Source organism: Gymnoscopelus braueri (assembly GCF_963280865.1).
Source record: "Gymnoscopelus braueri genome assembly, chromosome: 9".
Taxonomy (NCBI): Eukaryota; Metazoa; Chordata; class Actinopteri; order Myctophiformes; family Myctophidae; genus Gymnoscopelus; species Gymnoscopelus braueri.
The window spans coordinates 41268752-41412930 of NC_137610.1; the positions used below are offsets into that span (position 1 = coordinate 41268752).

Sequence of the window (144179 nt, forward strand, 5' to 3'; positions counted from 1 at the left end):
TTTAGTGTTAGTATTTACAGCTTTGATTCACTAAACTCATTGGCGTTTTGTTTTAGTTTTGTGTTTGTTTTGTAATGCTCCTCAATTTCTTATTTTTTTATATCTTATTTTTTGTCTGTATTTTCACTCTGTGTAAGTCTCTTGTGTTCAGGCCTTGAGTTAGGATTCTTACAGCCCCGCCGGAGGACCAACAGTGGTTCTGTGTTAAAATGTGCCGGCAAGAAGAAAGACAAAAAAAGAAAACACAAAGTGCTTTGAGACTATGCAAATTAAGCACATTTCAGACATTTCTTGTTTTGGGGGGGGGAAACTAGAAAAAGTGCTCCTCGGAGCACAGGTCTCCGCCAGGTCAGGTACGTTATTGTGGCCTCCTGGTGGCGCTATAATAGGCCAATGTGAAAAGGGTGCCATTTGTTCAAGGGCTTTTCACTGCAATCGAACACTGCATTCATGATTTGAGGCATTTTGTTCCAAAAATGTGTTTTGCAAAATTAGACCTGCTGGTGGCGCTATAACAGGCCAATGTGAAAAGGGTGGCATTTCTTCCTCGGCCTAATAGAAATGTGCGTGTGAAATTTCACGGAAATTGCAAGCTGCGTTCATGATTTGAGGCATTTTGTTCAAAACGGACCAATCCTGCAAACTTTGGAAGCCAATCTTAGGCAATCAGGATGGAATATGGGAAATCGGATAAATCTGTGTTGATCACATGACTATAGAGATACTGTGTACCGATTTGTGTGATGTTTGGACAAAATCTGTAGGAGTAGTATCAATAAATGTGTTTTGTATTATTATTATGTATTATTATGTATTACATATATCCGAGTGACGTGATGTTCAACAAACTGAATTGTGGGTGGGAAAGGGATATGATGTCAATGCATGAAACATTTTAACACCAGGTGTAAATGTAATCCAGCTAATCATGATGAGATGGATGTGTATGGCAGATATATGGTGGATAAGAAAAAAAGATGGTAGCTGCAGAATTGATCAACTTGCAAGATACACCACAACATTGGGATACCCACGTACCTGTCAAAATACTTCAAAAACGTAAATGAAGTCCACAATCATAACACCAGAGGCAGCTCCACTGATTATGTTCAACCCAGATTTGGCACAAACAAGGGAATTAACTCTTTCTCATGCTATGCAACAAAAATGTGGAATGCCCTATCAAAAGGAGTAAAGGAGTGTAAAACCCTACTCACTTTCAAAACTGCCCTAAAAAAACACCTTCAGGAGGCTGCAATTCCAAACTGGCCCCTGTCAAAGTCTTAACCTACCCCCCGTCCCCCCCGTCCCCCCGTCCCGTCCCCCCGTCCTCCTCGAACTGTCTATTGTACATATTTCTTGTTTTTCATACCAGTAACCTGTAAGCTGATTGTATGACGTTCTGCATAGTAGTGTATATTTGTCTGTTTTCTTAAATGTCGTCATGATTTGAGTTTAGAGGACCTTGTATTGTAAATTGTACTTCCATGTACTGTTTCCATGTCTTTTCTAAATAAAGTATTCAATCAATCAATCAATCAATCAATCAAAAAGATCAATTTCAAATGGACTAAGAAAACCCATGTTGTATTGAGTTTAGTGTTAGTATTTACAGCTTTGATTCACTAAACTCATTGGCGTTTTGTTTTAGTTTTGTGTTTGTTTTGTAATGCTCCTCAATTTCTTATTTTTTTATATCTTATTTTTTGTCTGTATTTTCACTCTGTGTAAGTCTCTTGTGTTCAGGCCTTGAGTTAGGATTCTTACAGCCCCGCCGGAGGACCAACAGTGGTTCTGTGTTAAAATGTGCCGGCAAGAAGAAAGACAAAAAAAGAAAACACAAAGTGCTTTGAGACTATGCAAATTAAGCACATTTCAGACATTTCTTGTTTTGGGGGGGGGGGGGCTTACTTACAAGAGATCTTGGGAACACTGCTGGTACTGTTGAGAAAAAAGAAAAAAAAGAAAAAGTTGAACTTTTGACTGATAGTCACCTTTGATGATTTTACTGAATTCATAAACAAAACAAAAAGACACTGCAACCAGCACACATCCACTCTTAAGTTCTCCCCATCTTTCAATGGTCTCCCAGAGGCTTTTGTTATTTCTGGAACGTTAAGATAATTCTCCTTGGAGGCGAATCCTTCTCCACCTTGGTTCTGAAAAATCACATTTCAGTATTGTTTATCACATGATGAAGATAAAGGACACCTTACAAACATTACATATACTCACTTTATTACTGTTCAGTTTGTGTTGCCAGAAAAGGAAAGGACACCTGTTTAAACCTCTTCCACTTTTTTGGCATTATCATTATGTGGGTGTCAATATATAAAAATGGCTGCATGTGTCATCTTTAAATCATGCCTTGATTTTCTACTTGTCTCTTTTTTCTGTAGATGCTTGTTGTGCTGCATTGCATTTACTTCATAAAACAATGTTGATAATTTAACAAAGTTTGGGATTTTGAATTTGTGTCTTGTTTCAGGGTTGTGAACAGAGAAATGGCAGCATCTCTGTTGTAGGCTACAGTATTATTGCATTTATTTATTTATTTTATGTTTCAGTCTGTCACTAGTCGAAGTTATAGATCCACTGTTGCAGTTGGCTATGCCATTAGTCCAGAAAGTAGATGCTACTAGAAGTGGTCTTGCTAATTAACACTTAACACATACAGTATAAGCCTGGTTTGTACAACTGTGCACAGAAGTACAAGCTCACATATCTACAAGTTGATCAAGTTGAAGATGAGTATGAAGTGCTTTCTGCACTCTATTTGTGCATTTCTCTGAATGCCCACATGGTGTCATTACTGTATTTGTGCATGGAGAGGCGCATTGACAGGCTTCTCTGGGGTTCAGATTCTCTTGCATGTGATGAGGGAGCATTCATGTTCCGCTCATTCAAAATCTTTATAGATAGATAGATAGATAGATAGATAGATAGATAGATAGATAGATACCTTTGTTTATCCCAAGGGGGAAAATCAGTCACCCAGAGGCGGCTTTATGTTCCCCTAGAACAGGAATTATGTGGAGACCTTACCTTGCCTGCATGCCTAGACCTGTCAAGTAAAGATCAGTCCTGTAGTTAATGAGGCACGTTATAGGGTCCTTAAGGTGAATGATTGCTATTGCTATTGCAATAATGACATCTGTTGAATCTCTATTTTAGAGTGAACTCTGTATAGGCTCCACTGCAACAGGATAATTAAATATACTGGTTCTTCAACTTGTGATTTAACTTGATATTTTGTATGGTGCACTTTGCTTGACGGATTTTTACATTGAGAGCATGTATCAACTAGAAAGGGGTGCTCCGCAGCATGCATCTCTCCACCAGACGGGGTTGCCTAGCCAGGGCTGTGTCAGTCGTGGGTTGCAGCTGTCAGGACATAAGGAAGCTGCAGGGGAAATAGCATTTCTATGACATATGGTGCAACTTTTCACATTTGTGGTGCCCCCTATGGACAGAAGTGAAAGTGCTTTTGGATGTGCAGAGGCCCCTCAACACTCAATTCCAATTCAGCAAGGGGAAGTGGAAATAAATATAATTGTATTGCTCCTAGTATTGATGATTTTTAGTATAGTAGTGTATGTCTTTATATGTCTTGATGGATTGAATACATAGGACCACAATGGAAACAAGCCCCCAAGGCTTTTTGTGTTATCCTTGTACCATTATTGTATAACTGTACCACTGTACCTTTTGCAAACTGTTAATAGATTCATGATTTTGTCTTGCATTCATTCAGATATGGATGCTTGTTAGCCATGGAAATCTTCATATTAAGTGTTGCTTCAAGACAGCAGAGCTGATCTATTCAGCTGGTACAGCCTGAGCTTGTGCTCAGATACTGGGCTGGGAGTAGTGTAGGTGGGACTTATAAATAGCATAGTGGTAAAAGAGAGAGAGGATCTCTTGTTGAAATTGTCATGTGACCAAGTGTAAATTAGCCTTGATGTTCTTTCTTCTTTGTGTGTGTGTGTGTGTCACATAAGCAGAACGGAAATGTATCTCTTGAACATACAAAATCAAATGAGTGAGAAATTATAAGGAAGTGAGAAATGATAAGCAACCTTAAAAAGGGAAGTGGAATGACTTCTCCTGCTCATGCAAAACAAATTATAAAACCATGTGGCAGCAATACATAGAATGGTGTGTGCTTTGCTCTTCTGCTTGTTTGTGCAAGGTTTTACATAGAGCATTTGTTGATTGATAGATGAAGTATATGTTGAGATGACAAAAGTGATCCGGTGCTCATGCTGTCTCCTGTTATGGTTGTGGGTTTGTTACACTTTCCGTCCCCCACTCCCTCTCATTTGAGTCTCACGTGCTGGTGTCACATCTCACACAGTCACAGCTTGTTGCCAACATATGTTACAGATCATACATAAAGTGTGTTCCTGTGAGGAATGAGGATATATTACCTAATACTCTCATAGGCTTTGGAAAGAGAGACAAATAATTTCCCCTTCTTTTTCATATTAGTGGGAAACAAATTTAGCTTTTTAAGGCCCCACTTCATTTGCCTTCCAAATTTTATTTTTTTTGTATGCTGGAAATTCTTTATTTTTCAATGTGTCTCACAGTACACAATTCACTCCTTAGTTCTGCAATATCTGTTGAGCCATGTTGTTTCAGTTTTAACCTACTTCATAGTCACAGACACTATCTGTCAGTGTAGTGTCCCATGAGGGCACAGGAGCCATAAAAAGAGAGTTTGTTGCTTGTTTTTGGTCATCGTAAACAACAGGCCACCTGCAGTGATGTGCAGGTGGCCCATGTCAGGCATGGGTGCGCTTTTTCAGATGAGACACACACACTGAAGCTGGTTCTGGTCTCAGTCATGATAACTTTCACCCTGGCAACAGATGTGCACAGTAGGATATGGCAGTTCTCTATTGACTTTTCAGGTAGCTTTCATACAGCGTTGTGGTCACTTTCATGCTGTGTAAAGCGAAGGTGTTTTTCTATATTTTGGGTGAAGGTGTCATACAAGTGTGCAGAAGCTTTTTTGTTTTTGGTATTCACATACAATTTGTTATGCATGATTTTGCCTCCAGTAAGTTGTCCTTTGCTCTACAAAGTGCCAGTGGCACTGGCAGTCATACTAAGCAACAGCATATCATGAGTGGGAATACAGCATCAGCATTTAAAATATTCATGTTATCACAAAGAGTCTAGTAGCAGGGCTGAAATGAAGGGGATTTGTGCTCAGATCAGAGTCAGTGGAGCCCCTTCAAGTTAGCCTCATCCCCTGTGATATCCAATGGCCATTATGTGCTAACATGACCCGGTTCCAGATGACTTTCCCACTAAACGTCATGTTGCTCTAGGGAGACAAGACACCTTTGGGGACACTGAGGCCTAGAATTAATTTCCCCCGGGTTTTCAGCAGAGGATGTTTCAGTAAAACATTCAAACTGTTAGCTGATGTTGTTATGGAAAAACATAAGCAATGTTGCATGAAGTAGTTATGTGCCCTGCCCCATAAAGCCGAGCATTTAGAAGACATACTCTGTCTACTCATATCATGTTGTTCGTTCTGCAGATTTGCCTACAGAAATCGCTTGTCCTCTGATAAAACACAGGATGTTTTCTGTCCAATATGCTTTGAATCCGCCTATCAATTGATGGTTTATTTGTGATCTCTGTCAAGCCTACATAAATGTTCCTGGATGATTTGGTCTCTGTCAAGCCTACATACTGTACAATAGGCTACATGTTTCTGGATGCTTCTCTATAATGTAGAAAAATCATCCAGGAAAATGTTTAACATAAACATTATATGAGTATACGTAATGCTGTTTAAGCTTGAATGCTGTATGTAAAGGAGATTACTTTTGCATTAGTCCAATACCTTCAGTCAAATAACTTGTAGGTGTTTAATCTCAGGATTGAGTGCAGTCTGTATTGACAAACAAAAGGCCACACAGTTGAGACAGCACTGAAATTCCCCTTTATTTAAATGTAAGCCTACTCATGCTGACGTGAATGTTTGCATGTGGCTTGAAAGGCACACTATCTTACTTTGTCTGCTTCAGTGTCATAATGATATGTAGGACAGTTCTCTCTCTCTCCCTCTCTCTCTCTCTCTCTCTCTCTCTCTCTCTCTCTCTATCTCTCATGAACTGGTTTATCATCTAGCAACTCGTGAAATGGAGGGTTTTACAGGAAGTGGTGGTATGAAAGCAGAGAGTGGTTTGTGCAAGAGCGAGGAAAATGTAGTAAGCAACTCAATAAACAGCAAGGTAAACAGTCAAATAAGTAGGGTGCAGAGAAAACAATAGTGCCTCAAAGTGGATAGGATACCAGGTAAAACAATGAACTTGTCATTCTGTCTAAACAACATGCTACCTAAATAACTATTTTTATATTTGTGGTCAAGAGAGAAATCTAATCTAGTAACAAAAACATGAGAACAAGTGACCAAGATACCCTTATATCTGTATATTAAACTAGTAAATAAGTCATCGAAAAACAACCTGAAGCCATAGAGAGGACTAAATGTGTATTTAAGGTGTATGCAAAAAAATAGTCAATATGCTTCATATTGTTTATGTGGAATATCATTATGTTTCCATATATATTTCACCACACTTGAAAGAGTAGACCCTCTCACAAGGGAGCACTTGGCTTTAGCTTTCATTTGGTGAAGTTAAATGAGTCAAATATATGCACAGGTGGACAGCAGTGTGCCATGGACCTGTGGAAGAGATATAGTGACAGCACAGCAGTGACGATGTTTCTCCTAATTTGGCCCAATCTGACAGTAATGTTAGGAATAATTCAACCATGTCCTATTCCCTGACGTTTTCCAAAAATGAGTGTCAATTAGACCAAGAGTGCTACTGTGGCCACAGCCTTACAGCCTGTTAACTGGGCTGCCGCAGGCAGCACAATGCATTAGTGCACGATGTGCTGTCAGAGAGGATTATTTCAGCCACGCCAGTCAGTGAAGGGGGTGGGCGCCGCTCTGCTGCACTAAACCGTGGATAAAGAGGGGACGGGAGGGAGACAGAGAAAGCAAGAGAAATACACAGAGGATAGAGCAAAGGAGAAGAAAGTGGCCATTACACAAGGTGGATTTTTTTCCATATAGCACCGATGTTGGAACACTCCTCTGAGCTAGCCCTGGTGCAGAGCTTGTATGTCAACAGCATGCGCTGCCCCCCCTCTGCAGCCGGGGTCTCTGTCAGGAATGAGGACCTGCCTATGAGGTACGTTGGGGTTGGCCCCTCATTCATATCTAGAGCTGGTGCTTTGTGGACCAACCCGTATTTGTAATGCCTCTTTGTCTGGGGAGGATATTGTTATAGAATGTATTGTCTCCACTTGAGGCACTCAACCGTGCTGTTGAGTATGGGTAGGGTAGAGGTGTCTGTGCTTTCATCTGAGGTGAATAGTGGCTATATCTTACAATTCAAATAAATGTACCTGTCCGAAATCTCTTGATATAAAACTGATTTTTATCAGGAGTTTTTTCATAGAGTTTAGACGCAAAACCAACCAATCAATATGTTTTTGATCAAGTTTAGTTACAAGTTAGTCATTTAACTAAATACTGTCTGTATACCTCTTTACTTCCCTCAAAGTTCCACAGGGACATACTATGCACTTCCAAATATGAATAAGGAGAGAGCTAAACCTCTTGGATGCAGACTTTTCTCTCTGAATGACATGTCATAGGCCAATGGAAAGAGATGAGAAGCCAACCCAAGCCAAACTGTTTTCCCTTACAAAGACATTTACATCAATTGTGAAATTTGCATGAACCAACTGTAGCATGATAAGCTTGATACTGTGGACTTCCTCTAGAATACAGGATGAGCTGAAGTTCCCCCTCTCCATTTTGAAAGTACTTCAGTTGGTCGGCCATTCTGCAAATGCAGAATCATGAAAGCCAGTGCTAAAACATAAGTGACATAATAACCTCTTTGGGCTGTAGTTGGCCCATTTTTTTTTTACACAACCTGTTCCACAGTTGTTGCAAATCAAATGCTGAATACATTGATTTGCCGAACTATGATGTAAACAACAAAAGCATGGTACATGTGGAGGATTATGACAGGATTGCAATAGCAATAGTCTGAGATTATTAATGCATTGCTGGTGTTGCCGGGCGACGGTCGCCAACAACTCTGCCTAGAACTACACAGTGCACTAGATTTAAACAGCCAACACATTCTACAAACAAAATGATAACTGTATTCCCACCTATTGAAAATACTAAATAAGAGACTAGTACAAGAAGTAGGCTCCTTTCATAACAAATGAATTCAATAACATCGCCTGAGATATAATTGAATCAAAGGTAAGCTATGGGTGCATGTGATGAGATGACATTATTGTAGTTTTTTTTCTTCCAATATCATGATAATTAATTCTCCAGAGATATTAGACTCTTTTTATACCAGCCCCTCAAGAGTAATGGTCATGAATGTTATATGCAGCACTTGTCTGAATGTATGGTAAAATAGGTCACATATCACATTATGCATACAAACCCCTTTGACACTCGGTTTAGTATACCACACACTGGTGTCAGCCTGCTTTGAAATTGTTATGGATACAAGGATTAAGGGGGATTTCATAAAAGGGATATTTTTGAACACTTGTGACTTATGACTAATATTTTTGGATTGTGCAGCTGCTGGCAAAGTAATGAATGGTTTGATAATTAGGTTGGCCCCGGGCCTCTCTGCTATGGCAAACAGTACTTGATAACTGGGTTTCAGAATGCTTGGTAGAGGGCCTCGCCCTCCAAGTCCAACTCAACAAAAGAAGATAGGCTCCCCCTCCCCCCAGGGACTCAACAGCCAAAACACAAAAGGGAACGTGACCTGTGACCCTGGCAAGATTCAAGATGGCAGAGAAACTGCATTTTAATCATCTTGTGCATTTTGTTAATTCAACGGTTGTAAAACAGCCGTTGCATTAACCATAACCTATAAGATACTTACAGAGCTTGAATTTTGTTGGATTCATCCAAAAAAACTGCTGGGACCATTAAAGATGTTGAAATAAAGCAAAGTGTATTTGCATGAAAGATAATGGACATTGTCATTATTATCATACATTTTTTGCTGTCCAACCTTAATCATTATAGGATAGGGTACAATAGGTCAGGATAGGATAGGATGGGACAGACATTTTACAATATAGCTATGTCAAACACCACCTGGAAAAATCATTGGAGGGTATTACTACATAGTTCCATCAATGAATGAATGATGGGTCAATGAAAGCCAAAGTGTACAGTCTATAAGTTATATAAAAATAACGTACACTTTTTCTGTAATATAAAACTATGCAAACGATATGAAAATAGTAGTTGGCAGTCAATAGCAATACAAAACTCATCAATAATGCATAAGCAATTGCCACATACAATAATACCCTTGCATCATACGCAGACGGCCTCGCCTAGCATAGTATATATACTGTAGGCTATAGGGTGCCTTAAATATGAAATAATATAACTAGGATAATAATGCATGTGAGCAGGCTTTGTCTGAGGAGGCACTGTGAGGGGGGGTAAAAAGGCATGGGTTATATGCTCCATCGTGCGAGGGTGTCGTTTGCCAAAGAAAGAGCAGGTCTACAAGCTATCGCCGCGTCGCGAGGCAACGCGGCGATAGCTTGTAGATCTGCTCTTTCTTTGGCGAGCGACACCGTAGTCCAACGGAGTATAAATTGAGGCCACGCCTCTACTTTCTCTGTGTGCTGCAGCTGAGCCCCAGTCAGTGTGTGCGTGTGTAAGTGCAGACCAGACTAGACTGTTGTTCACCAGAGAACATTATCTCTACTTCTTCGATTATTTTGGAGATAAAAGGAGGTATTATAGATAGAGGGGTAGTAGAATAGAGGCTTAAAACCCCCCCCACCGGCTCCCCTCTAAAGTCTCCTCCATGCCGTTTTTTTGAAGAAGAACCACCTCCACCCTTTCCCTCCCAGGCTGCAGCACCTGTTCGGTTCCGTCTTCTCCTTCTTCTCTACTGGGTCTTTTTGCTCGAAGGAGGAGTTGAAGAAGAAGAAGCCTCTCCACTCCTTCATTGTGTGGCGTATTTTTTTTTTACACGGTATCTTTGAACGAACGAGGAACGAGCGTTCGTTCTGTTATAACTGTGAACAAACAACATGACTTCGGCGTACAACAATCTGGATTTTCTGCCTCCCTTGACCGAAAGTCGGTTAATGAGCTCCAGCGATGCGATGTAAGTCACTTTGTGGAAATTGTGTTTAATTTTGTTTTTATTTCCCACCCCTAGCGAAGGTAGACGAACATTACTATTGAGTATTATCATTATTGTTCGAAATGGCAGCAGCAGACACTGTTGGTGGCTAAAACCAGATGCTAACGTTAGCCTAAGTAGCTAGTAGTCGACCAACCACGGATATCAACCGGCGCTACGCCCACGTCAAGTTGAACCCTATGGAACATATCGATGTGAAACAGCCATGTAGAAAACAGCCACGACATTCGAACGACATCTATATTTTATTAGGCGGAAACGCCTTTTCTCAAAGCAACGTACTGGTTATTAGGATGTTTACTTAGTCGCGCGAGCGAACCATGATGTCGCTCGACACGAAGAAATGACGGGCGTTTCAACTGAAAGTGACGTATTTTCAGCCAGAATTGTGTTTTTTTTAAACAAAACTACGCTTTGGTAATACCGGGAAGACCCTAATCGAGCCGCATTTTCAGCTGAAAATACGTCATTATATTGTCGAGGGAGCGACAGTCGCGCCGCGACGAAGTATAAGTGATTTTTATAATGCGCGAGCCAAGTGACACGTGCTTCCGGACATCACAAGTTTTCAGTTGAAACTGCGAAACAAAAATGGCAATTAGTATCGATTAGTTGTTTTGTTTTGGAGTAGTGTAATGACCAGAACATGGCACATTCATAACGCAACGTTGGGCGTTGAATGGCTTCAAATTGGCAATCGCCATGTTTAACGTCAATTCGCTTCGTCTTATTAGCTCATGTAGGCCTTGCTTATGTATGTCAGTGGTTTATTAGCACCTTTATATTTGTGTAACCTTATGAGCTCAACGAGACCCTCTTTGTAAAGCCTAATTTATAGTTTGTAGAACAACCTAAAAGGCTTGCTAAAAAGAACCTATGCTATACGCGTTGTTAGCCTGGAGAGATCTGTTCTTTTCGGCAAGCGACACCTTCGTACGGTGGAGTGTAGCGCGGACCCTCCCTCCTCTTGGCTGTTAGCTGTGAGGTTAGCTTAGCATCCAGCACGTCGTTGTTGCTAACAGCTTATAGATTTCCTCTAGTGGTCTACACCCATGATCTAGTAAGCTGTGCGGAGAGGGGGCTTACTTGGCGTCAGAAAACACGTGGTTGCTTGCTGCTACATTATGGGGAGAGTTAATGGAAATCTTGTGACAGGAGTTGTAAACAACGAAACTCTGCAAAACAGGAACGGTGCCAAAGCGCAACTTGTTGTTCAAAATATTAGTACATGTATTGCATTCCCGGCAGAAACATTTCCCCTGTAATCTCAATATGGCTTTTAATATATTTTTAGAATTATTTTTGATAGTTTACTGCATTTACACGAAATACATTGCTTATGAGCAAGTTGCACATTTTTTTAACTTGTTCCACATAAACTAAAATATTTATGAAATGTCATAAATTAGATTTGAAGGCACTTGGAACAGTCTGTCTTTTGAGGTCTGAAGGAGCTAGAATGTGGCTGCTTAGGCGTTAGGCCTATATAAGGAAAACCTTGACTTGTGACTATGGAGACAGCATGGTGGTGATTAGATGAAGCTTTAGTAAGCTTCTTTTGATTGATTGATCCTCCCGATTGTGGACAGTAAGAGTGGCTGTCTGGACTTAAGTGTGATCCCTTGGCAGCAAACACTGACACAGCGCTATGCAAGCTTAACATCATAGTGATCCCTTTGTTGTGGACACGGAGCTGTTGATCTGTCCAAAGTGTGGTCTCTTGGCACCAGATCTGGGGTCTACACAGGCCAGCTGTGCTGTTCCCTCTCCTTGCAGTGACACTGGTTGTGGGAGATTGCCACACAGACAGATGTTGAAGGCAGGAGGGAGCAGGAGGTCTCTGCTCTGTCATGTCACCTCTTTCACTGCCCCTGCTGAGAGTATGGCACACCCCAGCACTGTTTTTAATTTGAAAACAGCCTAGCGCAGATCATCATACACAGCTATAGACACTGTCTGTACCTGTCATATCACTGGGGTGGTATGGTCAAAGATTGAGCAAAATCTTTTCCACTTTCCCACAACATTTTGCCATTTGTCAGTGTCTGTGATTGTGTGACAGTGTTTAGTCAAACCAGATCTATGGAATTATTCAGAATTTGTGGCAGTTTTACCCATAGGCCTATGCTACACGCCATGGTGTGTAGTACAGCGCTGTCTCATACACAGTACTGTATGGCTGGTTTAACCCGTATATTGCCTCATGGGGCGGCAGTGCCTCAGGAGGTCGAGCTGCCTCTTGGGAATCGGAAGGTTCCTGGTTCGATCCCTGTCTCCTCCTGGCTGTGTAGGAGTGTACTGATGAGGAGGTTGCTACTTTGCATGTATGCTGGCAGGTGTGTGTGGCTGGGTGACTGTAACACACATTGTAAAGCACTTTGGAGAAAGGCTCTATATGCACCATTTACCATTTAATGTGTGAAATGGCATGACAAAACTTGGGGTGATCAATTAGGTGGTTGCTCTTATTATTTTTGTATAATCATATATTGCAAATGTCATGTTTCTGTAACCATAGTAGTATATTATTAGGAATATTTGAGTGCCCACTATTAGTTGTAGATGAGTCAACTTGTTGATTTGAGATGCAAATCGTTAAGAACAATATAATCAGGATAAATGTGTTGCCATAATTGTAAAAATTTGAAAAATATCACTCAGCTTTGCAAGATAAAATAAAAAAACAGTTTAAGCCGGCATGCACATGAGTTGATAATGTCCGTTGTCGACATGAAATTGAACGCCTGTGTTTGATGTGAGCAGAACTCAGGTGTCCAGTCTGAATTGCTGCACAGGATAAGGTGGAGCGTGTCATCTGGCTAAAGATTTCTTTCGGCCTGAGGTCAAAGTGGAACAGAAAACCTTCGGTCCATAATTCACATTTATGAGACTTGCTGGATAGATGCTGTTTGTAAATGTAGGCCGAGAACAAAAATAGCTGATCTTGTGTTGAGTGAGCGATGTACTATTTTAATTGAAGAATCTATGTAACATATTTAGGTCTGTTCATGTAATGGATGGGATGGGATGATGGCACAATGAGCCCACTCTCTCTCGCTCTATGTAAGCAACTCTATTTCGTCTCTTTAGTATGCTGCTTGTATCTCCTTTGGAGGTGCCCAGCTATGGCTGCTGCTGCCAGTGAGTTCCGCCTGAGGATTTGCATTCATGATCCATCTTGGAGAAGTATGACCAGAGTTGATTTGTTTGCGTTCTGATTCTAGAGATTTGACTATTCGTCCACACACTCTTTACATGGGAAACCTCATCCATATCCACTAGGGATGCTTGCTGTAATTACGGAGCTAATGGGGCGGGCCTTGTCATCAAATGCTGGCTGCCTGTTAACATGAAGCCTTTTCAGAGGCTGATTGCACATGTCTGTCTTCATCAGGGGAAATGTAACAATGAAATCAGGCCACATTGAGCCCAATTGAGGTTAATACAAAGAGTAAATGTCTTAATGAGGCATCATCAAGATCCTGATGTCCTGATTACAGCCCAACATTTTGTATGACAATCGAGGGCAGTCTAGATATCACCCGATTGGTTTGGTTCTCGTCTCTTACCTGTACCTCTCCTGTGTCTTATTCTCTCTGACGTTGCTGCTAGGACACCTGGATTTTACTCCAGGGATCAAAGGTTTATTTTAAGAATTAATTCAATCACATGTGGGCTTTCCTGGTTGAAGAAGCAACCATTATGGGTAATTTTGTCTTTTAATACCTGAGTTTACAGGGCACATATCAGAGGCGCTCTTAAGTGGTCTGGTTACTGTTGTGGATCCCCTCAAAAGGGCAACACCAGGGGGTGGGTGTGACTTGAGGCCAGATAGTGGTCTACTTTCTTCAGGCCAGTCAGACTGGCCATCCAACCAAATATTCTGTCCTTGCTTTGCGCTTCATACTAGTTGGAGTAGACTAGGTTGAGAGCAAGTGAGAGAGCCAGTACGTGTTACTTGACAGATATTATCAAAGCATTAGAGACATGCTAATTTCTGGTGTCTGACGCAGCTTATAAGGCTGTCAGAAAAAAGGGTCACCATTTTATTCAGGGTATTACTACAAAACAGCTGTTCCGCTTGACCTTTTAACCCCCCCCCCCCAGTGCTTTTTTATCCCTAATGAAGCATGAGCAGTGTGCCTCTGGCTTTAAAAGCAACCCAGAGGCGAGGGTGTCTGCTGTAGTCTATTTCTATAACAGGAAGTGTCTGAGCAATATGTATGGCATTAACCTCATGCAACTTGCCAGAACTTGCTCATGATCAATATTTTAATTACAGAAACATTGTTATAGCATATTTTAGAGACTGTAATAGTAGCCTAACTATTAAGGCACGACAAAACGATGGCCAGCGTCATAATGAAAGTAACCACAACTAAGAACCGAGCAGTGAGAGATTATTTTACATCAGCTGCATGCTGCAACTTGGTCAGCATGGCGGAACGTTGTGTTCCTTTTTAACTTGCTCTGGCTTTGTGTATAAGTGCAATCAACACATAATTCTCACTGGACCTTTGAAATGTTGCCTGACTTTAATCTACTGCTAGGCAGGCACCACTGGCAACTTTCTAAAACAAGAGCAGCAAAGGTGTAGCTGGCATACTTATGCGGTCAGCCTGCTCTGGCAAGACACATGGTCCAGATAAATCACACTTTTTATGGGAAGTCAAACAGCAGGTATGCAACTGTCGCTGTGCAGAGTGACTCGTCAGCTGCTCTGAGGCGTCTTGGAGTGGGATCATCTGCCACATCACAAGGCTGCTTCTGGAGACTCAGCAAAAGACTTGATTACTGATGTCTACGAACATTCCAATAGGTACTTGTTGGGTGCGGCCAACTTGCCAGTAGGAATAGGCAATATCAAATATCAAGATATTTTTGACCAAATATTTTGAAATTGTGGGTATGACTATTGGTTCGTTCACAACATATTTACACAATTAGATTTTTTTGTAAATCATCAGCTTTGCATAGACAATAATTAAGTTGGTAAAGGCATTTCATCGAACAGCTACAAAAGTTCAGAAAATTGCATCTCTTAAAGTTCTCAACAGGGAAAAAACAAGTCTCTGGTATTGCCAGAAAAGGTTGTGTAATTCACATAGCACCAGGGTGAGTGGGCAATCGGGCCGACCAATTGGCATAAATTGTATATCCGAACCCCTGTCAGGCTCAAACTGAAACGAAGAACTCTAATCACTTTACTGTAATGGGTTGCCTACCCAGGGTTGTGTTGCGACCTGTTATAGCTTCATAACCGGTTTGAAACATTAGGGGTGGCATATCTTCCATGACTTACTGGGAGTGTGCGTGCAAAGTTTCACGCCAGACACTGCATTGATTTGTGCAAAACACCTCCTGCAAACTTTAGAAGCCAATCTTAGCCAATCAGAATGATATCTGAAATATTGGACAGATAAGTCTTGATCACATGTCTACAGAGATAAGGTGTGCCAAATAATTTGGGTGAGTTTTGGACAAAATCGGTAGGAGTAGTAAAAAAAGTCTCACTCATGGTGTCACAAATGTGTTTTGCAAAAGGCTTACTCAGTGGCACTATAAGAGACCGATTGTTTTGTTGTGTTTTTTTTTACCCCTTTTCTCCCAATTTAGTCGTTTCTCGCCAATTGATTCCTCGCCACACACTTTTGTGTTGTCACTGCTGTTGAATCCTACTGCCCCACCGGGAAGATGTAGAGGTTGTCCTACTCCACCCACCAAACACTCCCTGACAGGTGACTCCCTGACAGGTGCTGCCCCAGACCCTAGGAGTACCTGCAGTGACAAATATCACCCACTCCGCCTGGCTTCCCTCCCCCGAACACGGGCCAAATGTAGACGCTCGACAAAGCCGGATGCACCACGGTTGATTAAAACCCACAACCTCCGTGGTGGTGGGCAGGCACTTTACCACTATGCCACCCGAGTGCCTGATTAACTAACTGGCCGATTTGACAAATTAGGGTTGGAGGTTCTTCCTTGCCCTCCCAGGAGTGTGTGTGTGCAAAGTTGTCACGCGATCGGCCCATAGGTGGCTGAGAGAAGGACAGACTCACAGAAGCAAAAACATCTCTCTTTGGCCGTTCCAACCTGGTGGAGTTAACTGTGGGGGGGGTGGTATAGTATGCGAACAGCCTTATTCCATGCAGTTGGGCGGGCGCGCGGGCGGGGACTTCTTTCCTCTACATTAGAAGAGTTAGGACGTCACATTCTAATACAGCCAGAATACCCAATCTTAGCACCGGCCTCAGTGGCGCACCTTGATAATCATTGGACTACCGATCCACTACCTCTGGGAGTCAAGACAATACTTTTTCAAACAACCGCAGACTACTTGTTTTCGCCGATTAAAGTTTAGTTTTGGACCATGACGGAGGCGCGCCGACTCAGCAGACCTTGAGGCCGAGGAGGCGCGCCCGAGTGCCTGCGCCGACCGGCCGATGGTCTGCTAGTCGACTAAGCGCCGTCCGAGTTATGTACCGATAGGCACAGAATCGTAAATGTTGTTGTGGGGACTGCGTTTGCCCCAACTGCTACTCACTGCACTAACATAGCCCGCCAGCCCCGCCCCCTCACCCCCTTGTGCTTCAAACTGCATGGAATAAGGCCGTTCGCGTATAGTATACTGTACCCACTAAGTCAAGCTATGTCTTGAATTGTATATAGGGTTGTTGCATTAAAATATCTCCATCTGCATTTTCAGACATATTGTGATACAGTGAGTGCACATTCTATGAGTTGCAGTTCTGTACCTTAATTTATACTCTGTAGTACGATGGTGTCGTTCCCCAAAAAGAGGGTCACAAAACATTTGCGTGAGGGTTGGACAACATCAGTAGGAGTAATGGCAAAAATTGTGTTTTGCAAGGGAGAAATCCGATTCCTCGAGCGATCCAAAATACGTATATAAAATAACGGGTGTTAGTAATTAATTTGCGACTCGTGATTTCCATCCATCGATTGACGCGTTTGTCTCTGTCCACTGCTTGGTTATTGAGGATTCTCTCGTCTTAGCCCTGCTTAACCTTGATGGAACTCCAACGAGAATGGGGATGGAAAAAAAGTCCCCCATGGGTCCTCCAGCGCTGGAAAAGCACCTTAATGGCAAGATTTCACCCCACCCCCGCAGCCCCCAAATAGATAAATAAAACTATGGTTCATTCAAAATCCTCACCGAATGTCCAAACCCAACCCTGCAAGGTAGTTAAGGGTTTTAACGTGATACAGTCGATGCATTTCTTCAATCGAGTGTTGACACTCCTAGTGTGAGGTTGCATCAAAAGGCCCTCAGCAAATGGCGTCATAGCGCCACAGGGAAAAACTGGATAAATGGTGTCACACACCACAGCACCGTGGCCTTAGTGGACGAAGGCTTCAATGTATTCCAAAGCGTCTCTCTGACTCGGCCCATTGTGCTGCAGAGTTAACGGTGAATAGTGCTCTCCAGCTTGGGCGAACAATATGTGATTGTTCCCCCTGCTGTGGTGGAGAAGCTGTAGGTTACTGCCTGTACCATCGCCAGAACGCCTGAGGAGGAGATGCACCACAAAACCTTGTCTGCTAACCTGAGATTTTTGGATGTTTAGAGCTCTGTGGTGCTTGTTTTGTCTCATTGGCAGTGATTGTGGTGGGGGCAGTTGTCCCCCTATTTCTTTTGGGGAAAAAATAGCTTTGCTGGTCTTAATTCGCTGCTCTATCGCTGTCATTGTTTGGATGAAATGATGGCCTGTATTGGCAGGGGTTGGGGTAAATAGCGCTGGCAAACAACTATTTGTAAACAGGTGGGCAGTGTTGGATTTTTGAAGGATAGAGGTCGAACTGGAACGTTGTTATGTCGTTTAAGTCCTTCAGGGAGTTTGGCATGTCTGCTGGCTCAATTTGTAAGAGATGGATGGCTCGGGTCCAGAGGTTTGTATGCAAAATTCCCACTGGTTTATTTAATTTCTCATCAATGTCTTATTGTGTCTTTCTTTCTGCCTTCAATTGCTGTATACTGGAAGTAATCGGTGATTGTGTGTATTGTGCCAGAATGTTCTCCCAGCTTGAGTCCCATGAGTCACCATCTTCTGTATGCCCTTCCTGTAATCGTTGGCCTGGGTTAATACCAGTAGTGCCATCATATATTTATGGTTAGGTTATTGTAAAAAAGGGAAAAAAATGTATTTGAGACCTTATTTTGACATAATAATAAAATGTTCTAAATGATAGGCTTGTTTAATGTTGGTTTCCTGAGGGAAATGGCTTTGTCGGGCACCAATTGTGCCAAGAGGCTAGCTTTTCACTCTATGCCGCTATAAAACAATTTCATAATATAGTTTTGTGTTGGATTTGTTCAGTGTCAACATGAATTGTGTATCAGATCAGCACTCGGCAGCATTATTATGAAAACCACCAGTCATTATCATTAATGATCTAGAATTTGCTTACTCCCTACATTTAGTATATGATTGGGACGACTTCCTTCCCAGTTATAGCCACAAAAATATACGTATTTGGTTATATTGAATACATAGAGATGTGATCAAGATATGGATCTATACTTGAGTATGCTGCACTCTTACTGTAACTGCGATTCATGTATATGTCAAGAAGCTCCCCTGGATATAAATCCCTCAAAATAAAAACCCTGACACTTTCAAGTTCTTACATGACACACAGATTACATTTTTGGAATACAGTAAAATCTGCCAAAGATGGTGGTTTCTTTCTGTGTAGCTGGCTGTTATTTCCCAGTCTGGTGTGTTTGAGGCTTCCCTTTATTTATTTAATACAGTTAGCCCTCAGATAAGGGTAAAACTGCACATCTTTTGGCAGATTTGACTGTTGGGTACTATTTTTATCTAGCTGTTATAAACTTTTAATCGTAAATGTTCTTAACACTTAAAGGTGTATATTGTATTTCATGTACTAAAACACATCTGGCAGCCAAGTATAGGCCCATTTGTCATGACTTATCATTCCAGTCCAAGAATCAATCCTAGTATGATTGATTGATGTTTCATTCTTTTGCCATTAAATTGATGTGGTGACAAACAAAATCTAACTTGAGGAATGAATTGTTTGAAAATCGCTGAAATTAGAATACTAATGACAGAGAATACTAATGACAAATTCCTTTTCTCTCTCTTGATCCCAGCAATGGTAACGGCAATGGCAACACCATGAATGGGTCGATGGAGCACTTGGACCAGCCAGACCCAGACACCATCAAGATGTTTGTGGGCCAGGTCCCACGCTCCTGGTCAGAAACAGAGTTGAAGGAGTTGTTTGAGCCCTTTGGAGCCGTGCACCAGATCAACATTCTCCGTGATCGCACCCAGAATCCCCCTCAGAGCAAAGGTAATGCGCATGAAAGTACCATGCTTTTAATCTATACTCCACAGTGCTTGGTATAATCCACAGTATAGAGCACCGAAGTCTGACGTAATTTACACATCCTACCTGGTTCGCGGTTTTCCACCCCCGTTCTGAATCTCCATAGACGTCTTTAATATCGTGTCAAATAAGAACTGTGTTCCAAAAATAAACAAATGATCCCGGCGGTTTGACTCTTATGGATATGAAGCATCAACGATAATGTTACTTCCGCCGAATTAGTTACATTTTCGCCAGAAACGGACTGTATCAAATATAAGTGACTGACTATCATAAACGATACACAGAACCTCCTCCCTGACAATATCGCCGAGACAGTTTGTTTATTTTTGGACCACAATTCTTATATGAGACGATTCTAAGATGACCCAATGTTATTCTCCATAGAGAAATTACTTTACGAACCAGGGGATGAACGAGTGACGTCAGGATTTCAGTACTCTATAGCAGACACTTGCTGACTGGATTTCTTTTTTTTTCTCCTTTTTTTTTTCTCCATTACTTACAAAAGCATGGTTGCTTACTGTTCTAAATAGCTGGTAGTGTAATGCCCAAGCTACACAGCAATATTTTAACCAGTATTTGGCACCTGGTGTTATTTCCCTCCCATGGTACCGGTGTAAGAGCTATCAAGCGCGAGACGCGTGTGTATATACCCCTTCATCACCCATGGTCATACTTCAGAATAACACCCAGGAAAGGCATTGGGCTTCTTGTGTATGGCTGTCTTTGGGCTTACTACCACTGAGATTATTGAATTATCTGTTGCATTTCAGGGTTACAAAATAATGTTTTCTTTACCCATTATGGAAATGTTTTTATTTTCTTCTCCATGCTGGTTTTAAAAGCAGTGCTGTAGAAAGGAGAGCTGTGGTGATGAGTGTTACTCGTCTGCAATTTTCCATTAAGTCATCCATCAATGCACTCACCTTGGTATGAGTGCTCAAGTCGAGCAGTTTGGTTCAGGTTGCAATTAGAGGAGATGGTGAACTGGAAGCCCTACATTCTGCAAATGGTATCGCTGGAAGTGTCCAGCCTCATGGAACCAACTACTGGTGAATAAAATGCAAAACTCTACTGGTGTGGTACAGACACATTTTTAGATGTCTCCCAAATTTCAATTCCCTCGATGGTTGGATGCCTCACTACGGCATTTCAAGCAATAATCCACTCTGTTTTTTTTTTTATGTGAAACCCTCTTTGAAGTTAAGGACTTAAGCCTCTTTTCCATCACAGCTTAAGCACGACACTGTCCAGTACAGTCCAGAACCGCACCGCACCGCTTCAAAATGTCTTGCGTTTCCATTGCACAAAAGTCCCCACTCGCAAAATCCCCACCCTCCCCTCCCCTCCCGAAGGAAATCAACGCCCCTTTCTTTAACCCATTAAGACCTGAGGCCGCTTCTAAACATTTTCAAAATCCTAAAAAAGAAATCGGAAAAAATATTTAAAAAATATTTTTCACGATTTTTTAAAAATAGCAGATCTACAAGCTCGTAGCGCGGCACTCGGTGCCGCGCTATGAGCTTGTAGATCTGCTATTTTTGAATAGCCTAAAGAAATCTAAAAGTGACACAGATGCGTTCCAGGTATTAATGGGTTAACACACCAACTTAGCCTCAGGCTACAGGGTTAGCCTAAATGCTAGCGTGCTTCCTCAGAGCTAGTTTGGCTCTTAAGTTATTATTTGGCCATGTTCACCCTGACTTTAATCTTCGCTATTGTTGGGAAGACCTGTGTGGTGTCTAAACACGTTGCCATCACTTATATAAAAAACATTATTAGCGTGTATCGTCGCACATTCATTGTTGCCAGGTTTAGCAGAAAAAAATAAGCAATCAGGTCTATGAAAACAATCCCAAAAGAAGCGACTATCTACGGCCAATTGAAAATAGCAGATCTACAAACTCACAACACGTAGCGATGCTACGCGTTGTGAGTGTGTGCATCTGCTATTTAAAAAATATATATACATATATAATGTTGACAAATACATATTAATTTGGGGGTCCTTGACATGAAAATGTTTAAGAACCACTGGTTTCAACAACATATGGAAACAAGCCCCAAATAATCAACTACATTTTAGAAACAAGCAGTGGTGGAAAAAGTACTCAAATGTTTTACTTAAGTAAAAGTATCAATACTGCAATGTAGCACTCTACAAGTGAAAGTCTGGAATTACTTGAGTAAAAGTACAAAAACTATTGGTATCAAAATGTACTTAAGGTACCAAAAGTAAGTACTAAAATGTTTGAAAATAGCAGATCTACAATGATGCGATGCGTTGTGAGCTTGTAGATCGGCTATTTTCAAATAGCCTAGGTATAAAATAGGGCTTAAGTGGTTAATGTATGTTTTATAATGTAATCATTTATAGCTGAAAAGTAACTAGTAACTAGTAACTAATACGTTTTCAGATAATTGTAGTGGAGTAAAAGTACTACCAATATTTACAAGCAACTTTACAGAAAAATAAGCCCAATGTCGCTTATAATAAGTGGACATGGCAACACTGCAACCGTAGTGTTTACATTTTACAGAGACCTGAGTGGTCAGACACAGCTGTGAGCCGACCAATCAGCTTTATCACAGCTTTAGCCCTGCTTAGCCCAGCTCAGACCTACCCAAGACTGGGTACTTTTTAGGCACCAGTTTAGTACCACTTACACACCACTCTACCCACTTCATTGTAGTGGAAACCGTCGCTGTGGTGGGCGGTGTGGGGTGGGGCTAGGTAAGTCCATGTATATGGAAAGCCGCCTTTAGTGTCTATCTGCAGTGCACAGGGCTGGAAGAAGGGGGGTAAAAAAAACAGAGAGCCAAGCCTAATCTTTGAGGTGCAGGCATGAGATTTGTCACTGGGATTTGGTCAGGTATGCAATGAGTGTCATACCTCTGTACTCAAATAACATAACCTAGTCCTGTTTTAAGCAACAGCCCGCCACAAGACTGGCATTCTGTGCTTCCTACATGTGAAGGCTCTTACATAAACTTGTGCAAATTTAACATCACCAGGGGGAAAGGCTGCATGTGTGCTTTGAAAGGTAGACCATCTGAATTATCTGGGATGCTGATTAGGTGGCATATACTGCCGGCATTGTGCAGTTCATTGGGAGGCTGAATGGTTCAAAGTCCGCTCTTCTTAGCAGAGAGCCCTCCCCTGTTCCTAGGCGGAGTGTCAGCTGTGATGGTCCATTGACATGTTAATGCAATGTTAATGTATTCTAATAGATAATCTGGCCTGATCACAGCAGCCTTTTTGGCTCACCCTGGCCTCTGTGAGGTGAATTTGTTTGAGCAGGACTTGCTTTTCCCTTTATCCACTGCTTTCCTTCTCCCCGCCATGCCATGGCCCTGGGCCATTGACCAGTAGCCATGCCCCCACCGGGACTGTTGAGGAGTCAGGACAGCGCCCCTGGCTGACACGTTGTTTGTACACCCGATAATACCCCCTCCACGCCCTCCTCTTATGTCATCCATCTTGCTTTTGTTTGACTCATCCGTTGGATTCACTATAATCCCCGTTCCATTTCGGTGGGTTTGTTTTGCCGCAAATCTATTGCGGAGCCATCAGGTTTGCGTGTTGTTTTTACGTTTTAGGTCACATCTACTGCGGGCTATGAAAAAATCATCTAGTAACCATTGTGCCTCTCTGGAATGGTTTATTTAGCTCTGGCAAAAAGCAGAGGCAGGACTAAGTCGCAGGGAAAGAGCGCAGAGCTCAGCTGGCTCGGAGAGAAGAGCGATGCATATTAGAGTGCCCCCCCCCCCCCCCCCCCCCACGGCCTGCAAGCTCCAGTACAACAGCATAATACACACTATGTAGGTCAGAGACGCTGCAGTGCTCTACTTCCCCCTCAGCCCAGTGAAAACTGACAGGCTGGAACGCCACTGGCGGTCTGCTGGGACGGAAGGATGAGAGGCTGCTTTTTTTTCCTTCTCCCCGTGCGCCCCAACCTCCCTCCCTCCTCCTTCCCCCGTCGCCCCCACCCGCTTGTCTCCTCTGTCTCATTGTACTACTTCCATGTTCTGTGTGCGCGCGTGCGTGCTTGAGAGAGCGAGCGAGAGAGATTGGAGTATGGGGTGAATGAAAGGAAGAGAGACAGACATTTTATTATGTAATGGTAGCACCTCTCACTCTGGGGGTCGTGGGTCCTGTGCCCTGACTTGCCCGCACCATGCTGACCTGTCCAGCACGCCTCAGTAGTCCCATCGACAGCCATCTGAGCTTTTGGTCGCCACAGCCCCTCGCCCATCTCGCTATCTTCCCCTACGCTCGCTGCAGGCTTCCTGCATGTGCTACACACAACCATCCAACAGTTAGTGCTAAGAATATCGTGTCACATGCTCCTATCATGTGACACCAGCAACAGCAGCAACATGCTTTTAGCCATTTACATTCTCTCCTTTTCTTGAGCAGTGTAACTATTCATTTCTCCTTACAGTGAAGATGAGCAATTTTATTTCAATGTTTTTCCTTCTCCCCTGTTTGTCTCTGTTTCTTTGTCTGCAGGATGCTGTTTTGTAACGTTTTATACAAGAAAAGCTGCACTGGACGCCCAGAGTGGCCTGCACAACATAAAGACCTTAACTGGGGTGAGTAAGCACTGTATGAGCTGCTTGAGCCCCCCTCACATCCACTGCAGGCTCTCTGAGCTGTTTGCTGGCCAAAAATGAACTCTAGTTTCAGTGAGCTTTTTTTTTTGGAGATTAAAGCCCAGTCGACTGGAACAAGTGCAATTGCTTGTTAAACCTCTACAAATCTGTCCTGCCTGTTGCTGATTGAAAATTACTCTACTCCCAATCAATTCAATGAATACCATACAACCCCAGCTCTCAATTAAATCAATAGCCAAGTCTATTGGAAAAGGAGCCACTGTCAATGAGGTTAGGTACCAGCATGTAGTAACATGTTCAACCAGGTTGATAAATGAGTGTAGCAGGCTGCACATACAGAACTACTTCTCACTGGAGCAGCATCAATCAGCCAGGCATTTCAAATAAAGTCTAGCTTGATGCCCCCCCCCCCAGTCCCTAGTCATGCTGTTACTGGCATTGACTGCAGTTGAGTGGGTTCGGCCCGCACGTCAGTGGAAAAGCTCGTCTCTGTCGCTCCCTCTCACTCCTCGTTGGTGCTTCTCTCTCTTTCCCTCCCTCTCTCTCCTTGGCCAGTGATGCTCACCAGTACCCATACCGAGCAAGCCATCTGTCTTTTTCTCTTAGTCTTTGTCAAAAACATGGGGAAAAAAGGAAGGTGAAACAAAAGACCCAGCAACCCACATTTCATAACTGCTGTCTCCCAAGCCTCTTCACTTCATAGCACTTGGATACATTTCTCCTTTTGCTTTGTGTCACGTTTTGTCGCGGCAGGTGAGCACAGCTGATGTAAAAGCTGGTGTTGTAGATTCACTTCCACCTATGTAATCAGAGGATCTGGAGAAAGTGCCAGGGAGAATAAATCTTAAGGCTGGGAGACGTCGTGATTGTTCTGGCCATAGCTCAATTTGCCCCACCTCCTTCTGTCTGGTTGTGGGGTGGGTTTACATGGGGTGAAATAAAATTGTTATCCTTGTCTCCCTTATTATAAGATATAAACATTTATTGATCCCCGGGGGGGAATTCAGGTGTCATAGCAGTAAGAGTGAAACACAGGAATGGATAAGACCCAGGAGCCAATAATAAATAAAATGGCTACTCTTACGGTTCTGACACAAGAAATCTGCACTGGGTCATTGAATGAATGGATTAACATATGTAAAGTCCCTCAATAAATCTTAGGGTGTATATGACGAATACATGATGCCTAAATCAGTGAGTAATTTAGTATAACATCTATTTACATAGTTGATGCCTCATTGATGCCTCTATTCGCGGGGCAAAATCTACCTTGCTCCGAATAAACATTGTGTCGCTTTATCCTGCATAATATTCACGTTCTGTGTGCATGCACTCATGACACAAACAACAGTTCGAAAATATATTTTTTAGCATGAATTAATGATGCCCCCGGTGTGTATGTACACTGCCAACAGACTTCAACAGTGAGTATCTGGGTAATACTTTTAGAAGCAGGACGAAGGCAGCTTGTGGGTGAACGATTTCTGTTAAAGGGATCGCATGAAGATGAGGGATGTTGACAGGATTAGGTCTAATCGATAAATGCAGTCACAAGCCTACACTACAGAAAGAAGTGAAATTGGATACTAGAGGATTTAATTCACCAGCATCCACTAGTATACGGCCTCTGTCGAAGGTGGCTTAAATGAGCAGTGATAGTATGAGGAGAGAATAAACGAGAGGTTGAGGGGTGAGATGCTTGATTTGGAGGTGTGTGTCTAGGGGCGGTCGGAGGACGCGACAGAATACTTTAAGATAAAGGAGCTCTGCATCTGTGTTGGTATACTGTAAAATCCTGAATGTTAATTTATTAACACTCAGGATTTTACTGTGTAGTGTCTGGACTAGCCAGCGCTGACAGACGTGGTATTAACCCAGTGGTTCCCAACCAGTGTGCCGTGAGACAATTCCAGGTGTGCCTTGGGATTATGTGAAAACCACACATTCTTGCAATATCTACTATACAAAAAGTTATAAATAATGTTTTTATTTGCAGTATCAGTACTTTGTGCACACCCATTTCCCAATGCAGAGGGAAGTGAATTCTCTGACCTAAAAGAAGAAAGCATATGCATTCAATTTAAAATTTAATTTCACATATTTTCTGTGACGTGAATTTGTAGATTGGCTATTTTAGCTTATTTTTAAAAGGCTTAAAGGAGGAGTTCACCCAAAAAATTACTTATTTTCTATCAATTACACACCCCATGAAGCCTTGATTTCATGGATTTATTTATGTTTTTGTGGCATTCCTAAGACAATAATTTGATTACCGTGTGTATTTCCGGTAGGAGACACAGATAATCTACTTTGTGTCTCCTACCGGATACATTAGCCAGTAGGAGATGGGAATCAAATTATTAGCTTAGGAATGCCACAAAAACAAAAAATAATCCATGGATTCAAGGCTTCATAGGGTGTGCAATTGATAGAAAATAAGTAATTTGTTGGGTGAACTACTCCTTTAAGTGGTTAACCTTTGAGTTTGGCATTAGTAAATAAACATTTACAGAGTGATAAGGTTATAACACATGTTTCAGATTTTGCGCTGGTGTGCCTTGGGCACCGTTCGAAAACCACTGAATTAACCGTTCCTTTGCCTTGTCCACCAGATGCATCATCCCATCCAGATGAAACCTGCCGACAGCGAGAAAACAACTGGTGAGTGACATCATTGCAGATGGGGTGTAACAGCCAGTCAATGTGTGTGTCAGGGTGGAGGTAGGGGGGGGGGGGTATTGGGCTAATGTCCAACGTGAACTTCCTCAGCGAGATTAAACATTTCGCAGAAACGAAAGGGCGTCTTTTTCAAAGGGAGATAATCCTGTTGTGATGTCCCACTACTCGAAACGAGATATGTCGGCCCGAGCAACACTTAGGTCAGGGAATGTGCGGCAGTAAACAATTTCTGTATGGTGTAGAAGGATTAAGGGCTTTGCAAAGGCTGTTGGGGGAACAGAGGAGAGCAGGTACAGAGGATCTAACGGAGAGAGTAAGTGGATGATAAAGCAGTCATTTGTCATAGAGGGCTAGAGACTAAGGGGAAGGAAGTAGATGAAGACGAAAGGTGAGGAGGTAAATTGTAGGAGATGCCGAGGAGTATTTTTCAGTAACATTTCTCAAGTATGAGTGAAAGTATTTTATAATAGTGATGTGGTTTTTAGTTTTTCCATTTTAGCTTAAAGGTATACTGAGCAGGATTTCCCCCTTTTTTTTTAAATAGCATAAACCACAAGACAAACTCATCTTAAAATATGGATCTTGGGGGGGAAATATCAACTCAATTATGTGACATGGTTAAAAAAGGGATTAGAAAGAGACCACTTATAGGTGCTTTACATCATATTATAAGATCCTTAGCAATGCTGAGGATAATGAAGAATTGCTTCAAAACATTTATAATAAATGGAATAATGATCTTGGTACAGTACAGTAGATGCTAAACTCAAATGGAATGGATGTTTACAACGTACATATAAAATTACCACTAATGAAAATCTAAGACTAATCCAGGATAAACTCCTGACAAGAATGTACACTGGAGATAAGATGAATACATTTGATTCCATGTCCTCTGACAGATGTTTAAAATGTTGCACACAAAAGGACTCCCTCATACATGCCTTCTGGTATTGCTAGAAAGACTTTGGAGTATATTGAGTTTTCTTTTTACATATAAACTGTAAATGCACATTTGTTTACACCTATGATTTGTCTTTTTCAAAATATAGACGAAATGAGACATCCATCAGGTAGGCAAATTCTTTTTTTCATCTTGAGTATATAAAAAAAACTGTTATTGCAAAACTGGAAAAAATAAAGCACCTTCCCTTCAAAATTGGAAATCACTAATGAAATATTTGAGTATTGAGAGAACAATGGCGGAGGACAGTAATAAAGAAAAACAATTTAATGAACTGTGGAGATCAATTTATGAGGCACTGTAGGTGGAGTGGAGCTGCCGATTCACCCTGCACTTGAAACCCTAAGGAACCTAGTGTGTGTGTGTGTGTGTGTGTGTTTGTGTGTTTGTCTTTTCCCTCGTGTGTGTGTGTGTGTGTGTGTGTGTGTGTGTGTGTGTGTGGGTGGGCAGGAACACATGAGTGTGGAGGGGGGTGCACTTGTTATATGTTTGTGGTATAGGTAACCTGTGTGTGTGTGTAGGCAGGCATATGAGTGAGGGAGAGAGTCTAAGCACGAATGCGTATGCATGTATGAGGATGGTGTGAAGGAAAAAACGTAAGGTGGGTGGAGTCACAATGTCGCCGCTAAAATCTAAATGTGTAATGTTTTGAGAAACCAATCCCTTGTCCCTCCTTGATTTTAGTTTGATGACTGTCTATGGTTTTGAATTGTCAAGAAGCATGTTGTACCTTGTACTAATTCACTCAATATTTTTTTTTACACGCATTCCCTGCCATTGACGCAGATCTACGTCAATTTAACAATGATGTTTTTAGTGATTACGCTGGAGGGCGCTCTTCGCCAACCTATGAATGATGCCTTGACTGCGAGAGAACGATGAAATCGGAAATGACGTCATCCCCTTAACTCTTTAACTGCCAGAGTGTATACATAAAAAAAACTCACCCACTGCCAGAGATTTTTCCATTTTCTTACCTTTTCAAGTAGTCACAGAATATTTATCTCCAGTATGATCGATCCCCTGATGGTTGCTAATCACAGAGGGTTTCACTATGCTTCCGCTCCCCCCAAAAAAAATTCATCACGACCTCCCAGTCGCTTTTATACGCCTTTTGAAAATAACATGTCTCGGCCAAAAATACATGGTAAAAAATACAGCATTTTTAAGTAATAGTTAACCAGGAAGTGAATGGAGCAGTACATCTTCGGATTGCGTTATCTCTGGTTCTGTGTGGGGAAAAAAAATTCATAACTCGTTTGAGACCTTGCGTGGCCTATTGCTTTTCTAAAACGGTTACGAATAGGGCAACATGAAATCATAGATTAGATACGTCCCAATTAAATCAGACTAAACAACTTTTACAAGAAAGTAGTTCCCGGCTACCAGGAAAAGCAACTTCCTCCTGACAGAGACGTGTGCCTGTTTACTCAGCCAGTCAAGCCAGGCTGTGCGTTAGACTTCAACTTTTCCCAAACAATCACATAGAGAAACAAAACTTAACTGTTAGCTCAATATCATTGTATCCAAGATATTTGATAGAAATAAAAACGTTTTAGCCAGATTTTGCCACTACGCTTGTGAACTTCCTGTGCAAACTGCTAGCCTAGCTACTTAGCCTTCCAGCACAGATGGTTTGCGAGGGATGGGAAGCAAGTGTTTTCCTTACAAGCCCCGCCACGAAGCCCCTTAGTCGCTTGCTGTCCCACACGGGCGGTGCTTAGAAGCCCCGCATGGCTGGGGCTTGTAAGGAAAACATGTGCTCCCCTTCCATCTTTCAGCTAAAGATATGCTGGATCACTGTATTTAACAAATAACGCACCTGTGATTGATATAAGCTGATCTAAGGAGTGAATGGAAATCAGCCAATCGAAATCATGGAATGGGACTAGCCGTTTTAAAATGGTTGTTTGATAACCATCTAGCCAGTTTCAACGCCACTGTACCAAAGGGGAATGGGATCTAAACAGACAACATGACTGTCCCTTCCGGTAATGGGATCTAAACTGCCAAGAGGAAGGAAAGATGTAGCTTAAACGTAACTCATGGCGAGTTGTGTTTAAACTCGACTAATTGCAGATTGCTACTCAGTATATCTTTCATACTCACAAATAGCCATCATGTTGGACTCGATGAACTGGCTGAATGCACTCTTTCAAGAGGCTGCGTTTCATCCATGCCGATTGCGTATTCGTGGCCAGTTATCCACCCAATACCGGCATCAGTATAGAGCAACGAAGTCTGACACATCCTACCTAGTTCGCGGTTTTCCACCCCCGTTATGAATTCCCATAGACGTCTTTAATATCGCGTCAAATAAGAACTGTTCCAAAAATAAACAAATGACCCCGGCGGTTTGACTCTTATGGATATGAAGCATCAACTGACGGTGAGAAAACGATAACTTCCGCAGAATTAGTTACATTTTCGCCAGAAACAGACTGTATCAAATATAAGTGACTGACTATCATAAACGATACAGAACCTCCTCCCTGACAATATCGCAGAGACAGTTTGTTTATTTTTGGACCACAATTCTTATGAGACGATTCTAAGATGACCCAATGTTATTCTCCATAGAGAAATTACTTTACGAACCAGGGGCTGAACGAGTGACGTCAGGACTTCTGTACTCTATTAGTGCACTATGAGATTTGTACAACAAGCTGGCACTTCCTCAGCAGAACATGTGACATTGTGACGAGGGGTGACAATGTTTAGCCTCCTATAGTTGGCATGTTCATGCCAACTATAGGAGGCTGTGCACTATAATCCTGTCACTCATGCCTATTTTCCAGCGGTGGAAGACAGAAAACTCTTCATCGGAATGGTGTCGAAGAAATACGGCGAGAACGAGGTCCGAATGATGTTCGGATCTTTCGGACAGATCGAGGAGTGCCGAATCCTCCGGGGACCAGACGGACTGAGCAGAGGTACGTGCTCCCTTAAACGTTGCCGCTGTCCTCCGAACACCTGACCACCACCACCGCCATCTGCGTAGCGCACCAGTCGCACATATCAAGTATTATTAATAATACAGGGCCTGCCGTCATTCCCTTTTTATTTCTCACCCTGCTTCCTCCCCACCTATCCCCCATTTTCTATTCGAGTGCTATTCGCCTCGTCTGGAACCCACTTTACCATTCCACTCCCATAGTACACTGTGCTTTACCTCCAGCGGTACTCGGGCGAGGGCCGCGGCACTTGATGCCCGGAACAATGAGCCGTCACCTTGGCAACCCCTGGTTGCTGGTGTTCCGTGGGCTCAGCTGGCAGCTCCTCATTTTCTGCCCCCTCCATCACACTCCACAAAACCTGGAATTAGCCTGCTGCAGCATCCCATGAGCTAGCTAACTGTGCCGCATAAGACGCCATGATAGTGAGTGCTGCGAGCTCGTTTTGGATGTGCACAAAAAATGAAAAATAATAATCCTCCTCTGGAGACTGACTGTTACAGCATGCCTCAGGCCCGCCTCTATAATGAGCCCCTGTTCTGGTTAACGACCATGTGATAAAGCTGTAATTTGAAGTCGATCAGACACCCTATGACATTAATATGTTAAGTATCTATATACTTAATACCTAATCTATATATATATACGGTCATCTGAAGCCTTTCGTGTGAATTTATGTGTTTGTGTTACATGTGTACATAATCACATTCATTGTCTCATCGTGTCACCATATGTACAAAGCTCTCTCTTTCTGGGTGGTGTTTTTATCCGTCGATCACCGTTACTGTGCTCATGTGACTGTTGTTACTGTTATTCTTTGTCGTGTTCTTTCTTCATGTGCTAACCAGTGAGGGCGGTTTGTGTGCTTGGGAGTTGCCATTCTTTGTACAATGTGTTGTTTTTTGGGGTTCATAACGAGTTGTCCAAACCTTTTTGTCTTGTTTTTGTTTCTTCTTGTCCCTCCCTCCCTTCCCCTCTCCTATTGTTCCCCCCTCCCCTACAGGCTGTGCGTTTGTCACTTTTGCTACCAGGGCAATGGCACAGAATGCAATCAAAACCATGCATCACTCTCAGACTATGGAGGTACTGTACCCCTTAGCACCTACTTCTCACCCCCCCCCCCTCCCCCCTCCTCTTCCTCCTGAACATGCTGCTGCCCCCCTGTGTTGGAAAGACTCAACGCAGAAGACATTCATTCTCATAGAGCATGACTCATTTCCAAAGCCACTTGTTAATTATAAAAACAAAACTTGAAAAATTGCCCATCATAGCAGTGAATTCAGTGCTAACAAGACGGGGCAAGAATTGCCTTGATTTTCCTTATTTTGAGCTGTGTATTGATTTGGCGAACACACCTCTGGGCCTAGCCACCTCAGCCTCTCATATTAAATCCATGTTTAGGACCACGGGGAAAAGAGACCGCTCCCATTGAATATAGGTTAACAAAGACATTAGCCGAGACAGCAGCGACTGTCCTATTTGATTCCTCCTGAAACTAGGTCCGCGTCCTCGAGTTATTCGGTGGAGTCTTTCAGGAAGTGGAGCATGAGTAACTTGACTGCTAGCAGGTCAGAGGCTCCCCAGTGAAGCATTGGACCACGTCTAATTAGGAGCCCAACCAAACATAACATGAAGCTTCCCAGATTAAAAGGGGGCCCCAGCGGTGCTGGCACCTTTCCCGTCCCTATACCATTACTTCCCTGATGCCATGGGAGGTGCTAGTGTTGCAAAAGCCATTTTCCCTGTCAAGCCTGTCCCCTGTCTAGCACTCAACTCACAAGAGACTTTACACCGCATGTTCGTCCGTGAGTCCGTCTGATCAATATGTGGCTATCTGTTTGTGAGTTATGGTGCAATATGTTTTGTTGTTTTATTCCTTACAAATGTCTTTCTTTGTCTGCTGATTTGACATGTCTTTGTTTAATTGTCTATGTTTTAAGTCATGTCTCCATCTCCTGTCTGCTTGTGTGTGTGGACTGGATTCAGATCCTCCCAATGCGTAAAGTTCTGTAGCAATGTCTGCAGCATTGTCTCATGCTCCTTTTTTGGAATGTGATGTGGCTTGGCGATGCATGGCAGTTGTCCTGTATATGTTAGCTTGAATATGAATGCAATACAAACATTAAAACATGACCTAATCATAAGGCTTAGATGATCCCTCTATTTTTTTACAAAGAAACCCCCCTAAAATGAATGCATTCTTGTATTGCTAATAATGAGGGTAAAGCGGAATGCATTTCTATTTCTATTGAGCGGGCCTAACCTAAACTACTCTCCCATCCCTCCTTCCCTCATCCCTGCCACAGGGCTGCACCTCCCCCATGGTGGCGAAATTTGCAGACACACAGAGGGATAAGGAACAGAGGCGACTGCAGCAGCAGCTAGCACAGCAGATGCAGCAGCTCAACAGCGCCTCCACCTGGGGAAACCTGGCAGGCTTGGGGTCTCTCACTCCACAGTACCTGGCAGTAAGTGGAAGATGCTCACTCCCTCAAGTGCCTTTTTCTCTCCGATTCCTGAACATGATGTTAACTGTCTTTCTTGCCTTTTTACAGTTGCTCCAACAGGCTACATCCTCTAGCAGCCAGGCTGGTTTCGGTGGCATGCAGCAGAGGCTAGGAGGTGGGTCATTTTTATTTGGGTTCTTAAGATGTATTTTCATCTAACACACTTTTCCAAGGTAACAACCATGTGACTGGGTGTTCCACATACCCATAGTTCTACTGTTGCCAAATCACATCACTCTTTAATGAGATCATCAGTACTTCAATCAGTGTTGCTATTCTAGGGCTTTGTGGTCTCCTTAGGACAAATCACTCAATGCATCAACAAGACTTTATCACATTACTGACTTAGTGGAGCAGAAAGTGACGAGATCTGCTGTGACTTCAAAGGAAGAAATGTCAAGCTTATCGCAGCAGCCAAATCGTTGCTGTTTTAGTTTCTTTTTTTTTTATTCAAACTATTGTGAGCAGAGGATCTTTGGATTTAGCTAGCCTTGGATGAAGACTATCATAGATGTATTTTATTGAGTCTGACTTTTACTTTCGTATCTATGATAGTCTTGAGCTTTACCCCCCAATTGTCACTGGACATCCGTGTGGAAAGCCTGTACTTCTCCGTACATGTACCCAAAAAACATATAAAGTGCTGTAGCCCCGGATGTTAACTCGACATGAGGAACACGTGTGCACTGCATTAGCCCGTATTCTTCAATAGATGTGTGTTTTAATATTGTCTGTGTCGGATTCTGTCGGAAGTTCTCTATTCCTCAATGGGCGGTAGTGACGGGGCGCATCCGGTGAAAGCCGGTATTATACTGTACTTAATGTAAACCGGAAGTAAATGAGGGGGGGGGAAGGCACGTTCAGGCACAGACGGGACTAAAACTTATACAGTATCTATTGAAAAATATATAATTAAAATATATAATTAATACATACTAATACAGTGCACAAAGATTCCATAATTGCTTTTATCAAGGCAAAATGGATTTTTTGACTGTACACAGACAATGATAACAAGAAAAGTAAGAGTTTAGAGTAATAATTAAATAATGCTCATATTGTGGTTTAAATCAGAGTGCTGTGGGGATAACAGGGTTTCAGCAGTATATTTCTTCAATATTGCTTGTGTAACATTGATGTTAGGCAAATCGGTTTATGTTTATGCTGTGCAACTATTTGACGTGGGTACATAGTTTAGCAACTATAGTTTAGCAACGGGCACTGTTGAGCATGGTGAATTGAGGCAATTTACCCAAGCTTATACATAATGGAGTTTGAAATAAGTGCAGTCACACCAATTTAACTTGCTAATGGTTTTGTTCAACATTTTATCACTGCTTTAACCACTTACAGCCTTTTTTATACTTTTATATATTATACTATACTATGATCGTGTCCTGTGAAAATAGGCAATCTACAAGCTCAGTGTTGCATCACAATGTGTCGTGAGCTTTTATTGGATTTCCTCTGTTTTTGAAAGATCTTGAAAGTGGTTAACCAGTGTGAAACTACTGTTGACATGTGCTGGAATAAAGTTTGATCATAGATACTGTGGGCTGACCTCTCGTTCCTTCCCCCTCAGGTGTGAACACAATGCAGCTGCAGAACCTGGCCACGATAGCTGCTACCATGGCTGCAGCCCAGACCTCTGGTAACTCTATGTCTGCCCAAACCATGTCTGCTCTGACTAGTTCAGGTAATTTAAGTGTTTATTTGCAACATATGTAATTTGGCAGACGCTTTTACCCAAAGCACCTTGTAGATCTATGAGCGAGTACATTATTTTAAATCATTGGTGACCCACAGTGGAAAGCAGACCGTTTTAATCATTCATGCCTTTACTTTTATTGTCAACTGTGCCGGTGCTCATTCATTTCCAGTTGTTCCCTCACTTCTTCTGTGGTAACATTCTCCCTGTTATTTGGTTTGTGCTACCCACTTCATTTTTCACTTTCTTTTCTCTGCTTTGTGTCATAATAAGCATGTGCAAATAAACCAAATGAAGACCTAAATACTGCTCCCTCTGAACTGTTCAAAGCTGCATTTACCTCTCCCATTTTCATTACACTCAGCCCCGAACACACTCCAACCCTCCCTCTATCAGCCGCCTGCTGCCTAACGGCCCTTGGCCATCCCTCATTTATTTTATGGGAGTTAATCACCCTCATAAAGATTTTTTGACGAGAGATCCAATTCCCGTTTAGTCTGTGTAAATACACATTGGCTCCCTCTGTCTGAGTTCAGCATATTGGCTGCTGCGGTAATGACCCCTCTTCATTAAGAGACAGATTTCTCTCTGCCCCTGCCTGACTGCTGCTGTGTCATCCAGTCATCATAACCTTAAAGCCACATGAATACGTCGTAATACAACACGATGGTGTCGCTTGCTGAAAAGAACTGATCTTCAAGCTTGTTCATGGTAGAGCGCCAAATTTTGGAATACTACAGAGAGTTGGGAACATAGCCTGTGGTAACCTGTGCTGTGCTGTCCCCATCAGCTGGTACGATGTCCACCAGTTCTGCCATGAATACCCTTGCATCTCTGGGCAGCCTGCAGGGTCTCACTGGGACGTCTATGGGCCTCAACAACCTCAACAGTCTCACTGGCAGCGTCAGTGGTAAAGGATCTCCTCAGTAGCTGCTAGTGTAAAAAAGTAGCTTCTACCAAACATTGCTGTTAACAATACTAACTACTACAATGAAACATAACCCCCCTCTTGTTTAACAAAAGTATGCTTTGCATGGCATTTGACTATTGCTTAAATAGACGTTTTAAAATGTCTTGCTTGGTTACTATTGAAAATACTTGTGCTCTGGGTGTGTAATGGATCCATTTTCTTTTTTTATTTGGCAGGTTTTGGGGCCTCGAATGGGGGCCTAGGTTCGATGGCCAACGGTTCAGGAGCCAGCTCCATGGACGCCCTGACCCAGGCCTACTCAGGGATGCAGCAGTACACAGCCTCCGCCCTGCCCAACCTCTACAGTCAGACTCTGCTGCAGCAGGCTGCTGCTGGCAGCCAGAAGGAAGGTCAGCTGCTTTGTGTCTGCACATGCATACACACAAATCTTAAAACTTTAAATTTGTAGTGTTTATTTGTATTGTCTATCTCAAACACTTGTATGATTAACCTTTTGAAATTATATACATTTATTTGTGTACATAATGTGGTATTCATTTAACTAAATGATGTCTGAACTCATGTATCCATCTTTCCTGCTTATTATTGCAGGGCCAGAGGGGGCAAATCTGTTCATCTACCACCTCCCCCAGGAATTTGGGGACCAGGACGTCCTGCAGATGTTCATGCCTTTTGGAAATGTGGTCTCTGCCAAAGTCTTCATCGATAAACAGACCAATTTGAGCAAGTGCTTTGGTATGTAGATATTGACTTGGTGTATGGCTGAAATGAATCTGAACTGGTACTGTTGGTCTCTGCATTGCTCACAATAATAGTTTCCTCCTGCGTGTTATAGGCCTTGCAACCTGCCGGGCCGAATTTGTCTACCTGTAGGGCTTGCATGTGGGAAAAAATAAACATGCTAGATAGATAATGTTGGATAAGAGCATAAGAGCTTCTGTTAAGCTGATAATGTAGGCTACTTCAAAGTATTGCACATGAATTCATTGCAGTGTGTGCCAAACATAAGTACAAATGTGACACTGCTTAACCACTATCCCTATTCTGGGGCGAGTATTCAGTGAAACTAGCACATTTGCAAGCTCACAACACGCTGTGAGCTTGTATATTTGGTGACTTGGTGTAGAGGGAAATACTAGAGAATAGTATAGAGCCCTAGGGGACTTCCGTCAACTAAGTATAAACGGTTTAAGTGGTTAATTGGCACTCCCATTTTCCAATGGTATTTTCCAAATACCCTTTACTCCATAATAGAATTTCAAGATCAATATGTGCTTTTATTTGTACCAGCGCTTTAACTAGGTTTAAAAGGGCTCCCAGCAGCAGAGGAGCTTAGCAAGCCAATCGCAGTGTGTGTCATCATAATTTATGTACATGGTACAATCTGGCCAGGGACACATCTTTACCCCTCTTCTATCCCCCTCTGTCCCACAGGGTTTGTCAGCTATGACAATCCAGTGTCAGCGCAAGCTGCCATCCAAGCCATGAACGGCTTCCAGATCGGCATGAAGAGGCTCAAGGTGCAACTCAAACGCTCCAAGAATGACAGCAAGCCCTACTGATCCTGGCCTCAGGGCCTCTCCCCCTCCCCAGCTCTCATGTTAGCCCTGCTAGGGTAAGTTCACCCTCAAGCCAAGGTTAGAGACTCCCTGGGGTGGGACAAGGGGCTTGTCTGAACCCACACCCACCACTGGAGGGAGACTCTTGATCTGTTCTTTAAGAAAAAGAGGACAAAATAAAGATGTTCCTTCCACTTTTGTTTTTACAAACTGTAATCCCATTTCTTCAGTTTCAACATGTAATTTGGTTCATGTTAAATGTTTTAATTTATAATTATTTATGACTATCACTGGAGCCAGTGTTTGATGGGAGGTTTTGTGTAATGTGTTGAAAGGGGAGCATCAGGTTTATTTTTCCATACCATTTCATTGCCTTCCAGTCATGCTAGACAGGTTGACTAAGGATCTGTTTTTCTATATTTCATTTTTTTTTTTTACTTGATGGAAGCCAGTCCAATTGGTGTCCAAACCCAGAGCTGCAGTCCTTGTTTTGGCCTTAGTCTGTCTTGTTCATTTGTTTGTCATCCGTAATATGTGAAAATCCTTTGCACTCTACCCTCAATCTTAACTACCAACTTTATCTTCTTACCCCCCCCCTCTCTAAGCCATGTTAAGCTAGGCTACCTCTTTCTCTGCTTCTCGATTAACGTCTTCTTCCAATCATTCCATCCATCCACCAAGTCTCACAAGGGACTGGTCCCAGATGGATCTTTTTTTGGGTGCCAAGTATAATATTCGTGCATGCTGGAGCGTCTCTACCATACATCTGGTGGTGTCGCTTCCTTAAATCTTTGTATTGTTTTTGTGTGTATGTGGGTGAAGCGTCACCACTGTCCTTATGTGGTGATTGGCATTGTTTTTTGTTGGTTGTGCCTCATGTTTGAAAGGTTCTTGTGCTGTGGCCCTAACTTTCTCTCCCTCTCTCTCCTCTTTCTATTTTCTCTCTCTCCCTTTCTTCCTTCTGTGTTTTTCTTCCTTTTAGAACAAATCTCCATGCCTGTTTGCTCATCATTAGCCTAGCATGTCTTCATGGTGTTGAAAGCCAAGCCAAACTCCTGGCCTCATCATCCCACCATTGTCTGTGATGTCTCTCTAAGCTCGCCTGACCAATATCTGGCCATCCACTGACCCTTGACCTTAGCTCAACCTGATTTCTGCATGTATATTCCTTTGTCTTGGTTTCCTGTATAAAAAAATGTGACAGGCGGGAGGGAGGTCAAGCCAATCAATGTGAAAACTTACCTACGCTCAATTAATTTGAGACTTTTTTCTTTCTTTTTTAAGCAAAAATATTTTTAAAGCCTGTGGGATTTCTTTTTTATTTTTAAGTTTGCTAGTTTTTTTATGTTGCTTGCTTTTTACCTCTCTCAGTAAAAAGTTCACTTGAAAGTTGAATACAGGGATTGGCACACAGCTGTGCTATTTGGTGCCATTAGCAATATGTTGGCTTCTAAAATAAATGATACAGACCACTTTCCAACACTTTTAAAAGTCTGACCAGAAAACCCCTCAGTGATCTGTAATGGTTTCTACATTTTGCGGGCAGTGTAAAGTTTTTCACCAAGGCTGTTATAAAAAAAGAAAAAAAAAATTAAAAAGAAAAAGTGTATTCTGTTTTGTTTTTTGTTTTCTTTGTTTTGTTTTTCATTATGAAAATATTAAGTGTATTTACCTATTTTTTCCTTTTTGAAAATATTGACGGCACAATAAAAGGTACATTTGCTCTGTCTAGAGAAATGACTACCTACATGAGTCAACTTTTGTAGAACTGATTCACAAATAGACAATCTGTGGTTTAAAATGCACACTTAGATTACCTATATTTTATACCATTGAATCTATAGAGGTTTAACTAACAGAAACCCAGGCAAACTTTGGGTTTTTTGTAGATTATGTTGTAATGTCATCTATGTTGAGGGGGGAGGGGGGGGTCTTAAGCCTATCACATTTTTAAAGAGGACTAAAATAAGTTTGCTTGATCAACACAGCCTTTAAGTGTAATTTCTAGTCAAATAAATGCATTCTTGCTCTCTGCGTTAGTTGTGATTTTAACTTCTGGAAAGAAAAAAAAATTCCTTTTGTTTTGAAGCATCATTTATGGTCACATCTTGAGTATATAGGCTATTTTCTTTCCTACTTTAAGAAAAAAATCAATTTGGTGTTAATTCTTATGGTACGTCTTGTTAAATTTTGGTGAATTTCTTGTTAACTTGATTAATGGATGTTTCACTTTGGTTTAGTATGGATGCCACATATTGGAAGATAATTATTTACAATGTTAATTACATAGATGCCAGACAATGTTTTTCTGTTGTAAGTGCCCATGTGTCAAACTCGGTTACGTTCAAAACAATTATTTTTCTTGTGATAGTACCCAATTTTCCTCGCACAGAGACTAACCTTTTTATTTTGTTTTTTGTGACACCAAATGTGGGAGCCCCTGAAGAAGAGATCACTTGGGACACAAGACACAATCTGTGGGTCTCTGTACATTTCATATGTGTACTGTATAAATACACTTACACCAAGTACATAGACATGCACACATACTCTGACTTTTTCTTTGCTGGATAAGTTTTATAGTTTGGCTTGTAATGGTATGTTTTGGGCATACACCTGGCACAGTACATGTTAAGCCTGTACTAGCAAATCCACCAAAACAGTGTTGGTTTACAAATGCATTCCATTTTTCAACACAAGGTTTACACTGTCTTTATGGGGGTGGAACTCGCTGTTCAGTAAGGTGATATAACCCTGATAACTAACTATATTACATTACCCCCACCCCACCCCCCCCCCCCCTCAACCCCCCCCAAAAAGAAGGGTTCCCAAAAACTGCGTACCTGATGGCGCTAAAAAGTTGTCTACTCAGGGTATTTTTGTGTGATCTGTCACACAAGGGATTAAGACACAAGATGCACAGTTCTCATCTGATACTTTTCTTGGTCTGGATTTTTCTTTTTTCTCCACTTAATAAAATTCCAAAATGGTACCAAATTTCAAATGGCACTCAAGGGTGTTGTATAGTTTTCCTTGGTTAGAGCAATGCCAGAGTTAAGCACAATTATGGGGAATGGTCACTTTCGTGTCCTGTTGTATAGGTGATTGTATATCCCAAATTACCATGGTACCACTAATTCACTTTTAATATGGGCATGTGCTTTTTTCAGTGTGTTTTTATATCCAAATGCAATACAATATTCAAAGTGCCATATACGTCTAGAAACTGCCTACACATATTATTAGGCCTTGGTTAGAGATTGCTGCAGTTGGCCTTTTTGTATATTTATGCCAGTGTCATTAATCCGCTGTCACCGTTAGTTTTTTCCCTGCCACTCGTGTGTTCAGTTATTGCTAAATATGTGTTGTGATGTACTGGATTTGAACAAAGTTTATATAGAGCTACATTAAACTCCCCAAAACCGTTTTAATGGTTAATCCTCTTGTTAGTGAGTGGGAAATATTGGATGTACCATAACCCTTTACGATACAAAACAAGCAATTGATGATTTGTCCAATGTTACATTTATTAGATAAATATTATAGGAATATCCCTTTCAAGAACAAACTAAAACTTTGGTTAAAGGAACAAAATTAAATTGACCATTCATAAAACATTCATAAAACACTCAATTGACTACAGCTGTATTGTAGCTGTGTCCGGTGTATAGTAAAGTGTTATGGTAAATTTAAAAGCACAATGTAAAGTACACACTGGTCAGCGCAGGCGGTTGAGACTCCCTTCAGGGGCTTCCATCACAAACACTTCAATCTTAGACACTTTCTGATCACTTTCTTGTGTTCTTTCCTACTTCTTAAAGTGCTATTTTGACTGTGGTAGCTTTGCATCTATAGATATTGTCTTGGTCGAAAAGAAAAAAAAAAGAATCTTGCCCTGTATGATTTTCTTGTCTGATAATAGCTATGAATTAATTCATGTTCCACAATTAATTTGATTGATGTTTGTGTTGTCTTGAGAAAAGCCAAAGTGGGTACATCTTGATGTGATCTGTATACATACGCTAGTTTTCTGTTCAACTTTTTGAACTGGGTGGGATTTTAAAAAATACATGACGAAAACACAGGCTTTCCAATTTCTACAACTGGTTGTTCATATGTATTTTGTACCAGTGGAGCTTTTTATATTGGAAATTAAAGAAAGAAATCTATATTGGAAAAAAATTGTCTGGCCTCTCAATGTGGCCTGGCCTTGACTGGGTCTCGAGTTTGGCCTCTTGGTGGTGCAAGCAATTTTGGTCATAAGTTTTTGTCTAAAATATGCTTGATTTGATTTAATTTACTTGGGTCTCTTAAGTGTTTCTCGATCACTCACTCAGTTTCCTTTTTGGGGGTGGGGATTGGGATCCTCTAAATCGTGGTAAGTTTCATGTTAGTATTGTGCTGTCCACATGGTTCTGTGGTCATCAGGATTTAGGCAACTTGTGTGGATAATTGTCTTAGTTTGATAGAAGTTAACTTTTTTTCTTTGGGCTTTGCTTTTACCTGTGTAGAGTTTTCTGTTTTCCCATAGCGGAGTGTGTAGAAGAAAGACTCAATGTTTATTTGGTCAATGTTTGTTCATGTGTGGTGTGTTTCTTTGCCTCTGTCTCCAAATTAAACCATTTCCCCTAATATTGAATGTGTCCTTGTGTGTTGTGTGGTCCTGGTGCCTGTCCAGTGTTGTAAAGACATTTACAAACCCCACCCCACCCTAGTGTGTCATGTCTCCCTAACTTGTTTCTTTCCATTGTGCTTCTCTTTGCTTATTATTTTCAAACAATTGCAGACATGGGGAGCTGTAGGTATATTATTCTAATATACAGTATACTACATGCACCCAGGTGTTAAGGGGATTTGATGTGGGGTTCAGTTGTGAAGGGTGTATGTGTGCCTGAATGATCCAAACCATTTGTCAGGTACAACTAGTTGTACTGTCTGTTTCATGGTTTGAGTCCTGAACATCAACTAAATGTACACTAAAACAAAATTGTTATTCATATCAACTTGGACAGCACAATCTGTAGTTGCACAGAATCAGAATCTCTTTCCAATCTGATTGGCAAAATAGCAATTCAGATTCAGATTTCTTGGACATGATTGGATCATGTCCAAGAGATTGCTTTATCTTGCCCTTACGTCTAGCGTATTAAAATTAATAAAGCTAGTAAACTTTATAATGCTTCAAAATAGCGAGTGTGTAGAAAAACAGGGTATTATGGTGTGTGCATAGAACAGCTTGCAAAACAGCCGTTTCGTTGTTAATTTAGCAACTGAGAAAGTTGTTATTCACATCACAGAATAGTGTTGGTTATCTTTTAATCAGTTCTGGGAGATATTTCTTAACAAGACAAAGAGTCTAAAAGCTTGTGGTCCAGTAAGTTGGTGGCTCTGAGCCATGTCCATTGACACCCCTCAAAGCCCATTCGCAGACATTTCAAAAAGACAGAAGGGGCGGGCATGTGCCTAGCGGTGGACCAGTCAGTCAGTCGGCAATACCTTATCATTTCTGCCCACTCCGCACTCCGTCCTCCAGCGAGACCTGGAAATGTTTTGCATCCCAAATGTTAATTTGCTTTTGGAGGAGCTGAGAGTGAGTCGAGAGAAGGCTCTCCAAGCTGTATGGAGCGAGGATCAGTGAATGTACATGAAGTGTAGGCGAGTTTTGTGGAAGTGTTGAGTGGCTATCTATTTTGTTATTAGACGTGCAGCGAGTGGACCATCCTCTCCTCTGGCTATGGGGTGGAAACTATGCTGTGCCTTGTCGCAGACTTCAAAGGGATGATTTAGAGCAGACAAAACGTTTTATCTGCTCATATCCTAATAATGTAAACATAGCGCAATGAGTGCGTGTCTGAGTGAAAGTGTCCGACTTGATTAAACTGTAAGAGATACGGAAGTGCATTTATGTATATCTGAATAACACGGTGATCAAAGTTACTGAAGCAACAAATGGTTTGATCTTTATTTACACAATCATGTTTGTTGTGCATGGGTGTGGGAGACTGCATGTCAAACAACTCAATTCCCATATTAGAGAGAAATACAGCATCTAATAGAACATGGCATGTGGAGGAAGGAGGAGGCAAGTAGGCAGAAATGTGAGTACTGGAATTTGGCTATTCAGTCCAACCTGTTCAATTCCTCCAGACTCACATCTAATCCTTGCTTCCTCGCTCGGAGCGAGTGAAGGACGCGAGTGGAGGACACAAGGGTGGAAGTTAGAGTATTTAAATTTGGCTGATGACACCCCAAAAGGTCTCTTTGAAGACGAAAAAGCAGGAGTTGGTAAGGCCCCCAGGGTTAAAAGTTTAAAGAAATTCTGCCAGGCCGACCACTTGGGAGGCGGAGATTATGTTTTTTGGCTAACCGGTGGCCGGCGCTCATTGGATAATCACTTTTTCGACCGGGATAAATTACAGGTTCAAAATACAATGCCAGACCAGAGAAGCAGTCCACTCAGAGGAGTGGTCTGACTATGATCTGGATCCAGGCTAAGAAACATGATTTATTTATTTCTACCAAATGAGGTATAAATGATCTCAAGTCACAATAAGCATTATACAGGGATTTGATATACCATGCTGTTTGCCTTTAATTGGCTTCCAAAATATGTGTGCAGGGCCTATTTTTTTTTATTATTATTTTTACAACAAACACTGTATATCATCAACACAGCATGAGAGTGCACCTCCAAAAGCACTTTCACTTCTGCCTACGGATGCTACAGATGCAGAAAGTTTATGTCGTAGAAATGCTTTCCCCTCTAGCTTTCGCACTCCCTATAGTCTGCAACCCATGACTTATATAGCCCTAAACCATAGAGAAAACCTACAGGGATGCCCCCTAGTCAGCTGGTTCAGGGACTCTGTGCAAAAACACCAGCACAGCTACCAGACGGAAAACCCATTGGATTTAACCAGATTATAATAAAACAAAAAGAAAGCTACCTGACATACTGGAAAGAGACAACCCAAAACCAAAGCAAAATGGAATGCTATCTAGCCCTACAGAGAGAATATACATTGTCAGAATACCTGAGCACGGTGAATGACCCAAAACTAAGGAAAGCCTTGACTAGGTACAGGACTCGGTGAACACAGCCTTGCAGTTGAGTAAGGCCGCCACAGACAGAACCCGTTCCCAAGGGAAGACAGACTATGCACCAACTGCACACAAAATGTGGTGGAAACAGAGCTTCACTTTCTAACCACCTGACCACTATACCAAGACATCAGAGACACATACTTCCCACAGATTACATACACCCAAAGTGAGTTTGAAAACATGACCAATGACAAAAAAAACTCCCATATCTACTGGGAGAAATCTAACAATGTGTGAACACATTTGTATATGTAACATTTTCTTCTTAAATTGTTTTTTAAAATATATTTTGACACTTGCTTTGGCAATAAGACGTGTGTTTTCTCATGCCAATGAAGCTCCATTGAATTGAATTGACTTACACAGCCCCACCTATAGGCAACTCAGCCTGGTGAAGACATGCTCTGGAGTTCTGCAGTTCTGAAGTGTTGTGGTGTTACTGTTTTGTGCATCTCTTCAGTCAAGGGTAGTTATTTTTATTGACACAGGCATGTTCACTGACTGATATATGTATGTTTGTGAAGGGGATCAGGGGTTCTCTAATGACATCATGACCGGCCGGGATCCTCATTGGTAGGAGTTGCGTCGAGAGGAGGGATTACATACGACACGTGTTGCTTGACACTTGTTGCGTGTGATCGTCTAGGAATAAGTCATTAAGTATGTAGTTAGTTAATATTCTACATTTGGAATGGAGTGATGCGCTATACTGAATCATACCCGTCAGTAGTACTACGAAGACATAATGTATTGAAGTAATGTAAAACAATAATTTCAACCACAATCAACAGTACACCAAGTTGAAGATTTTTATAGCTGTGTTTAAGACTAGCCCTGATACATGACTGACAGTCATGGATGAACTTCAACATAGTGTTTGCACTTTCTCCCTTTTTGGCCCGTACATCTACATAGCCTATACATAAACGTTCAAATTTCAAATATAAAGTGCTTACCTCATGGCCAAGGATGTCACAATTATGTACGGGCCCTCGGAAGTACCCGTGTGTTGCGTATTGTTCAATAAAAAGTATTTTAATCCGATCAGTGGCCATTTTCTACGTATTTTCTCCATATGCTTTCAACTACGTGACCCTATTGGTTGGAAGGTGAATTGCACTTAGATACACTATAACTCTATATAAGAAAATGGCCACCGATCGGATTAAAATACTTTTTATTGAACAATACAGAAGATGCAGGTACTTCTAAGGGCCCGTACATAATTGTAACACCCGTGGTCATGGCGTTAGCACTTTATATTTGAAATCTGAACGTCTATGTAGACGAACGGGTCAAAAAGAGAAAGTGTAAACAGTATGTTGAAGTTCATCCATGACGGTCATGACAGATGACCGACTTGGATCCATGGGAACTGCCAGCCAATCGCGTTGCAGTCTGGTGTTGCTGTCAACCAATAGCGTTACAGTCTACTGTTGCCTCCCATCTCTCACAAGCAGTATGGCTGCCGTCCTGTACAGCGTGCTGTAACTTATGAATTAATATTTACTGTTTGTTTTCTGTAATCATGTCAGCGTTACTTTTCATCAAGAACCTGCAGTCCGTCGGCAGACTGCCGTTGAGTGTCACCCGGCCGGCCGTCAGTTGCTTTTATCACACAGAAAAGGGTGTTTACGGTTACAGACCCAAACAAACCGAACAGTTGCAGAGCGACAACATCTCTTTCTCTTTACTCAATCAAGGTCAGTAGGTTTTCTGATCATTCTTTGGGTTATTGATTACATTTACCCAGTTGTGTAAAGTAACTACGTACATGTACTCAAGTACTGTACAATTTTGAGGTATGTTTTACTTTCTTCAGTATTATTTACAATTTTTACCCCACTACATCTCAGAGGAAAATATTGTACTTTTACTCGACTACAATCATATGAAAACTTACTAGTCACTTTGTAGATTTGGATTATTATTACAAATCACACTAACCACTTCAGTCCTATATATATTTCGGCCATAGCAGATCTACAAGCTCACATTGTGAGCTTATGCTATTTTCAAAAGATCTTTTATACATTTTAAACTTGTGAAATGAGACATTCTGCACAATGAGTACTTTAAAGGTAGGGTAAGTGATTTTCTTTGGTTAACATAAGTGTTAAATAGCTCTATATTCTGATAGTACTCATTGCTATAGAGTGTTTGTTCAGTAAAAGGAGTCTCCTTGTCTCTCCAGCTCTTCATAAAACAGAAAATGCATTTTCGTTTCAGTTTCATTTGTTTCCAATTTTATCCAATCAGGATAGAGAACTCAATCAGGATATAGATTAAACAAGTGACATTGGAAGTGATGACACTAAGAAATGAGCAGGCAAAATTGGAACTGGAACACTATAAAAATGAAGCTTAAAAATGGGTACTTTCTCCTGATTGGCTGAGATTTTGACACCTACCGGAAAATGTATTTTCTGTTTATTAAAGAGCTGGAGAGACAGGGAGACATCTGTTACTGAACAAACACTCTATAGCAATGATTACTATCAGAATATAGTGCTTTAACCTTTTAACAAAGTACTTTTTGTTTTAACACAAAAATATCACTTACCCTACCTTTAAGTATATTTTGATGCCGATACTTTTGTACTTTTACTCGAGTACATTTATTTTTGAATGCGGGACTTCTACTTGTAACAGAGTAAATACACATTGCATTGCAGTATTGATACTTTTACTTAAGTAAAACATGTGAGTACTTCTTCCATCACTGTTACATAGACACATGCTTGTAAACTTCTGTATCCAGCTACAATGTGACATTAATTATTTTTTCATAGATTATTATTAGGCTATTATTAGTATTATTTTGCACAAATAGCAACAAAGCAACACAATCAGCAACAACATAATAAAAACTGATTGTGCAGGTGAGATTGAAACCCCCTATGTGTTTATAAAGTTAATCTCACCTTAATTAATAACAAAAATACAAATACAAAAGTTATTATCAACACAATTACAACATAGAGACACAGTATAAATGAGAAAAGAAAGAAGTATTAATAGAAATAAAATGTGTGTGTGTGTGTGTGTGTGTGTGTGTGTGTGTGTGTGTGTGTGTGTGTGTGTGTGTGTGTGTGTGTGTGTGTGTGTGTGTGTGTGTGTGTGTGTGTGTGTGTGTGTGTGTGTAATGATTTAATGACTGTGATGAGATCTCAGTATAGCTGTTCCATAGCTGAGCCCCCCAGTACCTGATAGAAAATGTACACAAACGATTTGCCTGTCTTGTACTGAAGTTGTGCACATCACAGTTGAGCTAGATGAAGGCTTTACTGGGCATCCAAGAAAGCTAAACAGGCTTAAACCAAACTTTGTTAATAAATCACTTAATCCGTGAAATCTATGTGATTTTTAACAATACTCCAGCCTCCATTTGTTTTGATTTACCCTGTTGAATAAGAAATATCCTGTACCACCACCGTAATCAGTGACACTTCTAACAGTGGTTTATTTGGATAAAAAGGAAGAATAAAGAATGCAGAATTGAAGAAGTTGTGGAATCTTATTTTGGAACTAGAAAACTTATGCTTGTACTTTAAATGGAATAATTCGAGGAGGAATGTTTATTAGGTATGAGACACTCATGCTTAAAATCAGTATTATGTTGTGGTGTGTTGTGTGTGTTATATTGTTATTGAATACTTTTAGCAAATAATGTAGGCCTATGTCTGTGTCCTACTGCCTGAAATAGTTTTAAAAAAAGTTTTTAAAAGTTAAAAAAAAAAACGTAGCATTGTCAACTCCAAGTTCTGCTCATGGTGACATTGAGGAGAATGTATTTTTGGGACACAGCTGATGGGCTTCTTGTTTACTTATTACTCAGATCATGGACTTGCCCGTCTGGTGGATGCATACCGGGCACATGGACACAAGGCTGCCAAAATTAACCCTTTACTGCCTGACAAGCCGGTGGTTGACGTGATACCAGAGATAGACCTATTGATTGGCTCCGTACATGGACAACTCAACACTTCAGGTAAATGGCTGGCTGTTCTACAGGCATGGATAGAAGTGAGAGTCAGTATGACTACTGTTGCACTACAGGATGTAAATTAGATGACATCTCCATAAATTAATAATATGGCACAGCTTCTGAAACCAATTTTAACCGACATCCTCCTTCTAAAATACAAAAAGGACAAAGTTACAATATGCAAGTCTTATGTCTCACGATGAACAGAGGTAATGACACCCAAAGTACAATAAAGATAGACTCACAAATCAGTCTCACATAAATGTACGCTGCCACCTCTCTGTTGTTTCTCCAGGACTACGGCATTTTGGCAAGGCTGAGGCTTCGGTGGAGGAGGTGCGGGCCTACCTTGAGAATGCCTACTGCGGTCACCTCTCAGTGGAGACCAGCCAGCTCTGCAGCCTGGAGGAGAGGGAGTGGATCGCTGACCGCTTTGAGGAGCTCAAGAAGGAGACCTTCTCCGCGGAGGAGAGAAGGAATTTGGCCAAACTCATGCTTGAGTCACAGGTTAGTACAATGTGGTGGAGTGGACAAGTGGTGTGAAGGAAAGATTGATAGATTGATTGTTAGCCAATCAGGCTAACAATCAATCTATCAAATTTGTTTAGCAAAAATCGCCCTCCTGGTGGCCCTATAACAGGCCGATGTGAAAAATTGCCTCCAGGGAGTGTACGTGCACAGTTTCACACCGATCGGTCCAATGGTGCCGGAGATTAGTTGTACGAAAACATGTCTTGACACTTTCACCTAAGCTCGCTCGGCGGTGCCTCTCGTGGCTCAAGTCACCTTCAAACGGCGCGTCTCTGTCGGTGAAAACGAGTGCACCTTTTTCAATATGACTAGTTTTCCAATCATACTGTGACATATATATATACATATGTAGTTTGTTTTTAATTATTTAATAGTTGTGATTTGTGTATTTGTACTTTTGACACTACGAGTTTGTCTTTTCACTTATTTCGCCAAGGTCAATCATTAATGTTAATTTCCTGTCCTAAGGAATTTGACCACTTTCTAGCCACCAAGTTTGCTACTGTGAAGCGTTATGGAGGTGAGGGGGCAGAGAGCATGATGGGATGTTTCTACCAGCTGTTCCACCAAGCAGCCCACAGCGGGGTGACCGACATTGTCATCGGCATGCCCCACAGAGGTCGACTCAACCTCCTGACTGGGCTCCTGAAGTTCCCACCAGAGGTCAGAGTACAAGACTGTCTTACATGAGAGTGGCAAGTCCACTACTTTTTTTTTTTTTTTGGTGGGGATTTAGTATGTTGCTCAAGGACATTTCAGCGCTCGGGATAAAGGGGAATAAATGTGGAACCTTCTTGTTTCCAGGATGGTGTCTTGATAGGAAGGCTTGATAGGAGGGAACTAAAGATTAAATACAGGAAAGGCATAAGAAAGAAGGTTCTGGAGGGACCTGGTCCTAGACCTCACAGGAGAGCATGTAATTTCACAGGTAGTGCATACAGGTGTGCCCTTAACACCACCTGATAAGATCCTACTCTCAGCCTACGTACAGCCTACATTGTTCATGTACAGATAAGATAATGATGCAGATGTAGAGGTAATGGGACTTTTCAAATGATGCAGATGTAGGGGCAATAGGACTTCTCAAATTAAGGTAACACCTTGTTTTTAAAATCGTTTTAATGTGACATTAATGATCATCAATCGTCTTCCATACTCTAGCTGATGTTCCGTAAGATGCGAGGCCTCAGTGAGTTCCCCGAGAACTCTCCCGCCATCGGGGATGTCCTCTCCCACCTCACATCCTCTGTGAAGCTGGATTTTGGAGCTGAACAACCTCTTCATGTGACCATGCTGCCCAACCCATCTCACCTGGAGGCTATTAACCCTGTCACCCAGGGCAAGGCCCGGGCCAGAGAGCAGCTCAGACAAGAAGGAGACTACTCCCGTGATGACAGTGCCCAGCCAGGCGACAAAGTCATCTGCCTACAGGTACCAGCTCAGAATCACCACCTGAGCAGTGGAGTGGGGTGTTGCTGAAAAAGAGCATGCATCCTCAGCAAATTGGGGAAATACTGCTTTATTAAATACTGCTGCTTCATGTTTTATGATTAGCAGTTTATTGGACATTCATCACATAATTTGAAAGTGTACAGAAGTGTAGAAAATGCTAAAAATATGATGAATAGAACAGAAAATAACAAATATCACAGAAATAATTACATACAAATAACTATCTAAAATATTGCTGCTATAAAAAGGAAGGCTAGTCATAATTGGAACATTTTAATATTTTCACAGATTCATGGCGATGGCTCATTCCCTGGCCAGGGGATTGTTGCAGAGACATTTACCATCGCAAACCTCCCCCATTACAGAGTTGGTGGTAGTATTCACGTTATAGTGAACAACCAAGTGGGTTACACTACTCCATCCGAGAGAGCGAGATCCTCCTTGTACTGTAGTGATGTTGGTGAGTCACATGCAATTTCTTTTCTTCCTTATAGACCTCTTCAGGTACATGAACTAATCTAATCAAAGGAGATGTATCTGGCAAACTGTAAAAAGTAGCCGGCTGGACATGTTCTAATGTACAGCTATCTGGCTGGCAACACCCTCGACTGTATTTTACAAGTTGTCCCATTTGAAACCGTTATATCAAATAATGCTTTTTGCTACACACATACAGAGTACACAAACATAACATACACACGCTAGTGCTGTTAAGATAAATAATCGAACATGTATGTTGACTTTGGGGGAAACAATTTATTGTAAAAGTATATATCCGATTAGTAGGCTGCCGTTCAGTGTTTTGTAATGTCCAGTGTGCACTGACGGTCTTTGACACCCCACTGTGTAACCTACGTTTAGTGTGTCAGCCTATTGTCCGTCTACACAAGCCAAGACATATTACATGTTCATAACATGACCAAGACGCGTTCCCCGCATTTCAAGCAAAGTCATTATTTGTATCTGTCCAGTCCCGCATGAGGGACTTTGGTGGACAATAGACTATTGCAGTGATTAACCGTCTTTGGACAGATGGACAACCATGAACTAGTGACCCATTATTTTACCTTGGTTACACCTTTTGATAGTTCTGCTTGAATGTTGTCAGATATGAAATAGATAATCATGTTACCTTTTGTAAGCTTGCTCTTGACAATCAGTTAGCACCCTCTTGTGGCTATGACAATATTGACCACTAATGTGACATTACATGCATTCGTATGTATGTGCATCATTTTCTATGCAAAATATAATAATAATCGAGTATAATCGAATATTATACAAAACAAGGCCCTGAGTTGATCTTTGAGTCTACAAACTTCTATTTACCGTAGTCCTGACGTCTCGTCTTACCGAGTGGGAAGTCTTCCTCGGTCGTCCCGGTCAGGAGAGCTGCCAGCCTGGGAGGAGGGAAACGCACTCCTTGTGCGTCTTTGACAGCTTGACTGTAAACTATTTGTATATTTTTGTCATGAAATAGAACATGTAGTTGTTGTTATTTCCACACCTGCAACTGCTAGATTAAAATGTATTGGGATTTGGTACTGTTTCCATATTATGTTACAGTGATTGATAGCATGCATCCATGCACGAATGGGCAAATAGGTGAACATGCGAATGAACACTTTGTCCCAGTGACCAAAATCACACAAATGAAGGGACTAGAAAAATAATTTTGCCTCTAGAGGGACTCGATTGCAGAAATAATGTGATGGTGATGTTGGCTATATAACTCAAACTTACCCTCCTTGAAATATTTACATGAAATCTTTACCCTGGCCAGAATTCATGCAATAGTCAGGATAATGTGTATATTTGTATGCCAGGCAAGATGGTGGGCTGTGCTGTGATCCACGTGAACGGGGACAATGCAGAAGAAGTGCTGAGGGCCACACGACTGGCAGTAGAGTACCAGAGACGTTTCAGGAAAGATGTTATCCTTGACCTGCTGTGCTACCGCCAGTGGGGTCACAATGAGTTGGATGAGCCTTTCTTCACAAACCCTGCCATGTACAAGGTTATCCGGTTAGTATGCGTTTGCATTCCTTTTGCGGAACACCTCTACCATTACTAACATGGTGAATGCATCATAAGTGAGCATATTTTACCCTAGGTTTTAGTGATGTGCGGGTCGGTTTTTTCATGACCCGCCCCAACCCGCGACGGAACGCGACCCGCCTCAACCCGCCCCGCAAACCCATATATAAATCTATGGCTCAACCCACCCCGCGACCCGCGGTGGGAATATATATATATATTATATAGCGCTCTTTTAAGTACCCAAAGTCCCTTTAAATGTCTACAGTAGCACAACATTGTCATGGGCTGAATAAACAAGCATGTTGGTCAAAATAGGGTTTTTTTTTTTTTTTTTCGTGGAGAGCGGCTGACCCGCTCACCCTCAGCCCGCATAATTTTCTCTGAAATCCTGACTCGACCTACCCGCACCGCGGGTTGACCCGCGGGTCCCGCGGGTTACGGGTCGACCCGCTCATCACTACTAGGTTTGGAAATACCACCTACGCATACCTTTACTCTTTGTGTCCAGGTATCACAATTGGCACATTTTGGCATAATTCTGAATCCAGTTCTCGGGCCATATGTGTAAATTATGCTGCACAAAAATCTGCGCAAATATCGGTTTGAATGAAAAAGAAAGTTAACACGAGTAGGAGCTTACCTCTCCACATAGTCTGCAGGTGGTGAATGCAGATTTTCATGCAGTGTGTTTTGGGGACAGATGCGAGATTATGCAGGAACAATTTTAATAGTCTGTCATGAGTCCAGTAAAATTTCATTAACCTTTGTCCATTTAAAATTGGTGTATTCTGTTCAAGATCAGATACGAGTTTTCTTATTTATTGCCCCATATATCTTTGCATAAAATATACATGTATCTTTGGTGCAATGCATTTTTCCCCTGCTGGTGCAAATCATTATGAACTAGAAAATGTGCTCCTCGGAGCACAAGTCTCCACCAGCAGACCCGTGCTATTTTAATAGCACGGGTCGTCTTGGTAGAACGGGTCGTCTTGGTAGAATGCGCGTGGTTTTTGGTGTTCTGCAGGGGCGACTGAATATGTAGTGTCTGCATCTAAAAAAAAATCTTCTTGAAGCAATGTGTCATATGGGAGTCGTCGTAATTGACTGGTTTGTTCAAATGCTTGTCTGTCTTCTTCATCTTCATTGTCTTGAACAGTTTCAGCAGTTGATTGGTGTGTTTGATCTATGTCAGTTTTCTCTAGTGCTACATAATGCATATGATCAAGGTGGCCAATTGTTACAGTATTAAGACTTCGGCCTTGTTGTGGGATCAATTCAACTCTATAGTCCTCTTCTGTGTTACTGTTGTAGATGAGTATGCTTTCTTAGCTTTGGCCTTCTGCGCCTTTGCTTGACCAATGTTAGGTGTTCTCAGAGGGACACACACACGCACGGACGGGTGATTTGTACTGGAAGGTACTGTTCCAATCAAGACTGATTGATCCTGTCTTACCTCACTTCAAAAAACATAAATGGCTTTTTGAAGTGACACACCTATTTATAGGATTTTATTTCGTCATGCGTCCCTCTAGCCAATCAAAGGCATTGGTGTCAACATATTGACACGTGTCACGTGGAGCTTGACCAATGTTAGCTTGGCTAGGAGGGAGGTGAACACACAGCGGGACAAAGCGAAAACATACTCTCCGCCTCCGGCGGAGACAATGAATGGGTTGATACATTTCTCAAAAAAACATTTGGTCAATTTGGCATCACTGTCTCCCTGGATGTTGGTTACGATGCCACTGCCAACTGTTTGGCACAGGAACCCTGCTATACACTGGTCCAATGGAGAGAACACTAAAGTCTCGTTCCTTCCTCAAGTGGCTGGAGGGTTGATCCGCTTTTTGGCCTCCCCTTTGAAGTCCCACTACTTTCGTATTCCTCCTAGTACCTTTTTGTTTTTATTTCATTTGCCACTACTACGCCATCAAATAATGTTTATCATTTGCAACCTCCTCAACTAATGTCTACTAGTGTTTTTGACTTTTTACTTGCAGTATATTAATATGAACATAGATGTATAGGGTATTAATACTTTATTATATCTTTTTTTATTTGGGGGTAAAAATGGGAGTGGATACGTGTGCGTTCACGTGCACACAACTGCACACTAATTTCTTCGCCACGCCGTGATTTGTATGATCAAAAACAGGTGTACTGTACATGCTTTTTTATACATCTGATGAAAAATGACAGTATGGAGAAATGCAGACTGATGTGCACGACAGATCCACCGACGACGCTATTGCCATGGCTCTCCACACCGTCCTCTCGCACATGGACAACAAGCTGCTGAAGGACAAATATGTACGTATGCTGTTCGTGGACTACAGCTCAGCATTCAACACCATTGTCCCATCAATACTTGACAAAAAGCTCAGAGACCTAGGGCTACACCCAAGCATGTGCGACTGGATACAGGACTTCTTGTCCAACCGACATCAGGTGGTGAGAATGGGCAGCATCACATCCGACCCCCTGACCCTCAACACCGGAGCACCCCAGGGATGCGTGCTGAGCCCTCTCCTCTACTCCCTGTACACGTATGACTGCATAGCCACACATGTCTCCAACACCATCATAAAGTACGCGGACGACACGACAGTGATAGGCCGAATCGTCAACAACGTCGAGTCTGACTATAGAGAGGAGATCAACTCACTGGCACTCTGGTGCCGGGAGAACAACCTCTCTCTTAACGTCGACAAGACCAAAGAACTGATCGTGGACTTCAGGAGGCCGCGGAGAGACCATGCGCCCATCCTCATCGACGGTGCTGCAGTGGAAAGGGTCAGCGAGTTCAAGTTCCTCGGAGTACACATCGAGGAGGACCTCAAATGGGAGACGCACACCACACACGTGAGGAAAAAGGCTCAGCAGCGACTGTACTGGCTCCGCCGCCTGAAGAAGCTCGGAGTAGGACATCGCATCCTCAGGCTGTATTACAACAGTTCTGTTGAAGGCATCCTAACAGGCTGTGTCACGGCCTGGTACGGGAACTGCACTGCCCGAGAAAAGATCAGCCTACAGCGAGTAGTGCGATCGGCAGAGCGGATAATGGGAATCGAGCTCCCAGCGCTCCAGGAACTGTACAAAAAGCGGTGCGTGGTCAAAGCCAAGCGCATCATCAAGGACAAGCACCACCCAAGTCACAGACTGTTCAAACCCCTACAACGACCGCGACCGGGCAAGGGGCTCTACCGCAGTATCAAGAGTTCCACCACCAGGTACTGGTGCAGTTTTAATCTGGCTGCTGTCAGAATGCTGAATGGGGCATAAACCTGAATGAGGCATAGGCCTTGTTCAGCAGCCTGACAACAGGCGGTGCAGACTTTTCTGGCTCTTCCTGAACACACCTGTGGATTATACCAGGGACAATGACTTGGACTTAGCTCCCCCTCGGACACACCTGTGGACTACACCAGGTACAAATGACTTTTGTTGCACTCCCTCATGGAGCTACCTGCGGATTATACTAGGGTCAGTCCACCCTAGGTGGACACGCACTGACCTTTTGCACCTTAATCCCATGTATAACGCACTGACTTTTTTTTGTCTTTTTATTGTGCTCTTTTCCTCTAAGCACCTTATCGTCCATATGTATATCATGCACAGTATAAGTATAACATGCACAGTATACATACATTGCTGCTATGCTCAGGCGCCTTAGTTTTTTATTTTTTTTTATTATCTCAGGTACTTTGTAAATATGTAGATAACTTGTCTGGCCTTCTGTTGCTCTCTTGTTTTGATCTCCTTCCCACTTGCCCCCCACCCCCTCTTCTTCTCCCCCCCCCCTCTTCTTTCTATGGAAACTAACGTTGCGATGGGAACGATGTACAAAAACGAATTTCACCCACCTTTTTACCTTGTAAACCTGTGATGTGACAATAAATCTGATTCTGATTCTGATCCATTTAGTGTGTATGGTGCATAACCTGGTCCCAGGAATTTTGTCGTCTATCTTCTGTCTCCTAGCTTTACTGTAATTCCCTAAACGGTACTATTAACATTCACATTTTTTTTTTTTTTTTTTTTTTTTTTTAGTTTTTTTTTCAAATTTGACCCAAAGACCAAGGAGATATGATTGTTTAAAGATCTACACTCCCATCCACTTCCTTGTTAACTTAAAACTTAAAAATTCTGTATCTCGGCTCCTGAGTACTTTTTTTTTTCAATGAAAAATCTCTGGCAGTGGGCAAACGCGGCCAGCAATAATTGTGGCAGTGAATGAGTTAACAAACATTATGAAAAAACTCCAATGTTGCACAGTATTGACACAGCCACCATCACAGTTCCAGGAAGAGCGTACCTGACTCCTACTCCGACCAGCTGATCTCAGAAGGCCTAATGACGGACACGGAATCCGGCGACATTAAGACCAAGCACTACGCCATGCTGAACGACAAGCTGGCCAACATGACCCAGTACATCCCAGCTCCTACCAACCTGCAGGGTCGCTGGGGTGACCTATCTGAGCCCCAGGCCACGGTTTCCACCTGGGACACGGGAGTCCCCATCCCTCTGTTGCAGTTTGTGGGGGCAAAGTCTGTGGACATCCCAGAGGAGGTCCAACTCCACAGCCACCTTGGGAAGACCCACGTACAGGTAGAGCAGTTTATGTATGATAAACTCTTTGTTTCCTTTTTCTTTACAATTTCGCCCCGATGTAGTCATTGCAAATTTGGCCCATGTATGTAGTCCATGACACTTCCAACTCCTACAAGGTCTTTGGAATGGTTTAGAAAACCACATGTCTCAGGAGACTTCAGCCACGTCACCTGACAGTGAGGCGTTTCATTGGGACGGCGTACGCATGTGGAGGAATACGCTATCCCTCCCAGTTCCTGAACAGGTGTCCCGACTATTGTGTAGGAGTCCCCAGGGCAGCAACAGAGATCACCCTCCCCTGCCAGCTACCCACCCGCGAATACAGGCAATTGTGTTCGTTCGTTGGAGCGCCCGGCCATGCTGGAGGCACTGTGGAGGAATCGAACCCCAGTCTCCAGTGGAGGACACCCGAACGCCCCTAGAGCAGTTCATGTTACATGTGTCTGTATGTAGAAGTGTCCAGCGGACGTGATGGACATTTTGTGTGATTCACAGGCTCGGCTTCAGAAGTTGGAGGAGGGCACCAAACTGGACTGGTCCACAGCAGAAGCCATGGCATTTGGCTCTCTTCTCTGCCAGGGTTTGTGTGCAGTTATGGTCAATATACAGTATATCATATTATTAATAGGAGTATCTTGCCAATGAACAAAAGAGAAAATACTTCAACATGAATGTTAATGCGTGATACTAAATCAACTTTTTATATGATTCAGTCAGTGTCTTTTATTATTGTCTGGAATTGCCCTCCAGGTTTCAACATTCGAATCAGTGGACAGGATGTTGGCAGAGGCACTTTCAGTCAGCGACATGCCATGGTGGTATGTCAGGAGACTAACGACATGTCCATCCCTCTCAACCACATTGACCCTCAACAGAAAGGTTTCCTGGAGGTAAAAATTTTAGCCTGACCAATGCCAGTTTTCTGGGTCCGATTTCGAGTCCTACGATAACCTAGGTTTTGACCAATATTTTGTAAAAAGAGAAGGACTTTTTTTTTTTCTTATCAATTTGAAAATGTTTAGCCTATATTGACCTGTGTGATTCACCTGACCTGTGTTGCATGTCACCCCCTGCTATCTCTCCAAACTCCTATGTCTTAACCACTTTAGCTTTATTTTACACTTTGTTACACAAATTGTTGCCCAGCAAAAATAGGCAATCTAGAAGCTCACAGTGCATCAATGCATTGTGATCTAATTAAAATGATATATTTTAAATATGTATATTTAAAATGTCTGTCTATAATGACATGACCAAAATATATATAATCATCAAAAAAGCTAATGAATCCAGCTACTGTACATATATTTATGTGGTGCACAAAAAACTAAATATTATTATTATTTGATAGAGGAAATTCCACCACTATCAATATCCATCCTTCCAAGTGGAATATGCTCAATGGAGGTTTTATCTTAAGCCTTACAGTATCTATGCTTTATACTAGTATTAACCAGTGGTTCAAATTATGTCTTCCCGGGACCCAAAATAGTTAAAATAGCCAATCTACCAGCTCACAACGCGTGGCTATTTTCACTTCTTCTTAAGTTTCTTTTTATGAATTTTTCTTTTTGGGCGGTGAAACCGCCCCTATATGTGAGGTTTGGACATTGCACCCCCCCAACCCTGCGCTGTGATTGGCCACCAGTGTACCCCCCTAACCCTGCACCGTGATTGGCCAATCACAGTCTATTCAGGACTGTGATTGGCTAGTGAAACATGACACATGTGCATAGCCCTATAAATAGGACTATGCACTTAAAAAAACACTTTTTAAGTTAGGGGTGTACAATGGTTGGTCCACAATATTACTTTTCTTTAAGTGAACTTCCATCACTGTGATGACCACTGTGACCACACCGCCCACTTCACACTGGGTGTGATTTTTTTCTTTTATTGATATTTTTTCTTTTATCTAATAATCTATCTAATTATCTAATAAATAAATTAAAACGTAGGAAATGTAAAAAGGGGAAATTTACTCCCACACAAATGGGTCTGCGACCCACAAGTGGGTCCTGACCCAATGTTTGGGAAACACTGGTATAAGCTAACAACATGTCGCAGCTTTAAAACCAGTTATTTGCAGCAAGCGACACCGTCATGTGATGTAATGAATTCTTCACCATTTGTGGACATGATGCATCTGTGTGCATTCCAACAGGTGTGTAACAGTCCGCTGTCTGAAGAGGCGGTGCTGGGGTTTGAATATGGCATGAGCATCGCTCAGCCTAAGCTCCTGCCCATCTGGGAAGCTCAGTTTGGGGATTTCTTCAATGGAGCACAGATCATCTTTGACACCTTCATATCTGGAGGTAATTAATTGGTCATTCTCCCTGTTCTAATGTAAAAACACAGGGAATGTTTATAAATGGTGCATTTTCACACAAATGCCTGTATTCCCAGGTGAAGCCAAGTGGCTGCTGCAGAGTGGATTAGTGATCCTGTTGCCCCATGGCTACGACGGCGCAGGGCCTGAACACTCCTCCTGCCATATGGAGCGCTTTCTCCAGGTGTGCTAGACATTTCTTTTATTTGCCAGCAACACATTCTCACTCCAAGGATGTTATATATTGACACTTGGTCAACATACCTTTAATGTCTGATGCGGACATGGTCTGAGTCCATGTGAAGAGGGAGGGGGTAGTGGTAGTCTTAAGGAGCTGTTCACACACACTTATCGTTTTTTTTTTGGGGTCTTTTTTTGTCTTTAATATTTGGAACTCACCCAGGCCAGGTAAATAAAATAAAGTTTTAGTTTTCTGATTTAACTGACTGAACTATATTAAAGGGATTCTAGGCTACTTCAGAGATCAAAAAAAGAAAAAAACTGTTGTCAAACACCGCCCCTCCACCCCACCCTCCCCCCTCCTCATCAGAAGTTTGTTTCCCCGACCACCAGACAAGTGACGCAGGGGGACTTCTGAAACGGCCATGCCGAAAATAGGTTGCTTTATTCGGATACAATGCGTGTCACTGCCCGCCCCTGACGGTTCTCTGAATTTTTATTTTTAAATAGGCTCATGATTAATTGACCACATATATGAAGTTAAACAACTAAATTATATCTGAACGATATCTTATAAGTAAATTCCGTGCCTCAAAATAGAAGTTTGAGAGCTTTTTTAACTTTTAAAACAGCGGAGAAAATAGCGCACAGAAAAGATGGCTGCCGCTCGTTTTTTGGTCGGGTGCACTCAGGCTGGACTCGGTTCCATTCGGTTTCACTCGAACTCGCCACTTGATTGGCCAACTTTCGCTGTCAATCACAGAACATTGAGCGAGGACGCTGATAGGACAGTTCACACGGACACGGACGCGCACATGCGTGCGTTTCATTTACATCCCGGACAGAGCCGGATACCCGGATGTCAAAACATAAATTAGTAGGGAAAATACGGATTTCAGAAAGAGGACTGTGTTTCAATGCAGGAAAACACCCCAGCATCATTATATAGTGGCTGATAGAGGGGAAAAAATGCGAAATATATATATGTAAATATTTTAAAATTTAGGCTTAAAGTTCCCTAGAATCCCTTTAACGTGGTATAAATTGTTCAGAACCAATGTGAGGTGACAAAAAAGGAAGAAAAATCCTTCGTACTACCCCCATTTGAGAAACGGAAGTAGACCATCTTCAAATTCATTCAGAACTGCTTAATGATGCACACACACACACACACACACACACACACACACACACACACACACACACACACACACACACACACACACACACTTAACTGTTTGTCTGTGATGCGTTCAGATGTGTGACAGTAAAGAAGAGGGGGTGGACGGTGATAATGTCAACATGGGTATGGTCAACCCCACGACAGCAGCTCAGTACTTCCACCTTCTGAGGCGACAGATGATCCGCAACTTCCGCAAGCCCCTCATTGTTGCTGGACCCAAGATGCTGCTGAGATTCTCTGTACGTACGGGTAGAGAAACACCCGTGGCTAGACTTTTGCTTAATCTGAGACGCTATCATGCTGTTGATGTGCATTTCAGTTCATAGATGGTTATTATAGCATTATATATATTATAACTTGGACATTTTGGTGCTTTCACTGAGATGTTTTACATTTTCATTTGTATCAACTTTTCTTTACCCAGGGGGCTGCATCCAGTCTAGCTGAATTGGCACCAGGAACGTCTTTCAGACCGGTATTAGGTGATACTACAGTATCAGCTGAAAGGTACGGAATGCAGATTCTACTCATAGTGTTCATGATTGGGCCAGGGGGGGTTAAATTGGGTCTGAGCCAGTCGGAGCTGAGCTCCGCTTTAAATCCAAATCACACCCTGCTCCAGCTCCTTCATTGTCACACTTGAATCATTTTTTATTCTCCTAAAAATATTTTTTTAATAGGAAGTGCATATATAAACATTTATTAGTTATTACTTGGAGAAGCAAATGTATATAAACCAATAAGCACAATAAGCAATTGAAACTGAAATGCGTGTAGAAAGTTTTTGGATATTGCTAGAAAATCCCAGGAAGAGTAAGATTGAACTGTTTTTCATCAAATTCAAAATGGAGGAAGATCTAAGGGTCAGAGGTCATAGGTCACAGTGGCAAGTTTGTTCCTCATGAGGAGACGCATACGTGTAATTAAGTTTCATGGCTGTAGGTCAAACAGGTCATGAGCTATGCCTGTTCAAATTTGCATTTTCAATTGACTGCTATCCCAGTTAATGAGTGCCACCCTTTAGCCAATGTTTGTGAGTTTCATTTCTTGGTTGTTTTGTATGACCCTCTACCGTTATACCTAGTTTCGTAAAAAGTGACTGCACGCCAGGAGCAGCAGCAGCAGAAGAAGAAAAAAACTAGCAAATACAATTGGGTGCCTATGCACTGTGTGCTTGGCCCCTAAAAACAAAAAATGCATCATGTGGTCATGCAAGAGAGAAACGCCAGGACAACTAATAAGGGAGAAGAGTTAAAAATTGTCTTACACTCACATGTGTTGCAATTCCTAACAGCGTACAGAAGGTGGTGCTATGCTCTGGTAAGCACTACTATGCCCTGCTGAAGCAGAGGGAGACAGTAGGAGCCAACCAGAATACTGCACTCATCCGCTTGGAGGAACTGTGCCCCTTCCCCCTGGAGGCTCTACAGCAAGAGATGCAGAAATACACCAATGCCAAAGGTACTGTGACCCAACGTGACCTGACCTGGCTGCTCTTTTGGGCTGCAACTATCGATACATTTCTTAGCGATTATTCTATTGATTACTTTTCCCATTAATTTAATAACTGAGAGGCACGTATTTTAAATATTACAAAATATATGTATGTAATATAACAAATCGATTAACCACTTAAAGGGATACTTCACTTTCACATAAAATAAACATTAAAAATATATATTAAAAAAAAATGAAAGAAGTTATGGCAAAATAAAGGCCCCCTCACACATTAGTAGGACACTCTAATGCGTGAGGGGGCCATGAATTTTCCATAACTTTTTTCATTTATTTTTAATATATTTTTTAAATGTTTCCCCGGCCCTAAAGTGAAGTATCCCTTTAACTCATTTTGGGCGGAAACCCCTATTTGTAACTATACCTTTCAGGACAGGAACCCCTTTTGGGGTTCTTGTTGCTATGTACAGTATATAGCAAAGTAATTTTTGAATAAATATTTGAAGTTTTTCAGAAAACTTAGGTTTTAGGATTTAGAAGGCCTCAGGTCTAAATGGGTTAAAATGTTGATTGGTTGATTTTTGATGGAATACTTTATTAACAAATTGTAGAGAGGTACCGTTTACAATGATTGTTAAAAGGATAACACAAAAAGCCCTGTGGACTTGTTTCCATTGTGGTCCTGTGTATGCAAGACATTTAAAGACATACAATAATATACAATAATAAACAAGACATAATCAACACTAGTAACAATTAACGTATATGTACAGTAAACATTGGGGGGGGGGGTCATTTCTGGTGCTAAGCTTAGAGGGCTTTTCTATGACCATTTACAAATTGCAGACAGATTATGCTCTTTTATGGCAGTTTTGAAGGAGGGTAAGGAGTAAATTTTATACATTATGCAATGTTGCAAAAATTGTTAAAATAGCAGATCTGACGTGTTGTGGTGTGAGCTTGTAGAACCGCTACTTTAACAAACAAAAAAATGTTCCTTCACTTTTCGCCTATAATGGCATGCTCAAAATAGGGATTGATTACTAACATAATATTTCCTTACATTATCGATTACATTGATTAGTTCAATTAACATGTTGCAGCCCTACTGCTCTTTTAATTCACAGAGCACCTTCCAGTACTGTAGGCACAGAATATTATAGCCCTGAAGAGTGTGAGCGAGTTCAATGTTTGATTGTGATGAACTAAAACTTGTTTTTCTGCAGAGTTCATCTGGAGTCAGGAAGAACCACAGAACATGGGTCCCTGGTCCTTTGTAGCGCCCAGGTTTGAGAAGCAGCTGGCCTGCAAGGTGAGCCATCATGGAGTTGTTGATATAAACTTTACATCTATGCAGTTGTCTATCACTTTCTTGGGCCCTTCCACTGTTTCCCTCTCAGCTCAGTTTAGTCTAAAATATAAGTAGTCAAGTACAAGTAGCCACTTTATAGGTACACCTGCACATCAACCCTTAACAGCCTGCTCCTTCAAACAGCTCATAATGTGGCTGCAGCTCTGTATACAAAGCAAGCAAAGAGGGTGAAGAGTTTCCTGTTTAGAGAAACATTAGAATTGATACGATGAATGATTTGAGTGACTCTTGAGTGTAGTATGATTGTCGGTGCCGGACATGGTAGTTCCAGTGTCTCAGAAACAACAGCCTCCATGCAAACTACTAGGGCTGTCCCGAATACCTTTTTTCGATGTTGGGATATTCTGCAAATTTTCCAGACGATTAACCAAATACTTGTTTTAAATGAATTGGGCAATAAATCAAATGTTGGCTCTTTGCAGTGAGATTGTTACAGGCTCCGCAGAGGGTATGTATTAGGCCCGTAACGATACAGTAACTGCATCGATGCATCGTTTTGAATTTTCAACGATCTACTATATCGATATGCAAACAGCTAAATATCGTATCGTTTGACTTTGAATCGTATCGAATCGTTTTGCAATGCAAATAATCGTATCGAATCGTTCTGCAATGCAAATAATCAATTATATCAATACTAAGTACTTTTAAGAAGAAGAAAAGAGAAAGAGGGGTTTATATCCAGTATCCAGATATTTATTTTTCACACAGAATTTTTGGGTAAATAAATAGTTACTATATCGATTTTAAATCATTGAATCGAATCGTATCGTTCTAAATTAACCTGTCCTGTATCGTTCATGTATCGTATCGACTAAATCGCTGAATCGAAACGTATCGTATCGTTCTAAATTAACCTGTATCGTTCATGTATCGTATCGACAACCAAGTATCGTGATACGTATCGAATCGTTGTTAAAACGTATCGTTACACCCCTAGTATGTATATAAGGTATGTTGAGTCTCGAGAACCACTCACGTTAATAATACACAAAGCTGCACTGGCATATTTTCTGTGTAAATGGTCTGTTTCTATAGCGCCTTTATCCAAAGCACTTAACAGTGGGATTTTACATTCACCCATTGACACTGAAAGCAAGGTACCAACCTGGTACTAACCTGCTAAACCTTACAATTCCCAAACGGCAGCTAATGCCGCCCCAGGCCTGCCTCCTTTGTAAAACCAGGAAATGCCAACTCATGAAATAGTTGTTGGTAATCTATACTGCAAATCGCAACATTGTCCATCTGTTTAGAGACCAGCCTAATGTAAACTGGCCACTGCCTTGCGTTACCTAATGAATCTATGAAAAAGGCTTCAGACAAACAATGTTGGTGTGATAGATTCACCAATTTTGTTTTTACAAACATATTTTATATTATCAACTATACACTGCAATGAGGTCTTGTCTTTACAAGGAAATTACAATGAAAGTCATTGAGAACGTGTCACTTAGGCTATTGTTGATGATCTATACATGTAAACAATATTATATTGAGAAAATCTCTTAGTTACCCCAACATTGTTCTTATAAAACAGTTCAGAGGTGAAACATTTATAAAGATCGCCATAGACATTTATCCGAACGGGACAACATACCCAAACAGTCACTCCCACACAACACTAACCAAAATGCCCACAGGCTGCCAATGGCTGTGCAATGATTATTTGGGGCCAGCCCTACAAATTTCTGTTGTCTAGTTTACAAACAGATTGGCGTGATTAGCCAAAACAGCAGTGTTTGTGGACAAACACCCCTTTGTTAATGAGAGGTCAGAGTTGAATGGTCATACTACTCATTCACGCTAACAGGAAGGTCACAAGTACCCAAACAGTGATACATGTAGAAGAGGATCTCTGAATGTACAATTTGTAAAACCTTGAAGCAGTTTGGACTCGGAGCAGGTACTTTATTATGTACACCTAATGTACCTTTTATAAAGTGACTACTACTGACTCGGGGTATGGCTTTCAGTCAGTGAGGTAATGTTATTTTATGTTACGTTAATGTTACATTACGTTATTTTCACAATGCACCCCAACACCTTCTTCACTTTCTTCCTCCTCAGTTGCGTTTAGTCAGTCGACCTGCTCTACCTGCCCCTGCTGTGGGTATTGGAACCATACATCACCAGCAACAAGAGGCCATCCTCTCTGCTACCTTCTCCTAGGAGCACCATCTGGTGTTGGTTGCCCAGTAAGGTCCATACGGATCAATACAACATGGCATATCAGTAGTGGTCTTCTACTACTATATCAGTGCTGAAATGGAGAGCTGCTTTATGACGGATCTATCTGGTGTTTGGTTTATTTGCATTACGTTATACTGAATCTGTCATTTCACTGTGTAAGATATACTGTGAAAGTGAATGGTGTTTATAGTTATGTTTACTCTAATGCAGTCAAACTTTTGCTTTGATTGTTTTTGTTATTGTGGTAGCTGAGTGCCAAAGCATGGTCAAGACTCCAGTTGGCTCATTGACAATGATTTATTTTCTGAAAAGGTTTTCTCATGCAGCATGGTTATATTCGGTAACTGGTACTGGGAGGTAGGTACTGAACAGCAGGGTTCTGGCACTTTTCCACTGCATAGTACCAGCTCAACTCGGCTCGTTATTATAATTAAAGTTAACTAAAACTAGGTGTGTTTTTTTTTCACACCTACTTTCTCTGGGCAGGTGTGTAGGAGAGGAACCGTTACTGAAAGATAGTAGTCATGTTGCCTGAGGAAGGTTAGATGACCGAAACGTTTGCATTAATAAAAGTATTTAAGTGAAGATGAAGAAGTGGGGCTAGTTAACTGTAATTCAAATCAGAAAAAAACTAAAAACAACTGAAACAATTGGTGTACAAACTAAAATAAAAATACACAGAAAATGAGTTTAGTTAGTCTTTGTTCATTTGGACAAATTTCAAATCAACAGAAGCACTTAGTGGACTTAGTATTGCATATATACTGAGACTGGGATGTCTACCTGACTGAGTCACATAGTGATGTGTTTGTATTGTAATACCTTCTGAACTTCTTAAATCTTGCCCCTGACAAATCATTTTAAGAATATTTAATTTAAAATATTTAAAATATAATAATTTATTATAATTATGTATATAAAAAACTAAAACTAATAAAGGTTTACTTAAAATCAACAACATTTTAATAACTGGATTCAACTTCACTTGAGTCGAGTTGAGCCAGTATCATGCATGGGAAAGGCACCAATACAGTTCTGGTTTTAATCAAGACCTGTGAAGTCAAGTTTACAATAAGACTGAACAAAAGCACTTTGAGTTGATCAGCACATTTTGATTGCAACAAGTAATACTGTCTACAACTTGCTTATGGTGTGTATCATAGGCTCCATTTCTCAGGTTGTTGTTCCAGAAGGACATGGCCGTCTCAAGCTTTGTTGCTTGAATTGTTTTACTGTTGTATAAGCATCAATCACCAGTTTGTTATATTTGTAACCCCTTAAGTTTTAGCTTTAAATATTTGTGTCGTGAGAGACTGGCAGCGCCAATATCATGGATTGAGAAAAATGAACAATGTTTCTGAACAGCGTTTTCAAATGAATCTACACCACAGCTATTAAACATTTCAACTCATACCTGCCTATTAATTGGGATAGATGCAGTTGTGATGTGGCTAAGTTATGTATACATACATACATGTTAATCAAATTCACCGAGCAGTATTTGATCTTTCATGTTAATGGAACATGATTTAATCAGGATGCTTTAGGTCCAAATAGTGACATTAAAGGGCTACTAGCACATGTCAAAGATGGATTATCACATGGAAATATTTTTTGAATAAATCTACAATTTTAACCCTTTTGTGTGATGTTTGCTTTCATTGTTACACATACTTTTCCTAAGTCTTGCAAATCACTGGTCAGATCTGACACCAGCTAGTGGCAATTTGCATAATATAATGCATCACTAGTCTAATGGTTGTATTGGATCATTCTGCATAATGACTACTTTTATGCTCTCAGTCCTGTATTTTGATGCCAATACTGTTGTACTTTGGACTTTTACTCAGTGCATTTCTACTTTTTATACTAGAATTGGATGAATTCTTATTGTTGACCTGCATTATAAGTCAAGACTCCTCCATAATATTAACCTAGCCAGTTTAGGAGAGCAGTGTTTCTCAAGGAGTGGGGTCATTTGGGGTCACAAAGAACATCTTTGTCAGAAGCAGGGGTCATCGCCATGCTGGCTTGTGGTGGACATTTTTGTCAAAATTCTATTTTTGCCACGAACATACAAAATGAGTGGACAATATATTATTACCAGAAACACATTCCTCTAGCCCTGAATGACCATAACAGGTCTGTAACTCTGAGTCTGTTCAAAGTTATGGAGGTCCTTGTAAATAAAACATGAGAACCATATGCCATGGTGTCATAGTAAATCAGTGTCATACATATTCTGAAGAAAACCTGGAGACTTTGCATTCAGTAATTGGGTCTTATGATCAAAATAAGAACAATGTTTTTTAAAAATGTAACAAGAATTGCCACGGACAAGACCAAGTCTTTGCCACGGACACATTTGTCTGAGTACGGACATATTGATGTCCCCTGGTCAGAAGACTGTTGTTTATAAATAAAGATCATGCACAATGTGTGTTCCCATTCAAACTCGGCAGAGAACCTCCACCCTGCCAGTCCATGTTTTCCATCTGTAGGTCTAAAGATACAGAGCACCCTAAAAACTAACAACACATTAGGGGCTGTGTCCACACACAACTTTTTTTTAATCAATGCTCAGAGTGACACCAATGCTTTCTGTGGACAGAGCCCAAAACATATTTTCTCTGCTTGAGATTAATGTATAATTTGTACATGATCCCTAATACAAAAACGAATAAATGAAATGACCGTACAATAAAATATTTGCCTCTGAGGTGTAGCCTGGGGTGGAATAAGTAGCCTATCAGCAACATTGAAATAGCCTCTTCAAGTAAAAGTCTGTCAAAATTGTACAGTAGGCCGAGGCTACTTGAGTAAATGTACTTAGTTACTTTCCAGTTTCCAATTCTGAAATATAGACCTATGTATAAATGTGAATGTGCATATCTGTAAAGTTTTATTCTCAATTGAGAACACAAGGCAGCATTGTAACCAGTGGTGGAAAAGGTACTCACATTTTTTACCTTTTCTTACTAAGTAAAAGTATCAATACTGCAATATAGAAATACTCTGTTACAAGTGAAAATCCGGGATTAAAAATTTACTTGAGTAAAAGTACAAAAGTATTGGTATCAAAATGTACTTAAAGTACAACAAGTACAAAGTACTCATTATGCAGGACGTCCCATTTCACAAGTTTTCAAATGTATAAAAATCTTATGGCCTAAATGTATATAGGGCTGAAGTGGTTAATGTATGTTTTGTAATAATACAAAATCTACAAAGTAACTAGTAACTAAAGTTTTCAAATAATTGTAGTGGAGTATTTGCCTCTGAGGTGTAGTGCCTCTGAGATTAGAGTAGAAGTAAAAGTACAGAAAATTGGAAATACTCCATGTAAAGTAAAAAATACCTCAATTTTACTTAAGTGCAGTACTTGAGTAAATGTACTTAGTTACTTTACACCACTGATTATTTGTAACAACTCCACAAGAAGAGTTTCCAGTGGGTCGGTGGTTTGGTGCAATGCGAACACTCATCTCCTCCAAACCGTTGTGGAGGAGCGACCTCCCACTGCTTCTATTGCTATAACAACCAAAGGGCGGTCGGTCTGTGTGACTCAATGATGGCACATCAGTTCGGATGCGACTGACTTAGGAGTGTCATCATCATCATCCTCATCCTTCTCAACGTACGGCAGTCTGACCTCACCGTGCACCATTCTGTGACGAAATAAATTGCGCTCCATTGTCAAAGGAGATAATAACAGTGAGGAGGAAGCCCCGAATGTGCTACGTCAGACAGATTAAAGTAAAACCTCTCGTCGGGAAGGCAAGGCGCACCTTGACTGGACTGTGACTGAACGGATGGACCCGAGAAGAAAGCAAATTATTACCTAAATTAATGACATAGGAACTATCTGCTGAAGTGGACTATTACTTTTGTCTCCCACACGCACGCCCCCCCCTGTGCGACGACATGGCGAGAGAGAACGGAGAGACCAACGACGGCTCTTCTTGGAAGAAACATGTCGATGATATCAAGAAGATCTTTGAGTTCAAAGAAGTCCTCGGGACGTGAGTACCGTAGCTCCTTGAATGGAACGGTTACAATGTAACCTCACTATGTAGCACCTTGAATGGAACGGTTACATTGTAACCTCCTCGGGACGTGAGTACTGTCTATGTAGCACCTTGAATGTAAATGGTTACATTGTAATCACCTCGCAGCTCTGGGTGGAAACTTTGTATCCAGTTGCTGCTGAGGCAGTGGCAGCGTCTTGCCTAGCCATGGATACACGACGGTCGTCTGTAACGACCGTCATGGATGAACTTCAACCTGATGTTTGCACTTTCTCCATTACGGATCGTATATCTACATAAATGTTCTGATTTCAAATATAAAGTGCTTACCCCATGGCCATGGATGTCCCAATACTATTCGGGCCATCAGAAGTACCCGTATCTTCCGTATTGTTCAATAAAAAGCATTTTAATCCGATCGGTGGCCGTTTTCTCATACGGTTATAATGTTACAGTGCAATACACCTCCCAACCGATAGGGTCATGTAGTTGAAAGCATATGGCGAAAATACGACGAAATGGCCACCGATCGGATTAAAATGATTTGTATTGAATAATAGGGAAGATACGGGTACTTCCGAGGGCCCGAACATAATTGCAACATCCGTGGCCATGGGGTGAACACATATTATTTGAAATCTGAACGTTTATGTAGATGTACGGGCCGTAAATGGAGAAAGTGCAAATACCAGGTTGAAGTTCATCCATGACTGTCATGATTTGACAGTCATGTTTCAGGGCTACGTCTTGCCTAATTAATGTAATATCCTCTACACACTCCGTCCTACGACAACGGTGCCGCTTGCCGACAAGAACAGAATATCTGCTTATTTTCTTGTCGGCAATCGACTCCTGTCGTGCGATGAAGCATTATGTACACTGAGCGTGCAGACGACAATACCACATTGTATGGATAACACGGAAATCACACTGTATATAATTTTTTGACATCTGTTGAATACAACCACACAAATCAACTCAACGATCTGTTGACAGCGACGACAATAATATGAACGCAAAGACGTGTTCTACTTGGCAAAGGATACATTTGGCCTAATTAGCTGTGAGCTGTAATTAAGCCTCCTATTTGTTACACAATTAGCGAACGAAGCAACTGATCGTGACGGAATTGAAGAACGTCCGCATTATGATGAGAAAACGTGCGTGCATCGTGCTTGACATCATCATTATCACATCCAGAAACGAGTGCGATTGTATATTATTACTAATTGAATTCCAGAAATTACTGTTATCTGTAGATTGGTGTATGTTAGGCTAGACAAGACAGTTTTTTATTTAAAATGTAAATTAAGGCATAGTAAGGGTCCATCAACACATACACATTATAAGATGCACCTCTGGCCTATGAAACTAACCTGCAAACTGTGTGAATCAATCCATGACGTGTCCCCACGTCATGATGCAACCCAAGAGATCCCCTAAACAACAGTCAGACACATGCTGACCCTACATAAGCTGCACAATAGGCTACTAGTACACAGTAGGCTACACACAGTATCAAAATGATATCATTATAAACAGCCACTCATCAAACATGTGATCTTATTTTCAGCTGACCAACCATTTATTTGTAGGCTATTCATATAGTACAGTGGCTTTCAACCCTTTTCATATCAAGGCCAATTATTTATTCGGCATTTGAGCCACGGACCACCATTTGATGAGATTTGGCCTCAGACCCAAAACTGAATATTTCCTCTACATTCTCTAATTGTGTAGACTTCTTGTCAATTAAGTAATGCAGATTTAACAATAATTTAACTCTTGAGAGCGTAAAATTAAACACTCATCTTACGGCTCTCAAGAGTTAAAGATCTATAAGGGTCCATTTGGTTGCCAACTCTCCATCATTTAGCTGGGGATCCCCTGGAACCCCCTCAAGGACCACTGGTGGTCCTCGGACCAGTTCACGTTCATGTGAACACACAGTAAACGTAGCCTAAACACTGTCTGGGGCTTGGTTAAACTCTGCTTGTCCATATACCAGAGGGGAATAGTTCAGCTCTTTGGTTTAACTACTTACTCTCTGGTGTTTGGACCACAGAGCAGGCAAATTCCACAGTTTATTTTAGTCCATGGTTAGTGCTGCTTGACTTAATGTATTTTTTTGCTGGATGAGTTACGTTGTAGAGACGGAATGTAAAGTGATGCACTTTGAAGGGCAAATTCCCCCAAATGGAAGACTAAGCACTAGAGGGGTTTAGTCAAGGGCTCTTAATGTTTGGAATGATGGTATACAACTTGGGGCGAATTTAACCAGTGATAAATTAGATTTCCGTTTATATGGAGAAAATGTGTCAAAACATTGGAAAGAATATATTGCTCATTTTTCTGACTGTTTTCCCAGAAACAAGACCTATAACCCAGCTCCCCTGTCTCCCCAACTGACTGGAATTTGATGTGCCGATGTGGGGAGGGGTCTGTGTTGTGGACTGAGTCTCCCAGGGGAAATATGTTAGTTTTTTTCTGGCCTGGGAAAATGGTGTCAAGCTTGGGGGGAAATGATTTGGCCAGGGGCCATGGTGTTCTTTAACTGTGATGCTGGTCAGTGCCCATTCATAAATGTAAACACAGGTTAGATGAGATGGCTGGCTGGCTGTAGTTCTTAGATGTGTGTGCTTTGCCTTTCAATGACGCACTCCCTCTTTACACATTGTTATTATGAGCAGACTATTAATGAGACATTGAAGGAGCGTGTTAGTGTGCCTCATGGAAAATTGCCTCCGCTGAAGAGCACTTTGTCATCAAATGCACGGTAATAGTCAAAACATTGGCATGGTATATTATTTACAGTCCTAAACATAAGGTGAAATTGACATATTCTTTTAAAGTCCTGTATAATCTGTTGATGGCATGTGTAGATTTAAATCTAGCTACATCAATTTTGTGCGTCATTACCTCCTTGATTCTGCCCCCAGGGCACAATGTGTGTTCCCTGGGAGTCTGTCCTGACAGATCTCCTTGTTCCTGTGAAGCTCTTAAGCAGGACAAGGCTTATATGTGACCGTGAGCACAGGAGCAACCACACATCATAATGGTTTAATGGCTTTGTAGTGCATAACAGACACACTCTTGGCATGTTTGCTGTTGCACTCAGCAATCAGACAATTCTAACTGTATAGGCAGCAATGATTTCCCCTGGGTTTTCATTGTCCTGTGCAGAGCCTCTGAATACCGTCAGTGAATGATCACGACTTGCTGTCTATACAGTGTCCAGGTAGGAGGAGGAGATGATCTCATCCACTACCAAGAGTGCTCACAGACCAGTTATCTAACCGCCCACCTCCATCTTTTATGACTTACTGTGTGTACACTGCTCCTTTATTAAGTTGAAGTACTGTAACATGAACTATTTTAAACGGCAGAGTCCATGGCTGAGGCTCCTATGGCCGTTTTAAGTGAAGGGAGTGCCTTGTTGCGTGGGCAGTGCTGCTCAGATGGGGAGGGGAAGGGGGTCACTCAGGCCAAAAGGCTACCAGCACTGTTGGCCTGTCTTGCTCAGCCCACACAGCTTTGCCTAGGGATTAAGAATAGACTTGAGTCTTGGCCAAGGATTATCCCTCCCTCTAACCAGTAGCCCCCCCCCCCCCCCCGCACACGCTTAGGTTTCCTCCTGACAGTGTTCAGATGGATTCATCCAATCATCACTTCTGCTCAGTAATCAAAACAATATATAATACATTCAGCCATTCCTTCACCTGCTCACCATCATTTCAAATTTTATATTTTTTGATTTTATTTGAAAAGTAAGAATCATACAAACGGGCAATTCTCCATTGTATGTCCATGAGACTGGCAGTACTTTTGACTGTGATGCACTTATTGTGGGAGGCTTTTGCAACCAATGGCCCTGTTGCCATATTGATGGTTGGAGGCCAATATTTTCCTTCTACTATGAGGAAATCTGCCTTCCATCACTTTGCACATATACCGGAGGTTCTGTCCTATGCCAAACTTCCTGAACTGGCATTGTGAGATAGTAGACCTGATGGTACCATCTAAACTTTAGATGGTTGCTGTAGCACCACTATCAGGTGGTGCTACCTAATGGTTAAAAACTTTGAAAATGTACAATATAATTTACAATTCAGTCATATAGGCTACTACCACTTTGCAACCTTCACCAAAATGTTGTCTCAAGTGTGTAGAAGTGTTCAGATGCTTTGAACAAATTGACATCAAAATGTGTACACTGCATCTTCAGACTGTCCTCCACAAACAATCCGGACTGATTTTAGAAGCATCAAAAAAGTTAGCAAAATGTCAACATGTTGACAGCTGTAAACAGTACTATAAACAGATACTGCAAACACTAAACTAGAAAAGTGTGCTGGCAGTTTTCCACCAGGCCGGGTTGCTCGCAAAATTTGGAAAGCAGTCATAGCCAGTTGGAATGTAATTTAAAAAATTTGACTGATAATTCTTGATCACAAGACTCCAGATTTGTTCGAGTGTTCGACACAATTTGCTTTTTTTGTTATGAAGAAAACACAATATGGTGATAAATCTAGTCTGGCACAAATGGCCAGCCTGGGGCCTATTGGGAGTTATGTTTTTCTCACCCTTCCCTCATTGGCCTCAGGGCAAACCATGCCAGTTGACAGGCTGGCTCTTGCATTGTTAGCCTTGAACCATGTATAGAATGCATTCAAATCATTCTCCAGTGCAGCATCAGCCCTCTAAATCGATGGGAACTTGCCTTTATTGTCCTTTATTTTCTTTATTTCAATAAGATCATGACTTGCCTTGGTAGCTATAAGGTTGTGTTATGAGTTTGAGCCCTGGCTAATGCAGAATACACATGCTAATGACTACTAGTACTCCAGCATCGTGCTGTTTAGATTAGAGACTGACTGTGAGAGATGTATTTTCCTTGTCTCCTCCTCTTCATCCTATTCTTCCTCTTCCTCCTCTTCTTTATCATCCTCCTCTGCTTCTTCCTCTTGCTGCTCAAAATGTCCTTTCTGCACACTTCTCCATAGGTTCATTAAGCTATTAGCCTATTAGAGTTCCCACTGCAGCTACGTCCAAATATGGAGTATTTTTTTAAAAGTGTGGTAGTTTCGCTCACCCTCTAGTAGTTGGTAAATGATTAGTGCACTGCAATTTTAAGCTAGATCAGGCCAGCCTGTTCATAATTGCCAGCAGCCACCTCTGATTTCCCATTTTAACTAGGTAGTTCAACATGCTCACGGTATCATGGCATTGGTGGAAAAAGTCCAAGTTAAAGTTCAAGACCTGGGTGATGCTGCAGAATGAAAACCTTATACTCTGACTTCAAGTTGTAATGATAATCTGGGTCTAAATCTGAACAATTCTGCTGAAGGACCCTCCTGAATTTCTCATTTTCCTCTTCTTATTTCCCCCCTCCTTTTCCCTCCTCAAAATGCCCAGCACCGACTCATTGCTATAATTGTATTTGGATTCCTCACTAAGTCAGTCTATTTTACACATACAACTAAAAGCACGTCGCAAGGACAAATTTGATTGTGTCTTCCACAGGTGATCGATCTTTGTGAAAATATTATGCTTGATTGGGTTTCACCAGTCAATAAGATTGTGTGCGACGGAAAGCCTGCAGCTGTGTCTGGAATGGTCTCTTATTTTCCTCCTATTACCGTGTGGTTGCCACTAATGCGATCTAGCCAATGTTACATGACTGTCACTTGACGGCACAAGTCTAATTTCAGAACCTTAAGCCACCGGTATTCTGAGGGAGCAAATGAAGTAACCGCTCAGGGGAAATCCCTTTTACAGCCCTAGTAGGGAAGTGACCTAAAGGAGAGGCTGAAGAAACATTGCTGATGGTGATGATACTGTATGCTAGTCTGAGATTATTTCAGCACAAAATACCCCACTAAATCTACGCTACCTGGATAGCACTCGTATTGTACATTTAATTTGTGCATGTGTGTGGCTGTTTTGTAGGATGTGTTAAAAAAAATGAAGAAACACAACCAGCCATAAACAAATGGGTTCTTTGATCCAGAATTGTATTAGGAGTGCTGTTGCTGTTTCTTCTCAGGGATACATTTGTCTGAAATGGCTGGAACTAGTAGGTACTCGTCTACGGCCATATCGTTTGAAGGGACAATGATGACCCGTACATCTTTTGGTTAGCCTATTCTTCAGACCGGTATTAGCCAGACCTATCTCTGAACTGTGTGACAGCGTATTGGCTAAGTTGATGGCATTAGCTCTTATCACGTAGCAAGTCAGCCCTCTAGGAAAGATCCCAGTGCTTATGTCCTCTTCTTAATCAGGTCTATATGAACACATGGCTCACATACCAGGAACATTGCCTCACGTTGTTGTATAGACCAGGTTCTTTGTATCCAGAGATATATCTTTAGATCCAGTCAGAACAAAGACAAATTGTTGTTTACACATTGCATTAGAATGCCTGTCAAATAAATGCATGTACAGTGACCAGTTTTGATCAAATCTCATGCCCGCTGCTCTTGGCTTCCACCAGACCAACTCACTCGCTCAAGCTGTTTCATGTACCCTTTACATGGATGAATTTCAAGTATGTGCTAATACTGGACAAATACCTCAACAATGAAACAAATGGAGTAACTGCTGAATAGCCTCGTACAATCAGATGCTGGTTGGTTGCCGGTTTATTAGACTAAGAATATATAGCAGACTTGGTGCATAGACTGTCGGAGACAACTGATTGCATCCCCTCACTGAAAATATTGTTTTACAGTGATAAGAAAAGTTGTGCATTAGCATCACTTTCAAGACCTGTAGAGAATTATTTGTTTTATGCAATATGTTAGTAATGTTGTTGAATGCAAAAGATGTCTTGTTTTTCTTGTGAACGATACGTATACATTACAATGTGTCCCCTTCGGCCCCTGCCCCCTTCACCAACATGTCTACATTTCTGGTAGTTCCGACTGCACTGTGGTAATGTACAGTATCTGAGTCTTGCGCTACATTGATGGAGGCTCCACCTGGATTATCAAGCTCCAACTTTCCCTATGCGTCCATTACATAACAGGCTGTGCTAATGCATCTTACACAAGATGATTCAGTGTGATTACTCAGCACGGCTGCTGCACTGACTGTCCACACAGTTGTCAGTAAGCTGCCTCTAACCTCCAGAAAGAGACTGTCTAACCCATTAAAGCCGGTAAAGCATCTGTGTCATTTTAGATTGGTTTAGAACAGTGGTTCTCATAAAAAAAAGCAGATATCGTTGCTGTCCGGCAGGAACCAGCTAACTCAATTTTTCAGCTTTTGCATTTCTTTTCCATAAATCAGTGTTGGTAAAAAAATGGAACCAATGAAAAATATAAAAAAATGCTTATAAAAAAATGCTTCTGACAAAAGCAGCTAACTCCATTGGATCCTCAAACTTTCTGCTAAACCAGCTAACTCCAGCAAAGGGGGGTGGAGTTAGCTGGCTTTGCTGACTCCAGGATCCACCCCCTTTTGACCTCCAACCTCATTGTGAGCTTTCCATTCAGTCCATTCAGCTGTTCTATCAATGATGAACAAAACCTCTTAACTACATTTTTGTTTAGTTTTTTTCTTTTCCTGAAAAATTAGCATTTTGGAGTTAGCTGGTTCCTGCCGGATAGCAGAGTTCTACAAGCTCACAGTGCGACACTTTGTGCGGCGCTGTGAGCTTATGCATCTGCTATTTTGGAACATTTTTGAAAAATATCAAATGTTTTGAAAGTTTTGATTAATTTTAGATAAGTCTTTTTTTCTGGGGGTCCCTGGCACAAAACATTTTCAGATGGGGGGGGGGTCCACGGCCATATATATCAATTTGGGGGTCCTTGACACGAAAAGTTTGAGAACTACTGATTTAGAAGGCATTTGTAGAATCGGCCTCGGGTCTTAATGGGTTAAAAAGCACATCTTTGCATAGAGTGCTGTAATTGTCATAAATACACAAGGCTGTTGGCGAAGTTGATGCCCTCAAAAGTGTGGGTGTTTCTGACTAGCTTCTTATCAGCACCATCAATTCTCGAATCTATTTGATAAAGCGTGAATATATCCATTAGTTTAGCCTTGAGTTGGTGCAGTGCCACTGTGTGGGTTTAGACCTTCCACCCACCGCTAATACTGTGGTGATACTCACCCTGTCAGTGGGAGGAACAACATCACTGTTGTCCTCCAAGGGAATCATCCACCTTCTCATCAAAGTGCATTGGTTTTCATTGCGTCGAGTCATCTGAGTCCGAGCTCACTCGGTAACTCTAGGTCAATCATCTTTTGTAGTCACACAATGACTGTATCAGGTCACGGTGTAATGGATTAGTTTTAATGATGAGTTCCAATTTATTGTGTGTGTGTGTGTGTGTGTGTGTGTGTGTGTGTGTGTGTGTGTGTGTGTGTGTGTGTGTGTGTGTGTGTGTGTGTGTGTGTGTGTGTGTGTGTGTGTGTGTGTGTGTGTGTGTGTGTGTGTGTGTGTGTGTGTGTGTGTGTGTGTGTGTGTGTGCATACTTGGCCATTGGTACTTCCATGCATCTCTAACACAATGGCGTACTTTTGATTTACTTTGTCAATGGGAGGAAGTGATATTGCTATGTCTCACGTATCTTGTGAGTTGGGCGGATAGCACGTGCAACTTTAACCAACTTCAGAGGCTTCCTGTGTTTCTTGTGATGTTTTTTTTTAGCAGTCACTTTTCAAAGCATGCTTGGTTCAAAAAAACGTGCAAGATGTTGCCTTTATTATTTCACAGCCACAGGGTGCTGTTGGAGAAATCCTGTGCTTCTTACAGGAATGCAGCCATAGCAGTGGTGGCACGCACTGAATTGAAATGATCCTCACAGCATCATCTACAATCATAAGAGAAGTGCCGCAACAGGCTGTTGTGATAGCAGCTACTCATGACTCAACTCTCTCAGCCTCAGAGGCCCTTGAATTTCCATATTGCCCACATTATGTCTGGGAATGTTGTCTCTCTCTCACACACATACACACAACACTCTCAGTTGTTAGCGGTGAAAATGTGTTCCACCTCTTCATCATAACTAGGACCACCTGGCTGGGTGGCCAGTGTTGTTTTTATTTATCCTCTGCCTCATGTATTCATCCTGTAGCCCTGCCCTGTCCCGCCTACCCCCACCTGGATTGCAGAGAGGGGGATTAGCGTGGATTTGATGTCCACAGGAGGGCTTAGTGGACCATGCAGCGCTGACTTTAGACCCCGCTGAGAGGAACTGATTACATGCAGAGTATATAATGGACCCCTCATGAGCCGTCATACTTTCTATTTATTTTTATATTTTTAAAGGTGGCAAAAGAGGTGAATCTCAATTTAGATGCGTGTATCGTTTGTCTAATAAGTGACAATGCTGATGAAATTCAACAGGTCAATAAATCCCACTGACTCTGGGATAAAAGATCTGAGGAAAAATTAACAGAACAATCTCAACCTGGAGATAGAAAAAAATAAAACAAGATGTGCATGATGAACCGTCTGAGATTTCTGATACATACTGTATAGGAGCCACTGACAGGGATGGATCGAGAGAAAAGCTGCCCAGAGAGGTGTGGAGGACAAATGAGATGAGTGTGTGGGGGTGGGGGGTCAGATGTATTAAGGTGGACTGAATGTGGTAGCATAGCAACAGATACAGATTGCTTGGGCAAATATTCCCTTAATTCCATATTTGCTTTCTAAGGCGTTCATGTATAGAGCCAGATGGCCATGGAAGACACGCCATCTACAATCCTAAATGAGTGTTTTTAAAGGTTTTAAAAGTGTTTGCCCGTGCTATTGCCAGCACAGAAGTGCACACACCATGCCGTGAGCCAACACAGGAGGCTGCTGCTCACAGCGAGGGGCTTAGTTGGTTCTCAGTAAATATTCACAATATGCTGTTTGTGTACTCTACCGTGTCTGCCACTGAGTGCCCTCTGTTCACCGAGCATACGTTTTCTGTGTCAATAATCTCTGTGCTTATCAAAGCTGACCAATCGTGAGCTCCTTTTCTCTCTCCTGTGTCTCTTTCACAGTGGTGCGTTTTCCGAAGTGGTGATGGCTCGGGAGAAGGTCTCGGGGAAGATGGTTGCAATAAAGTGCATCCCTAAAAAGGCACTGAAGGGGAAGGAGACGAGCATCGAAAATGAAATTGCTGTGCTTAGGAAGTAGGTAACGCATGACCAGACAGTTCAACCAGCAGGGATTTTGCTGACAAAGCACACCACTTAAAAAATAAATGGTTAACTCCTTACACACTTTTTGTTTTAACCCTATATACTTCGTTGACCGTTGTCCCCCAGGTCTACACTTGGCCCTCTTTTTTTTCCACAATAAATCTTCACCGAAAGAAGCCGATCTAGACACTCACAATGAGCTGCATTGTGACACGTTGTGAGCTTGTAAAGCGGCTATTTTTGCCAAATATTCATCTATTATGACATGCCCAGAAAAGACACTTGTATCATGAACGTGTATCTCTCTGGGTCTGGTTCTCATCTACAGAGACTGCTGCCTTGGAGTTAAGATGCCAATGCAGCACCATTTATTTAATGGTCATTATCGGCCGAAGTGACCAATGCAAACACACAAGGGCCATTCAGGATTGTGTTGACGCCAGGTGACACTCTATTTACCTCTAAGCCTGATCGGTTGTTCTCCTGAGAGGCTTGGTTATCATTCACTCTTGACGAGAGCGTGCCAGTTGTTGGGTGTGGTTGCCTGGTGACGGTTGCTATGCTTTGACTCCGGTTTCTCTCAATCTCTCATCTCCTCTCTCCCCCTCCTCCCCACACTCGCACTACCTCATTTCTGTCTATTTAGCGACCCTGAAATCGGAACCTTGTTTTTGTTAGAGCCACCCAACCAATTCTGGGAGAGGAAGTTGTGGGGGCTGTTTAGTCCTCGGAGACCCCACCACCTCACCCACCTGTCCCTCTGAATAAGCTGTGTCACTAACATCTCCTTGGAGAGTTATCCATTTTTTTCTTTTGCACCCACACCCTATTGCATGGTTGCCTGGACACTGCCTTCTAGCACAGTATTGATTCTATATTCTATTCTATAGGTGCTCCTGCTGGGGGCAGCCAGCCACTGCGTGACTCAGTGGCATGCTATAAGAATCCTCCCCCTCTGTTGAGCACAAAAAGTTTCTTTACCATGCACTGCTGCCATTGTGTGTGCGTGTGTGGAACAAACAAACACACACACATGCACACGCGTGCGTACACACACACACACACCACAGTATAGTATGTGTGTGCGTGTTGTGGCTTTACAGAAAGTAGAAAGCAATGCAGTAAGCCAATTTGACATGGCAGGGCTTCATTTCAATGACAGAATCGGGGTAATTTAACTGGGCTTTTGGACTGTGCTGAATCAGAGATTGACAGAAAGTGAACTGAATTTCCCATTGTCCCTCTCCCAGGGTACAACATGAGAATATAGTGGCTCTGGAGGACATCTATGAGAGCTCAAACCACCTGTACCTCATTATGCAGCTGTGAGTACAACAACCAAACCACACCACTGGTCATGCTCATAATGTATTGTGTGTTTTTGCCTGAATAAGCATGGATAATGTCCTTGAGTTCCCATTGTCCACGGAAAGAGAAACATTGGAGCAGTCCATGCTACTGTTCCGGCATCCATGAAAAGATGCCCAATTTCAAGATTACATATTTCTAGTATAGCACCTCACTCTACTGAGTAAAATCACTGGTGTATATTTAGCTCAGAGTGTACAAATGGAACACTATTAACGTTTCATTGTATTTTCTGTATGTGCTTATAGGGTGTCTGGAGGTGAACTTTTCGACCGCATTGTAGAGAAGGGTTTCTACACAGAGATGGATGCCAGCAGACTCATCAAACAGGTCTTGGATGCGGTCAACTATCTCCACGACATGGGTATAGTCCACCGAGACCTCAAGGTACTGCAGTCCTGCGTTCACACAGATTACAGATAATAATTAATGTATTTTTATGCGCTTTTCAAACAAGGTTACAAAGTGCTTTACAGAATAAGGTAAAAGAGCAGCAGGATACCCATAAAGCGTTAAAACAGCAAAGTAAAATCATGTTAGTGTTGAGGAGTAGGGGTGACCGCGCCTTTGCTGCTGCTGCTCCTAGGCTTTGGAACAGCCTGCCCTTCTATATTAGAAGTGCTAATTCTATTGAGGCTTTTAAATCCCTTCTTAAAACACACTTTTATTCTTCAGCTTTTAATCACATTTAAGTTCATGTCTTGATCTGCTTGTTGTATGTGATGTGACTTTGTTGTTGTTGCACTTACATACTTTCCTGTTTGATGTTTTTTGTCTCACCCTGTACAGCACTTTGGCAATTTCGATTGTTGTAAATGTGCTTTATAAATAAAGTTTGATTTGATGTTACACAATAACAACACAAAAAAAGGACCTGACATATGTTTTCAGAAGTGATTTAAAAGATACTAATCGCTGATACTGTTATTTTCATATATGACCACACACACACACACACACACACACACACACACACACACACACACACACACACACACACACACACACACACACACACACACACACACACACACACACACACACACACACACCCCAGCTTGGACACCCATACTGTTTTCTCTATCTTTTCTAGCCAGAGAACCTGCTGTACTTCAACCCCCACGATGAATCGAAGATCATGATTAGTGACTTTGGCTTGTCCAAGATGGAGGGTACAGGTGACGTAATGGCCACTGCCTGTGGCACCCCGGGATATGTGGGTGAGTCTCCACTGAGTTTGACAGAAAATGGCTCGCATAAGAAGGAGACACACAAGTTACACCAAAATGACCTGATCTAATCTGCTATTAGACATTGGCTAACCTTAGGAGTCTCACCTGATCTGACGCTAGCCAACAAGACCACTAATGAGGTCAGACTCTGAGAAAAGGCACTAATTAGAAGACGTAATTAAGAAAAGGTGTCCGCTGACTCTTGGTCATGTGGTGTAGCTGTGCCTCTGCTGCAGCACTAAGTAATTGGGGAAGCTCCTTTCAGATGACAACGGAGCCTTATGTGTCTTCCCTATCCCAGTGGTTCTCAACCTATGGGTCGGGACCCCCAGGGGGGTCCCCACATGATTTTTGGGGGGTCACCAGATGACAGTAAAGTGACAATTTATGGACTTTTAATACCTAATGCATGAAAAAAAAGAAAATAAATGAAATAAAAAAAGACCATTACTGCATCAAAAGTAATCAACAAACTATACTAAAAAAACTACTCAAATAAAATGAGAAAGAGGCAAAATTTGTGAAAATAGCGCTGCAAGGCGTTATGAGCTTGTAGATCGGTTATTTTCACAATATTTATCTGTGGAACCGAGTCAAACTAAATGTAATGCCTCAACTCCTACAATTCCAAGTGCTTGTCGGGGTGGGGGTTCCCAGTTCAAATATGATTATTTTGGGGGGTTACGGCCTGAAAAGGTTGAGAACCACTGCTCTATCCTATGTCCTTTTAACATTAAGTTTACACTTCCAGTCTTGTCTCCTATGTATCAGTCTCTGTGAATTAATAACAGTTTGTCTCCCTGTCTTCATAGCTCCAGAGGTTTTAGCTCAGAAGCCCTACAGCAAAGCTGTGGACTGCTGGTCTATTGGTGTCATCGCTTACATTCTGTGAGTGTGTCATTTATCGCTTACATTATGTTGAGTGTGTCATTTTCAGCGGAATAATCTTTATTGTCACATCACAGGTTTATATGTGTAAAACAGTGGATGAAATTAGTTTTTGTGCAAGCTCCCATCATTTTTGTTGTTTCCAGAAAGAGAGAAAAAAAAAAAGAAGGGGGAGCAAGGGGGAAAAGAACGGTATTTGCAAATTAAAGGGTTATTTCAGATTTTTTGAGTATTTTCTGTAGGAAATACTTACCATTAACACATTGAATGCCAATCGCGTAGATCTACGCGAACCTATTTAAAGCCGCAGCGTGCCAGTCGCGTAGATCTACGCGAACCGCCGATTCCCATTGATTTTGCCCCAGGTGCACTTTCCGAATTTTTTTTATCCATTTCCGTTTCCGGTTTCCGGTCGGAAACAGAATTATTCGGGTTCCGTTTTTTTCGATCGTATCCGCTTCCTGTCTGGGATCCTGTTTAAAACTCGATTTTCTCGGTTGTTGTTTTTCTCCTCGCTGATCACTGTTTAACGTTGATCGGCTGTATCTTCAAGATGGCGGCACGGATTTGGAAACTATTTTCGCTGGCCGTTTCTCACGGATCCGCCGTGTGTTTAGAACCAAATGAACGCGCACTTTTAACTTATTTAGCGAGGTCTGTGGCGACATGAAAAAAAAAAAAAAACAACAATAAAACGCTGGCACTGGTGAGTACATTATGAGATTAAACTCTGGCATGGAATGTGTTAATGTAGTGGTTGCAAAGGTATTAATTGATTGCCAGAGTCCCGTGGTCAGAGTTATGGTCCGGTTCTAATGAATATGAAGTACCGGTAGTTCCGGTAGATTAGTAGATTTGGTGGGGGCCGCCCATTAAAAATAAATAAATTAAAAAAACTAGCGTCATTTGTATTGTTGACCCATTTCTACCATTTAGTGCAGGTTTCGTTGAATTTCGACCCCTCTCTCACATGGTACTATTTTTTGTGTCATATATTTTGTGCGTGAGTAGGCTGCCGCGGCGCAGTGATTCTGGACACAAACATTAGTACCACGAATCAAAAATCTGAACTAACCCTTTAATGCACAAAATAATTTATGAAGCCTTCTTTAATGTTTTCTGTTGATTCTATGCTGAATGCTCTGTTGAAGCTTCATATGAGCGTGGGGGGGTGGTTAGCCGTAATGGTCAAACTTTTGCAGCTATCCAAAGGGGTTCTGTCAAAAGTCCCATGAGTTAACGACTGCCAAACGAATTAAGTAAAGTGCTGCTGCTCGTTAGCAAGGAGAAAATCTCTTTCTTTGTTATCCATTCGTTAGGTGAGAAGACTGGCTAGGTAATCAGTTGGAAGACTTTCTAATACCTTCGCAAATGATAATTCTGTATGTCTGTTACCGTGGAACTGTGAACACTTAATAATGCAATTAAAATCACAATACATATCCACAGCTGTGTGCTTCTTTAAAATATGCACTGATTCATTGGTGCACCACACATGCTCTGTGTTCTTGCAAATCAGATGAAAACTGACCGTTTCGTGCACTTCTTTTCCGGTGTATCCCTGTAGTTGCCTTAATCCCTCTGAGCCGATGGCTGGTATGCAATATGAAAGATCAAACTGCCCTTGAGATTAGTCCCTGACAAATCCTTTTTGTATTCGGGCTAAAGTTTCAAACATGGGTTGGATGATAGCTCTCACACCGTTGTGTAATCTTTGTCTGTTACCCCAGGCTGTGCGGTTACCCTCCATTCTATGATGAGAACGACTCGAAGCTCTTTGAGCAGATTCTCAAGGCTGACTACGAGTTTGACGCACCATACTGGGATGACATATCAGACTCTGGTAAGCTGTATTAAGATGAATTTGTACTCCATCGCATAGCGGTGTTACTAGCTGAAAAGAACTGATGTTCAAGCTAACAGCGAATGCGCTGTTAAGTGACACTGTCGTGCGATGGAGTATGTGTGCCTCTGTTTGAGTGTGCATGTATTCACATGTGTACACATTTACATGAGTGCATACGAATGCTGTATACTGTTCATTTGTGTGAACCAAACTTAGCCAACTCTAGTGATGATCTCAATCTGGAGATTTCCGTTTTCATTCCCTCTTCAGCCAAAGACTTCATCAGCTCCCTGATGGAAAAGGACCCAGAGAAGAGGTTCACATGTGACCAGGCTCTTGAGCACCCCTGGTGAGAATCCAACCACCGACACAATGAAGCCCCTTCCAGACAATCATAGGGCACCACACATCTCAATGTAGCTAAACAGTAGTGTGACGCATGTCAGCCGGCTGACGCATTTGTTGGCCGAGAGCATTTCCTCCCACTGTCATCCGTCTCCATGGCTCCAAGCTCCGAACCCTGCTCTGCCCGGCACTGTCAGCCCTGAGAGAGAGATCTGTTGAATAAATGGCCGCCAATTAGTAGCTGACATCCTGAAGGATCCTTGAAGAATGCAGAGTCTCTAATGAACAATTAGAATGTCTTGCCAGGCCCGAGTCTGAGATAACGAGAAGGGGTGCGTGTGGGCAGCTGTCTCCAGCCGAGGTGGCTAATACGAATAGCTCTGTTAGCCAGTAATAGGCCCTCCGGATCCTGGGCAGGTGGTCTACTTTATGCAAAATACACAGTTTGGTGACACTGGTAACGGCTGTCATAACCATCAGAAACGGCTTTCATTGTGAAAGTAACGGGCGCACCGGAAACGGTCACGTACTGTCACTTCTAGCATTGTCACGTTGCGTGTAGTTTATTTACTCCAGCAATTTTATTAACCAATTTTTTTTAAAGTTATTTTAATCGAACTATTTCCCCCAAAAGTTGTTATGCCAATTAGTTCCTCCGCACACATTTCTGTGTTGCCACTGCTGTTGTACCCTACTTGCTCACCTGCCAGTGAGGAGTCCTCACCAGGAGGACGTAGCGTCTCCGTCCTATACTCCTCCAGTTCAACACCTCCCGCTGACGGGCACCACCCCAGCCCGTAGGAGTACGTGCAGCTGCAAAGATCACCCTCCCCGCCTGACTTCCCTCCCCCGAACACTGGTCAATTGTTTTTATATAGTCGCTCGGCCAAACCGGATGCATATCGGTGGATTTGAATCCCTAGACTTTGCGGTGGTGGACAGGTACTTTACTCCTACACAACCTGAGTGCGAAGTTCAACTTTGTTAGCTTTGGTGCGTTTGACATCTCGGCATGCGCTGGCCACTCCCATTCAGTCACGCATGTGTGACCGTACCCTCGACCAGATGTCATCAACCAAATAAAGGTTTTAATAGACAGAACATACCGTTATCTGAGCCACAAAGAATCATACTGGCAGGAAAATGCTTGAAATTAGTTTGAACTGTGCTTGCAGGACGTAATATGACTTTGTTTTTATTTTCCCCAAGGATTGCTGGGGACACTGCCCTCTGCAAGAACATCCATGAATCTGTTAGTCGACAGATACGGAAAAACTTCGCCAAAAGCAAATGGAGGGTGAGCACATCATTTGTGGCCTTGTGCAGACAGTATTACGTGAAGACTTTGAAGTACAGTAGTACTGCATGTTAAATGAGTGCCTGGTAAAACTCACCAGTCATGTAAACATTTCTATACAGTAGACTGTGTAAAAATGTGCTAACAAAATTGTATAATTTTAGATGTTTATTGAATAATGACCACCAGGTAAAATATTCCCCCCAAAATAGATACCGAACCATTTTTGGAATGGATCCCATCACGTAACTCTCATAATTCTCTCTCTCCGTCTCCCTTTTTCCTGGTCACAGCAAGCCTTTAATGCCACAGCTGTGGTCCGCCACATGCGCCGCCTGCAGCTCGGCAGCAGCATGGAAAGTGGAAATTCCTTAGCCAATAACCAGAGCCGGATACCAACCAAGAGCCAATCTGTGGACTGTGCCCCTGTCTCCTGCAAGGACTGTGAGTGATTCTTCAGAATCTGTCCGCAGATCAGAACGAGACCTTGAGCTTTGTTCATTTTGTCTCCCCTCTCAGTGTTTTAAGCTTAATGTACTGTATAAGTGAAACATTGTCGTGCAACATGCCACTTGAATTAAAAAAAAATTATTGAACAATAGATTATTCAATTTGTCAACGTTTATTTGATTAATTTTATGTTGATTGATTAAGCACTTTCATGATGTCTGTTGACTTCTATGACAATTGCATAGATCAGTGGTTGTCAAAGTGGGGTACAGGGACCCTCAGGATTCCTTGAGGGGTTCCAAATGGACCCTTACAGGTCTGTAACTCTGAGAGTGTACAAAAGAACCAAATAGACCCTCCACCGATCCATTTGGTTCCCTCTCAGAGTTACAGGGGGTCCTTGAAATTAAACAAGTTTCTATCTATGCCATAACCACTGGCATATATAAATTATGAGCAGATTACTTGATTCATGAAAATAACCGTTAGCTGCGGCCCTGCCTGGCTGCAGGGATTCATATTCACCACGTGGTTTTCCAACAGGTCCTCCAAACGCCAGTGTGCCCTCTGCTCCTCCAGTCTGTAGTGAGGACCCTCCCCTCCCCTCCGCTGCATCTGACGACGAAGCCCCTGTGGTGGCCGAGCCACACTGGCCCCGGCCCTCCACGGTCACCGTCATCCACACAGGGACTAAATGACGCCAGGTTCCGCGGGAGGTCAGCTGGGAGACCACAGAGCTGTGAGGTGGGAATGCCATTCCGCCTTGCAGAAACGCTGTTGTCGCCCGGTTTGCCCATCCTGCCACCTTTCCCTGGTGCCAACTGCTGCTCCCCTGGGAGGAACTTGAGGAGTATTGGCTTAGCTCCCATTTTGACCACGGCTCAGCACGTCTGCAGTGCACCCCATCTGCTGTAACACACATTACAGATCTGGATGTGGAGAGAGAGAGGGAGAGAGAGAGAGCGGCTGGGAGAGGTCATAACCGTGTTTCCACACCATTGAGGCCATGTTCTCTGGATGTTCTGGATTCGTGGTTCCCGTAAAGGAAGGAGCCAGTCTGGGAGGTGTCACGCTATTATGAAGTCTCTATTGTTATGTCTTTGACTGAGGCTGCTGTGACACAACTTGACATGGGATGCTCCACTGAATGCCTTGTGTCCGCCGGGAGCGAGTGAGTGGAGTCATGTTGCCCAATTGAAATATGAGCTTTATGCTACGAGTAAATAATAGTGACACCATTATCCGCCCTCTGTATCTCTATAAATAGTTGTAATGACGGCTTTCCTTAATTTTCTATGGTGATTGCTACAGTGTTTCACAGTGTCATAACTTCCAACTGTATGACGGATGTGATGTTTCTTTGCTTTGTGGTTTCTGGACCTGAAATATCTCAGCAGAACCATGTGCTTTACGTGTGTGTGTGTTTGTGTGTTTGGGTGTATGTGTGTGTGTGTGTGTGTGTGTGTGTGTGCGCGCCTGAACTTGTGCATGTGCGTGTGTGGGACCATTGCGGTGGGCAGTTTTGATGGTCAGTGCACTGTACTAAATGACCCAATTGAAATGTATTGAATTATTTATTTTCTTACAGTCTGTTGTGATTTTTTTAAAGATGATCACATAATGTGTAAATGTGTATTAGACTGAATTATTAAAAAAAATACAGTGGTTAAAAAAAAAATATTTGACAAAGATACTGTATGTAGTAGTTGTTGTTTTGTTATCGCTGTTTTATTTGCTGTATATTTTTTAGGCTGCATTATTGGTGTGAAATCCTCCATAGCCACAGGAGGGCGCCCATGAGTCCTAGCTTTGTGACCAGTTCTCAGGGATTATGCTTTCAGACTAATGGAACCAAACCCCTGTTAGAAGAATGACAGTAACCCTTAAACCCTGGTGTTTTGGGGTGGAGACTGACTATCTAATGTGCCATTGGGAGAGTTTGTCAAATGAGTTCCGTTTATGTTTTGTGTTTAGAGTTTTACTCAATTATTCTCGTCATTGTGAGAATGACATATCTTATGCTGAGTGGAAGGTTTCTGCTTAATATTCTTTATGCATTTATATTACGTTGAAAGAATATATCTCGCTTTACTCTTGTGGGACTTTGTGTAATGCAAATTGATTGGCCTTGACAAACCATAATGTATCTTGACATCTGTTCCTCTCAAGTAGTAAAATCAGCACTGTACAAATAGAATCCATTTGTACACTCAATTGAGTTAAATTAACACAGAGGATTTTATTGTGTACAACTGAATAGAATAAAAGTGTCTGTCTTGAAAACCGCTCACACACAATCTCAGTGTTTAGTCACTGTGCTTTCATACCAGCTCTTTGAATTTAGCAGCAAGACGCTGCCTTCTCTCCTCTGTCTCCGTCTCTCCCAAGGCTTTCAACTGGCCACACAGGAGACGAGGGCAGAATAAATCAGTCTTTGAACCATGTGAGTGTGATACCTCTATTTAATGTTACATTATCCTACATGGACGAAAACGAAAGAGTATAGGCTATAACACCAGAACTTTCTCTGCTGAGGGCTTTGCCACCTTGAAATGTCAACTTTGTAATTGTGAATATAGACTTATTTGTGGAGAATGACCCATCTGTGTATTGTACATATAAATCTGATTAATTACCTTTGCTTAGTTCAGAGTCTTTATTGGTGTATACATTTTTCTTTCCTTCGTAAAAACACAGAAGCAAAGCAATAGACAGCATTATGCTTAACCATTTAAACCAGGGGTCATCAACAGGGGGTCTGGGACCCCTAGGGGGTCCTCAGAGATACTGCAGGGGGGCCGCCAAATCATTGTGTGATTATTTCATTGTTTTACATTAACCACTTGAACCCTCGCATCCCTATTCTTGGGGGAACATTAGCCGAAAATAGCAGATCTACAAGCTCAACGCGTCTGCGACGCCGCTTGTAGATCGGCTATTTTCTGCGAAGAGGTTTGGTGCACAGGGAAAAAAGAGCTGACCAAGTACCGAGCCTAAGGTCAAGTTTACAAATAGTTGAGGGTTTAAAGGTTTAATGACATTCACTTTTACACCACATTCAAAGTCTTTGTCCTGGTCCTTCAAAAGTGTACAAAAAGTTTTAAGTGAAAATTCCATTCCAGTGATCCATGGCAGGTGTTTTTCTCTCACATTTCTAAAGCCTTTTCAACTGCAATGAAAAAAGAAATCTTTGCCTGCGGGTGTCGCTGGTGAGGGATTTTGCCTGTCAATCTTCGCCTCTGCTCCGCCCCCCCCAAAGGAAAGGATAGGGGAGGGGAGGGGCGAGGAGGAGAGTGGGCGGGATTAATCGACTGTGACCTCACTGTCGAAGGCCCAAGCTCAGATTACTTTTCAGCCTAATTATTCAGAAAACCCCAGACCACAGAAAATCCACTGAATGTTCTAAGTTCAGTTTTTTTGGGTGTAATTGAGGTCATAAAACCCCAAATAAAACATTGAAAATGAAAAAAGTGAAAATGAATGTCATGATACCTTTAAGTCGTTCAATGTCTGAAAACACATTTAAAGTATTTTTCTCACCTAAAAAATAATAAATAAAAAAAAAAGTTTTATAGCACCTCAAACTCAGCTCCGTCTTTGCCCTCATTTAGAATTCCAGTTGCCATTAATAATGCAAGGACGCCTGTAGAAATAACCCCTCATTAATATGTTAATGTGCCACGCCCCTGGAATCAACATGCAGAAACTCCCCCTGCCCCCCACCCCCACGAAAGAAAATGCCAACAACAAACCCAAAACTAAACCTAAACACAAAACAACACACCTCCTTCACACACCTGTATCACTATGGCAAGAGGCAATATTAGACTTATTAGAATTACGCCTTATCAGAGTTACACATTTGAATGTTTATTATAATTGGAAGTTATAAATGAATTGCAATGTAAATACAGCAACCTAGTTTTGCCAGAATGGTACAATGTAGGCAGTGGTAGAATAAAGATTGAGTTCTTCTCTGCAAACATTTAGATAAATAACATGTGTAGAATGCTGTCATATATGTTGATACATTGGCCACTGCATCTAGAAGGAAAACTGCATGGTTCATTGAGCCGATCTACAAGCTCACAATGTGTCGAGGTTGCGACGCATTGTGAGCTTGTAGATCGGCGGTATTTGCTCGGGACACCGTTCAAGGAAGCATCAAGCATACATGATACATCTGGAAGGCTATAAATCTAAAAAATAAAAACTATAAATCTGTCGTTTCCAGAGGGAAGCGAGTGTGTCGCACTCACGCATGCGAGCAAGCGAACTGCCGACTAGATTTTTTCATGTGCTTCTATTTACTTCTTAGTACCAACTCCGCTTATACCCTTCGGGGATCAATAAAGTATCTATCTTTTACAAAAGTCGGCCTCCTGGTGGCGCTATAAAAGGTAGAAAAGGCAGGGCATAGGTTTTTCCTTGGCCTCTAGGGAGTGTGTGTGCAAGGTTTCACGCAGATCGATGCAGTTATAGGTAAAAACACAAATCGGCCTGTTATAGCGCCACCATGAAGTGGCATTTCTTCCTCAGCCTATTGGGAATGTGCGTGCAAAATTTCACAGAAATCGCACACTGTATTCATGATTTGAGGCATTTTGTTAAAAACGGACTAATCCTGCAAACTTTGGAAGCCAATCTTAGCCTATGCAAAATCAGACAGATCCGCCTTGATCACATGACTATGGAGATACTGTGTACTGATTTGCATGATGTTTGGACAAAATCTGTAGGAGTAATGTAAAAATATATATTTTTGCAAACTCTGCCTCCTGGTGGCGCTATTACAGGCCAATCTGTTAAATGTGCCCAGGGAGTGTGTGTGCACAGTTTCACTGCAATCGAGCCAACGGTGCCGGAGATCAGCTGTTCACAGACAGACGGACACACACACGGACGACGGACGGACAGGGTGCGAAACATAGTCTCTGCCACACCTTCGGCCTGGTGGAGACAATTAAGCAGGGCATTGCAGGCACGCTATGTTTATTCAAGCTTTGATTGGCGTGTCCCTGATGACGCTATTAAACGCAGTACCTGAATTTCATGTCACGTGCCACACCTGCTTTCGCAGAGAGGGCGGTCTTAAGACCAGTTTTGGGGGTAAAAATCCATACTTTAGAGAAAAGCAAAGTGCCAAAAAACACCAGTATTTTCATAAGCTTCAAAAACATTAAAAACTCAAACATGATTTTGTATGGAGTGGCACTTTAACATGAATCCAATATGTAGTGGGGGTCCCTGCTTCCTCTCTCTCTCAGCTAAGGGGTTCTTGCCTGAAAAACGTTTAAGACAACTGATTTAAACCAGTTTGTTGAAAGGGATCCCCCAGGGGTCTATACCTGGTCCCCTCCGTTTCTCCCTCTACACCAAATGTCTTTGGCGACATTAGCCAATCTACAAGCTAACAATGCGTTGTGTTGTGATCTTGTAGATGGTTCATTTTCTGAAAATGTTCACCTATTTTTGACGACTGTTGCCTATTATGATATTTCTAGAATAGGGACGCTAGGGTTCAGTTGGTTAATTTATGCTCTGACATATGATCAAGTATAAATCGGGAACGTCCGTTAAAAACTCAGTAAAGTATAAATATTAAAGAAACATCAAACTTGACAACGTCAACATTCTAAATAGGCCCAAGTGTGTTTTCCGTTGCAGTGTTTGCTAAGATCAATAGCTGACAGAAAAAAAGAAAGGAAAAAAAACTAGTTGCCTAGCAACACAATTCCACTGAAAACTTCTATACATTGGTTAAATATATTTATTTATTTATTTTTTGTTAATCAGATATTCTTGTTGGGATCTGAGCCATTAACAAAACATTCTTTGCCATGTAGATAGATATCAAGCAGTTTGTTGTATAGGATGCTTATAGAGAAAATACAGTGTATATGTGTATATAGATTTAACCACTTAAACCCCATATGGTTGAGAGGAGTCCCTCAGGGCTCTATACTAGTGTATTTTCTGTTTTCTTCTCTTGCTGAAAATTGCAGATCGTCAAGCTCGCAACACGTTTAAGTGGTTAAATAGATATTCTAGTAACTAACTTATTAATTAAATGTACAAAATGTTAGTATATAAAAAACATTGCCACGCTCAAACTGCTACACTGCTACACTGCTAGAACATACTACAATGCAGGCATTATTATAATATTACATTTTACAAGTAGAGGTAAATCCTTTAAGGCACTGTTTCTCAACCAGAGGTGGCCTGGGCTGAAAAGTTATGCGATGTAACACAAATATTGGGTTTTCTCATATTTTCTTGGGTCTGATTTCACGATCAACACAGAATTCACACACTAAAGTACTCATTCAACTCTGAGAGTGTACAAATGGGTCCATTTGGTTCGATTTGTACACCCTCTGAGTTAAATCAACACATGGCATTGTACAGTGCAGCCAGGTTCCAGTCTGAAACCAGTTGCGAAGCAAGTCATTCTCATCCTCTGTTGTTCATGGCGTGACGTCTCTCGGTGGGGAGGCATCTGGGCTGGTCTCAGATTGATTGCCTGTTGTACTCTTGGGGAGGATGCATTCCGTCATAATGAAACTGCCTCCACTGTTCGGTGCTCTGTCTGGTCCTCTCGTCTTGCTCTGTATGGGTAGAGTTCAGTGGTGTGACGATGAACGAGGTTAAAACATCAATTACCTCATTCTGCCAAGCTCTCTGGTCTCTGCACCCGTTGTGGCTGGAGTGATTATCAACCTTTTTAATTTTGAGGACCCCCAGTTTCATATAATAGAGAGAGTGCAATATTATAAATATTTTAGGTGCCTAAAGTTCATATTGACATGCTTTTATCACAGCTGAGACAGAAATTGTCTCAGTCTCCCACTCGGCAAACCGACGCACAACCATAACGTGCCAATAGAGCTGAACCCGATTGGCAGAGTTGTTGTGGCCGGGTCTTGTCTGGGGCACTACATCTACCCCCTCAGTTTTTGTGAGCATGTCCTTGTGCTTCACACTACCACACTACACCGTTCATGATACACGCTCAACGAGGCACGTCTTTTCATGTCCCTCACACGAGAACCTCCTCCATGAGAATGTCCTGCCGACTACGCCAGATGTAGTGATTCCCACTCTCAAACCTCAGGATGCAGTTTATTATTCTGTATTAAAGCGGCACTATATAACTCTTTTTTAATGAATAAATGTAATTCTGTCCAATCCATATGGTAGAGTATGTTAATACAATATTTAACTTAAATTGGGGTGATTGTATTTTGTCTCCCTGCTCATCTACATAGATCGTGTCAAAGGTCATATCTCACCTAGACACAGGATCTGACACAAATTAATACCTGATGGTCAAGATTCTATTTATCCCCTTTGGGGATAAATTGAATCTTGACCATCAGGTATTAATCAAAGGAAAGTTAAATAGTGCAGCTTTAAGGTTCATCACTGGTGGTAGTTAAGAAAAACACACCAATGCCTACTGTACCAAAAAACTGGCCTGCCTGGTCTATCAGTGAGGAGAGATCAGCATTTCTCTTATTAAATGTATGTCTTTACAAAGCTATTTTACAAAGGCTTCCCCTCCTATCTCGCAGCATTGCTTCGTTGGAATGTTTTATAGCCTCTATACCTGTTCAGTGTTCACAAACATTGCTCACTCCCAACAGGTTCCAAAAACCCGCAAAGATTTAGGACCATCTCACTCCCCATGTTACTTGTATCCTTTGCCCAACTAAAATCTAGCCTCCCCTAGAAAATAAAGTAAAAGACTGAAAAACAGGCAGTGAAAAAACCCCAAAGAGAATAGTGGCCGTCGGACCTCCTCGTCCATTCATGCGGGCAGGCAGCCAATCACTACCACCTTTATCTTCATGGGGTGCCAGGAGTGCCAGGTGTGGGGGTCTACTACTACTACTACTGTACTCACCTGGCATAAAAGGGGCTCTGAGTCTGAGAGCAGCTTGAGCCATTAAACTACAACATGAAGAGACCACCGCTGAATAATTGATTGATTGATTATACTTTCATATTGTTTTTATTAACGTTTTTCAGTTTTATAGTCAGTGTAGTGTTGTTGTTAACTTGTTTCCCCCCAAAAATTTTCCCAGAGTACCCCCCCCCCCCCCCCCAGGTAGAGAAAGAAATCTCGTCTGCCCTAAATGTAATTTCTGGGAACGCCACTGATCCTTATTGATGAACGTTTTTGTTGTTGTTGATAGATGCTAGTTATACTATTCAGATGTTGGTTATTTGTTCACATGTCTTTGTTATTTACATTTATTTTGCTTGAAAAAAATATCTGCTTTCTGTTACTGTAACTTTATTTGTTATTCTTATTATTACAACGTTTGCATGTATTAGCTCTAGAATTACCACAGTTATCCAAGTAACTGAGGAGCGATCAAAGGAACCATAACTGATTTAATGATTGTGTTATTAATCTATTTATTTATTGCACTGTTAATTCATACACTTAAAGTTTTTCTTTAGTGCTGCTATAATTGTGTTTTAATTTATCCATGTATTCTTTCATCACTATTTGATTTGAATTGATTTGCAGTTTTAAATAAATAAATAATGATATGTGGTCATGGCCCCCAGTCTAATATATTTTTTATCTCTGGGACCCAATCTATACTGTAAAGACCTCAGAATTAATTTAACTCTGAGATTGAAATGGAACCAAATTAACTTTTACGGGTCCAATTGATTCCATTTGTATACTCAAACGTACACATTTCTAAGGGTCCATTTGGCTCCTAACAACTATCAGTCATTTAGCTGAGGACCCCATGGAACCCCCTGAAGGACCCCTGGGGGTCCCCGGACCCCACGCTGAGAACCAGTTGTGACCTACCGTCATTTTCCTCCTCAGCATAGTTCTCAAACTCGTTCCTCTGCTCCTCGTGGTAGTCCCTCTTTCGCTTATCTGCGAGCAGAACCTGCTTCTGCTCAGCTGGAGGAGAGAGGAAGAGACATATAGTGACATAAAGAAGCTATACATTTATACCAAAATTATTACACTGTAAAACTAGAAAAGTGTGCTCCTTGGAGTGCAGATCTCTGCCAGGTTAGGTTACCTACCCAGGGCTGTGTCTGTCAGGACACAAGTAAGCTGCAGGGGGAAATCGAGTTTGTACGACAGATTCATGTTTGTGGCGACCCCAATGGGCAGAAGTTTAAGTGCTTTGGAGGCCCCTCAACATGCGATTCCAATTTGTGGATGATTGGATGTTGCGTTCATGTCATGATAATATATGGTTGTTTTTTTTAAATAGGCCCTGCCCACAATTTTATGAATGCCAAATACAGGCATTGTGTAAAGGCAATTACAGGTATGGACTATGACCATCAAACAGTGTAATTTCTAAGTTGTGAAGAAAACAAAAGTTTCTGCCACAAACAGCGACATTTGGGTGGAAGTAAAATTGCTTTTGGCTCTGCGTTTAGGTGCCTCTCAATATAGATGTGTTGATGATTATTTGTGGATTTTTTTTTTGTAAAACAGGCCACTCAGGCATAGCCTGGTAAACCCTCCCTCCGGAAATCTCATTTCTATTTGATTCCAGGAGTGAGTCTGGCCTGATCGCCCATTCTGCAATATTGGCTGCAGGCTGGAGTTGGGCGGGAGTAATACCGTTGACTGACAACCCCTTCAGCCAATGATAATTTTTCCCCTTCAGCCAATCAGCAGTTCACCAGTCTAATGTGACGCAACGGGACTTTTGAGACAGCCATGCCCAAAATGGGTTGCCTTATTCGGATACATGGGTGTCACTGCCCACCCCTACCGGTTCTCTAAATTTTTATTTTTAAATAGGCTTTGTCATGATTAATTGACCACATATATGAAGTTAAACAACTAAATTCTATCCAAACGATATATTATAAGTAAATTCCGTGCCTCAAAATAGAAGTTAGAGAGCTTTTTGAAGTAAAAAAATAGCGGAGAATATAGCGGACAAGAAAAAGATGGCTGCCGTTCGTGTTTTGGGCTCACTCGAACTCGCCACCTGATTGGCCAACTGTCGCTGTCAATCACAGAACGATGTGCGACGACGCTGATAGGCTCGGTTAGCTGGTAATTCCACTAGAAACCCCCACAATGGGCTATCAGGCCAGACTCACTCCTGGAATCAAATAGAAATGAGATTTCCGGAGGGAGGGTTTACCAGGCTAACTCAGGCATACAAGCCAATCATTGGCATGATCAAATTACTCTGGAGATAATGTGTACCGATTTATGGGAGTTTTGGACAAAATCTGTATCTGTTGAAGTAATAGCAAAAAGTGGAAACGCAAAGAGACGGAAAGTGTCTTGCTCATGGACACTTTGACACAGACATTGCACAGACAGCCTCTCTACCCACTCAGCCAAGGCTGCCCTGAGAATGTACAAATGAAACCAAAAGGACCTGTAGTTATACATCATATACAGTACATGCAGGTCAGTATCTCAATCATGGAGGTTTATGCAGCAGTAATAACATGAGGCCTCATAATGTTTGGAATGGCCCAAGTCAGGTCATGACCTCTGACCCCTAGCTACTCTGAGAGACAACACAGGCCTGCACATGTGATGAGCTACACTCTCCCGGAATTAACTTTAGGGAATTTGAGTCGCCCAGTTGTAAATGACCCAGTGCTGAAATATGACATTTACAGCTTTGTTTGCTGATGCCTTGTGACGAATAGGCCTACAAGAACAGTCGCCCCCAACCCTACTTGCCCCAGTCAAATCCGGCTGCCTTGGAACGGTCGGCACCAGGTATTCCTAAACTTAACCGCAGTAAAACTATGCCTAACCCTAACCTTATTCCTAACCTTAACCTCAGTAAAACTATGCCTAACCCTTATTCCCTAAGGAATAATTTCTGGTGGCGAGCGTCCCGAGAAAGAAATGGGAGTGTGTAGGTTTAGGGACGACCGTTCCGTGACAAGGTTTGACTTTTAAAGGGCTTCTTATGTCCAGAATACAAATGAATATAGATTGAGTTTTTTTGGAAACATTTAACTGTCATAAATGAATTATCCTTTATAGAGTACACATCACTTCTTGTGCAAAGTTATCATATCTGTGAGGTTGATGTTCATGCAGTGTGCCAATATAACTGGAGTTGCATTTGAAGGTAAGCCACTTGTTAAACCACTTTCCCCTTGTTTATCTCTGATCCCCCTCCCTGCTCTGTATGCCTGTGTGATGGCACATTCCACATTCAGCTCCCAACCACTCTCCCTACTCCATCGCTGTCTTCCATCTCTTTTTGTCTGTTCTCCATTCTCTCTTAGTTTTTTATCTGTTACTCGTACCTTTAGCAGCCCTCAGCAATTTTTACACAAAGGCCCACAGTACAGTGTTACATAACTGCAATTCAAAACAGCTCTCTTGGCATCCTGTCTCACCTTGCTGTCAACAGAACAGTCAGTGACGTTGCATTGCACTTATATGGGAACTGCAAACATAAGGCAATATGTGAATTTTCTCAACATGTTCCAGTATATATACAGTATTTAAAAAAAAAAGTAAAGTAAAAGAAACTCTTTCCACAACTAAACCGAGCTGTAGTAGATGTGGCTATGTGTGTGTGTGCTCCATGTTGGCCTGTGGCTCCTGATCCAACTTCCAGCAAACTAGCCAGTATGCTGCATGACTCCATCTGCTTGGTGAGGTCTGGCAAGGCACACCACTACCTGAGGTGTCCAGGCCACAAATATCAGCTTCTGGCTGCTGCCTTCATCACAGCCAGCCATAAAATGTTCCCTACTGTCCATTCAGTCAAGCACTAGCTACTTGAATCACCTCCAATTATGATAAAAACAGAATGACCTTAGTAATAGCACAGCAGTAAAACTAGAGATTAAACTCCAAATAAACTACCCACCAGTTTGACAAAGTGCTGATGTAGTCATTACCACATACTGTACTGTACACACACTCCACCTCGGCTGACCGAACCCCAGTCCTACGAACCACAAAAACCTCACCGTCAATCTCATCTTGAGACTTCGCACCCCTTCTGGTGCGGCGTCTGAAGAAGTCTGAGGCGTCAGCCTCCTGCATGAAGATCCTGTTCAGCGAGCCTGTGATGGAAACAGAGGGAGGTTTAGCTCATGAGATGATGGATGGAGAGTGGATGTTTTTATTTCAGTTGTAGGGATGGGAACAGAACTTTATCCTCACCTCGGGAGTCCGTAGCCTTAGCTGTGTCCTTACCATCAGGGACAGCTGCAGCATCCGTCTCTTGAGACACTGCGTCAGAGGAGAAGTCAGTGTGAAATAAAATGCACTCCATTGCTTTGTTCTCCGAGATATACTGTACTTAAAACTTGGAACACTAACACAGAAACACAGCCTGTACCATTTCCCTATTTATCCACACACACACACACACACGCACACACGCGCACACACACACACACACACACACACACACACACACACACACACACACACACACACACACACACACACACACACACACACACACACACACATGCACACACACACACACACACACACACACACACACACATGCACATGCAACATATTCCTCAAATACCTATCCACGCTCCTGAAAGGTGAATTGCCCCCAAATCCCACAGTCCCTTGCATTAGACTCACAGGACAGTGCGAGGAGGACAGCGAGGAGGGCTGCATGTGTCCAGGACATGTTTGGTTCTGTCTCTGCTGAGCTGTTGAGGCAAATGAGAGAGGGGTAGAGCAAAAGGTGACTGAGATGTTTTGGAAGAGCGTATCCCAGGGGGTGGGGGGCTTGGAGGAAGGGCATCAACTAGAATCTATGGATTATTATTGGCCAAGAGAAGGAGGTGCATAACAGACCTGATAAGGTGGAGACTGCACACACAAACAAGAATAAATGAGTACCGCGTGAAAGTGAAGGGATTGTACTTCATTAAAAGGAAAACTGTAGCCTGTGTTTGCATGATGAAGATTTTTTTATTGGATTTCCTTGTGTTTCCTCAGTCAGTTTTGGCTGCATTTCATATGGCTGAATACCTAATGCCTCTTAGATGGTCTCCAACTCCATATATGGAAATATATAGTATTCACCCCTGTTCAGATATCATATCATACCAGGTTTGAAGCACTCAACGTGGACTCAAAGCTGACTTCAGTCACAGTAACCTGTGACTTGTGGTTTGAATTGGATTTGTGAATTTGGACAGGACTCAGACGTAGAGGTTGTTTCATTTGGACTTGAACTTGGACTTTTTAACTGTTAGAGTGCAAGTTTTATAAATTAATTAATAATACATATACACATACAATTCCATGAGGCATGTGATTTCAATACCATCCCTGGGACCAACCAATAGGGAACAGTTTTGACATGATTACAAGTGTGGGGGGAAATCAGGGAATTGGCATAACAACTGAATTGGGGGAAAAAGGAAAAGAATTGGCACACAAAAATGCAGCTATTGTACGGTACACTCAAAGTATTGTGTAGACTAGTGCTATAATTCACTTTCAGAATTGGTTTCACCAGTCACACACAAGTTATTCACAAAGAATTTGGACTGTCAATTGGGTGACTTGGACTATTAGTGCTGTAGACTTTATTTAACCACTTGAATCTTGGTGTCCCCATTCTGGGCATGTCATAATAGGTTAACATGTGAGATGAAAACGCATTGTGAGCTTGTAGATCGGCTATTTTCTGGGTAAGGATTTGGTGTAGGAAAAAAGGAGTGGGCCAAGGATAGAGCCCTGGGGCCTGGGGGACCCGGGACCCGGGACCCCGGTCAATATATATAGGGTATTAGTGGTTAAATGACTTGATTACAACACTCACATAGACCTATGAGAACATGTTTTGTTGTTTAGGGGGTGGTGGGGTAACTGGGATCTCTGCATGGGAAGGAAAATTCACACGCCCCAGGTGTAGATTGTTCCTCAGGCAAATGTGTATTTCATACCAAGGCCTATCAGACATAATGTATGTCCTGGATCGGTGTGACAGAAAGCAATTGAAAGCACAAAGTCAGACAGTGCTGCTTGCCAAAGTAAGTCTCCTTCCAGATGCAACTGGAAATGAGCCCCTGAACAAGGCTACTCTCTCTGCTCAGCAGAACTCCTGCTGGAAAGTATGCACCTCTCTGTTTGCTCAAGTCATTTCTCCCCACCTGAATGGACAGGCCCCAGAAAAGAGTGAATGTGTAAAACTGTTGAGAGAGAGAGAGAGAGAGAGAGAGAGAGAGAGAGAGAGAGAGAGAGAGAGAGAGAGAGAGAGAGAGAGAGCTCTCCAGGATGTTGGGATTGTAGCTCAATGAGTGAAAATAAATTGGAGGGAGAGTTTGTGAATATTCATAATGAGTAGGCTATATTTTTCTGCTGTTACCATTTTATAAGAAAACCCAGAAACTAACAACATGCGTAATGACGACCAAAGACTAGATGAAAAACGTGTTTAAACGTACTTATTGCAGGGTTTTGTGCAACATTATTTTGGGGTTTGCAATTGCAACCGGTTGTTATGTGTTTTGGAAATATAGCTCAAAGACAGCAACATAATAACCTCCAGAAGAAACCACTGTGTGGCGACATTTGATCATATTTTATCCTCATAACGGACCAGGGGTGGCGCTGTTTCCCCACTAACCGCCCTATAGTCGGAACAGTCTGAATATAATTTTCGATGACACGGCGGTGTGGTGGTCAGTGTTGCCATGTCCGCTTATTATAAGCGACTTTGGGCTTGTTCTTCTGTAAAGTTGCTTGTAAATATTTTGGTAGTTGCGGGTTGCGTTTTTTTGGGCTGGTTTCTAACGTGTACTTGCTTATTTAGGCTTGCTTCCATTCCAAATTTATTATTATTTAAACCAATGGTTCTCAAATATTTTCATGAAAGGGTTTTGTGCCCAGGGAGATTTGTGTTGTTAGAAAAAAAATCCAAATATTCCATATTTTATTTCAATAGTTATGGAAAATAGCCGGTTTAAAAGTACTCATGTGGCCTAGTTTCTTCTTTTGGACTTGTTTTCCTAGACCTGGCTGCTTGTTTCTCTCACAAAACCTGGCAACACCAGTGTGGTGGCAGCAGTAGGACACACAACAGCTCGTCCCACCACAACGATCATCAATCCTCACCATCGTCTGTCACGTTGAGTATGTTTCTCCTCTAAAAGCTTAACGCCACTGGTTTGTTATCGTCTGGAGTGTAACTTATAGGCGACGAATAGTCATGTTGGGCGCCACGTACCCGCGGATATTATAGGCGACAACAACGACCGAGGCAAGAAGAAACTAAACACATCGAAAAAACAACAAAGCATTCCTTTTTTTTCCTCCTCCACGGTCGGTGGAATTTAAAGACGTCGGCATCCGGCCTGAAGAGAGGCTCCGAGGTCGGGGATCCCTCGGGTCGGAACAACGTACACCGTTTCTGGTGAGTGGGAAATGATCTAACCAGTGGCCCCAGAGCATTAGAAGGAGTTCTCCTTATAACGCAATGTTACTTTCGTGCTGTTGCCCGCACACCCCCGGTAGCGCAGCCTCTTGTCTGTAGTAAAAATAAAAGATACTCTTTCGCTACTCACCAAAACAAAGACGGGTTTAAGACGTTGAAAGCCTTACTTTCCCTAGTGGGAACACTCGGAGGCCCCCACCTCACGTCTAAAATACACTTTTTGTCCGGAAAAGAAAATAATTCACTCTAAAAACTAAAAATGTAGTTACTCCACTGCGCCTCCTACAGGTCTGGTCTATGGAATTTTTCTATTGACACATTTCTTTCCTTCCGGTGAAATATTTTCTTTTATGGTCAAAAAGTGTATTTTAGACGTGAGGTGGGGGGCTCCGAGTGTTCCCACTAAAGAAAGTAGCCTTTCAACATCTTAAAACCGTCTTTGTTTTGGTGAGTAGCGAAAGTGTATTTTTTATTTTTACTACAGATGAGAGGCTGCGCTCCCGCGGGTGTGCGGGCAACGAATAGAAAGTAACATAGCGTTAAGGAGAACTCCTTCTAACGCTATGGACCAGAGCTAGAAATGATCTAGAATTTGTGTCGGTGCTTTAACATTACAGCAGAAAAACAAAGTGGACGGTGGAGCAGAGGCAGAGCAGCAGTGTTGCCAGGTTTTGTGGGAGAAATAAGCATCCAGGTCTAGGAACAAGCCCAAAAGAAGCAACTATAGGCCACATCTGAGCACTTTAAACCTATATGCAATGCATCGGAAATTTGAAAATAGCCGATCTACAAGCTCACAACGCGTCGCAATGCAATGTTGTGAATGTTGTGAGCTTGTAGAGCTGCTGTTTTCCCCAAAAAAAATTGATTTTTTTTGGAATGATTAAAAAAAAAACTACATTTTAACCATAAATCTTGTATGGTTGTCCCTGGTATAAAATATTTGCAGATGGTGGTCTGTGGACAATTACATATTAATGTGGGGGTCCTTGACATGAAAATGTAACCACTGTTTTTTTGTTTAACATTACACAGCAAGCCCAAAAATAAGAAACTACACTTTAGAAACAAGCCACAAAAAAAAGCAGCCCGCAACTACCAATATTTTAAGCAACTTTACAGAAAAACAAGCCCAAAGTCGCTTATAATAAGTGGACATGGCAACACTGCCGGCTACTAGTTGTAGCACCGTTCGTTGACAGAACTAACATTGTTATCGCCGCTGCATTGTCACAAAATGGGGTAACAATGTAGCAATGTTTACTCCACACCGCGCACCGTGCGTGAATGCAGGCATTCGTGTGTGTGAGTGTGAGGTTGGTATTCACTTTGGGCTTCTTGTCCCGCTTGCCAAAGAATGGTTCCTGTTTATAAATAAACATGTCGCTAAACACCAACCGCCTGCAAGCTGATTTGCTCTAATTTAAATGTCAACAACATAGAGCAGGGTTTATTCAAACGTTTTCATCTTAAGGACCTGCACTTTCATTATGCCATAGGTTAGACACCCCCCCCCCCCATTTCAAATGGTTCTATTATTATATGAAAATATGTTTGGTTTAAATAAATAACATATTAAATTGTTTAAATGTTGTTGTTGTCCTGTCCATGACCATGAGAAATGGATTCACAGAGGCGGTATTAAAACATATTGTTAGAATAGTCACTCATTGAATAATTTGAAGTGATTGGAAAATGGTGACACCCCCACCCTCCAAGGAACCCTGGGGCCTGGGCGTTCTGGAACCCCTTTGAAAACCACTGGATAGATACTGTAGATGATGGTCGAGTTTCAGCAGAAACCTGTCTGAGTAAAAGTGACTGATTGCTTTTGATGTATAAGACTACAACATCATTTTCAGATTGTCAAAACTGTTTGAAAAGAAGGGCTTGTGCTGTGCATGTATCAACTTGCATGGCTGATAACCTGCCCAAGATTTTACTGACCCATTTTTAAGATGTTTCCCTTATTTCCTGTTCCCATTATTCAAAACATGGCAAGCAGTGCCAAGCTCATGATACATCATCCTTGAGAATGAGGCCATTTAATCCACTGTAATCAACCCCCCTGCAGGACGATGTGGAGCATGTTTTGAGGAGTGCTGCTGGTATTTGCAGTTTCAAGGAATCTCAAGAGGCAGCCTTCATGGAATTCCTGTCCCCCTGCTGTCTGCAAAGTGACTGGAGTTAACGTGTGTGTGTGTGTGTGTGTGTGTGTGTGTGTGTTTTAGGTCTAGAAAATATACATTGTTCTGGAAAAGTGTTTGGTAGAGCCCGACGATGCCAGATTTTGGGTCCGATCATCGATGCCAATCCCACTTTGGGAGAGTCCTAGACCACTACTGTTTTGACCTACATTTTGTCAAAAAGATTTTCTAGTCCATTTGAAAAAAAAACGAATGAACTATAAATAGCTATAAGGAATTGCCAATCTACAAGCTCAAAACACATGGTAATGCAAAATGTTGTGAGCCGTATACAACTATACATTGCTATTTTTGAAACATTTTCGCCTAAAATGATAGGGACATGTCGACTGCATAATTGCAGATACTGAGGTAATCTAAACAAGTAAAATAATGGCTGATATATTGGTTGGCATGTAGTGTTGTACAGTATTACTGAGGAGGAGAAAGAAGAAGAGTGTGTATGAAATTCACTTTAGTTTGTGAATGTAGCCTGTAGCTCATGGTGGCTCACTGACAACATCATTGATGTTGTCATGTTATAATGGCCACAATCTTACTGGGTTAATTCAGGGCCCTGGCTAGCGAGATGTACAATTAGCCTGTAAACTTATCTTCCGCCGTTTATAGCAGGGTGAGTCTCAGTCGAGTGGTTGGGACTAGGCGAGGTGACTTTCTCTCATTTCCTGTGTGGAAGTTACAGCAACTTACACAACCTTGCTTGCTTGATGTGACATTGCTTGAGGAAATACAGTAAGCAGCTTGAGGTGCCGTGGTACCTGGTAAGGAGTGAGGAGATCGTTGGTGGTACTGGTACCGTGGTAGTGTCTGTTGGTGTGTGCTGGTTTAACGTGGGATGGTTCCCTTGGTGAGGACCTTGGGGATGGTGGTAGCAGGGAAACATGACACGCCGTGAAACAGCTGTAGCCACGCGGCAGTGATCCCCATGAGGGCCAGTGCAGATCATATTATGGTTGGGTATGTATTTGAGTGTGTGTGTGTGTGTGTACGTGTAAGCATACTTAAGAATAGATTAGTTTTTTGTGTGAGACTGCCATAGAACAAACATAGACACATGCACAGGATTGTACCACACTCAGTGAGAGGCTTACCTATATAAAGTCACTTTTCCATTGCATGGCACCTGGCTCGACTCGTCTCTACTCGCCTTTTTTGGCATTCCTTTTAGGCAAAAGTACCTGACACTTGGTACTCTTTTGGTATCTCCTTCGATGTTCCAAATTAGCTGAGGAGATGCCAAAAGGTGACAAAACACGGCTCACTACTACTAAGTAGCCGGAGACACATATTGTCACCTAGCGTATTGGGTCAAAATGGATTACCCATACATGGAAGGCCCCTCATACCGTTAACTAACTTTTAGAATAGTCATCCATACTGTTTTGGCTTATTTTTCATCTAAAATGTTACGAAAAGCTGTTTTGTTGTTTGTTGTTTTGACTATACATAAAGAGAGATAATTTACAGACAGCACTAGCGTTTAAATGAAGCATTATTTAGTACGCTCCTATGCAGGAGTTTGGACGTCGCTATGACGACCAGCTACATGGGGGCGGCGGGGGGTACTACTATCTGAAGTGGAGTTAGTTGAGTCAAGTTGAGATGTTTACATGTATGGACATTCTGGTGTTCTAGCAGCTATAGCAGTTAGAATGAAACACAGGACAAGTATAGGAAAGAAGAACGATGCCTAGATGATACGCCATAGAACGACAGTGTTGCTTGCCGACAACAAGATCAGCAAGCGAGTCGCGACAGTCGTGCGATGAAGTATAAATTGATTAATTGAAAGTATAAGAGTAAGGGCAATAATGCACCTACATTCTGTAAGTGCTAGACTGAGTTATTTTTTACTTTAATATGTGTGAAGAATAAATTATGATCAGTGTAAGTAGTCTGTGTGTGTGTGTGTGTGAGTATGTTCTGGGTTCATGCTGAAGCAGCAGGCCATGGACAGCTGGCTGAAGGTTAATATGTCACCTCTCCCTGGGAAGCAGCTGCTATGTGACTATATCACAGTCACCACCAGTCCTGTCTATACATAGAGAGCCATGAATACAAACTATTTCTCTTTCGCTACTGTTAACACAAGGAATCTGGCACCAGCTTTTAATTCTATACCATGAATACAGTTGCCCTAGACAACAAATGCTGGCGCTATCGCTATGTAGAAAAATTGAGCCGCCTCCACACCCCGAAACTCCTTCAGTCTGTAACTGGAAGTGTCCCCTTTGCTAAAGTCACCCAGCAGTCATCGCGGGGTTAGCTGGATATGAACCTGTTTGATTGAGTCATACAGTACTGGCTTATTACTCACTTAAAATGTCTGGATCATTTACTCCTTTTAATGTCTGAAAGAAACAGGTGATGGACAAATACTGCCTATTTTACCCTCACACTCAGCACATATTTCTTTAAAGCATTCAGATTGTTTGTCTGTTATTCACTTCATGAGTCTCCATCCAAAGTACTAGGCTATTTCTGTAATAGCATAGCTAGGCATATTAGAGATGCTCTGAAATAATTACTTGGTAATTATGAGCTTACCAGTTACATAAAAAAGATTCAAAGTCCCATTTGTGGCTTGTTTATTAGTAGAATATGATTGGAAACCCTGACTCAAAACATTTTTGTAACCAATTAATCAGAGTGGATACATGCTCACATAGACCAGAAATTATTGCGGTCTCTCTTAATAACAATATTATTTCTCTCCTGAAACTCAAACATTCTCACCATCTCAGGCCTTTGCAAATGTACATCCTGGTTTCCCAAGCGCAATGCACTAACTTAGAGCCCTGTGGTAAAACACAGACTTTCAGTGGATGAATATTTTGCATGGTCCCTGACTGTGTGAGTCCTGTAAAAGCTACAGAGTAGTGCTTGTGTTTGCTGTTAGATATGGGTACTGATAACTCTTGATAACCCAGCTTGTCCTGCCACCCGGCCTCAGATAAGCGGTGTGGCCTGTTGCTCCTGTTGACAGCCAATAAAAGGCTTTCGGGAAAGATGAGGCTTGCTGGTGTGGAGGATGATCAGAGGCCTGTTGTTTCTATTGACGACTTTGACCATGGAGTCCCTATTTTTGCCATGTCACAAATTGTGATTTTTCCCCCCTCAAATTTAATTTCAAAAATGTAAAATTTCTTTCGATAATAGAAGGCCTGCAAGCTAGCAACGCATGGTGAGCTTGTAGATCGGCTATTTTTGTTGTTCGCCGTACGACAAAGTATTTTGGGCACTATACATAATACACTATATAAGTATAGTGTATACTTTGTTGACCGGGGTCCCTCAGGGCTATGTATTTGGTCCCCTCCTTTTTTTCCCACCGAAAATAGCCCATCTACAAGCAAAATCTTTGGGAATGTGTCACATTCTCAGATTATCTGCCTATTCTGTCATTCACAGAATAGGGATGCGGGGGTTCATGTGGTTAAGTGGTTTTAACAGCCAAAGGCTTCCAAGAACGTCGAGGCCTGCTGGTGAGGAATGATCAGATAAGGGTGAAGAGAAAGGGAGGGAGGCGCGGATGATAATCGTTGTTCTCTGTGATGCTAATACCCGGCACACAAACAAAGACCAGGTAACTTCACTCCAGATCAGTTGAGCCCTCTTCCTGGGTCATTATCCTCATAATGAACCTGTCTCTGTGTATAAAGACCCCGCCGCCTTTTATCTAGGCTGTATAAGAGCACGTCCCTCCTGCTGTCTGCCTGTCCTGATAACATCAGACGGTATTTCCTTGATCTCTCAGTTGTCTGTACTAGAGAGCCAAGTGTGTCTGTTTGGCAGAGCGGTAATAATTCATGTCAGTCTTCTATCCCGTACACAGTGTTGTCATGTTAAGGATAAGCAGTGCCGCTGGAGTTACAGTTCTCGTTCAGATGCTTGATTGGATTCTGAGTTGCAACATTTTCATTTATACAAAAAACTGTTCAACTGTTTTGTCCTATTAAAATGTCTCCCCTATTTAATTGTGGACAATTCCCCCATTAGTAGTCCTTGTCACTGGCCTCCTGTACTGGTCTGGGGAGGGTAGCCAACCACGTGTCTCCTCCGATACACTCATGGAGATGCCAGGCAGCCGCTTCTTTTCACCTGACAGTGAGGAGTTTCACAGAGAGGTTCTGCTCCCTTCTGAACAAGCACCCTGCACCCTCGGACCAACCTGTAGGAGTCGGTCTGTAATGCAATGACCGAACACCCTCCCCTGGCCCCAGGCCCACGATTGACAGCTTTGCCCCACTGTATGAGATCCATGAAATTCCACCGGGCAGAGTTGCGTTGCGACTGCAGCATGGCAGCCGCAGCTGATCATGGCCCGCTCGAGAGTCTAGTAGATGATGCTTGTGATTCCATCAGATGCACTTTTCAGACGTGTCCCAAAAGCGGCGAGCACGCATGCTCCGCTGCCCCATGTCTTTTTGTTTTTCTAAATTTTTATCCCGCGATTTTTGTAACCCATTTTTTTTTTCACCTGGTGCCAATTTCCTAAGTGATCCTGGGCGCTACACCAGCCCTACACCAGCACTACACCAGTCCCCCACAGTAGGGAGGCCAGGGCCGAGCTCATGCTTCCTTCAGGCATGAGAGCCAACTGACCTTCTTGTCACCTGACAGGGGGGAGTTTCCCTGGTTGGCCGTAGCGCGTGGAAGGAACACGTTATTCCAACCAGTTCCCTTCCCCTCCATCAGGCGCCCCGGCTGTCATGGGGGAGGCGGTATAGCGACCAGGATTACTACATGTTTTTGTGAGGGTGTTAACTACCCTAGGAGACACGGGGAGAACATGCAAACTCCACACAGAGTAGGCCCTTTCGCCAACCCCACCTAGGGTATGGGCGCTGATGACGCGGAGGAGAAGACACGCCCCCAGCGCCCACAGCGTCCCCGGCGGGAATCGAACCCAGGACCTTCTAGCTGTGAGGCGACAGCGCTACCGACTGCGCCACCGTGCCCCATGTCTATTCTTTCTGCATGCTGCTCATGGAAAGCAGCCAAAAATCATATGGACATCATCCTCCGAAAATAGCCGATATGCAAAGTTTCTGCTATTTTCAGGGAATGTTTGCCGCAGAATAGTTCATGTGGTTAAGCCCTATTAAATTAACTAAAATTGCCAATCTACAACTCAAGGTCACGTGAGCTTCGGGGGGAAAAAGTCAAATAATAGCTCTGATATATCGACAAAAGCGTATCAGTTGGGCTCTAAAAAGGAGAGTCGTGGGTGTTACTACTAGGTCACAGGGAGAGCTTATACAGGGAAAGAGAGGAGCAGCCGGGGCCTTGTCAGTCAAGCTGCTGTAACCATAGCAGCAGTGTTAATCAGCGTCAAGTCTTATTGTCACAGAGATCTGTGGCCGTGCGTCACTCATCGGCTCCGGGCCTGCTGTTGGCCTCAGTCTCTGGCGAAGGTGTCCGCTGTCGATGCACGCACGCACACACGCAGCCTAACAGTTCATCAAAAAATATTTCCTAATCGCAGAGGCTGCAATTAATTGCGTAAGAGAGGGGTCAAAATTTACTTTTAAACAAGGTAGACACATTCTAGCGTTTTAGGACATATCAAGTACAATATTCATTCCACCCTTAAATTTATACTAAAAGGACCATAGGTTTTTACGTGTTTAGCTCACTGTTTTCCTTACCTTCCAAGAAGTCATCGTTTTCCATTAATTTCAGTATGTATGCAAATCAACAGTGACTTAAAGGAGCATTTCACCCCTGGAAGAACTTACAGTCACTCAATGTTAATAATATTTGTAGTAGATAACAGTAGCAAAATTTGAAATTTGCACCCTATGGCCAGAAAAATATAGAAGTCTGTGTGTTTGACAGGGGTTTGACTGGACTGCTGCATTACTACAATGACCATAATGCTTTCTGGCACTGCCCTTCCTTGTGGGGAGGCTGCGTGGGGGTGTGGTCTACATTGTAGTCAGGAAATAAGGTGAGATAAAGAGACTGAGTCAAATGAAATTTATGGGTCCTAGACCTAGATAAAAATAGGGGTTTGATGCAAAATCGGCGAAATGTCCCTTTAAAATGTGCTTGAGATAGGCAATCCAACACAGTGAACTTCACAAGTGTCTCAACTTTATTTTGGTTGAAGATACATTATTGTTGCATTTTAAGTAAGTGTAAGTAAGTTCATTAACCACATTATATACTTTGTTGACCAGGGTTACTCAGGGGTCTATACTTGGCCCCCTCCATTTTTCCCTCTACACCAAATCTCATCTTTGAAAATAGCTGATCTACAAGCTTCGCATTGTGAGCTCGTAGATCGGCTATTTTTGCCGTCTGTTCTCTTATTATGCCATGCTCAGTCAGAATAGGAAAGCTAGGGTTCATTTTAGTGTTGTGTAGCCAGAAGATCTGAGGATCTCCTCCTACTGATATGTCTGGCTAAATTCAGTGCGTGGGCTTGATTGGCAGAGAAAGCCGATTCTAACAAACCTACGCCCACTGCTTTGAAAACCAATCCTAATACCTTCCCGATACGTAGGGCTGTCACGATTACAAATTTAAGTTGATGATTAATTGCCACTCAAATTATTGCGATTTACGATTTAATTGTGTTTTTGGTAATAAAAAAATAATTTCTGCTTTTATGCTTCGTAATCAAAAATTGCACAGAGCAGATATGACCAATCATTTAAATATATCAAAATACATGTAAAAATAACCCCCCCCCCCCCCCCCCCCGGGATTCTACGAGACTCGGATACATCTTTTAAAGCGATCGGGGGATCGATCATACTGGAGATGAATATTCTATGATTTTTCAGAGGTTGGTGAAAACACTCGAAAATGGCATTGGCAGAGCAAATTATGTTTTATTTCTGGCAGTCAAAGAAATCGAACACTTCAATCCAAGTGACACAGATGACAAGTGTGAAAGGAAAGGTGAGAAGAGAACAGAAGAAGGAGGGAAAGAGAGCAACGGAAGAGGAAAGAACAGCCGACAGTGATGGATCTGCTGCACCTCGCTAGTCAAGACTCAATCTTTCCTTTAAGCCTCACCTGCCTCTCGGTATGGGGGAAGCATGCCTAATTGCTGCCGTGCACAGGTCAGCTCGACCCAGCACACTACGGCCTCCTCGATTTTTTTTTGTCTTAATTTCTTTAATACAGGAAACTGGCTTTCTGCTGCACACAATGGTGGCCTTTATGTAAGCCTCCCATAATGGAGCCAGCTCCTTCACTCATGTCCTCATTGTCTTGGCCAGGGTGAGAAGGCTGCTCTTTAGAAAAGCAAGGCTGAGCTCACCCTTGAGTCATGCCAACTATTGCACTTGTTCACTCTCTCTTTGTCTCACTCTCTCTTTCTTTTTTATGTTTATAATTTTATTGAGAAAATAGAAAACATTTCACATTATTGTCGATTTCCCAAATGATAAACTTGCTTTTTTTTCTCCTTTTTTTACACAGACAAACACAAAACTAAACAAAACACAGAACATGCTTGACAAAACACACTCTCTCATTTTTCTAAATGGCGGTAGTGTCTGGGGTTCACCAGGAGGTCTTCGTCTTCCTGTGTGGGTCCAGAGACTCCAGACTGGTAGAATTATTACTTATACGTAGGTAAGACCCTACTGTCGAATTGTCATGTTGTTCACCCTTTTGATTATGTTCTGACTTATGACAATCTGAATATTATAGAGTCAAGATGTCATGATGGCACAGGCCTGGTATTTATTGTTTTCAGTACAGCTTCATCCTACGGATGGATGAATGTTGTTTGCAAAATGATTATTTATTTATTGTCCATCAGAGCGGTGAGGTCAGAGCTTCTCTCTACTTTTGTATGATATTGATAGCCTAAACTTTGAATTTGTTAGTAGTTATACATTTCTATTGCTTGCTGGATATTAAGACTCATACTTTTGGAATTTCGCTGTATTTTGTCACATTTATTAATATATATTTTGTTGTTGATCAAAAGTTGGGCTCTCGTCTGTCTGTCTGTCTTTCTCTCTCTCTTGCTCACTCTCTCTCCCCCCTCTCTCTGTCAAACGCGTTACTTGGCTTCCACTGTAATTTAAGCTAAAATACAGGCTACTGGTTATATGTGCAACATTTCACTTGATGTTTTCCAATAAGAATTTATAATCTCAACCAGACAACTGGTGGTGTCTACTGTATTAACAGGAAGATAGTTCAGAGGGGAAACGGTGAAATCAGCATGGGCAGTGCAGTCGGGCACCACGGCCACTGTGGCCTTTAGGGCATGTCATTTTTCGAGGGGCACACGGCCAAAGAGACATGGCAGTCGTGAAATTCCTGCCCTGGTGGTCATGTAAACTTATATTTTACAATATAAAATGTCGGATACCATTTGCCTGAATATCCTGATTGATCTTGAACTCTTGACAGTGCTGGAGGTGATGATGATGATGATAATGATGATGGTGGCAGATTGGTAGCGATTGGTCCACTACGCTGAAATGAGACAGTTCCAGGGATGATGAATTCTGCAGAGACAGGCGGCCACAGTGGAGCGCTAACCTGGCTTCCTGTGCTGCAGGGTGTGTGTGTGTTTGTGCGCTCTCATCAGCCATGCTGATGCCCCTGCCCTGTCCATTGTTAGCATACTGTCCGCTCAGGGCTACAACGGGGAAGAGGACAGCATATACAGTATGTGGGCTAAAGATGCCCACTGGCATCACATAACATCAGCATCCATGGGGTCCACCCCCTCCCTGCCCGCTATCTCCCTCCCCATTTTCCCCTGCTATCTTCTGCGTACTGTCCCTGTGAGGCAGAATGACCAGGAAATTGGAATTTAGCATACAGCTGGAGCATGATGGGGGAGTTGTGATGCGCAGCAACCGCTGGTTTGGAGGGGATGGAGAACAGGGTGGGGGTGGGGGGGAGTTGTGGATGAACGCCACGGGGGATTGGAGTTGGGTATGACCTCTATAGGGTGTTGGATGAAGGGAGATCAAAAATCTGCATGTTGTTTTCCGCCTTGCTCTGCATTTTCAGCACGGGGGAAAAAAAGCAGCGGGGTTGCTGTGGCAACAAATCCCTAATGGACGAGTTTGGGACCCACCCTCCGACATCACCTCCCCACACACACCCACCACCCCTTCTTGGCTGTTTCCCAGTGGAGCTCAGAGCTCCGACCCCCCCCCCCCCCCCTCTCAGGGGAGCATGGTTCGGGTTGGGGACAGGGATCATGTCCAAAGCTCCACACTCCAAGACCTAGAGCCAGGGGATTGAGCCTATCAGAGTACCCATAAACCCTCTCCTTTTACCCTCCGATGATGCCATAATGTTTCCATTTTCTAGAGAGCACATTATGGGAATGTATGTACACTGAGAGTTGTGTATAAGCTCATAATCCCTGTCATCTACGTATGATAAAGGATATGCAATGTATTTCCTTCCAAACATGACATATGGCATACTTATATTAATTCATGTCCTCTTCCGACAGAGAGAGTTAATGGCAAATGTAACACCCGTGTTTGTCAGAAACATCATTTTTTAAGCTTTAATAAGTCTGCCCAATCGCCCCACCTCACTTTCTGTAAATATTTCGATTATTTATTTTAGTGTTGTTGATATGTAATATAAATATCTCAAATAGAAGAGTTAGGAGACCACGTGACGTCCAACCACCACAATTGTGTTCGTTATACTGTATTAACATTAGAGTTATTCTGTTACCAATACCAGTGTCGGAAATGCCTCCAATACTGCCTAAAATGCTGGTATCGTTATCGGCGAGTACACTAGTCTATGCACCGATGTGGTACTACGTAATTTATTATCACGTGATATCTCATTTACGCGAAACAATTCTTGTTTATTTTGAATGTTTGCTTTTTAATTTAATGTTGCATTATTGTTTTATACCGTTACTGTACTATTTTAAAAGTCTTATTTTACTAAATTGTGCCTACATTTTTACAACTTATTAAAGGAATTGTTATTTATTTGTAGATTTATTTATAACATTTTTTTCGCTATTGCTCTACCCTACAGATGGGTTAAAATGTTAAATTCACTAAACACTGATTCACTTGAGAATGCAAGGTCACAGAGGGTTGTTCAGTAGAACTGTGTTGTCCATACTTGTGACTCAATGTACTTTGTGGCTGAACTGACTTGACTTGCAACTGTTTCAACTGCTGAGTTATAGCACTGTCTTTTCCCAGTACCATGAATAACTAGATTGACTGTCTTTGATCATTTTGATTGCCTGATGAGTGATGACTAACTTATCGTAGAACGGAACCGCAGCACAATATACTGTTTAGCTCAAGAGTCTATGAGTAATGCTTGCTTAACTACATTTGGCACAGTTTTTTGGTTCTTCCTGCTATTGTCCCAACTCGCTTGTGTCATGGCTGACGTGTACCACTGGCTGCAGTTCAGTTTATGAGTGATGACTAGGAGACGAAGGCTGCCGGTGGAGATCCGTTGACAGGCAGCTCTAGCCCTCAGGGACTGTTAGTCATGTGGCTTCATGCTTTGCTCTTACTCACAGAGAGAGACAGTCAGGCACATGTCCATGTCTGCACTAGTAGTGGAATAAAGACGGCTCCATTGAGGTCGCAGGGAGAGTAGAGCTGGGCAATATGGATTTTTAGAATCATATACTGTACCTTTGTCGATATTGTGGGGATGACTTACTGTATTTGTGTTTTCACAAAACATTTACATAAAGAAATCTTTGATAAATAATGAATAGTAATGCCCACGTGGGGAAAGGCAAATGATAGCACCTAGAACACATAATGTAAGTTCCGAAAATCACGACTGTATAATGCACTTATTCCATATCATGAAATGTAAAATATCCAAAATCCCAGAAGACCATATCTAATCCCATTATCATGTCCTAGTGGATTGGTTACACATAATATGGGCATTCTTTTATTTGTCATTTAAAATTCATCCTCTCTCTCTCACTGACTCACTCACTCATTATCTCTCTCTTCCCTTTTCTCTCTGACTGCGTATGGAATGTGTGTTGTGAACTGGATGTTGTCCGAGCTAGTCCTGTTCCATTCAGCCACAAATCCCCTGGTTTAGGATTTGCTTTTACAGTCCGGTGTGTTCAGGACCATACTCCCAAACCCACGGGTAGGAATCTCTCCCCACCTTGTCCCAAGTTTCCCAGAACAGTAAAGTAACAGCTCCCGCATTCGCTGAGTCACAATTGGCATCGGTGTGCTGATCTTTGCTTGTCACCACTTCTTTGCCTTGTGAACTAACCATGTCTGCTCCACAGACACTTGCGTCTTGATGTGGGATTAGGAAACACAGCCCGAGGCGGTCGGTTGAGGTGTACTCTTTCATATTCTCTTCCATTGAAAGTGGTTTTGATATTACCTATTAATTCGGCAACATGTCATGGCCTGCAAAGTCCCACGTATGATTGTTTTCACATAGTGGGAATTTTCGGGGAAACGCACAACTGCTGGTATTATAGGACAGGTGGCAAGTGACAAAACTGTTATGTAATATACATACACTGAGCTGTGTGACTCTGTAAAATAATTTCACACTGGGGTCTTATCAATAGAGGTCCCGCCCCCTCTAAAACTGTGTGTTTGTGTGTGATTTATTTAATTTCTGTACATTTATCTCGTTATTATTAGTATCTCACTCTTTTACCCCATTACTCTGTATCCCTCCACAGGCCTCCCCTTCCTGAGAGCTCCATGGAAAAGATGAAGAGGTTCAAGCGGCGTCTCTCGCTGACGCTAAGGGGAAGCCACACCATCGATGAGTCGCTCTCAGAGCTGGCTGAGCAGATGACCATCGAGGAGAACGGCCTGAAGGACAGCGGTGAGTGAGCGACCTGCATCTGACCTGTCACCTGAACTTGGTCATGAAGACACTTGCTTCATGACCAAGTTCAGACATACACGTTTGAACAATACAACCACCCCCCTACATACATACACACACACACACACAGATGCACACGCACAGCACACTTCCCTTCCCATGCAGATGGTACTGTTCATTACATCGCTCAGTGGGAGGCATTTGAAAACTGTGACCTATTAAGGCTTCAGAACAAAGCTAGGGTTGCGTGGCTGCTTATCTTTTCTTCGCTGATATTCAGCAGAACTGCGGGTGCGAGGGAGGGAGCGTGCCTTGGTACTCTGCTTCAGTGTTGCTATGGTGTTTGGGGTCTGGAAACATTCCAGAGTTTCCATGACATTGCCTCAGCTACTTGTGGACTATGTGGAACCAGACGGGTATCTTGATGCATTTCTCTCTCTCTGTGTCTCTCTCGCTCTGTGCTCTCCCCCTTCTTCACACAGAGCCCCAGCCTCTTTCAAACCGTGCTCCAGCTTGTTGTTCCCCTCCCGGATTTTTCCAAAGGACAACGCTTTGTTTTGTGTTTTTTTTCCTTCTCCAGCCAATCGGCTCATCCAAGTTTTTTTTTGTATCCCCTCCCTCACAACGTACTTCCTGTGAGAACTAACTGGGGTTTGTAAAAAGCTTTTTGTCTGGTGATTAACACCAGGTTTGGCCAGAGTGTTCGGTGCTTGGTGCGAGGGGACAGAGAAGCATAGCGCGCGTGAATGTGTGCGTGCAGGACATTTCAGCAGTCTGTGTGTGTAACGGACTGTAAATGGGGAGAGAGAGCAAACTGGAGTAGCCAGATGAGATGAGATGGGATCTGAACTCAGCGATTGTGGATGTATTTTGGTCCAAATCTTATTATGTAACAAAAGACACACACACACACACACACACACACACACACACACACACACACACACACACACACACACACACACACACACACACACACATAACGGGCCAGCAGCTGCAGAGATGAGAGGTGGCGTCATGATCCGGATTTGCATGGTGTGCCTGTGTATATGTTTTAATACGTTTGTATGGAAATATTGTGTCTATTTTTACTGGACTGTGTCCAGCCTGTAATAATCGACGTCAGCAGTTTACTCCCCAGTGACAATCACTCCTTGTGCTGCAAACACCAGTATTTTCTCGTTCTGCTTGATAATGTTGGAAAGCTTTTCATATTTTACCTGGTCAGTTGATGGCCCATCAAGTAACTGGACAGAAAGTTGCCAGGTTGCCAGAAAGCTGCAACAGACAAAACATAGACCGGGTATATTTACCTCTTTGTGATTATTTTTTATCACAATTAAGCACGTAGGCATTTTGTTTGTCTGCTTGTACTGTAGTGTAGTGTTTGTCTAAATATATAAATAAAAAACATAAAAAGACAGGTCGCTGGAATGCACTCTGCTTTTGTGATTTGATTAACTTCCCAGTGGTGTTAGTAAAATGCCTGCCCAGCGTGGTCATGGTGACAGAGATGTATGGTCACGGTGAAAGCGTGTGGGCCTGTGTGGTCATAGACAGACCTTTATTGATCCTGTGTCATAGAAGCACCACAATAGGTAGGCCTGTCACAATTATTACATAATCGTCCAATCGCAATTATTTGAGATAATAATAATCGCCATATTCGTTTCCATGTTGAGAAATGTTCATGCATTTTCAAATATTAAAACATTTGAGAAATAACAGATCTACAAGCTTACAACGCGTCACTTCGTGTATTTGTACTTTGTATATTTAAGTTATTTGTTTTTTTCTGCCCTGTGCAATTTTTGATACGAAGCCTAAAAGGCAAACAGATTTTTTTAATGACCATGTTCAACGCAATAAACACAGTTAAATCGTTTATCGCAATTATTTGAGTGACGATTAATCGTCAACTTAAATTTATAATCGTGGCAGCCCTAACAATAGGTAACACAGGACAGATGCAGATAGAAGTAGAGAGCTGTAAGAGTAAAAATAATACGGATCTGACCTACAGGGAGTTAGAAATAAGGTACCAAAAAAACTCAAAAGGAGGTCAGGTTGCCTCCATAAATCTACATTATTTAACACAGCTTAATGTTAGAGCATCTTTTTCGATCTCAATTTTAGAACTAGCATTAAATTCAAATGAGAAGTCGAAAGTACTTTTGTTAGTATGTAGTTGTCATTGGAAAGATACATGCTTTCTTATCGATTCACTATTGAAAGCATGACTCAGCTTCCAGTTTTAACAGTCCTGCCAACAGAACAGAGATTAGATCACAAATAAAGCTTCCATCCCACAATGGTGTTTGTCAACAAAAACTGATCTTTAAGCTAACAAACCATCACACACCATTGTACTAAGGAGTATAAAAAAATGTGGCTTAACCACTCAAACCTTATATACTTTGTTGACCGGGGTACCGGCGGGGTCTATACTTGGTCCCCTTCTTTTTTCCCTCAATACCAAATCTCCACCGATTGTCTGCCTATTTTTGCTGAATGTTCACCTATTATGACATGGCCAGAATAGGGGCGCTATAGGGTTCATGTGGTTCAGAGGAAATCTTGGCTGGCTGTGTCCAGGCCAGGGTTTGGTTGAAGAACTAGGCAATAATAGGCATGCCTGGTCTTGCCTGCATTTGTAAGAGCATCACACAATCTCTGTAGTGATGTCATTATTTTTCGAAATAAGTGAGTCTGTCGATCAATGGATAAGCTTCTGCCAACACAACTCCATTCTTCAGAGTGTCTGTAGAGTTTCCATACTCCTATCAACTGTGTTTGTTCTTATATAAACAAAGCTGTTGTTTTTGCCCCTCTACAGAACCCATAGTGAGGAACGGCCGCCCTCCATCAGCCCACAGTGTCCACTCCTTCCTGCACCAGTACACAAGCTCCTTTAAGAAGCCACCGATGAGGCGACCACAGAGTGTCATCGGAGGTGGTCTGGGTTCCCTGGTCATGCCCCGCAATGGCAGTCGCCTTGGTGAGAGACGCACACACACACACTTAACTTGATTGTTGTCTATCACTAAAATGATTGACAGGTAGATTTTGTCTGGACCAAACTAGCCTTGTGTTGCCAGATGCTCGGACATTGGACATTCTGCCACTGCCCCAATATTAAGGACCACCCTAAAGTCTTTGTATTGGCTTGGTTCATCTCAGATTTGTTTCCGCTCAGTGTAGATGTCACCAGATGTATCGGACATCTCCCATCGTCTGGCTACGCTAGACTAGGGCCAAATCTACAAGTTACTTCAAATCCAAAAGCAGATTTGAAGGGGAGTCTCTGCCTATTTGAAGATATAAAAGACACCTGTTTATAGTCTAAAGTTTCCTTTGAAGACAGTTTTAAATCGTTCTCTTTTTCTGTCACTCATTTCGCTTTTACCCATATCAATAGAACCTTACTTACACATCATATAGAATAAAACATACAAACCACTGTCAGGGACCCATCTTGTCACATACACACTTACATGTTGACTCAGCCACTTCAGTGTCAGATTCGGTCACACATTAAACAGCTCGTTAGCAAATGTTCTTTTAACTAACATGCCTTCTTAAAACAATGGTAGCTCTGTAGGACAACCACAGAGATTTCCCTTCCAGTTAAATATCCATGATACTCCACCTCTATACAAACAACTACTGCATGACTCGGTGCTTGATAAGAGTAGCTGCCATTAAAAATGTCACAGAGAATGTTATTGTTTCCGTTTCTCTTTGTTGATGTCATCAGCTGGTGCTGAGCAAGCAGCCGCTCCCTGGACTGGTTTCCACTGGAATGCCCTTTCTCAAGCCCAATTTATACTTCGTTGTACGACGGCGTCGTGTGCTGAAAATAGCTGATCTACAGGCCTACAATGTGTCGCATTAGCGACGGCAAAAATAGCTGGTCTACAAGTTCACAACACATTGCTAATGTGCCATGTTGTGGGCTTGTAGATCATCTATTTTTGGCTCACGACCTGATGAACATGCATTGACATCGAAACGTTGTCACGTTATTTGCCTGCACCCTGTAAATAAAAAAGGCTTTATTTGTCTGAGTTTGCTCCAGTGCTGTCCTTCTTCTCTATATAAACACTCTTTATCCCTTCACTTTACCCCTCTGAAGCTTAATTCCTCTGTAGTACAACAGTGACTACAAGTCAAACAAAGGCGCTACAAGTTAACAACGTGTTGCGATGCGTTATCTTGCAGATCAGTTGTTTTTGGCAAGTGACACCTTTTGTACGATGGATTGTAAAATAAGATTAACTGTCTCCTTCCAGATATCGTCCATGAGAACTTGAAGATGGGTTCAGATGGAGAGAGTGACCAGGCGTCGGGGACCTCGTCAGATGAGGTGCAGTCGCCCACAGGGGTTTGTCTGAGGAACCGAGGCAACCGATCTCGCATTTCAGCGGAGGTGAGACATCTCCCCCCCCCCCCCCCCCTTCCTTCGTGACGTTTATATTTTTATGGGACATGAGTCAGTGATCACTTTGGGCCGGCACAGGAAGTCAAAAGAGGTTTATTATTTATTTAGATCCTCATTAGCTGCCACATATGGCAACAACTGGGGTCTGTGTAATGATTCACATGACACGACAGATTTATTCATGAACGCATGTCACTGGCTATATTAATCAGGAGTGCCTCTTCAGCCTCCACTTTGAACCAAATTAGTCTGACGTTTTACTTTGCCTCTGATGAACCCACCTCAGATAGAACGGTGAGCTGGAGGGACCATTTGACAATGGGCCTTTTCCTCAGGAAGTCCTATTTGATCATGTGTGTGCATGCGGCCTCTGAGTGTGGGCGTCTTCTTCAAAGCTTGCAAACACATGAGGAAGTTCTTTACTGGCCACAGGATCGTAACATGTGTCTTTCTTGCACACGAGTAGTGAGCGGTGAAGTCTGCTGTTATAACCACCTTGAGGTATTCTACCAGGCACTTTTTGCAGCAAAAGATCTTGAATGCAAACAAAAAAAAAGTGCTGAAGTCAGGGTTTTATTTATTTACTTTTGCATCTGTCATGTGAAACTTAACAGGTAATTGCTATGCTGGTTATGTCATATGCACATACAATATAAACAGTTTGTATGTGAATTCTTGTCTTTTTGCTAAACAATGTCTAGTACAGGAATGTCACTTTTCTGGGCAGAACAATTATTAGTATTCTGGGCATATCATTTGCCAATAAATGAGGTAAACTCACTGTATGTTTAACACCAGCCTCAACCCTTAAATAGTAAAACCCATCATTCTATCATCTAAAACTAATTTATACTTACGTCAAATCTTATCATATGCAACTTGCTAATGTTCTGTACATACTGTATTAGTTAGATTAGGATATCAAGTGCCTGTATTTGTTTGGGATGCAGTGTGTGCGGAGGCAGTTGGCAGTAGCCTACTAAAGTGAATGAATGGCACGTTCCACTCTACCTGATGGGTGCGTGTGTCCCCCCCCAACTCAAGTGTGTTCATTGGTTGGTTTTGGTCACAGGATTTGTCAGCGGCTCCCAGTGGCTATGTTCAAAGACCAAACATTCACACATGTAAGATGGGGGGAAAAAAGTCTCTTAAGCGGCTTAACTCCACTGGGAGTCTACTCACCACGAGAATGTGACACACCACCTCTCGCTGCTGCTTTGAGAGCTAGCTAGTAGCTAACTCTGCATGCCGGCTGGAACGTTTTTTTTTTTTTTTTTTTTTTTTTTTTTAACACACATGACAGACACATGGTCACACTCAGACTCTCTCTCTCTCTCTCTCTCTCCTAATCTAACAAACACTCCATGTATTGTATGAGCAGGATTTCTGCTGGAACTGTGAGACCAGTACAGTATGTGTCTGTTCTGTGCCTCTGGGCTGCAATTTGTCCAATTATTTGAGGGGAGGGGCCAGAGGAGCATGGGGAACCTGTTCATCTCTGGTCAGGTAGTGATCTATGGTCCAGCTCTGTGTCCGAGAAGGAGAAGCAGGACTGTTTTGTGATTAAATCACTCGGATTACTGTAATACGCTCCAGATGGGCCCTGTTGTAGCAGATTAGAACAGGCTGATTGGACCACTGGAGAGGCGGGGCGGAGGGGTTAAAAAGATCAAATTGATGGCAGCCCACGCTCAAGGGGGCAGTTGACCAGTCACGACCTGGCACACAACATCATAGACCAATATGATTGAAAAGTTGTATTCAAAAATGTTGGATATAAATTAATATTTGGTTGAAAATCAAGCTTGACCACATTAGGTCATTATAAAAGTAACCATATGCCTAAACATCTCAAAGCTTGTGCAATCACACAGGCCAGAAAGGCTATGTGTGATTGCAAGTTACGAATTAATTTTATTGGTGAGGCTGTGGGCTGAAACTGGGAAAGTTGCATAAACTGAGGGAGTGCCCACAGTGGTGCCAAGTGTCCACTGGAGTATCATTGGATTTAAGGCAACTAAGAGGAAGTCACAGTGGATTAACAGCAATAATCTAACAAATAGAGGAAATGCATCATGGGAAGAATCTAGGCAGCGTATTGTGTGAGTGTGTGTTTTCATTTTTATGTAACAAGTCATCAGGATCATGCTTTTGCAGTCTGTTCCTCTGTATAGAGTGGTCCCTGGTCTCTTAAAGAGCCCTGAGGCCACCATTAATTCCGTACAAAAGTCCAGTACACATTTAAGTCTATACATTACAGTACACTACAAACGAGTGTGTGTAGACACGCATACACACACGCACACGCGTGCACACTCGGCTCGCATACTACCCTCTCTGTTGACTCATAGAGTCTAAAGCAGGCTGTGTGTGTGTGTGTAGTGGGGGAAATGGCTCATAACAGACTCAGAGGTCGTTTATTTAGGGTCGCCACCATTTTGTTTAGGGTCTCTAGTATTTATTTAGAGCTTACTCCGTTTGCTCAGTGGTTTACTTTTGTTTGCATAGGGTTTTACACAGTGTTGACACTGTTTATAATGGCCTTCTCTGTTGTTTTGTGTCTGTGTGTGTGTGTGCATGCACGTGCACATGTATGCGTGTGTTTTGCGTACAGGATCTGAACAAGCGCCTGTCCCTACCGGCCGACATCCGGATACCCGACGGTTACCTGGAGAAGCTGCAGTTGAGCAGTCCATCGTTCGACCAGCCGCTCAGCAGACGTTCACGCAGAGCCTCCCTGGTGAGAGACACTGAGAGGGGAGGAGGAACAAAGAGGAGAAATTAAGTATTAGCGTGAGGGAAGGAGAGCTCGCTAACAACGTTTAGAGGAAGGTAGATGGAGAGATGGGCCTGGACGAAGAGCTGGTAATATTGACAAAGAAGGAGGGATAGAGGAGAGCGAGCTGAGATCAGGAAAAGCAGGAATGGATGCAGTATTGATCTCCAGGGGAAATTCAGGGGTCGTAGCAGCAACAGCAGCAACACGCATGTGCAGTCTATCACCAGTGGATATATGCATGAAATGAATATACAGTACCTCTATCGCCAATGAATTTGATAGACTATCAACAGAGACTGTATGTACAGTGTCAACTGGTCTTCAACAGTCTTATCAACAGTTAATATGAGTGTATCTACAGTTTATCCACAATGAATGTATGAGTAAGTATAAGTGAGAGAGTAATGCTGATAAGACGAGAGTTGTAGGACGATACAGGCAGAATAAGTTTGAGGATAAGATCGAGAGGGAAGAGGTAACTGCAGTATGATAAAGAAGACAGCTGTGAGAATGGGTTTTAAGTATTGAAATACTGTGAGAGGCGCAAGTTGACAGCTCATGCTTTGTCACACAACCTCCCTAATCTCGTCCTCTCAGTGCCGTTGTCGTGTTTACGTTGCACCTCTGCGTTGAATAATCATCTCCCGATTGTACTGTTCTGGTGTACATCTGTCTGAAACAGAGCGGAGGAAAAGTGTGAACATTTCTGCACACTCCCGGTCACATGCAATGTCTCACATGTCCTCCTTACACAAGTGTACGCATGTGTGCACTGTGTGCACACATGCAAAAAGCCAAAAGCCAACGATTCCCTGTCAGGCGAGATTAGCTATGATGGTCGTTGGGGGAACGGCCTCCTTCTAAACCCCCCCTGACATGAAAGGCAGTCAGAAGGATTTCTTGTGGTGTCTATAAGCTTGTCAACACTAATAAAGAGACGATCTTCACTAATGTAATTTTTCCTCTTCTCTCTACTAGTCAGAAATTGGATTCGGGAAGCTGGAGACCTACATTAAACTGGACAAACTGGGGGAGGTACGTGGAAAGTGTTGTTCACCTTGGCATTCTTTCCTCTATCTCCCAGGTGCTAATGTTCTCATGGCCACTGATGGGTGACACACACACACACACACACACACACACACACACACACACACACACACAGACACAGACACAGACACAGACACAGACACAGACACAGACACAGACACAGACACAGACACACACAGACACAGACACAGACACAGACACACACACACACACACACTCAAAAGGGCACCTCCTCCGGGTTGCCCCAGTTTCCTCCTACACCAAAGAGACATGCATGTTAGGGATATAATCCTGCCCACTGCCCTTAGACCTGGGGCTGGGCCATGGATGCCACAGGCTGTCCTTGTAAAATAAGAATTTGTTCTCAAGGGACTTTCCTGGTTCAATAACAGGGTTAAAACGTTTTACTGAAACACACAAACTTGTGTCTCCCTGTTCTCCAGGGCACGTACGCTACAGTCTACAAGGGGAGGAGTAAGTTGACGGACAACCTGGTCGCTCTGAAAGAAATCAGACTAGAGCACGAGGAGGGTGCGCCGTGCACTGCAATCCGGGAAGGTGAGAGGATAAGCATGGCGTATGACGCATGCCTTAATTGCATCTCTAGCGAACATTCTGTGAAAATAGCAGATCTGCGGTGCGTTATGAGCTTGTAGATTGGCTGTTTTCATCAAATAGATTAGTTTTTTATTTTGGATTTACCATATCAGCAATATATCAGCAATACAATTATGCCAGTACACATAGATGCATCATGAATAAAAACAAAACAAAAACAAGATACAAAAACATACACAACTTATAATAAGCAAGCAAACCCACCCACCCCTCCCAGGACCAACGATGCCACGAAAAAAATGATTTGGTGTACAGGGTAAAAAGGAGGAGGCCTGGTCTAGACCACTGGGGGACACTGAAGTATAATAGGGTATAATATAAGTGGTTAAGTTGCTTTTCCACTGTATGGTACCACCATCTCAACCTGATTTGACTCTACTCGCTTTACTTGATTTTCTGCTACAGATGGGGGGCCCCCCTCAATGTAGCAATGTGGTCGTCATAGTGATGTCCAACCCTCTGCGTAGGAGAGTGCTAAAGCAATGCTAACAATGTTACAGTGTGTTTGTGTTGTCCTAATTTCTATAACTGTATACTATGTTTCCTCTTTCTGTGCTGCTACATGACAACCACATTTCCCTCTGGGGATCATTAAAGTATCTACCTACAGTACCTACCTAAATTTGAAGCTACAGTATTGCTGTCTCTAAACAATATCTATTTCACCTATACACACCAAAACAAACTGTTTCTGATAACATTTTAGATGAGAAATAATCCATGCACTTGCTTAACCCATTAACTGCCAGAGGTATTTTCATATTTCTTTAGCCAGTGCCAGAGTTTTTCATTGAAAAAAAAAAGTACTCCTAACAAGGAAGTGGATAGGAGTCTAGATCTTCGAAAAATCATATCTCCTTGGTCTTTGGGTCAAATTGAAAAAAAAAAATGTAGTTCACGTAGATCTACGCGATTGGCACGTGGCGGCTTTAAATAGGTTCGCGTAGATCTACCCTGATTGGCAGTGAATCAGTTAATATTGATTCATTTTACATTTCCAGTGGCTTGTTTAAAACTCGTTAGCTTCCACGCATTATAAGACGAGTCGTGATACAATGATGCTTGTGACTCTTCTCTTTGATCAATCAGTAGTCTGCACAGGGTTCTCACGTCACCTTTTGGCATCGCCTCAGCTTACTTGTTACCTCGATGGAGGTGATATCAAAAAGTGAAAACAAATGAGTAGAGTTGAGCCATTACCATGCAGTGGAAAAGTGCTTTCAGATATGTCTACATTACCATTCAATTAGTCCTCATGCCTTTCACTCGTCTGTGATGTCAGAGATTTACCCTTCTTTGTTCTCTTCAACCTTTTCAAGTATCGTTACTGAAGGACCTGAAACACGCCAACATCGTGACGCTGCACGACATCATCCATACAGAGAAGTCTCTGACACTAGTCTTCGAGTACCTGGTGAGAACAACAAAGCGACCCCACGCCCGTGACTCGCATAGTAGCCTCAGGAAATGTCTTCCACATCATTATTTGTTTAACTCAGCGCCCTCTGTAGAACAGATAATGTTAATATATGGAGCATGTGAGGCCAGCTGCTGGTCTGGTCCCGTGGTCTATAACAGAGCCTCCTCATCTCTCTGCCCTTTAGGACAAGGACCTCAAGCAGTACATGGACGACTGCGGGAACATTCTGAGCATGCAGAACGTCAAGGTGAGCATCTGCAGGCGGTGTGCCAGACCAGCTGTCTTCAGGGACAGTCTCAAAACTCTGAGGCTGAAAGATCTTAAGAAAACAAACATGCTCGCTCTGCCCCCTGGTGGCGGAAATGTCTATAGTTGAGGGAGGAATGATGTGAATCCCTTTTTGGAGGTCTACTCCTCCTGACCAAATAAGAGCACAAACTATAATGTTATGAAATTGTATTCGCTTCTGTTTTATAATTGATGGGATATTGCGATTTCCTTGATATATAGCAGTAATAATACCTGCAATTTATATAGCGCTTTTCTAAATACTTAAAATCGCAAACAAAACAAATAAAAATCTACTTAAACGTATGCAAACTATGAATTAAATTGCACATTTGGGAATGAACACACAGACACAGATATAGATAGATAGATAGTACATTTTGAATTACCTACTTTCCAGTGATGTTAGTTTTATCACTACAATTTCAAAGTGCTCTGTCTGTTCTCCAGATTTTCCTGTACCAGATTCTACGAGGTCTGGCATACTGTCATAAACGGAAGGTTCTACACAGAGACCTAAAACCCCAGAACCTACTCATCAATGAGAGGGGAGAGCTCAAACTGGCTGACTTTGGTACGAAAAATATTGTATTCAATATCTTTCTTTTATTGTGGGAATATGAAAACTGAGGTTTGTGTTCTGGACTCAATGTATTTTTTTTCCTTTCTCCTTTTGTTTTAAAAACAAAAACAAACAAACAAACAAAAAAATCAGGCTTGGCCCGGGCCAAATCGGTTCCTACGAAGACATACTCCAATGAGGTAGTTACACTTTGGTACCGGCCACCAGATGTTCTACTGGGCTCCTCTGAATACTCCACACAGATAGACATGTGGTGAGTAGGCTGGTCTTATTATGACAAAAACACTGCTTAGACTTGCAGCTCGCTCCCTCATTGTGACCACCTCTACTCCACACAGATGATGGAGAAGCAAATGTCTGTTAAATACTGTGAAATACTGCTGACTAGCCATCCTTCATTGTTTAAGGTTCTTTCAATAGGAGTTTTTGTTTGATTAAATTGTGGGCTGCAGTGCAAAAACCAAGACAGGAAATAGAGGATGAAAAGTAACACACTTGTCTTGTGGTCTTTGCTCCCACAGCAAACTGGTATTGAGGCCTAAACGCCTCTGCTGTTCTGAATAAGACTCACTTTGTTGCATTGGCACTGGCGCAGAACATATTCATAGTCATGTTTAAGTTTGCACTCTTACCAATATTGTAGACACAAGCTATACATGTCACGCTATATATATATACACAGTATATTCAGTCATTTGAACTTTCAATGTACAGTGACCATCAGGTGATAGACTATCATTGCATAAGAGAAGATGATTATCGTTTTTCAGAGTAGGAAGAAATACGTGAAGTAGACTCCACTAGCAATTGGCCTCTTCATTAACCATCCTCTCTCCTCCCTCTCTTGCCAGGGGGGTGGGATGTATATTCTATGAGATGGCTGCGGGCAGACCCCTGTTCCCTGGCTCCACTGTAGAGGACGAGCTGCACCTCATCTTTAGGCTACTAGGTCAGTACTGCCCCCTGCTGACAGAGAATCAGTATAACTTTTAACATCACACTGGTTATAGCTTTGGCTGGCAGGCACACCCGGCCGGCGGTTTAAACAGCCCCCTGCCTGCCGTATGATAAAGCCCTACTTAAATGGGTGTCACTTGAATGTCTCAACAGGCACACCCACAGAAGACAGCTGGCCCGGAATCTCTTGCATCGATGAGTTCAAATCCTACAAGTTCCCTAAGTACAAACCTCAGCCCCTCATCAACCACGCGCCCAGGTTTGGGATATTTTGCATTTGGGATATTTTAAAGGAATGATGTGGGAGTACGCCATGCAAAACCCAGGGAAATAGATTTTAAATGTCTTAATTCTATGCTCCCCGGGAATCCTTGCCTTTGCATTCATGAAATGTTTGGATATTTTTGTTTGAGCAGATACACTATGTCGGGGATGACCACATGTTGGGTGCAGTTGTTATTTCACTTAATTGGCCGTGACAAACCCTGACAGCTGAATGTACCGGTATATTAATATCTCCCACTCTACACTCTCTCATGTTAGTCCTCTAATCGTTGGAGTTGGAAATGAGCAAAACTTTTTTGAGGGACCCAGGTATAGTATGTCAGCTGACTGTTAACCACGTAATCCATATATACTTACAGTAGTTGACCAGGGTACCCCAATCCCTATACTAGCTCCACTCCTCTTTTTTCCTCAGCACCAAATCTCTTCTGTGAAAAAAGGCGATCTTCAAGCTCGCAACACGTCGTGAGCTTGTAGATTAGCTATTTTCAGAGAATGTTCTCCCCAGAATAGTAGACACTGGGGTTCATGTGGTTAATATTAGCGCTTCAGCCTATGTGGTTGTTCATGGGCTTGACATTAGTGCTGTTTGGTCTGTTGGATAATGTAGTTTGTGCTCTCTGTCACTTCCTGTAAGGAAATCCTGTGGAATGGTTGACTCTGTTTCTTTCCTAACCCTTGCCAGTATTTGTGAGTCTCCTTCTGATTACTTTTCTGTTTCTCTCTCTGTCAGGTTGGACACTGATGGCATTGAGCTGCTGATGTCATTCCTAAGAGTGAGTGTTACTATATTTGACAAGCATTACTTTGCTAAGTAAAGCCGCTTCTCCACTGCATGGAATCAACTCAACTCGCTTTGTTTTACACAGCAGATAGCACCCCCTCAAAATGGTCGTCACAGCAATATTAACCTTCTGCGTAGGAGTGTGTAAAGCAATGGTAAAGTCAAAGCTAATGCTGTCTCAGGGCTCGAAGTTGTGCCCGTTTTGATCGGAAATGCTCCTAAAATGTAATCTGTGTTACCTCAAAATATAATTGGGAGCATTTGTGTGAGTGCAAATTACTCTTTTAGTGAGATCAAAACGGGTGAACCAAAATGAGCGCTCCTCTTCCCCTGCCATCCGGAAAAAATGTGCCTTGTAAGATGACAGTCAGTAGGCACTCTGGTGCTATGCAGCGTGGGGATAGTTTACTCATTTACACCGCACACGGCGGAGCAGAGACACCGCTGTGCCGACATTCCAGCAGTTTCTGTGCAGTGTGAATGTCAGAAAATACATTTTCAAGTATGTTGAGAAACAAGACTAGTTGATTGTGGCGAGAGAAAGTGTGTGTGTGTGTGTGTGTGTGTGTGTGTGTGTGTGTGTGGCTGTCTGAGTGTTTCCTCTTTTCTCATAACATTTGTACAGGCATTCTGTTTATTCTATGCTTTGTTTGCACAGGAACACACTCTTTATTCTACGATTGCCTACATTGTGTTGTGCACATAAACTTATGGCAATATTTCTTAGGTAAAATTCCAGTTACAAATAGGCTATCAAATTGAGCAAATAAAAACCCCAGTTGAAGATGTGATTGGAATCAGGGTCCTCCTCTGTAGACATTTGATGTCTAGGTCTCAGTGAAGAGATGGCTGGAAGAGGGACAGAGAGCCAGGAGACCATATTTTAAATCATGCCACCACCGCCCCAGCATATATTGCATAAAGCCCCAGTGGTGTCCTACCATGCATTTTTAAGATACACACGTATATACTGTTTATACATATATACTGTACTGTATACATTATTTATATAGTTGTGAGCGCCAGTGCTGGTATCCGGAAACAATCTGTATTTAACCTGTACAATCCAACAAACACAGTTTCTGATAACATTGTACGTGACAGGACATGCAGTTGCTCAATATTGTTTAATTTCACTTTCATTTCACATTCACATCAAGTAGTTTGTTAACATAGCTTCCATGCAGAATAGGGGTAGTCCGTCATGATGCAATGACGCTAGTGATGATTGTGGTCAGCAGTGTTTTCATTTCATCTTTTGGTATTGCCTAAGCTCGCTTGGAACCTCGGCTGGAGGCCATGCCAAAGAATTACCTGGTACTTTTCTCCAATGGAAAGTCCAAAAAGGCTAGGGTTGAGATGATTTGAGCTGGTTCCATTCAGTGGAAATGAGCCATATAGTACTGCGATACATTTTGCAGTTATATTGCGACTGTTTAGTTTGCCTAAATGGTAAAAATGATATTGGAGCTCATTGGGTTAACATGCACTCAAGCATGACTTTACTCCATCTGAAGTTGTGTTTTTAACGGCAGCATCTTTCTTTCTTGACCCCTTGTTCCAGTATGAGTCAAAAAAGAGGATCGCCGCTGATGAAGCAATGAGACAGCCCTACTTCAAGAGTCTGGGTCCACGTTTACACACACTGCCAGAGGGTGAGTAATGAAAAGACAACACAGTAATGCAGACTTGGCAGGCTCCTCGAGTACTACTCGAGAAGATATAGTGCTATACACTCAGGATCAGTTACAACCGTATAACAAAGCAACTCTTTTCTCACTCTTAACCTGTTTTTAATCGGCACCGATTAATTTTTTTGTGTCTCTCATTCTGTCTGGGCTTTTGGCAGTCGTTTCCATATTCACACTGAAGGAAGTCCAGTTGCAGAGAGATCCTGGCTACCGGAACTCCTCTTATCCAGAGCCAGGTAAGGAGTACCTCTATGAATGACGGGACCTCCTGAAATGTACATTTTCTGACTGATTGATTTGAAAACAAATGGCTAATTCTTTTTGTTCTTTCTACAACTCAGGCAATGGCAAGAGCAGAAGGCAAAGCATGCTGTTTTAGGATCTTTGAACTGTTTATCGGACGTCATCATAGCTGTACAGTCTCACAGATGGATCAGTCCCTGAGATGGATGTGCGAATGGTCATAGCACAGCCTCCCAGCTTGACTCCTCAACTCGCCTCAGATTCACGCTCTACTGTGGGGGGCCCCTGGAGGTTTGTCGTGAAACTGGCCCAAAAGAGACATTTATATACATTTATATTTATTGGGAAGAGAATTTGCTGCTAAATCCAACTACTGTCTAGAATTCTAACAGGCTCAGTCACTTTAAGCAAAACATGCAATGTGTATAGATTTTTAAAAAACTTTTTTTTTTTTTTTTTTTTGAAGTGGTGGTGTTTTTGGTGATTTTAATGTCATATTTTCCATTTTCATAAATCAGAACCCCACCTCAAGGTTCATTTAGTGTGCATGTGTAAGACAGACAGAGGGAAGGTTCTGTAGCAGCTCTGAATTTTGCGATTAAAATGTCTGAAGTTTGGACTTTCTGTGCCGTCATGCTGTACTAAACCATCTACATCCAGTATTTCTTGAGCATTTCTTTCAAAGACCATTGAGGCCAGTTGATATACAATGGATGGCCATGTCATTCTCCTAACTGGAGGCTCAAATGGGAGCAGAGCTGCCAAGCGTGGTTCACATTCTTGTCAGTCACCAAATAAAAATGCTGGCTTATTCAAGGATGCTGTGGTCTCTATCACGACCAATGAACAAATCCAGGAAAACAAATAGTTTGTGGAATCATTGACACGGGCATTACAAGATAACATAATGCTTCTTCAGAGCACTTCAAGATACAGTATAATTAACCACAGCGAATAGCCTCCTCTTCCCCATTTCCTTTTTTTTTTACTCCGATCTCTCACGCCAGCTCGCTTCTGACTCTCGGACGAAACACGCACCGTGATCTCCCAGGGTCAGAATCGGCGACGTTGGCATTTGAAGTATCACAGTTGTGTTCTCCTTTCTGCCAATCCCACCTCATGAAATGGGAAGAAACCAATGGTTCATGATTGGATTGCTTCCATCATCATGTTGCATGCCAACTCTGTTGTATGGAGAAAGCACACAGGCACTGAACACTTGTTCAGGGCGTACTAGTGAATACGATACTGAGTCATGGTCTATTTAACAGTGTTACAAGAGATGTTTTGTATGACATACTTTAACGTTATTTGTGGATAATTGTTATTTGGTGTGGCATGACATTGCAGATGCCCTCCTATATTTGAGCTTGATTATTTTTTTTCAGAGAAGAGAATAAAAATGTTAAGAACAATGTTGCCGGAGCCATTGCCGTTTTTTCCTCTTGCATGTAGACAGACATCCACTTTACAGTATCTAGTTTGTTTGACCCACAAGTGAAACTTGTAATCACTCCTAAAGGAAGAGCGTTGGAAGCATTCAATGCTTGGTTTATTGAAAATGACGCTTTTCTTCCCCAATACAAAATAATACAGAATACATATACTGTATGTTACTTCCAGTATAACAAACAAACAACAAAAACATTACAAGATTTAAGGGGGGGGGGGGGCTGCATTGATTTTGAAATCTCGTCTTCATAAAATGCGTTTGTAAAAGAAAACAGGACATTAACAAGGCACAGCTGGTACTATCCGAGAAGCGCAGTGCATACAATAACAAAGAATACACACAAACAACCGAAACGACCAGTTTCACAGTGCGATTAAAGTTTTACGAGAAAAAAAAGAGAATTAAAAAAACAAAATTGATAAAAGCAACCAAGCTGTATACTTGGAATGAGAGGCTGGCTAGCCATCCATAGCTAGTCGCTACACTTCACTTGTGTCCACCTTGGACAGGGTCATGTAGAAATGTGCTGTACATTATCACAAGGAGCCAGATGTCTTACAGACACCGTGGCATATGGCTTTTTTGCTTTCAATAACTGGAATTTGAAGCAACTTAAGTGCAATAAAAACATGAGGTCACAAAAATGTCTCTCAAAGTAATTTACATTGTAAGCAAATTTTGACAGGAAAATAAACTGATGAAATATTGATGATGGTAACCGTTATGATAAAAAAAATGTCATCCAGAGTTGGGTAGAGCAGAGTTGCTTTGGAGACCCTGGATCATGACTTGTGAGTGTTGTGGGACAGAAGCAGGGAGGAGGGTGTTCCTTCCAGGTTTGGCATGGCCATAGGCATGTGTCCGTTGATTAGACTACAGGGGAACTGTGGAGGAAGAGAAAGGGAATGGGAGTTAGTGGGGTGGCGGGGAACTCTGCAGAAGCTGATTTCCGGTGAGGAACTGCCGTATTGTCACTGCTCTGGTTTCCTGTTGTTTTATGCCGTGTTGCTCTTCCTCTCTCTGCTGTGTTCTCTATCGCCAGAACAACAACTATGCTTAAATTTGTTTCAAGCACAAAGAACACGACTCCGCTATGCCCGTCAAAATAAGTGTGTGTGTGTTTTTGTGTGCCCAGTTAACAAATGAGGAGCAGCGCTCAAAACCAGTCCGCCCTGTTCAGACTGGATCCCCAGGGCTCAAACAGGAAGTATTCGCAGGATTTCCTCTCCTTCTCATGAGCGCTGAAACAGGACACCTCAGTTGGACCTCCTTGCGTTCCGAGAGACTGAGTGTCTGCATATCTAACCTAACAACCTTTTGGTTCCTGCTAGTACTGTCACATATCTCAAAAGCTATTTTTCTTTAGATTTTTGCCATAGGAGTAGGACTTGTGCCCTGTCTGACATGGCCACATTTATTATAGCCAAGACACGTGGGCAACGTGGACAGTAATGATGTAAAATATTTTATTTTGTTTAATGAATCAGGTATGGGAAGAAAATCCTGATGGGACAGAAATCAATGTAGACTGTCACTAAAAGCAACAGTGAATAATTATAATTAAATTGAACCTTTATTAATCTCCATAGGTAAATTACGTTAGATGGTAGGGTGATGGGCTACACATAGTCGCACCCAGGAGCTATTTTAGGGATTCCGTGCCTTGCACAAGTGCACCTCAGCAGTGCCCATGTAATCTGAGTTCCCAGAAGTTTTTCCCAGCTCTGGCGAGGAACTTCTGGGCCAGAGCCCTGGTATTTGTGGGCGGGATGTACTGTAGCTTACGCTCAGAATCTGAGCGGACACGCCTCTTACCGGTCTGACTCGTCTAAAAAGTCTGACGAGAGGCAAACAGCAGTACACAACAATGGCGGCCGCAATTTGTCAAGGGGAAATTGCTTCCCGTCGATCCTATTTAGATGCAGCACCCACTGCATGTGGATCCCGCCCCCTTTTCTTCATTGGCTGTTGATTTGAATCACAACGCAGTGGCCGCGCCCCTGCTGTCCAAGCTCCGACGCAATGCCTCCCAGACTAGTGCCCATGAGGTTAACTAGCACCTCTCCTGCTATTAGTCCACACTGCATACTAATAGAGAATTTTAAATTTTAAGAATCGGTTCAGAATTGAATGAGTACGGCTATAGTTAAATGTGAACCTCTTTCTGCTATAAATATGCATCCACCGTTCTGCCCGTCGGCTGCGACGTTTCCTTTTTGCCACACATCTACACTTCATGGAGTAAATTTTTTTGTACCGAATTAACCGAAATAAAAGAAAAAAAAAGCACGCTCTGGGAGCACATGCACGTGTGCGCATGTGTCCCCCTTGGTTCTCAAATGCTCTCTGCGTCCTTGGCTAGTTTACTACTCAAATCGTGTGTGTCATATCTGTGGTCACCTGAATATTAAGTACTCAGGGCTGGGGAATAACGAGAGGGACTTTTCTTTCTTCAAACTTCCTCCTTGACTTTCATAGTGTACATTAACCACATGAACCATAGCGTCCCTATTCTGGGCAAGTCATAATAGGCAAACATTCACTGAAAATACAAGCTTGCAGCGTGTCGCAATGCGACACATTGTGATCTTGTATATTGACTATTTTCGGCAAAGATTTGGTGTAGAGGGGTTAAAAGGAGAGTATAGAGCCCGGGGGGACCCCGGTTAACTGAAGTAATTAAGTGGTTAAGTCATCTCTCGCTATCTTTTTTTCTCTTTTTCTTCCTGCTTGCCTGTCTTCCTTCCTATGGTACATACCTGGAAAAGGGAGCCATGGCCCTGTAGCCTGGCGGGGCTGAGTGGGGCGACAGGACTTAGGTTGCTCCAGAAGTGGATACCGGACAGTAGGGGACTGTGGGCCAACAGCAACCCCGAGGGAGTCTGAGTAGAGAGAAAATCGGAAAGAAAGAAACAGATGGAGGGAAATGCCAAGGAAAGGGATAGAGAAAGAGAATGAGAGCAAGACAACGAGACAGAGCGTGAGTAAAACACAGGACAGCATTTGTTTTTTGTTATTTTTTTGTTTTTGGAGATGAAAACTGCATTGGCCACTGGCTGGAGAGAACTTTCATGTGAAGCTGAGGCTTTTCATAATGTGAAACATACCGAACTCTTAGATGGGCGTTTGTTGGATTTAGGAACAACAAACTGAAGGATCGGGGAGGAAGTCTGTGGTTTCTCCGTTGGATACAGGGGTGATGTGGGGCAAAAGGGAGGTGGTGGAGGAGAGGGTTCTTGTTGATTGGGGGTGGGGGTCCTCAAGCACCATGGGCCTTGGAACGGCAAAGGAGGTCGTAGAGAAACATATGAAATCAATTTCTCCCTCTCCCTCTCCCCCCAGCCCCCAGCCCCCCGTTCCAGTTTCCCCTGTGTCACCTCAGAGAAGTGAGGCAGTGTTGCAGAGCAGAGGGACCCAGCCCTGCTCTCATTATTAATGGAATTATTGGAGCATATGGCATCACTTACAGCCTTCTCCAGCTTCCATAGACTGGCCTAGCAGAGGATTTCGGTAAATCTCTCATTTTTTACTCTGATCTCAATTCTTGCACACTTCTAAACAGACGGTAAGTAAGTGAAGTCTTATTGCCACGGCATGCTGTGAATCTCAGTGTCTGGACGAACCTTCAGTGAGGCGTGCGCAGTTGTTCTTTGTAATACTTCCAGTCTAAACACAATATTCACAGGAAAATTTGTTTTTAATTGACTAATGCTTATTGCACAGCTTTTGGGGGTTATTGCAAAGATCAAACCAAACCAAACTTTGCTTGCTGGATGAGTTTGGGTCCAACTTCATGGCAGAGCACACACTATAAAAGTGTACTGTAAATTAATCCTTCTTCCATGGACCATATCAAGACTGCAATACTAGCAGAAGAAGAGAGAAACTCACCAGCTACTCTAGTTATGACTTTGTCTCTTTTTTTACACTAGTTTCACTTGTACGGTTAGAAACGGCTTTCCCAGACATATACAGTAAAATATGTAGTGTAATTTAACTCTAGCCTAAAAATTTACCCATTACAGCCCAAGAATGGACCCTTCATTCTTGTCATTTTAGCTTAGCATTGTTCATTTCCGAGTTAAATTAACACTCCAGATTTTGGCTTTGTAGGCAGGATAATGAGAATTTGTAAGAACTATGTAAAAAATGCCATGTCATAACATGCCAAAATTCATGTTATGACTGAAAGGGTAATTCATAGTTCATACAAATAAATACAATTACATATATTTTTGTATTAGTGAGTTACTAAATATTTGACTCGTTTTCAGTTTGATGGAGTACATTTTTGGACACAATCTCTGGCCTAAAGAAAGTTTACTTCCAGTAACCGTGCTACTTCTTGATTAGGCTATAAGTACTGGTACCGTTTCCACCTCTGTATGCCAGGCTGTGTCAGACGTGGCTGGGCCTGGGGTGCTGCCTCGCTGCTCTGGGAGGGCTTCGGGGACAACTGAACTGAACTGACATCATGTTCTGGATAGATCCCATCAGCTTCCCGTTGCCAGCAGCCAGACCACAGCACAGGGTAGACGGAAACGGATACCATCGCAGAGTTATTCTCCATTCTACAGGATGATTTGATTATTACTTGCTCATTATGCCTCAGCTGTGCCTGCCACAGAATGACATAGCCTGTCGCCGATCTCTGATTTCGGTGGTGACACTAATGATGGAACTTACATTTTGTCAAGGCACAGCACTGACGTTTTTTAAGCATGCTGGGGGTCACGCATTACGAGACAGTGGTGACAGACAAATGGTGCCCGACTACAGCTATGTTTTAATAGCAGTATAAGTGTATTCAGGATATATATTATTCATTATTCATTTCACCTGAGCAGTGAAGAAGGCTGGGGTGAGGGAGCCAGAGGGCAGCGCTGGGCTATTGAGAGCTATGGAGCCGATGTCAGTCCCAGCCAGCAGCAGGGAAGGGGCACAGATCTCCAGAGCTTTGGGCTTTTTGCTTTTCGGTGGGAGTCCATCTCCGTGGTGATTACTACTACTGCTACTACCAGTACTATTTCCGCCACCTCTACCGCTCCTCTTCTCAGGAGGATGCAGGGCCCGCTCTCTGTGCCCGGAGGAAAGGTTGAGGGGCTGGGCCCCCTGGTCAGAGTCCTCCACCTCCTCGGGTGTCGGGCTCCAGCTTCGCCCAAGCAGGGCGGGGTGGGGTGGGGACGACGGGGAGCGGTGTGGCGGGGAGAGTTTGGACGACCTGGAGGAGACATTGGTCTCTGTTCTGGTGGGAGGGGAGGTCCTCTCGTTGGCATTGGTGCCAAAGCGGATGACGGAGCGCGGCTCATCCTGGCATTCCCGCAGGGCTCGTAGAAGCTCGGCCTTGTTGTGCAGGGAGCTGAAGGGCGAGTAGAGGCCCGAGTGGAGGAAGTCGCTGCGACATGCCTGTGCCCCCAGGACCTCCAGCGTCCTCCTCTGGGTGTCCTCCTCCTCCTCTTCCTCCTCCTCCATCTCCATCTCTGGGTTATCTCCTTCCTGGAGGAGGGTTGCCCTCCCAGGGGCCAGGCCCATCTCCACTGCCTGGGGGTCCATCTTAAGGATCTCAGGGAAGGAGACAAACTTGTAGACAAACTTCTGGCCAATCACCTTCTTGATGATGTTCTGTAAGATTGAGGAACATTAGATTAGTGGTGAACTAGTTGAGACACAGAAACTTTGATTCCACTTTGATTCCACTTTACTTTTGGCCATTTTCCATTTGAATATTTTAAAAGGTTAAACCAACAGTGCAGTTACTGTGTTGATATTCAAAGGGAACTTTCTGTTTGACAGAATTTTATGGCACTTTTGTAGCAATAGACTGAATTTCCTGCCAGTCAAACCAATCAAAAGATCCCCTGGTCAAAAGCCAGTCTCTTGTTGGTAGGTCACTGCCATAGCTGTGCTGTTGGTCCGGTGAGAAAAGGGGAAGTGGAAGTATCTGCCAGCGGAGATTGTGGGTTTAAAAAGAAGAACGACAATGAACTTTTTCTGTCACAATGCTGTCTCAGGAACCTATTAAAATGGCACCAGGTACGCTGTGTTATGACAGCTGCAATAACAGGCATGGAGGTATAAATGTTAAGTAGAGTACCAACAATTCAGTCAACTGCTCTTCTGAGTCAAAAACCCTTGGCCACTACAACATGACATTACAAAAGAGATAAGATGGATTACGGCGAGAGATCCATCCTCCATTCATAGTATTTTTTTTCTTTGTTGATGCCAACAGCAGGAAGCTCTGAATGAGAAGCTCTGAAGCAGTATGGTAAAAACAGGAAAGAATGCTTCATTGAGTGGGATTCAATCCCAGGTCGGCAGGTTCATGTGTGCTTCCAGAGATTGGGGGGGGGGGTCGACATTGTCACACTGAAGGGACAGGTGATCTCACCTTGTCGTAGTAGTAACGCAGGGCTCTGCTCAGCTTGTCGTAGTTCATGTTGGTCTTGTTCTTGCGCAGTCCCCACAGCTTTGCCACCTCCTCTGATTTGAGGAGCTTGAACTCCCCGTCGGTGGACGTCCAACAGATCAGGTGTTTGTGACTCTGGTCCAACAGCAACTGCAGAAGGAACTGCCACAGGGTGATGGCGCTGTCCATACCTAGTAGGAAAAAAATGAAGGGTCATTTTTTTTAAGGTACCCACAAACTATGAATGCTTCTGTATTTTAGATTCAATGTTTCAACATTGATAAGCCCCGGTTTTGTTGTTGTGATTACCTGGACAGGCTTATGGATGTATATTCGCTAACTCCTTATTCTCTATACTGTACCTAAGCTATGGTGTAGATGCCATCATCAACCTCAGAATGTGTGTGAATGGGTGAATGTAATGCACATTGTAAAGCGTGTTGGATAAAGGCGCTATCTAAATGCACCATTTACCGTTTATACCCAAGCTCAAGGGCGATAATCTTTCTAAAGATGAACAATGTTTGATATCTGGCCACCATTTACTTATGCTAATACTTCTAATACGTTCAACAGATTGGTTAGGTGGCAAAGTGGAATATACAGTAACTATATGACTTCAACCAATGCAGGCACAATGTCGTAACTGTACCCACACACACAACATGGAAAGTGTCCAACACAAGTAAAACACGAATCAGAATCCATCTGTCTTAACCCAGATGGAAACAAACTGAACGCACGCTACTTTATAACACACTACTATGTCACTTTTAAAACCTTTACTAACTGCTAATAAATCGTAATGCATTCATGGTAAAGCTCTTCGTTAAATGACCTCTTCCTAAACTTTACTTTTCTTTGTGTCGTACACTTTTAAGCTTCACACTATGCAGAGTTGCAGACTATAGTAGGTTAAGGAGGCGGTGGCTTATGTGAGCTGTAACATGTGGTGTAAGGGAGAGCAGACTCCTGATGAATAGAACAGTGTGTGGAGACGGGAGCAGTGTAACGTAGCAGCAGTGGCCGCAAAAGAAGAAGAAGAAGAAGAAAAATATAAGGAGAAACAACAGCTCAAGCCAGAAATATGCTGCGGTCCAACCTGGCCCTCTCCACAGGAAGTATGACGGGGCCAGGGTGGGTTATTCCTTTAATAGAGGAATGTGCAGCCTCTGAGCTCCTGTCTGAGTCTTTTAAGCACATTTACAAAGGGGCTTTTTTGTCTGTTCAAAGAGAAATAAACATTTCAATAAATATTGATTCCACTACATCCCCTTCTTCTGTCCTGTTGTTCATTCTAATCTTCTCATCATATATGAGGGCTTTGGCTGGTGTGGTGATGGGTGAGTGTCTTAATAGGCTAAATAAAACAGAAGACTGAATGGCCATACTCTCTCTCTCTGAGAAGGAAAAAACATCCGCGCACTGGTTTAAAGCTCCCAAGACTTATTTTATTAATGGCGCAACGTTTCGACCTTATAGGTCTCCATCAAGCAGATGAAGGCCTATAAGGTCGAAACTTTGCGCCATTAATAAAATAATTCTTGGGAGCTTTAAACCAGTGTACGGATGTTTTTACATTCTTCTTGATTCTTGCCTTGATGTCCAGCACCTGGCCTAAATAGAAATACAGGTACAAGATGTGCACACAATCCCCTTCGAACACACACACACACACACACACACACACACACACACACACACACACACACACACACACACACACACACACACACACACACACACACACACACACACACACACACACACACACACACACACACACACACACACACACACACACACACACACACACACAGTTTGCCCCTCCACTGACTGGTGTATCATATGAAACACACACACACACACACGGCTGAACTTGTTTCCGGGCCAAACCTATCCCTAGAGTTTTCTATCTGCCATGTGAAACTACAAAACTGTCACAGTCAGGACTTCCTCCTATTCTACTTTCAAGGACAAATGTTGAGGAGAGGGGATCTCACACTGGGGGAGCATTTCCCCAATCCTGCCACACTTCCGACACAAATCCCGGGAGTGAGCAGGTCAAAAGATCAAATCATTGTCCCCTTCCTCTCTCCCCACCCTTCAACCCGTTCTGAAACAATACATGGTATTTTCTGCAGTGCTCGGAGATACTTCTATTATTTGCAGATGTGAAGGTGGTGGCTGTCATCGAGTTCCTCTTTGACAGCTCTACCTCCGGCTACGTCTGCTGCCGTCTACTCCCTCTCGTTTCCACTCCATCCTGGCTGCTGCTGTTTGATGCAGCTCTTTGGATCTGTAGACTCACATCCACGTCAACTTGTGAGTTATGAGGTTGTTGCAGATGCTCGGATTGAGAAATCACGCTGCGAAGCGCCGGGCACACAAAGCAATCCAGTGTGTTGGGGGAACGGAAACTCCTAATGAGATTAGGTGTGTGTGTGTGTGTGTGTGTGTGTGTGTGTGTGTGTGTGTGTGTGTGTGTGTGTGTGTGTGTGTGTGTGTGTGTGTGTGTGTGTGTGTGTGTGTGTACCAGTGAGAGGGGCAAACATTGTGTGTGTGTGTGTGTGTGTGTGTGGTGTGTTCATATGTGATACACCACCAGTGAGAGGGGCAAACATTGTGTGTGTGTGTGTGTGTGTGTGTGTGTGTGTGTGTGTGTGTGTGTGTGTGTGTGTGTGTGTGTGTGTGTGTGTGTGTGTGTGTGCGCGCGCTCGTAGACATTACTTAGCTATGACTAAACCTGCTCTCTCTTCCTGTTCACAGACAGACTGTGGAAAATTCAACGGGCCATCGCGGCCCCGTTAACAAAGCATCTGTCATATAAAAGTTTAGGTTTGTTTGTTATAATCAATGTTTTCTTGCGATCACTTTGCCTGCATATAACACTCGATAACTGATTTTCTTAGGAGTTAATTTGTTTGGGTATATTGGGATGATGGTATATGTATTGTAGACTACAGTCCTCCGCTATTTTTGCCCCACTGACTCATTTTCAAGATGTTGCTCCATAGACACAATCACACCGGAAGGAGATTTATACACGGTTTGTGCACTCGGGGAAAACCACTGACTGACTGTACACAGAACCGAGATCTCTTGGACTTTTATGTCACTTTCTTATAAAGTTATAACACAGTCGGTGTAATGGCTAGAAAATAGGCAAACGTATTCTATAGTACAGTCACGTTATTACCTAACCAAAAGAGATGCGAGTGCAACAGAAAATCATCTCACTATATACTAGCTGCTCACAACAAGTTTCAGAACTTTCAGTCAGACAAAATACTACTTTATTATAATCTAATGTTAGGCTAGAATACGTTTTCACAAGTACCTGCTTTCTCTGCTTTCTTTGTCTTCTCCTCCTTGGCGGAACTTTAAGATGAAATTCGTATGATCCCTTGTTTTTCCATCATGCTTACTAGTTGTCTTCTTCACGGCTCAGTGTGCTGCTGCTGGACTGAAATAGGATCCTGGCTTTTTCTTTTTCTTCCGAGCAGGAAGTTGGAGCAGGCAGACACAGAGCCGGCTCACTTCCTCTCCTCTCCCCCACGGTTCCCCAGGCGCTCTGCAGCCGTCTGTGTAAACACACTTTTCCTCTCCTCTTCTCCTCTCCGCTGCCCGCGCCCGCCGATGGCCAGCGATATTCTATTTTAACACACATGGCAACATAGTAACCAGTGTTGCCAGATGTTGTGAGAGAAATAAGCAACCAGGTCTAGGAAAACAAGCCCAAAAAGAAGCAACTTAGGTCACTCGAGCAGGTAACAGGACAGGTGGGCACCAAAACCATCTGGGCACTAGGGACAACTGGGAACCAAAACCACCTGGGCACTAGGCACATGTGGGCACCTGGACGAGTGGGCACTTAGGGGTGGAGATAACTGGGCACCTGGAGAGGTGGGCACCAGGACAACTGGGCACCAAAACCATCTGTGCACTACTAGGGACATGTGGGCACCTAGACCAGGGGACACTTAGGGCTGGAGATAACTGGGCACCTGGAGAGGTGGGCACCAGGACAACTGGGCACCAAAACCATCTGGGCACTAGGGTCATTTTGGGTACCTGGATTTGGATTTGTGTCCTCAAGTGTTTTTCAACTTTACATAGCACTAATGAGCACTTG

At 42.4% G+C, this 144179-nt stretch overlaps 6 protein-coding genes across 11 annotated transcripts; 4 read left to right on the forward strand and 2 right to left on the reverse strand.

The window, feature by feature from the left end:
- Positions 1 to 9749: 9749 nt before the first annotated feature.
- On the forward strand, positions 9750 to 42193 carry LOC308091874 (CUGBP Elav-like family member 2). Of its 5 annotated transcripts, none has more exons than XR_013933748.1 (15): positions 9750 to 10220; positions 19399 to 19601; positions 24154 to 24236; positions 26870 to 26918; positions 27989 to 28009; positions 30699 to 30833; positions 31858 to 31937; positions 33161 to 33322; positions 33410 to 33476; positions 34944 to 35057; positions 35860 to 35979; positions 36216 to 36389; positions 36592 to 36735; positions 37435 to 37615; positions 38542 to 42193. XR_013933748.1 is itself a non-coding variant. In XM_080437615.1 (14 exons), exons 1-14 carry the CDS (start codon positions 10144 to 10146, stop codon positions 37560 to 37562), a joined length of 1557 nt encoding a protein of 518 aa, XP_080293741.1. In that variant the 5' UTR covers positions 9750 to 10143; the 3' UTR covers positions 37563 to 42193. The 5 variants fall into 5 exon arrangements, 1 of the variants encoding a protein (XP_080293741.1); XR_013933751.1 differs by lacking the exon at positions 9750 to 10220 and adding an exon at positions 17381 to 18170; XR_013933749.1 differs by lacking the exon at positions 35860 to 35979.
- A 3929-nt stretch (positions 42194 to 46122) lies between these two features.
- Positions 46123 to 66459, forward strand: dhtkd1 (dehydrogenase E1 and transketolase domain containing 1). Its single transcript, XM_080437676.1, has 17 exons — positions 46123 to 46366; positions 48502 to 48654; positions 48947 to 49158; positions 49651 to 49845; positions 50344 to 50613; positions 50923 to 51094; positions 52461 to 52659; positions 56976 to 57288; positions 57787 to 57871; positions 58042 to 58181; positions 59456 to 59606; positions 59698 to 59804; positions 61058 to 61222; positions 61408 to 61490; positions 62278 to 62444; positions 63665 to 63750; positions 65881 to 66459. Exons 1-17 carry the CDS (start codon positions 46192 to 46194, stop codon positions 65980 to 65982), a joined length of 2775 nt encoding a protein of 924 aa, XP_080293802.1. The 5' UTR covers positions 46123 to 46191; the 3' UTR covers positions 65983 to 66459.
- Positions 66460 to 69672: 3213 nt separating this feature from the next.
- Positions 69673 to 90200, forward strand: camk1db (calcium/calmodulin-dependent protein kinase 1Db). Its single transcript, XM_080438329.1, has 11 exons — positions 69673 to 70025; positions 80040 to 80171; positions 81431 to 81505; positions 81797 to 81935; positions 82642 to 82768; positions 83593 to 83668; positions 85399 to 85511; positions 85785 to 85863; positions 87069 to 87156; positions 87450 to 87600; positions 88150 to 90200. The coding sequence occupies exons 1-11, from the start codon at positions 69928 to 69930 to the stop codon at positions 88302 to 88304; spliced, it is 1233 nt and encodes a 410-aa protein (XP_080294455.1). The 5' UTR covers positions 69673 to 69927; the 3' UTR covers positions 88305 to 90200.
- Positions 90201 to 93394: 3194 nt separating this feature from the next.
- On the reverse strand, positions 93395 to 100309 carry ucmab (upper zone of growth plate and cartilage matrix associated b). The gene is made up of 5 exons (XM_080437722.1): positions 100211 to 100309; positions 99770 to 99838; positions 99574 to 99669; positions 96446 to 96544; positions 93395 to 94217 (listed from the first exon to the last, which is right to left on the reverse strand). Exons 1-5 carry the CDS (start codon positions 100257 to 100259, stop codon positions 94120 to 94122), a joined length of 411 nt encoding a protein of 136 aa, XP_080293848.1. The 5' UTR covers positions 100260 to 100309; the 3' UTR covers positions 93395 to 94119.
- Positions 100310 to 102651: 2342 nt separating this feature from the next.
- On the forward strand, positions 102652 to 134033 carry LOC308091989 (cyclin-dependent kinase 17-like). 2 transcript variants are annotated; one of them, XM_080437762.1, is made up of 17 exons: positions 102652 to 102998; positions 116892 to 117040; positions 119880 to 120041; positions 121336 to 121472; positions 124099 to 124224; positions 125242 to 125298; positions 125757 to 125871; positions 127251 to 127345; positions 127536 to 127598; positions 128090 to 128213; positions 128355 to 128475; positions 129074 to 129171; positions 129333 to 129438; positions 130198 to 130240; positions 131813 to 131903; positions 132098 to 132175; positions 132281 to 134033. In XM_080437762.1, exons 2-17 carry the CDS (start codon positions 116914 to 116916, stop codon positions 132316 to 132318), a joined length of 1581 nt encoding a protein of 526 aa, XP_080293888.1. In that variant the 5' UTR covers positions 102652 to 102998; positions 116892 to 116913; the 3' UTR covers positions 132319 to 134033. The 2 variants fall into 2 exon arrangements, with proteins under 2 accessions (XP_080293888.1, XP_080293887.1); XM_080437761.1 differs by lacking the exon at positions 102652 to 102998 and adding an exon at positions 106025 to 106183.
- On the reverse strand, positions 133718 to 143676 carry LOC308091990 (ETS domain-containing protein Elk-3-like). The gene is made up of 5 exons (XM_080437763.1): positions 143385 to 143676; positions 140027 to 140235; positions 138475 to 139257; positions 136395 to 136517; positions 133718 to 134519 (listed from the first exon to the last, which is right to left on the reverse strand). Exons 2-5 carry the CDS (start codon positions 140231 to 140233, stop codon positions 134418 to 134420), a joined length of 1215 nt encoding a protein of 404 aa, XP_080293889.1. The 5' UTR covers positions 140234 to 140235; positions 143385 to 143676; the 3' UTR covers positions 133718 to 134417.
- Positions 143677 to 144179: the final 503 nt, after the last annotated feature.

Bases quoted from the DNA above. Each gene is read 5' to 3' on its own strand.
- LOC308091874 (XM_080437615.1), top strand. From the start codon at position 10,144: ATGACTTCGGCGTACAACAATCTGGATTTTCTGCCTCCCTTGACCGAA. The intron at 19,602-24,153 runs GTAATGCGCATG...CTTTGTCTGCAG, and splicing joins GAATCCCCCTCAGAGCAAAG to GATGCTGTTTTGTAACGTTT. The intron at 35,058-35,859 runs GTAATTTAAGTG...TGTCCCCATCAG, and splicing joins GTCTGCTCTGACTAGTTCAG to CTGGTACGATGTCCACCAGT.
- dhtkd1 (XM_080437676.1), top strand. From the start codon at position 46,192: ATGTCAGCGTTACTTTTCATCAAGAACCTGCAGTCCGTCGGCAGACTG. The intron at 51,095-52,460 runs GTGAGTCACATG...TTTGTATGCCAG, and splicing joins CTTGTACTGTAGTGATGTTG to GCAAGATGGTGGGCTGTGCT. The intron at 63,751-65,880 runs GTGAGCCATCAT...CTTCCTCCTCAG, and splicing joins AGAAGCAGCTGGCCTGCAAG to TTGCGTTTAGTCAGTCGACC.
- camk1db (XM_080438329.1), top strand. From the start codon at position 69,928: ATGGCGAGAGAGAACGGAGAGACCAACGACGGCTCTTCTTGGAAGAAA. The intron at 80,172-81,430 runs GTAGGTAACGCA...TCCCTCTCCCAG, and splicing joins GAAATTGCTGTGCTTAGGAA to GGTACAACATGAGAATATAG. The intron at 85,864-87,068 runs GTGAGAATCCAA...ATTTTCCCCAAG, and splicing joins CAGGCTCTTGAGCACCCCTG to GATTGCTGGGGACACTGCCC.
- ucmab (XM_080437722.1), bottom strand. From the start codon at position 100,259: ATGTCCTGGACACATGCAGCCCTCCTCGCTGTCCTCCTCGCACTGTCC. The intron at 99,670-99,769 runs GTGAGGATAAAG...TTTCCATCACAG, and splicing joins TAAGGCTACGGACTCCCGAG to GCTCGCTGAACAGGATCTTC. The intron at 96,545-99,573 runs GTGAGGTTTTTG...TCTCTCCTCCAG, and splicing joins GTCTCAAGATGAGATTGACG to CTGAGCAGAAGCAGGTTCTG.
- LOC308091989 (XM_080437761.1), top strand. From the start codon at position 106,152: ATGAGGGCCAGTGCAGATCATATTATGGTTGG. The intron at 125,299-125,756 runs GTACGTGGAAAG...CCTGTTCTCCAG, and splicing joins AACTGGACAAACTGGGGGAG to GGCACGTACGCTACAGTCTA. The intron at 130,241-131,812 runs GTGAGTGTTACT...CCCTTGTTCCAG, and splicing joins TGCTGATGTCATTCCTAAGA to TATGAGTCAAAAAAGAGGAT.
- LOC308091990 (XM_080437763.1), bottom strand. From the start codon at position 140,233: ATGGACAGCGCCATCACCCTGTGGCAGTTCCTTCTGCAGTTGCTGTTG. The intron at 139,258-140,026 runs GTGAGATCACCT...TCAATCTTACAG, and splicing joins TGCGTTACTACTACGACAAG to AACATCATCAAGAAGGTGAT. The intron at 134,520-136,394 runs GTATGTACCATA...CTTCCTCCACAG, and splicing joins GCCATGGCTCCCTTTTCCAG to TTCCCCTGTAGTCTAATCAA.